The 140,828-nt window shown below is 44.1% G+C and overlaps 2 protein-coding genes across 12 annotated transcripts in view; one reads left to right on the top strand and one right to left on the bottom strand.

Moving 5' to 3' along the window:
- The first annotated feature begins 26,901 nt into the window (after positions 1 to 26,901).
- On the top strand, positions 26,902 to 136,064 carry LOC109890686 (B-cell CLL/lymphoma 9 protein). 6 transcript variants are annotated; one of them, XM_031824527.1, is made up of 11 exons: positions 26,902 to 27,394; positions 89,465 to 89,670; positions 103,728 to 103,806; positions 119,475 to 119,839; positions 121,645 to 121,958; positions 124,135 to 124,245; positions 124,932 to 125,094; positions 127,739 to 127,832; positions 128,177 to 130,457; positions 130,715 to 130,963; positions 133,618 to 136,064. In XM_031824527.1, exons 4-11 carry the CDS (start codon positions 119,547 to 119,549, stop codon positions 134,748 to 134,750), a joined length of 4,638 nt encoding a protein of 1,545 aa, XP_031680387.1. In that variant the 5' UTR covers positions 26,902 to 27,394; positions 89,465 to 89,670; positions 103,728 to 103,806; positions 119,475 to 119,546; the 3' UTR covers positions 134,751 to 136,064. The 6 variants fall into 6 exon arrangements, with proteins under 6 accessions (XP_031680387.1, XP_031680388.1, XP_031680390.1 ...); XM_031824528.1 differs by lacking the exon at positions 26,902 to 27,394 and adding an exon at positions 84,858 to 84,970; XM_031824530.1 differs by lacking the exon at positions 26,902 to 27,394 and adding an exon at positions 85,222 to 85,646 and having other exon boundaries at positions 121,648 to 121,958.
- Positions 136,065 to 137,215: 1,151 nt separating this feature from the next.
- Positions 137,216 to 140,828, bottom strand: part of LOC109890685 (gap junction alpha-5 protein) — an 11,447-nt gene continuing 7,834 nt past the window's right edge. For all 6 annotated transcript variants that reach the window (XM_031824531.1, XM_020482663.2, XM_020482662.2 and 3 more), the window contains one exon: positions 137,216 to 140,828. This exon is cut by the window's right edge and continues 254 nt beyond it. In XM_031824531.1, coding sequence (XP_031680391.1) covers positions 139,837 to 140,828 — 992 coding nt within the window. In that variant the 3' untranslated portion in view covers positions 137,216 to 139,836.

The raw sequence follows: 140,828 nt of genomic DNA, 5'->3' as shown, positions 1-140,828 counted from the left end.
AAGATTGGGAATCGCAAGTGAACAGCAATCTAACTTAACAGAGCTTGAGAAAATCCCCAAATCCAGATGTGTATTGCTGATGGACATACCCAAGATGACACAAAGCTGTAATCGTCTCCAAAGGTACGTCTCTAAAGGTGCGTCTCCAAAGTATTGACTCGGGTGTGAATGCTTATGTAAATTAGATATTGCTGTATTTAATTTGATACATTTGCAAAAATGTCTTAACTTGTTTTCACTGTCATTATGTGGTTTTGTGTAGATGGGTGAGGGAGGGAAAAAAAACAGTAATCCATTTTGAATTCAGGCTCTAACACAACAAAATGTTGAATAAGTAAATGATACATTATTGGTCATAAAACCATTGTTGCCTTAGTATTTAGGTCTGGTGGTATAGGTTTTAATGGGGTGCTTGTCTTAGGTAAAATATTCCGAACAATTTCAAAGATTTTGCTGAGTTACAATTCATATGAGGAAATCAGTCAATTGAAATAAATTCATTAGGCCCTAATCTATGGATTTTACATGACTCTGAGTACACATAAGCATCTATTGGCCACAGATACCTTTAAAAAAAATGGGCCTCAGGATCGCATCACGGCATTTCAGTGCATTCAAATTGCCATCGACAAAACGCAATTGTGTTCGTTGTCCGTAACTTATGCCTGCCCATACCTTATCCCCACCGCGGGACACTCTGTTCACAATGTTGACATCAGCAAACCGCTCGCCCACACGATGCCATCCACATGGTCTGCGGTTGTACTGACAAATTCTCTAAAATGACATTGGAGGCGGCTAATGGTAGAGAAATTAACATTATATTCTCTGGCGGACATTCCAGCAGTCATCATGCCAATTGCATGCTCCCTCAACTTGAGACATCTGTGGCATTATGTTATGTGACAAAACTGCACATTTTAGAGTGGCCTTTTATTGTCCCTAGAACAAGGAACACCTGTGTAATGATCATACTGTTTAATCAGCTTCTTGATATGCCACACCTGTCAATTGGATGGATTATTTTGACAAATGAGAAATGCTCACTAACAGGGATGTAAACAAATTTCCCCCCAAATTTGAGAGAAATAGCCTTTTTGTGCATCTGGAAAATGTTGGGGATTTTATTGTTCAGTGTAGTAGTTTTGAGCCTGGAATAAGAGGATAGAATTAAGGAAACGCCCAAAGATGATGGCAACGGTAGGTCTATATTCATTCATATGGTGCTCTGGTCATCTCATCTCATAATCTCACAAAGAATGAATCCACCGGTGGAGGCTTCTGAGGGGAGGAAGGCTCATAGTAAATGGATGGACCGGAATTAATGGAATGGTATCAAACACGTGGCTTCCATGTGTTTGATAACATTCCATGTTCTCCATTCCAGCCATTATAATGAGCCATCCTCCCCTCAGCAGCCTCTGCTGATAATTGTAGTTATGGAAATGTCGACGAATACCTTTAGAAGTAGACAAACATGTACTGGGTTATTGTTTATGGTTTAAAATTGTATAAGATGATTTGGGCATGAAATTGAATAGGCTACAGTGCTCATCATAAGTATTCACCCCCTTGGAATTCTTCACATTTGTTTGTTACACAGTGAGATGGATTTGATTTGCCACCTTTTGTCAATCTACACAAAACACTCATGTCAACGCGAAGGAATAAAAATATAAACAATAAAATGAATTAATTAACCACTAACAACGCACATAAATTAGCTAAGTTTTCACCCACCTGAGTCAATCAGTACATGTTATAAACACCTTTGGCAGCAATTACAGCTTTGAGTTATTTTGAGTAAGGGCCAGATTCCGACCCGGGTTATGCACTTCCCTCTATACTGTATTCTGATCTTGATTTAACTCCCGAATTCCGGTAGAAATAAGACCATCCTCCATGCACTGTCATTGTCAATTTGATCATCTCGATTGATAAGAGCTCGGTAAATTAGTAATCAGTTTGGAAAGGGGGATTGTAAATACACATAGCACTTGTTTTAGATGATCCCTGGAGACGAATGTGAAACCAGACATATTGAAGCAAACTGAAAATCATATAAACATGACATGTATTGCGGCCCCTTGTCCACAGTGAACTTGGATATAAATAGCTAGCTGTGCCATTATTCCGAAATCGATTTGTGTGCCATCATAATTTGCTTGGATTAAATTTGTAGACCCAAACTATAGGCTTCTGTAGGGCTGAACCTGTCAAATTGACGTAAGCGCATTCAAATGTTTTAATTATATACCCGGGCTTTTCTCCGTATTATTTTAAAAGTCGTCGTGAACCGGCTCCACTATCGGGAGCCACCGTCAGTAATACCCAGATACATTTATTTTCGCATCATTCCACTCCATATCATTCCATTCCGTTTACCTTTCTTTCCTCTGTCACGTCCTTGTAAATGAATTAGTGGATTAGTGGATTATAAAAGGCTAACGTTGTGCAATAATTTCGGGCATGTAGCCTAATTGAATCATCATGGAACTCACGTATCATGTTAAATCGGGAGCCTGAAGCACGGTTCACGACGATTTGACTATTGTCCATGATCAGTGAGAATTAGGGTAGATTTATAGGATTATTGTTCAACCCCCATTGTACACTTTTTTTTTTCCACCTTCCAATATTTCATGGATTTAATTTTAATCTAACAATTTTCCGGATTAATCAAACCACTGTATTTTTGATTGGTGTAATATACAGTATTTCGTGCGTAAAGGATCTCCAAACGGTTCAATTAATGATTCATACATACTTTCCTAACCCTAAAATGTGCCTAAATAGTCTACAAAATCAGAGTATTTTTAACTACCAGTTGGTGCTGAAATTGACACGAAAATGCATAGATTGGTTTCTTTCATAGAGTACCACAGTATGAGTCATAACACCCATAAAACCTAGCAGTCAAACAGGGAAATGGTTCCATTCGTTTTTCCACCAATCATTTTTCCCATAGGGGATTTTAGAAACTTTTAAAATAAGGGCTGTGATTTGTGCTTACCCTGGTGTGACCTTTTGATGACCATGTAAATCTCTTTAGGACAAGGTGACTTTTATCAATATATTCACCTGTATTTACCCCCCTCCCTCCCCCAAAATTGAAATGTTAATTAGCTGTTAATGTGGCTATCATAAAGAACTACAAATGCCATGATGATCTGGACGAGAAGGCCGAATCAAGGCTTAGGTAAGAATCTCTGGATTAACTATCTAATGTTAGCAAATATAGTAATGACTGAACTGGTTACATTTCTTTAAATGGACAATTCTGTGAACTATCTTGCGCAAGTTTTAAATTGACACAATACCCGTTAGCAAAGGTATCAGCTAGAGATGACATGCAGGGATTTGTAGTTTTACATGATGTCTACTTTGATCCTAATTAGCATTTTTGAATCTGAAAGTAAATAGAGCCGAATATATTGATAAAGGCCACCTTGTCCGAGAGAGATTTGCATGGTTGTCAAAACGTCCCCTATGGGAAAAATGAATGGTGGAAAAATTATCGGAACCATTTCCCTGTTTGACCGCTAGGCTTTATGGGTATTATGACACCTCCTCTGTGGGGCTGTATTGGTTCCTATTATCTGAACCCGTTCTAAGAATGTATTCTATTGAGTCTGTCGACAAATTATAATTAAAAGTGCACCGTATTTAAGGAGTGGCTTCAGATAAATGTACTGAAAACCCTACTGAATGAAAACTCCACAGGAAAATCTGTTGGCCAGAAAGTGGGAGGGTTTTCAGTGGTTGAATGAAATGTATTCAGTGTGCAAAGGTAGCCACACCTGCAGAGCACAATACATGACTGAACAAGGCAAGTATGAACACCAAATACAGAGAAGTGAGTAGGAAAGGTGTAAATTCCTAAATCGGGATTGGCCCATTTATTATTTTCACAATTCTTCAAGCTCTGACAGGTTGGTTGTTGATCATTGCTAGACTGCCATTTTCAAGTCTCGCCATAGATGTTCAAGCAGAGTTAAGTCAAAACTCTAAATAGGCCACTCAGGAGCATTCACTGTCTTCTTGGTAAGCAACAGCAGTGTAGATTCTGTCTTGTGTTTAGGTCATTGTCTTGCTGAAAGGTGAATTAGTTTCCCAGTCTCTGGAGAAAAGCAGACTGAACCAGTTTTTTCCTCTTGGATTTTGCCTGTGCTTAGCTCCATTCTGTTTCTTTTATCCTGAATCTCCCCAGTCCTTGTGGTATGGCCATTCCTCCAGACAATGCCATGAATTGTGATTGATCACAAGCTGTGCTCTGGCACCAGCAAGCCACTGACGTTGTCTTCATCACAGTCTTTATCACAGGTCATTCTCTCACCCTCTCTCCCCCTACAGTAAGTAGTAGGCTGAACAACGTTAGCTTGACTTTTACAAATGTGTCCATATATTGGTCTTTAGTGCCACCTATAGGTTAAAATTGTGGATGGCTACATCAAATCGTTTCTCAATTTCAGTTAATAGTGTATGCCAGCAACCCACCCCCACCTTGGTGCACATTTAGATTTTTGCCCTAGCACTACACAGCGGTTTCAAATAGCCAACTCATCATCAAGCTTTGACTATTTGAAATCAGCTGTGTCATGCTAGGGCAAAAACCAAGACGTGCACCCAGAGGGGGCCCCGGGACCAAGTTTCAGAATCCCCTGGCCCTGGTTGTTGAAGCTACAGTATCTGTTGTATGGTGAACTTGGCTTTCATCAAGGTTAATTTGTGTGTTGATAATTGCCAGTGCCTATCCAGCCACTGACCTCACCATGTGTTACTGCAGCCCATGCCTGACATGAGATATTCAAACCTAACCCACTAAACTGATTACTGTCCGAGTCCTACACAAGACAGAAGTATCAAAGGCTCACACAAACACAGCTCACTAAACAGATTAAGCTACTGACAAACCAGCGTGGGCGTGCGTGTGAGTTTCTGTGTACATACAGTGTATAATCTGGTGCCGCCCTTCTTGGTGCCAGCCAGAGAGTCTCTCTAAGTCTTATGAAAACCTGTTACTAACCAGACCGAATATGTCCTACTTCTGGCATTTCCTCTGCTCTTTCTTCCTCCTGTCAGCCATGGCCACTGCGGCACCTCTTGGGCAGGATGTGGACCCAGCTGACCCAGAGGTACAGGCCTGTGTTGCCTTCGGCATCAAGAGCTTCAACTTCCACAGCCAGACTCATCAGCTCCACAACATTACCAAGTTCCACTCTGTCCACAGAGAGGTGAGAGACCCCCCTGTTTTGTAAGCAGTCTCGCCAGCTCATAATTGATTTTAAGGGATCATACCTTATGGGCAATCTGTTCGTAAAGACTGCAACTCCTAATAAAGATTTAGGGAGTGCATTTTCTTCTTTCTAGGTATGGTGATTCGAGAGTTAGTATTTTTCCCTATGTTCTTTTCCCTTAATTCTGTACAAGTATGATTTTGAAATTGCTCGTGTTTGCTCTGCGTCCGATGTCCTGTTGAAAGCCCTTTAAGTGAAGCTGAACTAAGGTGTGGCTCTCTCAGGAGGTCGGTGCAGGTCAGTACGATATTGATGTGGAGGTGAGAGGTTGCCAGTCCTCCTTCTGTTCTCCAGACAATTCCAACACCCAGGTATGCCTCAACCACATCTTGAACCCGCTCGGTATCTGCAGCATGTATTTTATGGATTTAATTGAGGGGCATGAGAAAGGGGGTGGGGGGGCATAGAAAGAGAGAGTGAGGGCAGACCTGAACGTCCATTACCAATAGGTATAAAATAAACTATATTTCCTTCTGATAGAGATGGAGGATGTAAATATTTTCCGAATTCATTTCAAGAATGGCTTTGGGAGAGCCTTACATTTCAGACTGGGGTCGGCATGTTTTTTTGAGGCAGTGAAAGTCCTTCGAGAGCTATCAGTATTTAGTCTTTAATCTAATCTCTTGTTAAGGGGGTTGAGTTAGTGCTAATAGCACAGAGGCTGTGCATGTTTGCACTATTTGCCTTGGTAACAGTCCTTATCACAAAGAACTTGGATATGGAAGTTTCTCTGCTTTGCTGACTCCCTAATGCCAAAACTCCTTTCCTCTCTCTCTTTCGTTCCAGATTTTCCGTTGTCATTTTGTCATTGTGACTGCTCCTTGGAAGAAGCAGCTGATTCTGATCAACAGCACCTGTACTCCAGTGTCTTAGGATGGACAGGAACTACTGTCTATGTGCAACTACACACATATGTTTAAAAAAGACACACTTAGCATGTGTCAATTGAATCGTCAAACTATGTATGCATTGTGTGAGGTTGTTGCTTATATCAGACATGCACTATTTGACCGAGAAAGCTAACAGACACTAACAAACACCTTTTTTAATCAGAATTTAACCTAACACTAATTATTTTCATGTTAGAAAGAATGGAGTTATTTGTAAGAATAAAATCAATGTGATTACTGGAGTACTGATTAGATTGTGTGGCTTTCTTCTAGATTGTCTAATCTACTGTTTAATATGTTGATCGACTCTGGTGCCAGTGAAATTGAATTAGGGGCTCGATTCGATGTGTGGTAAACGCTGCATATGTCTGTTCAATTGGAAATGACCTTTAAAAGGTGACTTCATGTCCTGATTTTGCCTCCTTTTAGATTTGTGTCATTAATTAAAGGATGCTAGCGGCCATGACTGAACTCAAACGTAAACTGGTTTTAGGGTGTGTGTGGGTTTGCAGGTGTTAAAGTTGGTTGAACTTTGTAAAGGCTATCCCTGGGGCTAATTAAGGACCATCAATAAATTATACAATGTAAATGAGACACTATTTTCATGTTGCACACATTTTAGTTCTCATTAAATGCTTTCACCTAATCATTCACAGGGTTTTCTTTAATTCTACATTGTAGAATAATCGTGAAGACAAACTATGAAATAACACATGGAATCATGTAGTAACCAAAAAAGTGTTAAACAAATCAAAATATATTTTAGATTCTTCAAAGTAGCCACCCTTTGCCTTGACAGCTTTGCACAAGCTTTGCATTCTCTCAACCAATGCATTTCAATTAACGGGTATGCCTTGTTAAAAGTTCATTTGTGGAATTTCCTTCTTAATGTGTTTGAGCCAATCAGTTGTGTTGTGACAAGGTAGGGGTGGTATAGAGAAGATAGCCATATTCCATATAGTCCATATTATGGCAAGAACAGCTCAAATACAGAGTATTTCTTTCAACCAGCTTCAGGAGGAATACTTTTCCAACAGTCTTGAAGGAGTTCCCACATATGCTGAACACTTGTTTTCCTTCACTCTGCGGTCAAACTCATTTCACACCATCTCAATTGGGTTGACGTCGGGTGATTGTGGAGGCCAGGTCATTTGATGTAGCACTCCTTCACTCTCCTTGGTCAAATAGACCTTACACAGCCTGGAGGTGTGTTTTGGGTCATTGTTCTGTTGAAAAAACAAATGATAGTCCCACTAAGTGCAAACCTGATGGGATGGTGTATCGCTGCAGAATGCTGTGGTAACCATGCTGGTTAAGTGTGCCTTGAATTATAAATAAATCACTGACAGTGTCACCAGCAAAGAACACCCAAACCATCACACCCCCTGCTTCACGGTGGGAACCACACATGCAGAGATCATCCGTTCACCTACTCTGTGTCTCATAAAAACACGGCGGTTGGAACCAAAAATCTCTCATTTGGACTCATCAGACCAAAGGACAGATTTCCACCGGTTTAATGTCCATTGCTTGTGTTTCTTGGCCCAAGCAAGTCTCTTCTTATTATTGGTGTCCTTTAGTAGTGGTTTCTTTGCAGCAATTTGACCATGAAGGCCTGATTCATGCAGTCTCCTCTGAACAGTTGATGTTGAGATGTGTCTGTTACTTGAACTCTGTAAAGAATTTATTTGGGCTGCAATCTGAGTTGCAGTTAACTCTAATGAACTTACCCTCTGCAGCAGAGGTAACTCTTCCTGTGGTGGTCCTCATGAGAGCCAGTTTCATCATAGTGCTTGATGGTTTTTGCGACTGCACTTGAAGACACTTTCAAAGTTCTTGAAATTTTCCAGATTGACTGACCTTCATGTCTTAAAGTAATGATGGACTGTCGTTTCTCTTTGCGTATTTGAGCTGTTCTTGCAATAATATGGACTTGGTCTTTTACCAAATAGGGCTATCTTCTGTATACCACCCCTGCTTTGTCACAACACAACTGATTTGCTCAAACGCATTAAGAAGGAAAGAAATTCCACAAATTGACTTTTAACAAGGCACACCTGTTAATTGAAATGCATTCCAGGTGACTACCTCATGAGGCTGGTTGAGAGAATACCAAGAGTGTGCAAAAGCTGTCATCAAGGCAAAGGGTGGCTACTTTGAAGAATCTCAATTATAAAATATATTTTGATTTTTGGAACTATTGCAATTTTAGCATATTGTCCCATGTACATTGTGTAATTTACCGATGGTCCCTAGCTCGCCTCATCAGGATATCCAAAGTCAACCCAAATTTACCACATGCATTTAGATCGGTCTGGTGCAGCTGCACTTCGAATTTATGACTACTTGTGTGTTGCCAGCTGTGGGCATGTGGACCAGATTGAAACAAACCTTAATTTGCGTTGTGATGCAGTCCCGACGACGAGTCTCACAAAACTCTGTTTTGGACAAGACTGACTTCATGACCCAAATTATCATATATACACTTAGTAGTCAATTTTGAAATTAGAATAAATATTTCTGACTCATATTGATGCCACATACAGTGCTTTCGGAAAGCATTCAGACCCCTTGATTTTTTCCACATTTTTGTTACGTTACAGCCTTATTCTAAAATTGATTAAATAAATAAAAATTGTCATCAATCTACACACAACACCCCATAATGACACAGTGAAAGCAGGTGTGTAGAAATGTTTGTAAATGTATTAAATATAAAAACAGATACCTTATTTACATAAATATTCAGACCCTTTGCTATGAGACTCGAAATTTAGCTCAGGTGCATCTGGTTTCCATTGATCATCCTTGAGATGTTTCTACAACTTGATTGGAGTCCACCTGTGGTAAATTCAATTGATTGGACATGATTTGGAAATGTACACACTTGTCTATATAAATTCCCACAGTTGACAGTGCAAATCAGAGCCATGAGGTCGAAGGAATTGTTCGTAGAGCTCCGAGACAGGATTGTGTCAAGGCACAGATCTGGGGAAGGGTTCCAAAAAATGTCTGCAGCATTGAAGGTCCCCAAGAACACAGTGGCCTCCACCATTCTTAAATGGAAGACGTTTGGAATGACCAAGACTCTTCCTAGTGCTAGCCGCCCGGCCAAACTGAGCAATCAGGGGTGAAGGGCCTTGGTCAGGGAGGTGACCAAGAACCCGATGGTCACTCTGACAGAGCTCCAGAGTACCTCTGTGGAGATAGGAGAACCTTCCAGAAGGACAACCATCTCTGCAGCACTCCAACAATCAGGCCTTTATGGTAGAGTGGCCAGAAGGCAGTCTCTTCTCAGTAAAAGGCACATGACAGCCTGCTTGGAGTTTGCCAAAAGGCACCTAAAGGATAAGATTATATGCTCTGATGAAGCCAAGATTGAACTCTTTGGCCTGAAGGTCAAGCGTCACATCTTTAGGAAACCTGGCACCTTCCCTTTCAGTGGAAGGAACTGGGAGACTAGTCAGGAATGAGGCAAAGATGAACTGCAAAGTACAGAGAGATCATTGATGAAAACCTTCTTCAGAGCGCTCAGGACCTCAGACTGGGGCGAAGGTTCACAATCCAACAGGACAATGACCCTAAGCACACAGCCAAGACAATGCAGAAGTGGCTTCGGGACAAGTCTCTGAATGTTGAGTGACCCAGCCAGTGCCCGGACTTGAACCCGATCGAACATCCCTGGAGAGACCTGGAAATAGCTGTGCAGCGACGCTCCCCATCCAACCTGACAGAGCTTGAGAGGATCTGCAGAGAAGAATGGGAGAAACTCCCCAAATACTGGTGTGCCAAGCTTGTAGCGCCATACACAAGCAGTCTTGAGGCTGTAATCGCTGCCAAAGGTACTTCAAAGTACTGAATAAAGGGTCTGAATACTTATGTAAACGTAATATTTAAAAAAATATACCAAAAATCTAAAAACCTGTTTTTACTTTGTCGTTATGGGGTATTGTGTGTAGATTAATGAGGAAAATAAACTATTTGATACATTTTAGAGTAAGGCTATAACATAACAAAATGTGCAAAAAGTCAAGGGGTTTGAATACTTTCCAAATGCACTGTAGGCTGCTTCCTAAATGAGTAGTTGTTTTTTAGTGGCAGTTGCTCTTTAAATTTAAATTGCGTTATATCGTGGATCTTCCACTATGCGGATTAAATCGGCCCGTAAATCTGTGTATTTAGGTGCTAAAGTGTAAATCTTCTGAGAAGAACAAACAATGTGCTGAGGAATGAAGACCCATACCATTCCAAAATGGTATGGCAGACTGTACCTATTGGTGTAATGGCGCCACCTACTGTACAGGTAGTGAGAAAAAAAATCCATTGGGAGGGTGGATACCAACATCATCTATAACCCAATAAAAAAAGTACAAATGTATCCCCACCCTTTCAATGACAATCCAAAGCACATCCCTAGACAGGCTCGGGGGTGCCTGTGTGGACTGAACATTAATCGACAGGATTCCTTGCAATGCCTCTGCTGTAAAATCCCTGAATCACCCCCAAAACTTTTTAATATGCAACATCCCAGGTTTCTTTTAACGTCACTCCCTTCTTCCACTCTTTACACTGCCTACGGAGAGGCGACGTGCCGAACAGCCCTTGCTCTTGCTACCTCGGTGTTCTTCACCCTATCAGGGTACTTGATGAATTCAGGTGCCTGATCGCCACCACTATTGCAGAATTATGCCTCAAATGGCATATGGATACTCCTCCCATCTACATACACTTGACACATGTCTAAATAGTTTACATTTATCACACTGCAAGGGTTTGGGCACGAAGGCTCCTTACCGGATATCTCACATAACCCAAATATAGGTACGAAGGGAGATACTCTTCTTCAAATAATAAAATAATGGATAGAGGGGGGCTTCCTCACTCCAACCACCATAGGGTCAGTCGGCAATTTCTTGTTATTTTCACTGACGCCACCTCATCTATCGCGTCTATAATTTTATCAAATCAAATGTATTTATATAGCCCTTCGTACATCAGCTGATATCTCAAAGTGCTGGACAGAAACCCAGCCTAAAACCCCAAACAGCAAGCAATGCAGGTGTAGAAGCACAGTGGCTAGGAAAAACTCCCTAGAAAGGCCAAAACCTAGGAAGAAACCTAGAGAGGAAACAGGCTACGAGGGGTGGCCAGTCCTCTTCTGGCTGTGCCGGGTGGAGATTATAACAGAACATGGCCAAGATGTTCAAATGTTCATAAATGAACAGCATGGTCAAATAATAATAATCACAGTAGTTGTTGAGGATGTAGCAAGTCAGCACCTCAGGAGTAAATGTCGGTTGGCTTTTCATAGCCGATCATCAAGACTTCAAACGAATCTTCCAGGTATCTCGATCCATCCAAAACCCTCACTCCAACAAATAATGAGTCAGAACTAGGCTTGGATTTACTAGACTCCACGACCACTTGACTTGTTTTGTTTCCTTTTCTTATTCACCACTGTAATCCATTCCTTCTCACTCCCTTCTCCACTCGACATCAGTTTCAAACAAAACATCCTCCGTCTTCTCAAACCCCGGCAGATGACACGTATTGGTGTATTGCCGCCACCTACTGTACTGTACGGGGAATTGAAACAAAAACAAAATTATATATTCCATTGCGGGAAGAGGGGGGACCTGAGATAATCCAAAATCAAAAAAAATTCACATCAAATCAGGCTCAGGTGACTGTGAGATTGGAGCGTTCTTAGACAGGATTCCTTGTAATGCCTCTGCAGAAAAGTTCCTGAGTCCCAAAAAACGCTCACCCGCACTCACAATGAGGCCTACTGTCTAAGATTTCCTCTCCATTTGCGCTGTGCAAATGATAACCAAAGTAATAAACCCTACAAAGTCCACCTTCTTCACATGCAACATGTCAGGATCCCTCTGTTGACAAGGAACATCATCATCTGGTGTCTCATCTACTCCTACTACCATTACTTCTTCAACTTCACTCCTTTCTTCCGCTCTTCTCAGCCCCTCTGGATAAGGAGACATTCTGGACAGCCCTTTATTCTTGGCACCTCCATCTCCTTCAGAAATTCGGGTGCATGTTCACCACCACAATTGCAGCATTTAGGCTCAGCTGGCATATAATACCCCTTCTACGTACACTTGACACATGACCAAATAACTTACGTTTATCACACTGCATGGGTTTGGGCATGAAGGCTCTCACGGGTAATCTCATATAACCCAGATACATGTGAGAAGGGAGAGAGTGTTCATCAAAAAACAATAGAATGGATGGAGTGGGCACTTCTCGTTATTTACTTCTTTACTTCTTTCATTTCCTTTCTGGATTCTCCACTGTAATCCAATTCTTCTCACTCTCATCTCCACTCGACACATCATCCGATTCAAACAGAACATCCGCTTCTGCCAGTTTCCCAAAACAACCCTGACGGTCCTGTTCATGTTAATGTTTTAACGGAATGCCAAAGAAAGGGGGGGGGGGGCAGCTAGGCCTTTAGCAGTAGTTGTCAACTTGGGGGATAATGTCATGCTGATGCTTATGTATTTGTTGATAAATCGTCAGTACATGAAATATCCACAAGATGGCTTCCTCACCTAAAGCAATTGATAAATGTGTACCTTGCTGTCAAAGGAATTGAACTTCAGCGGCAGAATGACATCTAGTGCACTGTCGAGCACCTACAAACTGTAGATGTATTCTGTCTATGGAGAAAAGTGAAGCAGAGGTTTTGTCAAATGAATGTAACAGGTCTTTATGATACTGCCTGTTGCAATTAAATGTCAGTGTGACGAAACAGTCCGTCCCCTGTTCTTAGTTGACACTTTCCAACCCGATACTTTCTTTCTTCCTTTGCGAAGTGTAACTTCAACAAGGAGCGGAGGTTTATCTTCTGACTGAGTATAAACATGAGCATATTTTGTTAGAGGCAGAATGATGGTTTAATTTTAAAATGCTGACCTAACCCCAAGCTGTTTCAGACAAGGAAATATGTGATCCATATTCTCTCTAGATTTGAAAATACTAGGCTGGGGTAATAATGACAGTCTCTTGATCTTCTGCTTATGTTCTATGGTTTATGGCAGTACCTGCCCTGCCATTGTAAATGTATGTGAATAATAATACATATAAATGTGTGTATTTGCCTTTTCTAACCATATCCCCTTTGTTTCCAGACTAATTCAAATTGCTGCCCATCCCCTTTAACTGTGCTCAATCAGTCCCATGGTCTCTTGACAAATAAAATCGTTTTCCTTGGTTATTCCCATGTACTCAATGGCAATCAGACATCCGCTATCTGTCCATCTCAGCAATGTCGGGGGCCATGTCGGGGGCCATGTCGGGGGCCATGTCGGGGGCCATGTCGGGGGCCATGTTGGACAGAAGCCAGCAGGGTGTCTAATCAGCTAGCCAGTGGCTGGACAGTGGCTGTGCCTGCTCTTTTATGGGGAGACAACAGGCTCCTGCTCTGCCTCACTGCCAGTTTCTGCTCTATTCCTGTCTCTTCTGCTTACGTTACAGAGTCCCCGAGAGCAGGCGTTGCATAACATCCAGCGTCAGTTCCAAAACCTTGAAATGTTAGACCACTGCATAGCAAACAACTGCACTGACTGGGGAGAGGAACCGTAAAAATAGACTGAAATAGATTCTATTCTATGAGAGGACCTATACCTGCTGTTGGTGGAGATGGACTTTGTTCTTTAGGGCTGAGAGTGACTATTAGGTGCTAACTGGTCACATCAGAGGTGATGCTTTTCTGAAGTAGTACATGCAGGCATGTTCACAGATCCAGTATATCCTAGATACCGCGTTATCAAGAAAATGTCACATTCTGACATCCCTTTGCAGCAGGGTACAGGTATCCAGGACAAAGGAGAAACTGAGGTGAGGGTAGAAAAATGTGTATCTATGCATCCTCACCAGTCCAAAGAGAAAATAATAGATATACAATGATGGTGGATTGAGGCTCATTTACAAAAATGTCTTATGTACCCTGTTGAGTCTTGCAAGTACATCACTGACCTTGCCCGTGCACGCTCCATCCCCTGCCTCCAGACAGTATATTATCAAATCGCTCTGGAGACAGTCGAATGACATAACCAGCATTTGCTGCCAATCTCCCCTGATTTTTATTCACTCGGGGTCACCGCCCGCCTCTGAACGTAGCACCAATGCGTGTGTAGGGTTTCAATTGACGCCCCGGCTGTCGCTGCTGCAGACGGCTGACATGGAGATACAGTAGGGGAAAAAAGTATTTAGTCAGCCACCAATTGTGCAAGTTCTCCCACTTAAAAAGATGAGAGAGGCCTGTAATTTTCATCATAGGTACACTTCAACTATGACAGACAAACTTAGAAAAATAATCCAGAAAATCACATTGTAGGATTTTTAATGAATTGATTTGCAAATTATGGTGGAAAATAAGTATTTGGTCAATAACAAAAGTTTATATCAATGCTTTGTTATATACCCTTTTTGGCAATGAGAGAGGTCAAACGTTTTCTGTAAGTTTTCACAAGGTTTTCACACACTGTTGCTGGTATTTTGGCCCATTCCTCCATGCAGATCTCCTCTAGAGCAGTGATGTTTTGGGGCTGTTGCTGGGCAACACAGACTTTCAACTCCCTCCAAAGATTTTCTATGGGGTTGAGATCTGGAGACTGGCTAGGCCACTCCAGGACCTTGAAATGCTTCTTACGAAGCCACTCCTTCGTTTCCCGGGCAGTGTGTTTGGGATCATTGTCATGCTGAAAGACCCAGCCACGTTTCATCTTCAATGCCCTGGAAGGAGGTTTTCACTCAAAATCTCACGATACATGGCCCCATTCATTCTTTCCTTTACACGGATCAGTCGTCCTGGTCCCTTTGCAGAAAAACAGCCCCAAAGCATGATGTTTCCACCCCCATGCTTCACAGTAGGTATGGTGTTCTTTGAATGCAACTCAGCATTCTTTGTCCTCCAAACATGACGAGTTGAGTTTTTACCAAAAAGTTCTATTTTGGTGTCATCTGACCATATGACATTCTCCCAATCTTCTTCTGGATCATCCAAATGCTCTCTAGCAAACTTCAGACGGGCCTGGACATGTACTGGCTTAAGCAGGGGGACACACATGTCTGGCACTGCAGGATTTGAGTCCCTGGCGGCGTAGTGTGTTACTGATGGTAGGCTTTGTTACTTTGGTCCCAGCTCTCTGCAGGTCATTCACTAGGTCCCCCCGTGTGGTTCTGGGATTTTTGCTCACCGTTCTTGTGATCATTTTGACCCCACGGGTGAGATCTTGCATGGAGCCCCAGATCGAGGGAGATTATCAGTGGTCTTGCATGTCTTCCATTTCCTAATAATTGCTCCCACAGTTGATTTCTTCAAACCAAGCTGCTTACCTATTGCAGATTTTTGTTTCTGGTGTCCTTTGACAGCTCTTTGGTCTTCGCCATAGTGGCGTTTGGAGTGTGACTGTTTGAGGTTGTGGACAGGTGTCTTTTATACTGACAGGTTCAAACAGGTGCCATTAATACAGGTAACGAGTGGAGGACAGAGGAGCCCCTTAAAGAAGAAGTTACAGGTCTGTGAGAGCCAGAAATCTTGCTTGTTTGTAGGTGACCAAATACTTATTTTCCACCATAATTTGCAAATAAATTCATAAAAAATTATACAATGTGATTTTCTGGATTTTTTTTCCTAATTTTGTCTGTTATAGTTGAAGTGTACCTATGATGAAAATTACAGGCCTCTCTCATCTTTTTAAGTGGGAGAACTTGCACAATTGGTGGCTGACTAAATACTTTTTTGCCCCACTGTATGTAACATGGTCATAAAAAAAAAAACATTCATCTCTTGTAAGGTCCTCAATCAGCCTTCTGAATTGTGCTAGAGGCACCAGAGCATCTAGTTCAAGAACATTTAGAATTTTTTCCCCCCACAAATAAGGTGCAAGAAAACTAAAAGCTAATATCCCTAACTCCGTAGAGACCAAAGGAATTTCCAGAGTTAACCATCTCTGAGACCGGGTGTGGTAACTCAAATGTCTAAAGTCTAGTAAAGATGTTAGGTACAGTGGGACTTTTTTTGTAAAATGGCTTTATAAATGAAAACATAGTAATGTATCAACCTGCATGACATCAAAGAGGGCCAACCAACTTTCTGGTAGAGAAAACAGTGATGAGTGCTAAAATTGGCACCTGTAACAAAACTCAGTGCGCTATGATAAACTTAATCTAATGGCTTTAATGAAGTGGCAGCTGCATTTCTATAGATGATGTCACCATAGTCTAGGACCAATGGGAATGTCGACTGAATAATCTGCTTTCTACTACTTAGCGAGAGGCGGGACCTATTTCTATAGAAGAAGCCCATTTTCATTCTCAGCTGCTTTACCTACTCATCAATACGCTTTTTCATCTAACCAGATGCCCAGATATTTGTAAGCAGGGACACGATCAGTATGGACACCATCCAAGGTACATACAGTGCATTCGGAAAGTATTCAGACCCCTTGACTTTTTCCACATTTTGTTACCTTATTCTAAAAATTGATTTTAAAAGTTTTTTCCTTATCAACCTATACACAATACACCATAATGACAAAGCAAAAACAGGTTTTTAGATAAATAAATAAAAACACAACTAAATAAATAACGGAAATATCACATTTACATACCTTTACTCAGTACTTTGGCAGCGATTACAGCCTCATGTCTTCTTGGGTATGACGCTACAAGCTTGGCACACCTGTATTTGGGGAGTTTCTCTCATTCCTCTCTGCAGATCCTCTCAAGCTCTGTCAGGTTGGATGGGTAGCGTTGCTGCATGGCTATTTTTAGGTCTCTCCAGAGATGTTCGATCGGTTTCAAGTCCGGGATCTGGCCGGACACTCAAGGACATTTTGGCAAACTCCAAGAGGGCTGTCTTGTGCCTTTCACTGAGGATTGGCTCTACCACTAAGGCCTGATTGGTGGAGTGCTGCAGAGATGGTTGTCCTCCAATTTCTACAGAGGAACTCTGAGATCTGTTTGGTGAAAATTCTACCCTTAATCAATAATGAGGAGAGGCAAAATTAATCAATCAAGGTACCACTTTTATTAAAATACTTCTTATAACAAGGTGGCTTGTCCCCTTGTTGAAAATTTCCTTCACATCTGTCAGAGTGACCATCAGGTTCTTGGTCACCTCCCTGACCAAGGCCCTTCTCCCCCGATTGCTCAGTTTGGCCAGGCGGCCAGCTTTAGGAAGAGTCTTGGTGGTTCCAAACTTATTCCATTTAAGAATCATGGAGGCCACTGTGTTCTTGGGGGACTTCAATGCTGCAGAAATGTTTTTGTACCCTCAACACAATCCTGTCTCGGAGCTCTATGGACAATTCCTTCGATCTCATGGCTTGGTTTTTGCACTAACATGTCAACTGTGGGACCTTATATAGACAGGTGTGTGCCTTTCCAAATCATGTCCTATCAATTGAATTTACCACAGGTGAACTCCAATCAAGTTGTAGAAGCATCTCAATGATGATCAATGGAAACAGGATGCCCCTGAGCTAAATTTCGAGGGTCTGAATTCTTATGAATAAGGTATTTCTGTTTTTTATTTGTAATACATTTGCAAACATTCCTAAAAACATGTTTTCACTTTGTCATTATGGGGTATTGTGTGTCGATTGCTGAGGAAAATGTTTTATTTAATCCATTTTAGAATAAGGCTATAACGTAACAAAATGTGGGATAAAGTCAAAGGGTCTGAATACTTTCCGAAGGGCCTGTATGCTTAAATCATCATAATTAGTTGTATGCGTTGTATATCTAGAGAACAGCATAAACTTAGTTTTACCTACATTCAATAATAATTTCAGGTCAGTACATTTTTTTCTGTAATACAATGAATACAACCAGAGCCTGGACAACCGTGGGGGAAATAACACATACAACAGTATCATCGGCATAGAAGTGCAGGTTACAGTTTTTTTTACAGACGATCTTGGTAATGTAAATAGCAAAAAGTACAGGACCCAGAATCGATCCCTGCGGGACACCTTTCGTAATATCCAGGAAACCTAATTTAGCACCATCAGTAGATACACATTGAGTTATATCTGTCAAGGATGATATGACATGTAATGTTAATTATATGACATGTGAGTGTTTTGGTACCGGCAGGGCACCAAACAGAAGAAAACGTACTGATATAGCTAAGGACAACCTGAACTTATCCAATAAGAAACGCTTTAGCAGGTTCCGATGCAAACCGTTTAAAAAAACGTTTAACATTTTGTGCCTAATGAATGTGACCCAGGTCAATAATAAAAGTATGCCTTCGAGATACCTTGGATATAAAGGTAACGTGATAAATCATGAGAGGTATTCAAATCAAATCAAATGTTATTTGTCACATGCGCCGAATAGAGTGTAGACCTTACAGTGAAATGTTTACTTACAAGCCCTTAACCAACAATACAGTTGAAGAAAAATAAGTGTTAAAAAGTATTTACTAAAATAAACTGATGTAAAAAAATATATATATTAAATAAAATGGAAATATACCAAATGATTATAGAGCAACAATAAATTAACAGTAGCGAGGCTATATCCTGGGGATACCGGTACAGAGTCAATGTTTTATTTATTTATTTTACCTTTATTTAACCAGGTAGGCAAGTTGAGAACAAGTTCTCATTTACAATTGCGACCTGGCCAAGATAAAGCAAAGCAGTTCGACAGATAAAACGACACAGAGTTACACATGGAGTAAAAACAAACATACAGTCAATAATGCAGTATAAACAAGTCTATATACAATGTGAGCAAATGAGGTGAGAAGGGAGGTAAAGGCAAAAAAGGCCATGATGGCAAAGTAAATACAATATAGCAAGTAAAATACTGGAATGGTAGTTTTGGAATGGAAGAAAGTGCAAAGTAGAAATAAAAATAATGGGGTGCAAAGGAGCAAAATAAATAAATAAATCAAAATTAAATACAGTTGGGAAAGAGGTAGTTGTTTGGGCTAAATTATAGGTGGGCTATGTACAGGTGCAGTAATCTGTGAGCTGCTCTGACAGTTGGTGCTTAAAGCTAGTGAGGGAGATAAGTGTTTCCAGTTTCAGAGATTTTTGTAGTTCGTTCCAGTCATTGGCAGCAGAGAACTGGAAGGAGAGGCGGCCAAAGAAAGAATTGGTTTTTGGGGTGACTAGAGAGATATACCTGCTGGAGCGTGTGCTACAGGTGGGAGATGCTATGGTGACCAGCGAGCTGAGATAAGGGGGGACTTTACCTAGCAGGGTCTTGTAGATGACATGGAGCCAGTGGGTTTGGCGACGAGTATGAAGCGAGGGCCAGCCAACGAGAGCGTACAGGTCACAATGGTGGGTAGTATATGGGGCTTTGGTGATAAAACGGATTGCACTGTGATAGACTGCATCCAATTTGTTGAGTAGGGTATTGGAGGCTATTTTGTAAATGACATCGCCAAAGTCGAGGATTGGTAGGATGGTCAGTTTTACAAGGGTATGTTTGGCAGCATGAGTGAAGGATGCTTTGTTGCGAAATAGGAAGCCAATTCTAGATTTAACTTTGGATTGGAGATGTTTGATATGGGTCTGGAAGGAGAGTTTACGGTCTAACCAGACACCTAAGTATTTGTAGTTGTCCACGTATTCTAAGTCAGAGCCGTCCAGAGTAGTGATGTTGGACAGGCGGGTAGGTGCAGGTAGCGATCGGTTGAAGAGCATGCATTTAGTTTTACTTGTATTTAAGAGCAATTGGAGGCCACGGAAGGAGAGTTGTATGGCATTGAAGCTTGCCTGGAGGGTTGTTAACACAGTGTCCAAAGAAGGGCCGGAAGTATACAGAATGGTGTCGTCTGCGTAGAGGTGGATCAGGGACTCACCAGCAGCAAGAGCGACCTCATTGATGTATACAGAGAAGAGAGTCGGTCCAAGAATTGAACCCTGTGGCACCCCCATAGAGACTGCCAGAGGTCCGGACAGCAGACCCTCCGATTTGACACACTGAACTCTATCAGAGAAGTAGTTGGTGAACCAGGCGAGGCAATCATTTGAGAAACCAAGGCTGTCGAGTCTGCCGATGAGGATATGGTGATTGACAGAGTCGAAAGCCTTGGCCAGATCAATGAATACGGCTGCACAGTAATGTTTCTTATCGATGGCGGTTAAGATATCGTTTAGGACCTTGAGCGTGGCTGAGGTGCACCCATGACCAGCTCTGAAACCAGATTGCATAGCAGAGAAGGTATGGTGAGATTCGAAATGGTCGGTAATCTGTTTGTTGACTTGGCTTTCAAAGACCTTAGAAAGGCACGGTAGGATAGATATAGGTCTGTAGCAGTTTGGGTCAAGAGTGTCCCCCCCTTTGAAGAGGGGGATGACCGCAGCTGCTTTCCAATCTTTGGGAATCTCAGACGACACGAAAGAGAGGTTGAACAGGCTAGTAATAGGGGTGGCAACAATTTCGGCAGATCATTTTAGAAAGAAAGGGTCCAGATTGTCTAGCCCGGCTGATTTGTAGGGGTCCAGATTTTGCAGCTCTTTCAGAACATCAGCTGAATGGATTTGGGAGAAGGAGAAATGGGGAAGGCTTGGGCGAGTTGCTGTTGGGGGTGCAGTGCTGTTGTCCGGGGTAGGAGTAGCCAGGTGGAAAGCATGGCCAGCCGTAGAAAAATGCTTATTGAAATTCTCAATTATGGTGGATTTATCAGTGGTAACAGTGTTTCCTATCTTCAGTGCAGTGGGCAGCTGGGAGGAGGTGTTCTTATTCTCCATGGACTTTACAGTGTCCCAGAACTTTTTTGAGTTAGTGTTGCAGGAAGCAAATTTCTGCTTGAAAAAGCTAGCCTTGGCTTTTCTAACTGCCTGTGTATAATGGTTTCTAGCTTCCCTGAACAGCTGCATATCACGGGGGCTGTTCGATGCTAATGCAGAACGCCATATGATGTTTTTGTGTTGGTTAAGGGCAGTCAGGTCTGGGGAGAACCAAGGGCTATATCTGTTCCTGGTTCTAAATTTCTTGAATGGGGCATGTTTATTTAAGATGGTTAGGAAGGCATTTAAAAAAAATATCCAGGCATCCTCTACTGACGGGATGAGATCAATATCCTTCCAGGATACCCCGGCCAGGTCGATTAGAAAGGCCTGCTCGCAGAAGTGTTTCAGGGAGCGTTTTACAGTGATGAGTGGAGGTCGTTTGACCGCTGACCCATTACGGATGCAGGCAATGAGGCAGTGATCGCTGAGATCTTGGTTGAAGACAGCAGAGGTGTATTTAGAGGGGAAGTTGGTTAGGATGATATCTATGAGGGTGCCCGTGTTTAAGGCTTTGGGGAGGTACCTGGTAGGTTCATTGATAATTTGTGTGAGATTGAGGGCATCAAGTTTAGATTGTAGGATGGCTGGGGTGTTAAGCATGTTCCAGTTTAGGTCGCCTAGCAGCACGAACTCTGAAGATAGATGGGGGGCAATCAGTTCACATATGGTGTCCAGAGCACAGCTGGGGGCAGAGGGTGGTCTATAGCAGGCGGCAACGGTGAGAGACTTGTTTTTAGAGAGGTGGATTTTTAAAAGTAGAAGTTCAAATTGTTTGGGTACAGACCTGGATAGTAGGACAGAACTCTGCAGGCTATCTTTGCAGTAGATTGCAACACCGCCCCCTTTGGCAGTTCTATCTTGTCTGAAAATGTTGTAGTTTGGAATTAAAATGTCTGAATTTTTGGTGGTCTTCCTAAACCAGGATTCAGACACAGCTAGAACATCCGGGTTGGCAGAGTGTGCTAAAGCAGTGAATAGAACAAACTTAGGGAGGAGGCTTCTAATGTTAACATGCATGAAACCAAGGCTATTACGGTTACAGAAGTCGTCAAAAGAGAGCGCCTGGGGAATAGGAGTGGAGCTAGGCACTGCAGGGCCTGGATTCACCTCTACATCGCCAGAGGAACATAGGAGGAGTAGAATAAGGGTACGGCTAAAAGCTATGAGAATTGGTCGTCTAGAACGTCTGGAACATAGAGTAAAAGGAGGTTTCTGGGGGCGATAAAATAGCATCAAGGTATAATGTAGAGACAAATGTATGGTAGGATGTGAATACAGTGGAGGTAAACCTAGGTATTGAGTGATGAAGAGAGAGATATTGTCTCTAGAAACATCTTTGAAACCAGGAGATGTCATTGCATGTGTGGGTGGTGGAACTAATGGGTTGGATAAGGTATAGTGAGCAGGACTAGAGGCTCTACAGTGAAATAAGCCAATAAACACTAACCAGAACAGCAATGGACAAGACATGTGTGGGGGCACAGGTTAGTCGAGGTAGTTGAGGTAATATGTACACGTAGGTAGTGGAAAAGTGACTATGCATGGATCGTAAACAGAGCGTAGCAGCCTGTAAAAATGGGGGGGACAATGCAAATAGTCCGGGTAGCCATTTGATTAGCTGTTCAGGAGTCTTATGCCTTGGGGGTAGAAGCTGTTAAGAAGCCTTCGCAGAGAGAACAGTCTATGGCCTGCCACATTTACGCTTTGCCTGTTTGATGGTTCGTTGGAGGGCATAGCGGGATTTCTTATAATCGTCTGGGTTAGAGTCCTGCTCCTTGAAAGCGGCAGCTCTACCCTTTAGCTCAGTGCGATGTTGCCTGTAATCCATGGCTTCTGGTTGGGGTGTGTACGTACGGTCACTGTGGGGACGACGTCATCGATGCACTTATTGATAAAGCCAGTGACTGATGTGGTTTACTCCTCAATGCCTTCGGAAGAATCCTAGAACATGTTCCAGTCTGTGATAGCAAAACAGTCCTGTAGCTTAGCATCGGCTTCATCTGATCACTTTCTTATTGACCGAGTCACTGGTACTTCCTGCTTTATTTTTTTCTTGTAAACAGGAATCAGGAGGATAGAGTTATGGTCAGATATGCCAAATGGAGGGCGAGGGAGAGCTTTGTACACTTCTCTGTGTGTGGATTTAATGTGGTCTCGAGTTTTTTTCCCCTCTGGTTGCACATGTAAGATGCTGGTAGAAATGAGGTAAAACGGATCTAAGTTTCCCGGCATTAAAGTCCCCGGTCACTAGGAGCGCCGCCTCTGGATGTGCATTTTTGTTTGTTTGCTTATGGTCTTATACAGCTCGTTGAGTGCGGTCTTAGTGCCAGAATCGGTTTGTGGTAGTAAATAGACAGCTACGAAAAATATAGATGAAAACTCTCTTGGTAAATAGTGCGGTCTACAGCTTTTCACGAGATCTTCTACCTCAGGCGACCAAAACCTTGAGACTTCCTTAGTATTAGATTTCGTACACAAGCTGTTATTTACAAATAGACACAGTCCTACACCCCTTGTCTTGCCGGAGGCAGCCATTCTATCTCGCCGATGCACCGAAAACCCAGCAAGCTGTATGTTATCCAAGTCATCGTTCAGCCACGACTCGGTGAAACATAAGATATTACAGTTTTTAATGTCCCGTTGGTAGGATAGTCTTGACCGGAGCTCATCCATACTTATTTTCCTCAAGTCAATTTATAACATTTTTGACATGCGTTTTTCTGGATTTTTTTGTTGTTACTCTGTCTCTCATTGTTCAAATAAACCTACCATTAAAATTATAGACTGATCATTTCTTTGTCAGTGGGCAAACGTACAAAATCAGCAGGGGATCAAATACCTTTTTCCCCTCACTGTATATTGTAGCTTTAATTACCTTTAAAAATGCAATATTTTCTCTCAACCTCCTGGCAACGTGTGTAGAATAGCATGAGATTAGCTATAAAACTGCACATGATTTTCTTTGTCCCATGACAAAATGTGTAGACTTGCAGGAAGTTAGCTGTCCCCCTCCTCCCCCAAAATATCTGAAGGCCCACACACCAACAAATGTCTTACTACGCTACTGGGTTATACCAGTTGTGTCTCAGGCTATATGCCGTATAATTTTGATCAATTGTAGGACAAAAATATAACGACAATTTGTTGTATTTTTTTATACACAATTAATTCAAATATATTGAATTTAGTCTCCATATGCTTGATGCCATTGACTGTAAGTACGGGATATGTTCGAGCTATCTCATGTTACATCAGTTTCCAGCCCTCACCAAAGGGTAAAAACATACATTGAGACAAATCCAAGTCCTACCAGTAGCAGGTACGATTAACACAGGCGTAGTAATGAAACCAAAGGGTAGTCCTACTACTCTGTACAGACCATTAAAGTGTCGTCTTTGGTGAAAAACTCCTCCCGCCTCAAACTAATGTGCATTGAATACACATGAGATTCTCTCGCGCATACAATTACCGCAAGGTCACTGCGTAATGTTCTAGTTAACAGTAGCACAGCATTACATCTTTTTTATTCTACACAAAACACTTGAGTCACATACAGTACATGTTTATTGAAACTAACAAACATTCAGTGTGACAGTGATCTTCTACCCTTTTCTTTATTGACCCTACCCCTCCCCCCTCCTTCATAGAGGGGCACAATATTTCCCATTCATTCACACAGGTGTTATAAAACCAGAGTTGATGGTTCACAACATACACATTACAATTGTAGGTTTTTGTGCAGTTCTCGGTTACAGGGAATGAGGAGAGGAGGAAGCAGCTGAGAGGCTTGAGGGAGGAGCACCCCCGCCATACAGCTCACATTGGTTCAACCCAATCTCAGACATTGCAATACCACCAATTCTCAATGGGATCCTGTCCCCTTGCCCCGCCCCCCACCTCCCTCCCCATTTTGGGTCAGTTGCTGGTATATTTAACCCTTTGCTTACCCAGCTACTCATTCAGATTCTGTATTGGACATATCTAGCACCAAATACATCACGCAGACATTGTCAATACCATTTACTGTTATTTGTTCATAGATGTAGGCATGTTAGTGACAGCATACCGTTTCCCATTCCTCTTCTGGTGTTGAGGTTTTAGTCAAAACCCTCCTTCAGAAAGGAGTGATGAAACAGTGACATGAGAAATGAATACACAGTGAATAACGAATAACTATAAAGAGTACAGAGTCAGAGGTGCAGGGGTACGAGGTAATTGAGGTAGCTATGTACATACGGGTAGAGGTAAAGTGACTAGGCAAACAAATGGATAATAGACAGTAGCAGCAGCGTATTTGGTGAGTGGGAAAGTGTGTGAATGTGTATGTGTGGCGCCAGTATGCACGTGTGCACATGTTACTGTATGTAGCGTGTGTGTGTGTGTCTGTCTGTCTGTGTATGTGTGTGTTGGGGTGTCAGTGTGAGTATGTGTGAGTGTGCGGGAAGAATCCAGTGTGTGTGCATAGAGTCAGTGCAAGAGAGTTAGTGCAAAAAAAGAATCCGTCCAGGTAACCATTTGATCAGCTATCTAACAGTCTTGTTTAGCTGTCATGGCTTAGGGGTAGAAGCTGTTCAGGGTTCTGCTGGTTCCAGACTTGGCGCATTGATACCATTGCTGTGCGGTGGCAGAGAGTACAGTCTATGATTTGGGTGGCAGGAGTCCTTGACAATTTTTCAAGCCTTTGACACTGCCTGGTGTAGAGATCCTGGATGGCAGGGAGCACGGCCCCAGTGGTGTACCGGGCCGTACTTACCACTCTCTGTAAGCGCTTGCGGTCGGGTGCCTTGCCCTTGCCGTACGAAGCAGTGATGCAGCCAGTCCTAACCCTGTGCGACAGCACAGTGAATTTGTTGTTGCCTACCCTCAACGCCTAGGGGTGGCCTGCCAGGAAGTCCAGGATCCAGGGTCCTGAGCTTGGTGATGAGCTTGGAGAGCACTATGGTGTTGAACGCTGAGCTGTAGTCAATGAACAGCATTCTCACGTAGGTATTCCTGTTGTCCATGTGGGTCAGGGCAGTGTGGAGTGCAACAGAGATTGCATCCTCTTTGGATCTGTTGGGGCGGTCCAGGGTGTCTGGGATGACGGTGTTGATGTGAGCCATGACCAGCCTTTCATGGCTATAGATGTGAGTGCTACGGGGCAATAGTCATTTAGACAGGTTACCTTGGCGTTCTTTGGCACAGAGACTATGGTGGTCTGCTTGAAACAAGTTGGTAGCAGCATGAAGCTGCGTGTGACGCAACATGGTCACGGCCAGTGAGGTTGATTTGAAAGCTGAGGGTAAAACTGACCACGTACCTGTATGTTGTCACAATCATAAAACATATAACCGCAAAACAATGGGGTTTTAGTGATAAACAGTACGTTTCTCAGGATTTATTTGTTAACCTGTCTGGCTGCCATCTGTGTCTGTCAATCATAAAACACCAAAATCCCACAGACCCACACACTCACATTGTGGGTCAGTTTCTGTGGGTTGAAGCTGACTTTTACTTTTACCTGCTAAGTTTGTTGCTCATGGTTCGTTGTTCCAAAATCAACACCTTCCCCCTGTTCTATACCCCCCCCCCCCCCCCCCCACACACACACACACACACCTCTGTTCTCAGGACAGGCATGAGGACAGATCCTACCCAACCCCCACCTTTCTCTCTTTCCCTCACTCTCCCTTGTCCTCTTTCTATGTAGGTGCCTCTCCGTCTCTCCCTCAGTCTGAATTGACAATGTTTTATCCTACCCTCCCCTCTCGATGTGATTTTTCACCTGTGAAAGCGGGAGCAGTATGGTGCCTGTGCAATCCTCTGCTGTGTGTGTGTGTGTGTGTGTGTGCAGGTCAGAGACTGGGAGGCTTACTCGCCGAACGAGGGAGAGGAGGGGCGACCTGAATAGTGGGGGATAAAGAGCAAGTGGCAGAGAGGACAGAGACGGGGGGGAGAAAGGGGTGTTTGTAAGGGTAGATGTCTGTGAGTGTGTGTTTGTGTGGGGGCTGTCTTGTTTGCAGCTTGTCAGCAATTGCTTGAGACAAGCTTCCCCTCCACCATGTGTGAAAGCTACTTGGCGTGAATGCCCGGACTGTACCAAGTGGCGGCGAGTCACGAGGGGGGAGCTGCAAGAAAAACAGATCCATGCAGAGACAATAGGCCCCTGAAGTGTTCCCCCCCCCCCCGAGTTGCTTTGATGTTGTCCTAGTGTCTAGATGCTAGAGGGGACCAGGGGTTGCGAGGAGGAAGAAGTCTTTGTGTGCACTTTTTCACCGTCCAGGACAAAAGAGTGGGGAGTAAGAAGCCCAAAGAGAAGAAAAACACCAAACAAATGAAACCAAAGCGCTCCTCTAGATGTTTTGTGTCCGCGCTAGTGGGGAAGCGAGGGAAGGAGAGAGCGAGTGAGGAGAAGAGAGCTGCAGCAGCACAGGCTGATTGGGTGAGTAGTCTCTGTGTGTGTTCTTTCAGCTATGGTTGTTTTTTATTTTTTTTCCAGGGGTTAGTTGTATTTAGGGGTTTGTGGGGGTGGAGGCTGGAGTTGGGAAGCTACTGGGTGAATTGCATGGTGTTGTTGTACTAGCTGTGTGGTAAAGCGTGCTTAAACAGCAGTGTGTGTGTGTGTGTGTGTGAGATTGTCAGTGTGGTTTGGAATGTGGGATTGATTAGTCTGTAAATGGGATAACCCCCCCTATGATAGTCTGACCCTCTGTGTGTGAGACAGAGAGAGTAACGGCAGTGAGTGAGTGTGTTAGGTGGGGAGGGAGAACCGTCTGAGATCTCCCCATTTCCATGTGTGAGACAGAGGTGAGACAATGAGACCGCCCTCTCCGTGTCAGCTTTGTCACTTGTGGTTGTGGCTGAACACAATGTTGGGGGAGTGTGTGGGGGGTAGGGTGGACCTATCTGCCCCTGAGGGTTTTTGGGGGTGGGGGGGCTATGTCTGTCGAACCAAGTGAGCATGTGGGTAGCGGGCAGATTTCACACAACCAGCGGTTAGATTAGGAGAAAAAAAAGTATGCTGTGATTTTTGGTTCTCCATTCCTTCCTTTCTGTCTCTCTTCCCTTTCCATGTCATGATGCTTATCCACAGCTGCATTGTATCTTGAGAATTAGAACTCTCCATCTTATATACAGAGTCTTTGTTAGGCACTGGCAGTGAATGGCAGTTTGGGGGGGGGGTTCATCTTTCTGAGATTGTCTGTCGTTTTCACTTGGTTGACATTCAACACACGATTCAATGAGTGAACTGTGTACCATGCTTGGGATTCAGATGGAATTAAAACGTATACAAAAGAAAAGCATTCAAATTTTATACACAATATCTTTGTGAAGGAAATATATATATATTTTTCTGCTTGATTCCTTGACTTCAATTCTGATTCGTTTCATAGAATGGTTCACCGTGACTTTAGTTCACCATAACTTTAGTTCACCATAACATTAGTTCACCAATGTGATTGTATAGGCATTTGTTTTTGGAATTATTTGGCCATTTCCATTCTCTCCCAATTCAGCAGTATATCTAATCTGAGAGGTGCTGCTGTCAGTCTTTGATATGCTTGTTTTTCTTCACTCTGGTCCTGAGTTAAAGGAAGTCCTCTCTGTCAAGTGGACCTGATAGAATGAAGTATGTTTCTTTCTTTCATTGGATCCCCATTTAGCTTTTGCAGAATCAGCATCTACTTTTCCTGGAGTCCACAAAAAAACACCAAATGTGAGTTGTTTTTTCATCTGTTTTTTCAAGGTAATTTTGCTGTTTGCTTGAGTAATAGGAGATCATGGCTCTGTATAAAACTGTGCGTTATCGTTCATTTGTTTTGGAATTGGGGACTGTGAAGAGACCCCTGGGGATATGCATTGGTGTCTTAGCTGAATGTTATTTGATTATGCAGACAACATGTCATTTTCGTCACAGTATTATTTATCCAAAACACTAGGAGAAGCAGTTCATCTCTGGTCAACCCTACACATTGTGGGGCTGCAGTGGAGTGGGTAGAGAGATTCAAGTTTCTCGGTGACTTAAAATGGTCCACACACATGCCCATAGTCATGAAGAAGGCGCGACAGCACCTCTTCCCCCTCAGGAGATTGAAACGGTTTGGCATGGGCCTTCATATCCTCAAAAAGCTGCACCATTGAGAGCATCTTGACTGGCTAAATCACTGCTTGGTATGACAACAGCACCGCCCTCGATCTCATGCCACTACAGAGGATGGTGCGGAAAGTCCAGTAAATCACTGGGACCGAGCTGCCTGCCATCCAGGACCTCTATATCAGGTGGTGTGAAAAGTAGGCCTGGAAAATCGTTAAAGACTCCAGCCACTCAAGCCATAGACTGTTTTCTCTGTTTCCGCACGGCAAGCGCTACCGGTGCAACAGCATTGACACCAACAGGCACCTGAACAGCTTCTATCCCCAAACCATAAGACTGCAAAATAGCTAACAAAATGGCTCCACAGAGTTTCTGAGTGGACTCCTTTATTTTATTTTTGTACTGTCTCTATGCACACTCACAGGATTCTACACACACACATTTGGTTTGCTCACAAGCACAACATGCACACACGTTTATACTGACTCTACACACACGCACATACAATCATCACGTACCCTGCTGCTACTCTGTTTATCATATATCCTGATGCCAAGTCACCTTATGCATATATCTACCTCTGTCACTCCAGTATCCCTGCACATTGGAAATATAGTATTGGAACTGACCCTGTATATAGCTTCCTCACTTCTCGTGTTCTTCTTATTTCGTATTTTTGATTTATTTCTCATGTGTTTTTGTTTATGTTATTTTTAGTATATTGATTACTACATGAGTGGGTTTAGAGCTAGCAAGAAAGGCATTTCACTGTACTTGTGCACGTGACATTAAAAGTTCAAACTTGAGAGGGGAGGAGAGGAGAAATACACTCTATTCTACATCAGTCCTGTCTGGGTTCTCAGACATCGGCTTCAAAGGTGTAGTCGTTTAAAGGGATTTAAATTCACACTGTGGAGTCAGTGCTACAGTATAAGAGGCAGAGTTCACTTCCAGTTGATTCAAGCAATGCATTAAAAGGATTTTAATATGTCAAAAAAATGGAGAAGAAATGATCTACCTGCGTTAACTGCCGTTTATACTACATCTAACTCACCTAAATAGAAGTAAATGAGCACTGAATGAATGAGCGTGGGCAATCATGAGTGTTTTATTTGTGTAAGCTTGACCTAATAATGCATCAAAGAGTACTTGGATTTGTTGATAGAGTATATTTGTGCCGCTGTGACACAGACACATTTTGTGTGTTCAAGACAAAAAAACTTTTCTAAGCGTGTTTCGAGCGAGTAGGAAAAGCGAATAGGTTGTGAGCATTTTTGTTACGCAAAAAAAGGCAGACTTGGAAACTTCTGAATTTGCATATGACCTCGAAAATGCAACTTAAGTCTGTTTCTCTATACAACAGGAAATGGCATGAAACAAAAATTATACTGCTGTAGAATCAGTAAAAAAAATCATACTGAGTAATTAGGTAAAAGAAAAAAAGGGTTCTAGGGTTTAAAACGAGGGAAATTCTATCATTGAAAGGGATAGTTCATGAGTTCTAGGGTTTAAAACGAGGGAAATTCTATCATTGAAAGGGATAGTTCATGAGTTCTAGGGTTTAAAACGAGGGAAATTCTATCATTGAAAGGGATAGTTCACTGGGGAGAGTGCAACAGAATAAATGGGTTTATTCTTCACAGTTGTCAAATATCTAATGCATAAATTATGCCTATATTACAGCAACAGTTAATATTCCACTGCAAACATAAAAAAGCATTTAGTTAGATGACAGTTTAGTTAATGCCAGGATGTGAGAATGAACGCTCGCAATAGTTTCATTATGTCCCGGGGTTCCGTAGCAAATTTTTGGTCAGCAGAAATAACTTTCGAATGAGAATGTAGACTGGGGACTTAACTTGAAGACATGGTGATTCTAGGAGGTTCGTTTGGAGGTGTCCATCAGGCTGTGTATTTGGGGGGGGGGGGGGGGGGGGGGGGTGACGACATTCCAAAGACAGTTGCATTTTTAGAGGGGTCTATGGCAGAGAGATGATTCCCATGAATCATGCAACTGCTGAGATTGTCGCTTCAATCTGGAAACCAGAGTGAATCACATCACAGTTATATTTGAGCATACTACACACCCTCTTTGGCATAATCACCGCACCTTTTTGTGCCCGGATTCGGGTTCATGTATTAAGCTAGCGCTGGCTGTTGGAGAAGAGGGTAGTGAGAAAGAATCTTTGTAAGCCCTGCAGCACAGCCTGGCCTCGGGGACCCATCCCCCATCAACAGGCCCGGTAATCAACATGGATTTCTGCCCAAAGTGGTGACAAATTTACCGTTGCTATAGCTAAGCAATTTCAAGGAAAAACGAGCAGAGGATCCAATAATTGATAGAAGGATCAATGGCCGTGGTTCAGGAGAGAAAGAGAGGAGCTCTGCTGGATGGGCAGACAGCAATCAGACATTTGGCCTCAGCTCCCTACTCTGTCAGGACCGGACTGAGGGGTAGGAGAGAGAGAGAGAGACAGGTTGATGAACACAGGGTTAGAAGTATAGGTGGTAGATGAGTGTTTGGATCATTTTTCTTAGTTCACTCCGATGGTCAGATTATCTCCCAGTCTCTCTCTGCTTGATGACTTCCCCATGTGTTCCAGCCAGTCTGTCTGAGATGGCTGCTGAACTCATTCAGCTGCATGGCTCCACAGAGTACAGGGGCTGTCCAGACAGCCCAAGTTCTCTCTACAAAGACCAGAAGTCCCTGACATCTACCTAAGCCTCTGTCACTGGGGAAAAACTTCCCTCAAGTACTGCTACTGAGAAATGTCTAAGGAGGCTTGAGAATTCAACCAGAATTCAACCAATTGTAAATGAAGGGAAAACCACATTGTGCGTTGACTGAGAATGTTTCTGCTGTATTTTAAGGACAGGCGAGGTTTTGTGTCAATCTCAAATGGCGATATCCACGAAAGAATCAGCTTGCATGGTGTGTCATTTGAAAACACTTAGCACCTCCGATACAGTGTAAACACTCAGAGTGAATCTCCGGTGTGTTTTTCTTTATAAGGTATCTAGGTCTGTGTTGAGGACTGTGTCTACTCTATAGAGTTGCTACCTTCCTCAAGTGTCAAACCGACATTAAGTTGAGTTGGCCTATTTTCAGAGCTCTTCAGCGTGATATCACCGATGCTAGCTAAATAATAGCACACAAGACTTGATTGAACTCCCCAGCTTCACTTCATCTCTATCAAGCACGTTACAGCACACAAAGCATGTGCATGTTCAAGAGGCTCTTCACACCTGGGTGGGCTCTACAAAAGTACTCGGAGCAGGTGAGAGATAATGCAGAGGAACACACATTAGCGATAGCATTAGCATTAGCGCATAACATTAGCAGTGCTGCTGTCTCAGCTAGGGCTGTGGCGGTCATGAAGTTTCGTCAGCCGGGGATTGTCAAGCAAATAACTGTCGGCCTCACGGTAATTGAGCGTTAATTAACATACACACATTCAGCATCTCCTGGCTTCCACACATAGCCTACAAGCCACTGATGCAGACCTTTGGAACATCTACATTTTCAAAAGTCTAATAAATCCATGTAATATAGCCCACACCGTCACAATAAATCCATTATTTATTTTAGACAGGTCTAAAGAAGCATGATGTAGCATGATGAAAATTTAGACTATTTCAGAAGTACATAATAGCATACTCAGAGTTGTCCTTATGTTAGGCCCTGATCTAGCTATGCCATATGGCTGTGGGCTGAGCTTGTTAATTTAGCAGACAAGATTTGCTTAGATTATTTTATAGGATGAAAAATACATCCGAACAAAGCTGAATAAAATTTAAATCATATTTTCTCCAAACGATTTGAGGGAGTGTGCACGTGCGGCTATTCTGTGTTGAGCGGTTATTAACAAAATAAATAGGTATTCCTATATGCTTAATTTGGAGTTATTGCAGTTTTTTACAATTGCTAACAAGTATTTACCTATACTTCAAGATACTTTTCTAAACTCTTAACACAGCAACACACCCACATCACACAATTAGCCAAATAGTTAATTTTCTGCTCAAAACCACATTTTGTTCATTAAATACCAACTCTACATTTCAAAATGCTAAAAATGGGATGGGCTGCAAACCAGTTTGTGATTGCATGTGAATGGCGGAATGCTACATTGTCCCATGCAATCACACATGTCCTCATGTTTCCTGCCGAGCTGTTCCCTTTCTGCTTCTGGCACCAGTTGTTGGTGGAGGTCATCTCAAAACAAAAGAAGGCGCTCAGTGTTGTCGGAACCAATCTGGCATTTCTGCAGGACCAAACCAGCACTCCAGAATGCAGCACACATTGTGATATTTGCTCCTCTCTGACCCGGCACATCAACTGTGTCCCTTTTCCCCGATGACGTTTCTTCCCCCGCCGACGTGTTTTTGCCAGGTTAAACCCTGCCTCGTCTCCATCAATGATTTCATCTGAGCAGCTAACCGATCGCTGCAGCTGTACATAGTCTATCGGTAAATAGCCCACTCAATTTTACCTACCTCATCCCCATACTGTTTTTATTTATTTACTTTTCTGCTCTTTTGCACACCAGTATCTCTACCTGTACATGAACATCTGATCATGTATCACTCCAGTGTTAATCTGCTAAATTGTAATTATTCGCCTACCTCCTCATGCCTTTTGCACACAATGTATATAGACTCTCTTTTTTTTCTACTGTGTTATTGACTTGTTAATTGTTCACTCCATGTGTAACTCTGTGTTGTCTGTTCACACTGCCATGCTTTATCTTGGCCAGGTCGCAGTTGCAAATGAGAACTTGTTCTCAAATAGCCTACCTGGTTAAATAAAGGTGAAATACATTTTTTTTTTTAAAGTGGGGTCTGATTAGTCTCCAACTCCGTGACTCTCTGAAAGAAACCAAAACACAGTATGTGTAAATGCTTTTCAGTATGTCCTACTGTATGTACTGAAACTCATGTTTACATGTAGATTAGCATAGTGTAAAACTCACTATAGAACCAGACATAATGGATAGACACCATACCTGGACGTATTGGTGCCGGAGTTCTTTGATCCACTCACTGTTCCTTTCAAAAGGAACTGTGTAAAACTTTCATTCAAACTCTGTGTTTGGTCAGAGTCCGAGCCAATGGTCGTCAGACTGATGCTTTCCACACTGTGAAACACCAGGTTGTCCTCTACAATTCTGGTCTGAATATCTTTCAGTTTTATTGCATTGTCAGCAATGACCAATCCTACAATGGTCTTGGTTTTCACTGGGGAGCTTTCCTCTTCCCCCAGAGGGAGGAAGACATGAGCTTTCTTTAGAGGAACAAAAATACAACAAATATATTTGCATTGGGACTGGTGCCCTACAGTTTCTGCCGGACATAGCAACAGTAATGATAGAAGAAGCCCTTGTGAAATGCATTACTTACCTGTTGGTTCGTTGAAAATTCCGGATAATCGAAGCCACGGTTGACCGTCTGAGATTAGGCTGGACTGTTTCACCAGCCTCTCTCAGTGATAGACCCTGGTATTAGGCTGGACTGTTTCACCAGTCTCTCTCAGTGATAGACCATGGTATTAGGCTGGACTGTTTCACCAGCCTCTCTCAGTGATAGACCATGGTATTAGGCTGGACTGTTTCACCAGCCTCTCTCAGTGATAGACCCTGGTATTAGGCTGGACTGTTTCACCAGCCTCTTTCAGGGATAGACCATGGTATTAGGCTGGACTGTTTCACCAGCCTCTCTCAGTGATAGACCATGGTATTAGGCTGGACTGTTTCACCAGCCTCTTTCAGTGATAGACCCTGGTATTAGGCTGGACTGTTTCACCAGTCTCTCTCAGTGATAGACCATGGTATTAGGCTGGACTGTTTCACCAGTCTTTCTCAGTGATAGTCCATGGTTTATCACAAGGTCTATGATGGTGGCTCTTATTTCATCAGTGGCAACAGCTCTTACTCTCCTTACTCTTACTCTCCTGAACACCACCACACATTCTTACTCCTCTCCCCATACCTCTCCTCCTCCCTTATCCTGGTCCAACTACTCCTCTGTCTGGTCCAGCTACTCCTCTCCCTGGTCCAACTACTCCTCTCCCTGGTCCAACTACTCCTCTCCCTGGTCCAACTACTCCTCTCCCTGGTCCAACTACTCCTCTCCCTGGTCCAACTACTCCTCTCCCTGGTCCAACTACTCCTCTTCCTGGTCCAACTACTCCTCTCCCTGGTCCAACTACTCCTCTCCCTGGTCCAACTACTCCTCTCCCTGGTCCAACTACTTCTCTCCCTGGTCCAACTACTCCTCTTCCTGGTCCAACTACTCCTCTCCCTGGTCCAACTATTCCTCTCCCTGGTCCAACTACTCCTCTCCCTGGTCCAACTACTCCTCTCCCTGGTCCAACTACTCCTCTTCCTGGTCCAACTACTCCTCTCCCTGGTCCAACTACTCCCCTCCCTGGTCCAACTACTCCTCTCCCTGGTCCAACTACTCCTCTTCCTGGTCCAACTACTCCTCTCCCTGGTCCAACTATTCCTCTCCCTGGTCCAACTACCCCTCTCCCTGGTCCAACTACTCCTCTCCCTGGTCCAACTACTCCTCTCCCTGGTCCAACTACTCCTCTCCCTGGTCCAACTACTCCCCTCCCTGGTCCAACTACTCCTCTGCCTGGTCCAGCTACTCCTCTGCCTGGTCCAGCTACTCCTCTGCCTGGTCCAGCAACTCCCCTCCCTGATCCAACTATTCCTCTCCCTTTTCTAGACATTATTTTTCCTCTGTCCGCTTCTCTGTGTTGTTCTGTAACCACATTGACCAAAATCAATCCAAAGAGTCCCCTTTTCACTATGTAATGCTTTTATTATAAAGGTGCACTTTATTGGTGAAAATGATCTTCCCCAAACATGAAACTCACGCGTTGCTTATGTATGTCAGTCAGTGGTGGAAAAAGTAAAGATACCTTAATAGAAAAGGACTCAAGTAAAAGTGAAAGTCACTCAGTAAAATACTACTTGAGTTAAAGTATAAAAGTATTCGGTTTTAAATATACTTAAGTGTCAAACCTAAATAATGATAAAATATACTTAAGTATCAAAAGTAAAAGTACAAATATAAATCATTTCAAATTCCTTATATTAAGCAAAGCAGACAGACACATTTTCTAGTTTTTATTTTATTTACAGATAGCTAGGGGCACGATCTGCCATATAAGAGGCAGTAGGGATGACCACTCACTCTTGATAAGTGAGTAAATAAGAACATTTTCCTGTTCTGCTAAGCATTCAAAATACAACGAATACCTTTGTGTGTCAGGGAAAATGTACGGAGTAAAAAGTACATAATTTTCTTTAGGAATGTAGTGAAGTAAAAGTTGTCAAAAATATAAATAGTAAAGTAGAGTACAGATACCCCAAAAAACTGCTTAAGTAGTACTTTAAAGTATTTTTACTTAAGTACTTTACACCACTGATACCAGTTAGGCTCTACACCCGCCATAAAGCGGATTAATGTGCTTAATTTTAAGAAGATCTTTGGCCACTTTAGCTGTGATACAAACCTTATTAAAACATGTAGGCCTATGGGCTAGGCTACATGAGGTGTTTGACTATGACTAGAAAAAGTCACAAAAAAAGGCATTGTTTCTTATGCTGGACATCATTCACAAGCGATAATATATCATTCACAGGTGATAGGCTAATATTCTTACCCATCAGACTATTTTTGATTTAATCTCGTCTTTACATATACTAAATAATATATGTGCGAAATTTGTTTTGATTTAGAATGGACCATTATCATGCACCTGTATTGAAACAGGGGCAGTGGGACAAAATGTAATCTTTTCACTTAAATAGTGAATGGAGGACGCTTTTCCCTGTGGTTTATTTTCATGCCAGCCAGGTAGGCTATACTCCTGTTGTAAATATAGTAAATGTGCTTAATATTAGGAAAGTTGGGAAATAAATAGAGTAGGCCTAGCCTATAGAAAGCTGATGGGATCCTCCTCTATTTAGTAGAGGACATCACTCTGTTTTCTCCCCCAACTGCATAGCCTATAGAAATGTTGCGCAACATGAGCTCATGGGCTCTCATGAAGTGTTTGATTAGATTTTCGATACATTTCCATTGATGTCAGAGTGATTCGAGGGACAGTAGAGTGCTGAGTACAAGTCCGTTAGCAAGTTTGTAGGCTACTATTGACCATCAGAGCTTGGAGAAGCCTAATTACCTTCAATGGTCACATGGAATTTGACTGCCTTCCTGACTCGTGACCGACGGTGTGGCGGTAATACGTCACCGCAACAGCCCTAGTCTCAGTTCTTGTTCGATATGCATTGATCTGGTGTTTGTTTGTTATCGTCAATGGTCTCTCGTGGCTCTGCTCAATGCCAAGATGCCAGCAGACGAGGGAAATCTAATTTGGGAGAGAGTTCTCTCCACGAGAGGAAACCTTGCTGTAATCTCCTGCTCTGTACACATCAGGGACGTGTTCATTAGGCACCAAACAGAAGAAACTAAAACAAAGAGGGACTACCTGGACTTGGTCCAATAAGAAACAGTCACTTGGGTTTCCTGTTACGTGCCCTAATGAACACAACCCAGATGGGTGATGATCAAGGAGAGAGACAATGACCACCTCTGTGAATGGGTACAGCACATTAGATCACAACTCTGGCTGTGGATTGACCTTGGCTTTCCCATGTAGTACTATAATAGGATAGTATATTCTCTGCAGCTAACTGCTAGAGCCGTAACAAGGCAGGACAGTAAAAGGGTTGTTTTCTCTTAGACACATTTGTGCACTTCTGGAAATAGTGCTGTTGTTCAGTGGCTGGAATGTTCTGTGACTTTTCCATGGCTGCACTGATATAGTTGGCGCAAATGATGGTGCTACTCCGGCGGTAGGCCTGTAATGCTGATCTATTTGCTGTTAGCGCTCCGTGATATCAGCACAGACCTGCACTTTAGTTCCAATTAATGGACTCAGCATGGGTGAGGAATCAGCTTCGCCAGCATATTAGACAAATGTAGGCACACACACACACACACACACACACACACACACACACACACACACACACACACACACACACACACACACACACACACACACACACACACACACACACACACACACACACACACACACACACTAGAGGATGCCGATACAAAGCCTTCTACAGTGAAAGGTGGTGATGTCTCTTCCATTTCAGTGCCACTTCTTTCCTAGAACCCCTCTGGTTCGTCACAGTCACATGGAAATAATACCTGCCCCTTTGCTTTGGGATCATTACTGCTCTATTTTCATAATTGACTGTGTCTGCATGTTGGATCTGGTTCCCATTTCCTCAGGATTTATACTGCTCTATTACATTCCTCTCTCTTCAATTCACATGCACAGAGCCACAGGAGAATTTGATACGCTTCGCATTTTGGGAAATCTGAGACTGAGAGAAAGCGAGAGAGAGAGAGAGAGAGAGAGAGAGAGAGAGAGAGAGAGGAAAAAAGAGGGTCTGAAAAGAAAAATGTAAAAATAATGACACGGGATCCAAATCTAGAATTGCTGTGTGGAGGTCAGGTTCCTGTTTTAGTGCTTTGTGGTGCCTTAGCCTCCTGGTTGGGCAGAGGATAAACCAGATCATTGGATGCTGGTCTCTGGTCCATGATGGTGGCACTGGTGGCGGTGTGGGATAGCAGGCATCAGGGAGGAGGGTGAGTCATCAGGGAGGAGGGCGAGTCATCAGGGAGCCCAGCGCTCACAATATACAAGTAGCAAAAAGGACTGGAGAAAGGGAGGGAGGGAAGGAGGGGGAGAAGGGAGGGGGCTGTGATGAATTCAAAGCAGTCTTGCTTGACTGGTGATGTTTATTGGTCCATGGAAGCTTCTGGAAGTATGCTAATGACTCTTATCCTGTGTGTGTGTGTGTGTGAGAGAGAGAGGCGATGAGCGACTTTCCCCAACATTCTCACTGTCTGTCTGTACACAAACACACACACCCACAGGGAGACACACAGAGGCACATGTGGAAAAGGGGCAGGAAGGTACTCTGAATCTGGAAGAAAACAACATATTCACCGTGACATGTAGCGAGAGGGAGAGATACGAGGAGAGTGGGAGATTCCTGGACAGCATGTGCTGCTGTAGGTGCATAACAGTAAAAAGAGCATAGCGAGAGAGGATCGGGATAGTCAAAGTGCTGTGATCCTTTCCAATCTGATGACAGATTGGAGCAGATTGGAACTGATTCAGATCGGTTCAGCTGATTAATGGTCCTGTTCATGTCCAGAGTCCACTTCGTTGATTATTTTGGCAAGTGTGAACGACTGGGTTCGAAACCCAGGTCTCCTATGTGCCTCAAAACTGTGAGCATGCTGAACTAAACGCTATCAGAACCCTGACAATTGTCCATCTTTTCTCACAGATCTGCTATGACACAGCTTCGTCACGGATAATAATGTAATTATCATTCGATTCACTGGATCCCCATGCCTTCCTCAAGGACAAGAGCTTTTCATTCAGACATAGAGCATGTTATATACACTCCTAAACCACACATCGTCTCCCATGGCAACAGGTGCATTTCTCAGTGCCACAGGTAGTGTGTGTGTCAACATCACAGGTCGAGTCCTTTTGTGCTGCTCCGGCACAGCAAAGGTCACCTCGTAGTCTCCATGAGGAGCTAATGGAGCCACACGTTCTACCCGTTACTTTGTACTTGCAGGAACAACGGTTAGCATCATTTTTTAAACCTCTCTCACACATTGTAGCCCCTTCACCCTGCTCTCAGCACGATATCTCCTTATACTGTACAGAGTGTACTACTAGCAAGGCAGGGCAATCAAAATCATACCGATCTTGCCCCCCCCCCCTACATTCATGCTGTGAATGATAAGCACTGTGGTATGTTCCATCCTACTCCTATTTCAAGGCTCCTATACGCTCATGCACCCCATACAGGCATAGACAGCTCTCCCACATGGATTTACTGTGTAAGGGGGTGTATTGTGTGTCGTGACTTTGGCTGCGGGGTTGTGTGGAGCAGGTTGGTATTTATTGCTGTGAATCTTGACCTGGAGGCAGTTCTGGTGACTAGCTGGTACAGCCACAATCAAAAAAGTTTTAAAAAATCTGATTTTTAACCTTCACCCTAACCTTAAATTAAGACCAAAAAGCACTTTTTTTTTTCATGAATCTTTACGATATAGCCAAGTTTGACTCTGCAGCTGGCCTATCTCGTGGAAATCGCTCAGTTTTGCCTCCAGGGCAAGGTTCATGACAATCAATATCAACCTGCTTGGGTGGATGACGAGCTGATCTTGTGTCAGCGAGTGTCCCCGTTTGCATGATCATCTCTTGTATTTGCAGTGGGAATGTCGTGTGGAAATGTGGTGTTTGTGTGTGTATATTGTATGCATGTGCTGGGTGTCTGTCTGTTTGTGTATGCGTGCTGTGGTGCAGAGCAGTAATGCTTCTGCTCAGCGTAGCAGATCACACTAGCATCTGCGCAGCTGTGCCGGCTCCTCCGAGAGCACCGGGAACAGGCGCAGCTGTGCATCTCTTTCTCTCCTCCTGCTGTCTTTTCTCTTTCTTACTCTCTCTTTCTCTTCTCATCTCTCTTTCTTTTTTCTTCCTCTCTCTCTCTATCCCTCTATCTCTCTGCTATCATCCTCCCTCCCTTTTCTCTCTCCTGTCTTTACTCTGCGTCTCTCTTTCTCCCTCCCCTCTCTCACTCTCTATCTTTCTCCCTCCCCTCTCTCACTCTATCTTTCTCCCTCCCTCCCCTTTCTATCTTTCTCCCTCCCCTCCCCTCCTCTCTCTCACTCACTCTCTATCTTTCTCCCTCCCCTCTCTATCTTTCTCCCTCCCTTCTCTCACTCTCTATCTTTTTCCCTCCCCTCCCCTCTCTCACTCACTCTCTATCTTTCTCCCTCCCCTCTCTATCTTTCTCCCTCCCCTCTCTCACTCTCTATCTTTCTCCCTCCCCTTCCCTCTCTCACCCTCTCTTTCTCCCTCCCCTCCCCTCTCTCACTCTCTATCTTTCTCCCTCCCCTCTCTATCTTTCTCCCTCCCCTCTCTCACTCTCTATCTTTCTCCCTCCCCTCTCTATCTTTCTCCCTCCCTTCACTCTCTATCTTTCTCCCTCCCTCCCCTCTCTATCTTTCTCCCTCCCCTCCCCTCTCTCACTCACTCACTCACTCTCTATCTTTCTCCCTCCCTCCCCTCTCTATCTTTCTCCCTCCCCTCTCTCACTCTCTGTCTTTCTCCCTCCCTCCCCTCTCTATCTTTCTCCGTCCCCTCTCTATCTTTCTCCCTGCCCTCTCTATCTTTCTCCCTCCCCTCTCTCAATCTTTCTCCTTCCCCTCGCTCACGCTCTCTCACTGTCTGCTATCTTTCTTCTGTGTGTCTCTCTCTCTCTCCCTGCCTCTGACCCTCCTCCCTTCCTCCACCTCCTCTTCTTCTTTCTGGTGAATTCAGATGCCGGCCTGTCTTTCTGTCACTCAATCGTGGTTCCACCAAGGGCTTGTTGGGCTGTATCCCCATGGTAGCCCTCATCAAAAAGCAGAGACCGGTACGTTAGATGTTGATGCATCAAACACACATACTACTGGTCCCATAGATCAGCACAGGCCAGCTCTCACCACACCTCCGTGCAATGCATTGTGGGTGTGACTCCAAAGCCCAAGGGATTTTGGCTCTCGACTCAACGTCCTGTGCTTTACTTGGCCCACGGCTTCGTGGAACCCTGGCCTTTGGAGCTGCTCCTTAGTTAGTATGTGAAAATAAACTTGAACTATTCACTGTTTGGATAAGCCCCGTGTTCCAGCACTTTGTTGTACTTTGAGGAGGAAATGGACTATGAAATGAGAAAGTTCAGATTCAGAACATCCAAAGCACATGGAGAATAGCTATACTGATAATTCAATCTAGCCTAAAGAACAGGGCCAGTTTCCCGTACACAGATTATGTAAATCTAGTTCTCAACTAAAAAGCTATTTCAATGGGGATTCTCCATGGAACATCATTTTTAACCCAGGACTAGTCTTAATCTAGGTCCAGAGTTAGGAGGTCATTTTACCAGTTTTTTTGCTCTATAAGAAGGTGATTGGGCCAAAGAGAAGATTGCGTTAGTTGTTCAGATCCAGACTCTGGGTGGCCTGCTTTTGTTTTCAGAGCTAGTAACATAACAGTGTATCACTAAGAGGGTTTTTCAAAGGAAGGACAAGAGCTATTCTATTTTCGAAAGACAGGGGCAGTTATGCAGTGTTTATCACGCTTTTAAGGGGTATTTAGGGCATATAGCCTAGTAGCTGGGGTAAAACTTCTGTCTTTACAGTGAAACAGAATGCGAGCCAAGGTGTGTTGAGAGTATTAGTAGTTCTGAGGATCAGTAATTTAGAGTTGTGTTTATGCTAAATAAGCTAAACCAAATCTATAAGTGGTTTCAATTCTGCCGAAACCTAACGCTGAAATTTCGAGATGATGTGACACACAACTGAAATCCCATTGAAAACCCAGAGAGACCATTTCGCCAGAAGCCAATATTGTGTTCAACCTGGTGTGATTACCCTTCCCAAAACCCTCCCTGTAGCCCTTGCCAGTAATATTTTCATAATTTCTATCAAGGTTTCATTCCTCTCCCAGCAGGACACATACACACAAACACACAGACACTCCACAAGCTAGCTAGCTAAATAAAGTAAGACAAAACGTTTTTTGAAACCTTTTCAGCACAGGTTGGCTGTACGATCAATAGTGTTTCCACTGTAGGTAAACGACGCTCAGAGCTGCAGCAGTATTGGACTGTCAAAACAGGGCGTCACAGAGGGCTGCTGGCCCTCTCCCCCTCTGTCTTCCCCTCTGCTTCGCTCTCTCTCTCCCTCTGCCCCCCTCTCCTTCTCTCCCTCTGCCTCCCTCCCCCAGCTCGGGTGGGTTTTTTCTTTCTAGCTCAAACAATAAGCAGCCACACCAACCAGGGTAAATTATTTCTGTATGTTACAGACAACCTTGACATTTTCAACAACAACAAAAAAGGTTCCTTGCACTGTAAAGTGTGGTTGCACACAAATGTATGTGCTCTTGATTGTATGTATTGATGGTGATGACGATCAGCGTTCATTGACATTTTCTGTTTGCGAAACGTACAAAACAAAATCTGTTGTGTGCCCTAATGAACACAACCCTGGTGTGAATGGACACTAGCTCCCCTCAACATTGTTCTCTTTGTGCCCCAATAAGTCGATGACGTTAGTGGAGGCAGTACTTGTTTAGCATTGATCTGTACGCTCTGACTGACACAGGAGTGCATGCATGAGCTAATCACGCTAACCGCGCTGTGTTCCCTACAAGCCAAAGCGCCAATGTTGTTTTTCAAACGCAGCCCCAGTCTGGCCTGAGGCTTTCCATGGGCTAAAACCTTGTTGGTTTACTGGAACATTGAGTAAAGAGGACACTTGGCCCCTTTGTAAACAGGTTAGCTGTTAGCTACGTTAGCTTTGTTGTTTTTTTCCCACGCCTAATTCATATCCATATCTCTGTGTCCTTTCTTTACAGCTCTATAAAATGTGTCACAACTTGCATCCAAACACACAGGAAATAACACTTGCACAGTCACAGATCTACTGCTAGCGTGTTAGCTGTATGATGATGAGGCACTTGCAATGCGTCATGCCTCAATCAATGCTTTCATCGTCATAGAGATAAATGGCTGTGTGGACGCGGACAGAGACAGGGTCTGCTGTCTATCGCCCAGACGGAGACCCTCTGTGTCGGAGGGTCGCCATGGTGACGGCCAGGGCCCATCCCAGACGGGGTCCATGTTACAGACACAAAAAAAACACCCTCCTCCTCGTCCCCCTACTCGTCCCCATGCAGCGAGCAGACGTGCCCCTGCTCCATGGCTCTGGGCCCGTTTGTGTGGCCGCTGTGTGGTGGCAGCAGGCAGGCTGAGGGGACTCAACCCAGGACCTGAGTCAGCCTGCCACCCCCTCGGGATATAGGTCAGCTCTGGTGAATTGGCCCACGGGGAGGGGAGGAGAGATGAGGTGAGAGAGCGTGACGTGTCTGGCTGAGAGACTGCATGGGACTTTCTCCCTCTCTCAACTCAATTTAAGGGGCTTTATTGGCATGGAAAACGTATGTTTACATTGCCAAAGCAAGTGAAATAAACAATAAAAAATTAACAGTAAACATTACACTTCCAAAGGAATAAGAACATTTCAAATGTCATATTATGTCTATATACTGTACAGTGTTGTAAGGATGTGCAATGTAAACATCACCATAAATATAGGTTGCCTTTACAATGGTATTTGTTCTTCACTGGTTGCCCTCTTCTTGTATCAACAGGTCACAAATCTTGCTGCTGTGATGGCACACTGTGGTATTTCACCCAATAGATATGGTAGTTTATCAAAATTGGACTTGTTTTTGAATTATTTGTGGGTCTGTGTAATCTGAGGGAAATATATGTCTCTAATATGGTCATACATTTGGCAGGAGGTTAGGAAGTGCAGCTCAGTTTCCACCTCATTTTGTGGGCAGTGTGCACATAGCCTGTCTTCTCTTGAGAGCCAGGTCTGCCTACGGCAGCCTTTCTCAATAGCAAGGCTATTCTCACTGAGTCTGTACATAGTCAAAGATTTCCTTAAATTTGGGTCAGTCACAGTGGTCAGGTATTCTGCTACTGTGTACTCTCTGTTTAGTGCCAAATAGCATTCTAGTTTGCTCTGTTTTTTTGTTCATTCTTTCCAATGTGTCAAGTAATTATCTATTTGTTTTCTCATGATTTGGTTGGGTCTAATTGTGTTGCTGTCCTGGGGCTTTGTGGGGTTTGTTTGTGTTTGTGAACAGAGCCCCAGGACCAGCTCTTCTCCAGGTTCATTTCTCTGTAGGTGATGGCTTTGTTATGGAAGGTTTGGTAATCACTTCCTTTTAGGTGGTTGTAAAATTTAATGGCTCTTTTCTGGATTTTGATAATTAGTGGGTATCGGCCTAATGCTGCTCTGCATGCATTATTTGGTGTTTTATGTTATAAGGATATTTTTTGCAGAATTCTGCATGCAGAGTCCAGACCTCACAACCATAAAGGGCAATGGGTTATATAACTGATTCATTTTTAGCCAGATCCTAATTGGTATGTTGATTTTTATGTTCCCTTTGATGGCATAGAAGGCCCTTCTTGCATTGTCTCTCAGATTGATCGTTCACAGCTTTGTGGAAGTTACCTGTGGCGCTGATGTTTAGGCCGAGGTATGTATAGTTTTTTTGTATGCTCTAGGGCAACGGTGTCTAGATGGAATTTGTATTCGTGGTCCTGGCAACTGGACCTTTTTTGGAACACCATTATTTTTGTCTTACTGAGATTTACTGTCAGGGCCCAGGTCTGACAGAATCTGTGCAGGTGATCTAGATGCTGCTGTATGCCCTTCTTGGTTAGGGACAGAAGCACCAGATCATCAGCCAACAGTAGATATTTAACTTCAGATTTTAGAAGGGTGAGGCCTGGTGCTCTCTCCCTCTCTCACTCTCACTCACTCTCTCTTTCTGTCTGTCACTCAGGCCAAAAGGCTCAGTGTGATGTTTCTGGGGGGTGGTGTGCGTGTTTCTTTCTAAGTGTGTCTTTTTGTGTGTGTGTGCGTGCATGTGCGAGAGAGAATCTAACTAAAGAAAGCAAGGGTGTGTGCATGTTAAATGTTATGTAAAGGTATGTCATGAAAAATATCTGCCTGTCAATGAATGGGTTTAGCTTATGATAGCAAACCTGGTGGTGTGGATGACTCGAATATGCTTCAGCTTCCTCTCCATTCTCACCCCCACCCATTTCTCTCACCCCCACCCATCCCCCCCCCCCTCTCTCTCTCTCTCTCTCTCTCTACATCTTAATTCCTATCGCTGTGATGTACTTCTTATAAGCCCCCGACAGCCTAGTTAGTATTCTAGGAGAGCCATCAACAGCGAGAGAGCAATGTCACTGTCTCCATAGCCACTCTCCTCTTTACCCATTGAAAATGAGCACACAAAATAAAACCTCTATCTGTCTCCAGATGCTTATCCCTGCAAATGGGTCTGAAATAGCAGGAGAAACTATAGGAGACCGAGAGATAAAGAGAGGGAGCGAGAGCCCTCGACACTGTGTGGACGGCGGAGTGTCATCAACGAAATGCACAGAGAGACGGAGGGAGATCATCACATCAAATTAGTGGCGAGGGTAATTAAACATAATTATCTGCAGGCGAGAGCAATATGAACCCAGGAAGTAGTGTTCCCGCCTGCCTATATTTAGAGTTGGCAACAGAGAAAGAGAGGGAGGGGGAGACAGTCATTACTTAATCATATAGCTGTGATTAGGTCGGGGCTGGTTAAGTCTCTCCCTCTAGTTGTGTCTGTTCACCAGGACTACGGTAGTAAGTCTAGGAAGAGCCCATGGCTATTCCTGACCACAAACAATGTGTGTGTGTGTTTGTGTGTGTGCATGTGTGTGTGTTAGATGTGTGTATATCTGTGAAGATAATTGTATTTTTTTTTTGTAAGAACGCCTGTGTGTGAGAGTGTGTCTTGTGTGTGTCTCTGTGTTGTATACAGGGCTGATGCTGTGCATGAATATAAATTCACACCAGAGCCAGGAGGAATCTGAAGGAAGATGACACGTGAACCTGTCTCTTGCCGTTCCTATGGCAACGCAGGGAGCGGAGAGGGGTGGGGGTTTACTCAAAGGCTCTGGAATATGGGTGACTCCAGAGAGAGAGAGAGAGAGAGAGCGAGGAGATAGAAAGATGGGGGAGAGAGAGAGAGGATTTGATTGACCAGAGCTTTCTTTAATCCGACCCATACGCTATCCTAGCCATGGTATGTAGGCATATTATTATACAAAAGTACCTTATGTGCATGACATTATTTGTAGCTCATTTGTCATTTAAAAACAGTATCTTGGGTTTGGACAACAGTGCGTGGCTTGTCGTGCCGTGTGTGATTCGAACAAGAACCTGGTGACTGGATGACTGTCAATAGAAAACTTTTCTTTTTGATGAGAGCCATAACAAAAGTGGTAAGGACCACTCACAGAGAAAGGGAGAGAGAGAGAGCTTCGATGCTTCCAGGGACATGATAGAATCAAATGTGCTGAAAAACGGGGAGGGGTTTCTCAGGGGCAGGGGTGGGGTCCGGTCTCACACTGTCCGTGTGAGGAGGGAGGGATGGAGACACATGATTGGTGGTCTGGGGGTGGTGGGTCCTCAAAGGGTGATGGTAGATTAATCACTCGACGGGCTCCTCTGTCTCTCTCCCCAGCTGTGGAAGATTGGGATGTGTTCACTAGGCATCAAACGGGGGAAAAAAACGACGGAAACAGGGTGGGACTTCTGTTCACCATTACAAAATGTTTAAAACACTTTGAGTTGCATGCCCTTATGAATACAGCCCTGCTGTGCAGAATATGCCTCAGTCGTTCCAAGAAACAGACAGGAAAATATATCTATTTAGTTATGTCTGTCTGTCTGTCTGTCTGTCAGTTGACAGCGATCTCACACCTAGAATCACAAGGGTACACCCTGCGGGAGGACTGTGTGTGACAGAGATGTTCACAGCTACTGAACACAGAGCGGGATGCCATGTCAGTCAGGGGGGTACAGAAGTGGAACATGTTACGATTCAGATGTTAAAGCACACAACTGGACACTTTATACTGTCGGCCTACACTGTACATGAACTATGTCTGATGGATTGGTGTTCAGTTTGTGTAGTAACAGTTTGTGTAGTAACAGTTGCAGACACGTTTGTGATCTAACAAATCAAATTGTATTTGTCACATGCGTCGAATACAACCTTACCGTGAAATGCTTATTTACAAACCCTTTAACCAACAATGGAGTTGGTATAGTTTTACCCATTTTTCTCCCCAATTTCGTGATATCCAATTGGTAGTTACAGTCTTGTCCCATCGTTGCAACTCCCGTACGGACTCAGGAGAGGCGAAGGTCCAGAGCCGTGCGTCCCCCCCGAAACACAGCCCTGCCAAACCGCACTGCCTCTTGACACACTGCTCACTTAAGCCGGAAGCCAGCCACACTAATGTGTCGGAGGAAACACCGTGCACCTGCCGACCGAAGTCACTCTTACTGACAGTTGTGGCTTCTTGCGTGATATATTGTTGTCTCTACCTTCTTGCCCTTTGCGCCCGATAATGTTTGTACCATGTTTTGTGCTGCTACCATGTTGTGTTGTCATGTGTTGCTGCCTTGCTATATTGTTGTCTTAGGTCTCTCTTTATGTAGTGTTGTCTCTCTTGTCGTGATGCATGTTTTGTCCTATATTTATATATTTTTTATTTAATTTTTTAAAATCCAAATCAAATTTTATTTGTCACATACACATGGTTAGCAGATGTTAATGCGAGTGTAGCGAAATGCTTGTGCTTCTAGTTCCGACAGTGCAGTAATAACCGACGAGTAATCTAACCTAACAATTCCACAACAACTACCTCATACACACAAGTGTAAAGGGATGAAGAATATATACATAAAAATATATGAATGAGTGATGGTACAGACCAGCATAGGCAAGATGCAGTAGATGGTATAGAGTACAGTATATACATATGAGATGAGCAATGTAGGGTATGTAAACATATTAAGTGGCATTGTTTAAAGTGGCTAGTGATACATTTTAACATACATTTTTCCATTATTAAAGTGGCTGGAGTTGAGTCAGTATGTTGGCAGCAGCCACTCAATGTTAGTGGTGGTTGTTTAAGTCTGATGGCCTTGAGATAGAAGCTGTTATTCAGTCTCTCGGTCCCTGCTTTGATGCACCTGTACTGACCTCGCCTTCTGGCGGGGTGAACAGGCAGTGGCTCGTGTGGTTGTTGTCCTTGATGATCTTTATGGCCTTCCTGTGACATGGGGTGGTGTAGGTGTCCTGGAGGGCAGGTAGTTTGCCCCCTGTCCCCGCAGGAGGCCTTTTGGTAGGCCGTTATTGTAAATATGAATTTGTTCTTTACTAACTTGCCTAGATAAATAAAGGAAAAAAAGAGATATATATATATATATATAAAAAATGCAATCGGATGAATCCCGGAACATATTCATGTCTGTGGTAACAAAACAGTTCTGTAGTTTAGTATCTGCGTCATCTGACCACATATTGAGCAAGTCACTGGTATTTCCTGCTTTAGTTTTTGATAAAGAAACAAGTTGTGGTTGTGGGTATGCATGTGTGTGTGGGAGGAGGGGACAGGCCATATATTTAGTTCCAGGATACACCTCTTGCTCTCTTGCCCTCTCTTATGTCACACACACTCTCTCGCTAATGCAGTAACATACATCTAAAACACACACACACATGCACACACGCACACGCACACACACACACACACACACACACACACACACACACGAGAGGTAAGCTGTCAAGGCTGTTTAATTTGAGAGTGGCCAGCACCCATAAACACACAGGGATAAATAATTCAGACCAGTCAGTCCATGGGCAGGAAACTGGGCCTGGGGCACACACACACACACACCAAACATGCAGCGTTGAATATTGCCTCGTTTAAAAAAAAAGGTTTAACACCTTTTGATTGGTTTTCTGAGCTACATCAGGTGTGCAGTGCACCAACATGACAACATGTCTGTCTCTATGTCTGAGAGAGACTTTTTGTCTGTTGCTGCATTGAGATCGTTACAGTTGAAGTCGGTAGTTTACATACACCTTAGCCAAATACATTTAAACTCATTTTTCACAATTCCTGACATTTAATCCTAGTAAAAATGCCCTAAAAATGTTCTATAGGATTGAGTTCAGGGCTTTGTGATGGCCACTCCAATACCTTGCCTTTGTTGTCCTTAAGCCATTTTGCCACAACTTTGGAAGTATGCTTGGGGTCATTGTCAATTTTCCTGACTGATGTCTTGAGATGTTGCTTCAATATATTCACATAATTTTCCTACCTCATGATGCCATCTATTTCATGAAGTGCACCAGTCCCTCCTGCAGCAAAGCAGCCCCACAACATGATGCTGCCACCCCCATGCTTCACGGTTGGGATGGTGTTCTTTGGCTCCAAACAGAACGATGGTCATTATGGCCAAACAGTTCTATTTTTACTTCATCAGACCAGAGGACATTTTTCCAAAAAGTGTCATCTTTGTCCCCATGTGCAGTTGCAAACCGTAGTCTGTCTTTTTTATGGCAGTTTTGGAGCAGTGGCTTCTTCCTTGCTAAGCGGCCTTTCAGGTTATGTCGATATAGGACTCGATTTACTGTGGATATAGATACCTTTGTACCTGTTTCCTCCAGCATCTTCACAAGGTCCTTTGCTGTTGTTCTGGGATTGATTTGCACTTTTTGCACCAAAATACGTTCATCTCTAGGAGACAGAACACGTCTCCTTCCTGAGAGGTATGATGGTTGCGTGGTCCCATGGTGTTTATACTTGCGTACTGTTGTTTGTACAGATGAACGTGGTACCTTCAGGCATTTGGAAATTGCTCCCAAGGATGAACCAGACTTGTGGAGGTCTACCATTGTTTTTCTGAGGTCTTGATTGATTTCTTTAGATTTTTCAAGATAGGCCTTGAAATACATCCACACGTACACCTCCAATTGACTCAGATGATGTCATTTCGCCTCTCAGAAGCTTATAAAGCCATGAAATCATTTTCTGGAATTTTCCAAGCTGTTTAAAGGCACAGTCATCTTAGTGTATGTTAACCTCTGACCCACAGGAATTGTGATACAGTGAACTTTTAAGTGAAATAATCTGTCTGTAGACAATTGTTGGAAAAATGACTTGTGTCATGCACAAAGTAGATGTCCTAACCGACTTGCCAAAACTCTAGTTTGTTAAGAAGAAATTTGTGGAGTGGTTGCAAAATGAGTTTTAATGACTCCAACCTAAGTGTATGTACACTTCCGACTTCAACTGTATGTGGCTGGTGGTGGCATTGTTCACACTCCTTCCTGCATGCCTTCTAGTGTCTGACTCAGTAAATCTTATAGTGCATATCCACTGGCCCTCTGTGTAGTCCCAGCAACACGAGGGGCCACTGGTTACTTTATCCCGTGTGGTAGTAGTGTCCCCAGATCCTCCACAGAGTAGGAGCTCTGCCTGTCTGGGAGGCAGGTGGAGGGGGGCGAGAGAGGGGGAGAGAGAGGCACCAGGGCCAGGAGCTGAGGGATGCAGTCTGGGGAAAGAGGCCCCCGGGCAGCAGCTGCAAAGAGAGGTCCAGGGTCATTGGTAGGTTGGCGGGCTACCTTTCTTGGCCCAGCATTGGTGGAGAAATGTGGGATGTGCATATCACCTACACACTCCCTCCAACAGAGGCCAGAGTGAAGCCCTAATTGAAGACGATAAACAAGCAGGAAAACAAACATCTGGAAACTGCGGATGAATGTTTTCCTGCTCAGAGCATGCGCAGATCAGCTGGCAGACTGGGACAACCTCTCGTTGTCCCAGTCTGTATTCCCAACATCTTAAGATGACTACCATCATTCCCATCCCCAAGAAGGCTTTATGCCACAATTACTGTAGCCCCCACATCTGTAATCATGAAGCGCTTTGAAAGGCTGATTATGACACACATCAAGGCCATCATCCCAGACATCCTAGGCGAACTCCAGTTTGCATACCGACCCAACACTTCCCTCTGCAACTGGATCCTGGACTTCCTGACAGGCTGACCTTAGGTAGTGAGGATAGGCAACATCATCTCCGCCACACTGATCCTCAACACGGTAGCCCCACAGAGGTGCGTGCTTAGTCCCTTCCTGTACTCCCTGTTCACCTACAACTGCCCTCCATGCACGACTACAACACCACCATTGAATTTGCTGACGACATGACAGTAGTAGGCCTGATCACTGACGATAATGAGACAGCCTATAGGAATGAGGTCAGTGACCTGGCAGTGTGGTGCCAGGACAACAACCTCTCCCTCAACGTCAGTAGACCAAGAAGCTGATCGTAGACTACAGGAAACGGATGGGCAAGCATTGTAAAGCAAATACCTGCCGGTCTCACGGTAATTCACTGTTAATGAACATGAACACATGTAACACTTTAATTCAGATAAATGAATACAGTAAGTATGGTGAAAAGTCTCGGCACATATTAAACCTGGCATGACTTAACTCGCTAGGGAAAAACCAGAGACCAGGGTTCTTACGGACAGAATGTTTATATAGAAAAATAATGAATAATGAATGATACACTTACATACAATCTGCAATACACATGACACAATACCATTTTAAGACAGTTTAATCTAAAACCGGGTGCTAAACTGAAAATGTTTGTTGGCGCCTTCGGAGCTCAAAAACACATTAGACTAACACCACAGTTATTCACGGTTTCGTAGGAAAAAAAACTTGAAACTAACAGTTCCAAGGCCGTTGCCCATTCATAATCCAATTGTCAGAAAGTGCCCTGCATGCATCCGAAATACCATGTCCAGCGTCAACGAAGCCATCAAATTCCCTCAGACCAAGACGTCCTCTTCAGCTCCCGATCCGACAAACCCAAGATAGCTCCCGAAGCGTCCGAAACCCTCGTTGATCCAGCCAAACAGCAAGCGAATAGAGACGACTCTCTAAAGTACTAAACTATAAATCTTATTTTGTTAAGGTGAGTAGAGTGCAGTTAAACCCAATTCGGGGGGGGGGGGAAACTATTTTTAGCCCACAAACTGTTTTCCCGTTTCACAAGAGCATCTCTCCTATATATTATCTCTTACTCTCCACAGCAACAACGGGAAAAACCCGCAAAGCCTTTTTTTCTCTCGCTCTTCCCAGTAATAACAGAAAAAACCTGCGAAGCCCTCTGCACACCACCCATAATCCATCTTGATTTTCACCTCAACAGAAACTCTAACATAGGACCAGCAGCGAAGGCTGTAGTAATACAGAGCTTATGAAAATAAAACAAATCGGATTAAATGTACACATGGTATACAAAATATACATCCACATATTATTATTACTATTAAACCATAGTTCTAAATACATGTTTTAACAGGGTATTACACACATTCAGCATCTCCTAGCTTCCATGCTTATAACCTACAAGCCCCTGATGCACACATTTTGGAACTTCTACATTTTGACAAAGTCTAATAAATCCATGTAATATAGCCTACATCATCACAGTAAATCCATAACTTATTTTAGACGGCTCTAAAATAACACGATAGGAAGGAAATTGAGTCTGTTCTATTGTCCTTATGTTAGGCCCTGATCTGGCTACGTCATATGGCTGTGGACTACACTAGTTAATCTAGCAGACAAGATTTGATTAGAATTCCATGGCATTATTTTATACTATGAAGAATACAATTGAACATAGCTGAATAAAATAGAAAGGATATTTTCTCCAAACGATTTGAGGGAGTGTTGCACATGTGGCTATTCTGTGTTGAGCAGTTAACAAAGAAACAGCTTAATTTAGAGCTATTTATGTAACTTTAGTTGTGATACAAACTTTGGGCTATATGTTTTGATTTTTAATACATTCTAATTCTGCATGCATGTGACTTAGAATGTTGCATGAAAGGCATGAGCTATGCTTTGTTTTTTTTGCGCTGGCTGTATATACTTGATCAGTCTCTTATTCACAATTTGACAAGCACTTGATAAAGCCTTGAATTTCCTGGCAGTATGCCCTTTGTGTGGCTGTAATGTCCCCTAAAAAAAATCCATGCCTTTTGTGGCCAGTGGTGGTTGTGCCCTTGGGGCTGAATATAATTAGAATTCCCTTCTCCCAGCTGCGTGTGCCGAAGCACCTCTCACTTGCATGGCTCTCTGTCAGATGATCGGGTCTTTCTGATAGGCCTCAAGTGAAGACAGACACATCGGGGACGCAACCGCGCACCATTCTCAAAAGTGACCACAAAAGCGATTATGCATGTAATGCTTATATTATAAAAGGTGCATTTTTATGGTGAAAATGATCTTCCCCAAACTTGAAACTCACGCGCTGCATATGTATGCCAGTTAGGCTCTACGCCCTTTGTAAATCACAGTAATGTGCTTAATTTTAAGAAGATATTTGGCCACTTTAGTTGTGATACAAACCTTATTAAAACATATTATGCCTATGGGCTAGGCTACATGAGGTGTGCGACTATGATTTTGAAAAAGTCGCCAAAAAAAAGACATGTTCTGTTTCTTGCCTTACGCTGGGCATCATTCACAAGTAATAATATATCATTCACAAGGGACAGGCTAATATTGACACCATCAGAATATTCTTGATTTAATCGTGTCTTTACATATACTAAATAATATATAAGTGAAATTTGTTGTGATTTAAAATGGACAATTATCATGCACCTGTCTCGAAAATTGCGAATGGGGGACGCTTTTCCTGTGGTTCATTTTAATGCCAGCCAGGTAGGATATACATACTCCTGTTGTAAAGAGAAGCAATGTTATTAATATTAGGAAAGTTGGGAAATAAATATAGTAGGCCTAGCCTATAGAAAGCTGATGGGATCCTCCTCTATTTAGTAGAGGACATCACTCTGTTTTCTCCCCCAACTGCATAGCCTATAGAAATGTTGCGCAACATGAGCTCATTGACTCTCATGAAGTGTTTGATTAGATTTTCGAATACATTTGCATTGACGTCAGAGTGATTAGAGGGACAATAGAGTGCTGAGTACAAGGCAGTTAACAAGTTTGGTAGGCTATTTTTATTTATATTGGCCTACCCCAGCCAAACCCGGACGAAGCTGGGCCAATTGTGCACCGCCCTGTGGGACTCCCAACCACGGCCGGTTGTGATGCATCCGCAGCATCAGAGCTTGGAGAAGCCTAATTACCGTGGAATTTGACCGCCGTCATGACTCTTGACCGCCGGTGTGGCGGTAATACAGTCACCATAACAGCCCATGTTGAGAGGTTCACGTTCCTCGGTGTCCAAATCCCTAAGGACAGCGCCTCTTCCTCCTCAGGAAGTTAAAAAAGGTTTGGCATGGGCCCTTAAATCCACAAAAAGTTATACATCTACACCATTGAGAGAATCTTAAATGCTTCACTGCTTGGCAACAGCACCGCCCTCGATCGCATGGCTCTACAGAGGGTGGTGTGGGCAGCCCGGTACATCACTGGGACCAATCTCACTGCCACCCAGGACCTCTATAAAGTAAATCACAGAAAATCGTTAAGGACTTCAGCCACCCAAGTCATAGACTTTTCTCTCTGCTTTAGCAGAGCAAGCGGTTCTGGTGCATCAACTCTGACACCAACAGGCTCCTGAACAGCTTCGATCCCGAAAGCCACAAGACTGCTAAATAGCTAACAGAATGGGTACACAGACTATCTAAGTTGACCCTTGTATTTTATTTGTATTTTTGCACACTCACAGGACTCTACATACTCACACACACTGAAACTCCAAAACACACATAACATGCAGACACATTTATACTGACTCTACACACACTCAAATACAATCATCAGTTACACTGTTGCTACTATCATACACTACATGGCAAAGGTATATACAAAGAAAAACCCTTCAAATGAGTTGATTCAGATATTTCAGCCACAACCATTGCGGATAGGTGTATGAAATCGAGCACAAAGCCATGCAATCTCCATAGACAAAAACTGGCAGCAGAATGGCCTGTACTGGAGAGCTCAGTGACTTTCAACGTGGCACCGTCATAGGATGCTACATTTCCAACAAGTCAGTTCGTAAAATTTATTCCCTGCTAGAGCTGCCCCGGTCAACTGTAAGTGTTGTTATTGTGAATTTGAAACATCTAGGAGCAACAACGGCTAAATGGCGAAGTGGTACGCCGTACAAGCTCAAAGAACGGGACCGGCAAGTGCTGTAGCGCGAAGCGCATAAAAATGGTCTACTCTCGGTTGCAACACTCACTACCAGTTCCAAATTGCCCCTGGAAGCAACGTCAGCACAATAACTGTTCGTCGGTAGCTTCATGAAATGGTTTCCATGGCCGAGCAGCCGCACACAAGCCTAAGATCACCATGCGCAATGCCAAGTTTTGGCTGGAGTGGTGCTAAGCTCGCCGCCATTGGACTCTCTGGCAGTGGAAACGCGTTCTCTGGAGTAATGAATCACGCTTCACCATCTGCCAGTCTGACGGACAAATCTGGATATGGCAGATGCCAGGAGAACGCTACCAGCCCCAATGCATAGTGCTAACTGTAAGGTTTGGTGGAGGAGAAAAATGGTCTGGGGCTGTTTTTACTGGTTCGGGCTAGACCCCTTCGTTCCAGTAAAGGAATATCCTAAAGCTACAGCATACATTCTAGACAATTTTGTGCTTCCGTCTTTAGGGCAACAGTTTGGGGAAGGCCCTTTCCTGTTTCAGCATGACAACACCCCAGTGCACAAAGCGAGGTCCATACAGAAATGGTTTGTCGAGATCGGTGTGGAAGAACTTTACTAGACTGCACAGAGCCCTGATCTCAACCCCATCGAACATCTTTGGGATGAATTGGAACACCAACTGCGAGCCAGGCCTAATCGCCCAAAATCAGTGCCTGACCTGACTAATGCTCGTGGCTGAATGGATGCAAGTCCCCTCAGCAATGTTCCGACATCGAGTGGAAAGCCTTCCAAGAAAAGTGCAGGCTGTTATAGCAGCAAGGGGGAACCAACTCCATATTTGTTTGACGAGCAGGTGTCCTCATACATTATTTGTGTATATCCTGATGCCTAGTCGCCTAGGTGCCTAGTCACATTATCCCTAAATATTTATATATCTACCTCTATCACTCCAGTATCTTTGCACATTGAAAATATAGTATTGGAACTGACCCTGTATATACAGTAGCTTCTTACTTTCTTGTGTTTTTCTTATTTTTATTTGTTCTGTGTTTTTGTTCTACCTTATGCTATTTTTAGTGCTACATTGATGTTGATCACTGCATTGTTGGGTTTAGAGTTTGCAAGAAAGGCATTTCACTGTACCTGTTCACGTGACATTAAAACTTGAAACCACGCCAAGCAGTAATGGCTGTGTATACTGTATACCATATTGATCCTCTGTGTGATATAGATAAACCTACTCACCCCATGTCTTGGAGCTCATAACATAATGTCCCATTGTGGCCAGATGTGGTCATTCTCTAAAAGGGCAATCTAGGATGTAAACAACCCCACCACTTTTTTTTGGGGCAAACAGCTGAGGGATGGGGTTGGCGAAATGCAACCATTCTTAAATTCATAGACGGTGATATGGATGCAAGGACTGACCATCCAGCCCCGTCCCTCAGCTGTTTCCCGAAAAAGGTGGTCGGCGCTTAGTTGTTCTTTGAATCCCAGATGGAGGGCATGGAGGTTTTTTTTCCAGTGTTCACAGTCCTACAAACGGGATACATCCAGGCCAGACAGAGAGGAATCCCAGGAATTTTATCTGGAGACGAAAGCATTTTAAAGAAACACTCAATAGATTTTGTTTTATGTACACAAAATGTACTTTCAATTGAGGTGCATGACTGCAAGTTTCTTTACTTACTGTCCCAAATGACAGCTTTTTTGAGATTTGTTGTTTGCTGGTAGCTCACCATTGATGTGTTGTTGACAGTAGGTATCCTAGAAGTTATGGATGACATCCTCATGCCATTGCCAATGTATTGACTGTTGTATAACGATTTGATTGACTGTGAATTCATATTTTGAATGGATCCCAATTCTATTTCAGAAGTTGCTTTGCTGCTTTGATGAACAGGGTCATTTGCTGCTTTGATGAACAGGGTCATTTGCTGCTTTGATGAACAGGGTCATTTGCTGCTTTGATGAACAGGGTCATTTGCTGCTTTGATGAACAGGGTCATTTGCTGCTTTGATGAACAGGGTCATTTGCTGCTTTGATAAACAGGGTCATTTGCTGCTTTGATGAACAGGGTCATTTGCTGCTTTGATGAACAGGGTCATTTGCTGCTTTGATGAACAGGGTCATTTGCTGCTTTGATGAACAGGGTCATTTGCTGCTTTGATGAACAGGGTCATTTGCTGCTTTGATGAACAGGGTCATTTGCTGCTTTGATGAACAGGGTCATTTGCTGCTTTGATAAACAGGGTCATTTGCTGCTTTGATGAACAGGGTCATTTGCTGCTTTGATGAACAGGGTCATTTGCTGCTTTGATGAACAGGGTCATTTGCTGCTTTGATGAACAGGGTAATTTGCTGCTTTGATGAACAGGGTCATTTGCTGCTTTGATAAACAGGGTCATTTGCTGCTTTGATGAACAGGGTCATTTGCTGCTTTGATGAACAGGGTCATTTGCTGCTTTGATGAACAGGGTCATTTGCTGCTTTGATGAACAGGGTCATTTGCTGCTTTGATGAACAGGGTCATTTGCTGCTTTGATAAAGTGGTGTTCATTTGGTTGCTTTTCAGTATGGTACTGAGTAATGAAGAGCTCTGTGTGTGTGTGTGTGTGTGTGCATTTTTTGTTATTGTGTGTGTGTGTGTGTTTATGCGTGAGGTTCTACCTCAGATGGCTGTAAAGGGCAGACATTCTTGGTAGAAAATAAATAGTCCACTGTATGTCTGTTCCAGGAAGAGCTTCATTTGTTTTCCACCGATGACTGTTTTTGAACCACTTGGGCTGAAATTCAACGCAAGGCATTACAGCGCAGCACACTATACAACTTACAACGCACCTTTTTAAAGGCATTTTCCCTAATGTTCACGGATACCACATTTATGGTAAACGCCGCGCAGGTCGGCTCAAGTGTAAATTATGCTCCAATGCTCCTTGAATTAAATCCTGGCTTTAGTTTGTCCGAAGGCAGTACAGGTGGAATCAGTTGTTATATGGATGAAATACCCACAGTCTCAAAAACATAACGATTTGATTATTAATGCTCTTTCTAAAGATGCTTGTTTTATAAAAACTGGAACAACTCAACGAGGCATATCTTTGTGTTACTGTGGGAGTGTGTAGAGCTCTTATTGGTGTAAAGTAAAGGTCTGGGAGCAGCTTGCCTGGAGCATAAAGTCACAGAAGGCTGCTAGGCTTCCGATTACAGCTGGGAAACTGAGTAGGATGACAGAAATAGTGCACTGGCTGGAGAGACATCTCAGCCAGAGTACAGAATCAGAACACACACCCACAGCTATCTCTCCCATCTCTCTCTGTATTCTTATATATACACACACATTTTATTTATGGGGTAGATCAGCTTTAATATTGCAGATAGATTGTGGCTTCCATCAATGTAATTGTCTGTATCATTTCCAATCCCACATTTTTTGGGTATATATATAAATGAAAGAATATATCATTTAAAAATATATTTTCCTTTATTATGTTCCCCTAACCCTACCACCCCTCCCCTAATTAGGGTAAACTAATGGACAATAACACTTAAGCTTCTACTTCCAGCGTATACATACTATATACATTTTAAAGTCACAGTGTATTTTTTTTTACAAAGGTTCTCTGTTGTTTGTTTTTAGTCCCATGCTTCAGCTCCACTGTGTCTCTGTACTTGTGACGTGGTTGGACCCAGGTGCAGAGAATGGACCAGACGAAGAATCAATGATTCAGGATAAACGTAAATACTTTACTCGAAAAATGAGAACATAACAATAATGGAAAAACAACAAACACTAGGGCTAGACCACTCACCCTGGGGATGAACACACAGGGAACCGAAATCCAGCTGCTGCAAAGGGAAACTGAAAACACACCTCTCTTAAAGGGAAATCATAATTAGTACTAAGACACACATGAGTGTCATTAACGTCTCCAGGACGGTCTCTGCCACCCTCTGGTGGCAGGTGGAGCCATGACAGTATTAACAGTCTTTCAAAAAAGACAGAGAGGGGAACGCATAGAAATGGTGGGAGAGAAGGAGGGAACGTGATGAGGACAGAAAAATATAGAGGGATGGGGAGGGAGGCAAAGAAGAGAAAGATACTGTACACGTAGAGGGAAAGAGATGGAGGGAGAGACAGAGTGACACGTGATAGAAGAGTCAGAAAGAGAGAGGGAGTGTGTGTGTGTGGGGGGGGGGGGGGCACTGATAGCTGAATACCGGAGACCCGAGGTGGTTGGAGTTGCCAACAAAGCAGCGTGGCAGAAATATGATGCCAAGTTTGAGCTACCGGTAGTTTCTTTGTGACGATATATAAAGCGATCGGTGCATTTGAACAACACCACAAATACACCTAATTTCACTTTTGCTTGTCAGAAACCGAATGGCCACCGTTGCACATGCTGACACTGTTTCGAACAGATTCGACTATTTAGAACTAGCAGCCAGCTCAGGAACGAACGAGTGCACCTGGGAGAACGCACCAAGCATGCAGATGCAATAAGTGAAAACACATTATCTAACTGAGGAAAGCTAGCTAACATAATGTCACAAAGCATGATGCGCTAGCCAGTTAATCTTTATTTTGAAATAACTTCACATTTCAGAGTTAGTCAGATATTAGTTTTGAAAGATTTGAATTCGGCATGGGAGCTAACTATCATGCAAGCCTCCAGCTAGCTATAGCTAAGTTAGCTGCTTATCAAAGGTACAGTTGAAGTTGGAAGTTTACATACATCTTAGCCAAATACATTTAAACTCAGTTTTTCATAATTCCTGACATTTAATCCGAGTAAAAATGCCCTGTTTTAGGTCAGTTAGGATCACCACTTAATTTTAAAAATGTGAAATGTCAGAATAATGGAAGAGAGCATGATTTATTTCAGCTTTTATTTCTTCACCACATCCCCAGTGGGTCAGAAGTTTACATACACTCAATTCGTATTTGGTAGCATTGCATTTAAATGGTTTAACTTGGGTCAAATGTTTTGGGCAGCCTTCCACAAGCTTCCCACAATAAGTTGGGTGAATTTTGGCCCATTCGTCCTGACAGAGCTGGTGTAACTGAGTCAGGTTTGTAGGCTTCCTTACTTGCACACGCTTTTCCAGTTCTGCCCACAAATGTTCTATGGGATTGAGGTCAGGGCCTTATGATGGCCACTTAAATTGCTTGACTTTGTTGTCCTTAAGCCATTTTGCCACAACTTTGGAAGTATGCTTGGGGTCATTGTCCATTTGGAAGACCCATTTGTGACCAAGCTTTATCTTCTTGACTGATGTCTTGAGATGTTGCTTCAATATATCCACATAATTTTCTATTTTCATGATGCCATTTATTTTGTGAAGTGCACCAGTCCCTCCTGCAGCAAAGCACTGCCACAACATGATGCTGCCTCCCCCGTGCTTCACAGTTGGGATGGTGTTCTTCGGCATGCAAGCCTCCCCCTTTTCCTCCAAACATAATGATGGTCATTATGGCCAAACAGTTCTATTTTTGTTTCATCAGACCAGAGGACATTTCTCCAAAAAGTACAATCTTTGTCCAAATGTGCAGTTGCAAACCATAGTCTGGCTTTTTTATGGCGGTTTTGGAAGAGTGGCTTCTTCCTTGCTGAGTGGCCTTTCAGGTTATGTCGATACAGGACTCGTTTTACTGTGGATATAGATACCTTTGTACCTGTTTCCTCCAGCATCTTCACAAGGTCATTTGCTGTTGTTCTGGGATTGATTTGCACTTTGCACCAAAGTACGTTCATCTCTAGGAGACAGAACGTGCCTCCTTCCTGAGCGGTATGGCGGCTGTGTGGTCCCATGGTGTTTATTTTTGTACCTTCAGGCGTTTGGAAATTGCTCCCAAGGATGAACCATGCTTGTGGAGGTCTACCATTGTTTTTCTGAGGTCTTGGCTGATTTATTTTGATTTTCCCATGATGTCAAGGAAAGAGGCACTGAGTTTGAAGGTAGGCCTTCAAATACATCCACAGGTACACCACCAATTGATTCAAATGATCAGAAGCTTCTAAAGCCATGACATAATTTTATGGAATTTTCCAAGCTGTTTAAAGGCACAGTCAACTTAGTGTATGTAAACTTCTGACCCACTGGAATTGTGATACAGTGAATAATCAGTGAAATAATCTGTCTGTAAACAATTGTTGGAAAAATAACTTGTGTCATGCACAAAGTAGATGTCCCAAACAGACTTGCCAAAACTATAGTTTGTTGACAAGAAATTTGTGGAGTGGTTGAAAAACGAGTGTTAATGACTCCAACCTGACACGGAACCCAAATCGGCTGCACGCGTGCGCCATCGTGCATAAATGTGTTTTGTCCCCCCACACCAAACGCAATCACAAAACGCAGGTTAAAATACCAAAACAAACTCTGAATCAATTACATTAATTTTGGGACAGTTCGAAAAGCATTAAACATGTTTAGCTAGCTAGCTTGCACATGCTAGCTAATTTGTCCTATTTAGCTAGCCTGCTGCTAGCTAATTTTTCCTAGGATATAAACATTGAGTTGTTATTTTACTTGAAAGGCACAAGGTCCTCTACTCCGACAATCAATCCACACATAAAACGATCAACCGAATCGTTTCTATTCATCACTCCTCCTTCCAGGCTTTTTCATCTTTGAAGTTATATGGTGATTGGCATCTAAACTTTCATAGTATTACCATTACGACCAGCAAAACAGTTTCCTTCAATCACCCACGTGGGTATAACCAATTTTTTTTATTTTACTATGCAAGTCAGTTAAGAACAAATTCTTATTTTCAATGACGGCCTAGGAACAGTGGGTTAACTGCCTGTTCAGGGGCAGAACGACAGATTTTTGTACCTTGTCAGCTCGGGGATTTGAACTTGCAACCTTCCGGTTATTAGTCCAATGCTCTAACCACTAGGCTACCCTGCCGCCCCATGGCACTTGGGTACCTCCTTCTGTAAACCATTGAAGAGATGGGAGAGGCAGGACTTGCAGAGAGATCTGCTTCAGAAATAGGAATGACTTCTATTTTATAGCCCTTGGCAACGCAGACGCTCGTTCGCGTGCGCGAGCATTGTGGGTGCAATAATTGAATAACGTGGATTTCAAAAATATATTTTGAAATGCCTGCGCACGCGACATGTCCGTTCTGGACAGCATGTTAGTGTATGTAAACTTCCAACTTCAACTGGTTAATTTGACCCCCAAAAATCTACCAAACTATTTCACAACGTTTCTCATAATTACTGTAGCTGGTTAATTAATTTGATCATGCTTTGTGATACACCTGGATTTATGCTGTTTTTGTCCACAAAACGTATATATTTAAAAAAAATGTAACCTTTATGTCACGTTGGTATGAAGGATTGGGAGACAGACGCTGGAATGCGTAAAAGTTTTTTTTATTAAACCCAAATTATGGCGTGCCGTGTAAAGGCACAGGGACGAAGACCAAATAAACACTATACAAAACACAAGGTAGAAACCCAAAAGAAAAGAGCGAGGAGTGCCTCTAATAAATAACTCACCCTCACAATGATTAACACACCGGACGAGCCCCGTAATCATCTGCGCAATCTACAATGGCACGAAAGCCCCAAAAAAACATGCAACAGGGGGGGGGGGGGGGGGGGGGGAGAAACAAGCCCTGCCAGATCCGCCGTGAGACGGTTCTACCTAGTGTATCCCTCTGTCCTTCGACTCCTGCTGGATATTGATGTCCAGTTCATCAGGTCCCAGGCTCCCATGACTGCTCTGGCTATTGATTTTACACGTTGATCATCATTAGCTTTAGCGCCATCTGTACCTGATAGAGCAGATCTGGTCTCACGTGCGGAAGTAAGCCGCCTGGTGCGAGAGACATATTGGCATGGAGACTAGAGCAGACCCAGAAGTTCTGACTTAACACAAATTTGAGCACCACAGGACAGTCCATTTATTTTGTGGTGTTATAATGTATGCTAGCGGTTCCCCCTCATAGCAAATACCTGTCAAAAGGGATGTGAAGCTGCTGCTACTACTGCTGGCAGTCACTGAGGGGCAGAGTAGTAACTACCTGAACAGCTTGTATTTAACTATTTCTTTTTGAAACAGACAAATGTACACATTTACTACACTTTTATGAGCATGTAAAATATAACCCATGAATTAAACAATATATATTATTGTTTCAATACAAATGGGTGGGCCGCCGCTGTGTGTGTGTGTGTGTGTGTGTGCATGCGAGCAAGCATGTGTGCAAAAACTGGTGTCATTTCATTTCAACTGAAAAATGTAATGTGAATGTAATGTTGAATCAATGTGGAAAACTGATTGGATTTGCAAAAAGTAATCAACCGTAACAGAATTTAGCATTTTTCTTCACCCTTTTTTGTTCCAACCTTTTTGGTTGAATTCACGTTGAATTCATGTTAATTGACAACTCAACCAAATGTAAACCAAAACTAGACCTTGTACTGACGTCTGTGCCCAGTGGGATGTGTGTGTTTTTGCATGTGTGTATGTGTTTGTGCATACTTGCGTGTCCGTGTGTGTGCGAGAGAGAAAGAAAGAGAGCGAGAGAGTGAGATGTCACCTTGCTCTGGCAGTCTGAGTCTTCAGAGGAAGTGAGGTGGAAGCAGGTAATTAAGGGTAAGACCAGGAACAGCGATGCACAGGGACCTTCGGTCACTGCCATTTATTCATCTGATTACCACCTCTTCCTCTCCTCCTCATGTCCTCCACCCACACAATTACACTCCTGTCTGTCCAACTGCCATTTCCAACCCAACATTGTTTTAACTGAACTGGATATTGGTACCGACATAGTCGTTAGATGCAGAGAGACGATAGCTCGCTAACATACATATGACCATGTGGTCTATCAGCCTTGTTATTTTGTCATCACGCTGAATCATGTATCAATCTCAATGATTAGACAGGTGATAGTGCTGCTGGGAGTGTACATGCATGCATCATATGGTGATGTTTTGTGTTGGGAGAAAATGGGGTACAATACATGGTGTAGTCATGATGTAAAGAAAAGGCAGATTTGAAGTGTAGTGTTTAGGTGGCCTGTCTCTTGTTGTGGATGAGCTGACTGAATAGATGCACACACATTAATGGGGTGACTGATGAGATGTGTCCACTCTATCAAGCAAGTGTCAATCTGAGGAACAGAATCACAGCACAGCATAACACAACACAGCAAAACACAGCACAGCACAGCACAGCACAACACAACACAGCACTGCACAGCACAGAACAGCACAGCACAACACAACACAACACAGAACAGCACAGCACAACACAACACAGCACAGAACAGCACAGCACAACACAGCACTGCACAGAACAGCACAGCACAGCACAACACAACACAGGGGACAGCAGTGCAAGGTATAAGTACATATAGAAGGAGAGGCACTATTTACAGTTCTCTTGAAGGCAATTAGACGCCGTTGGAATTTATAGCCGAGACTGATGGTATGTAAGAGAAGAGGCTGTCGGCAAGGCAGACGTATTTGGTGTGCTTCTTCTTGCCTGTTTACCATTTCACTCGGCCGGTAATTTCCAGAGGACTGTCTGGCTCAGTGTTCTCTCTCGGTATGGAGGGGAAAATCACATTTAGACTCAAAATCGGAGGGCCACAGATGCTACTACGCCATATAATAGCTTCCCACCAGTTGGTTTCTTCTCTCTTTTACTTTCTTTATCTCTCTCTCTCTCTCTCTCTCTCTCTCTCTACCTCTCTTCTGTATATATTTCACTGTTTCTCTTTCTTTCTGTCTCTCTCTCTACCTCTCTATCTCTCTCCTCTGTGTATCTGTGTTCCTCTCTTTCTCTCTCTCTGTGTCACTGTCTCTCTCTCTGTCTGTCATTCTCTCTGTCTCTGTCTCTCTCTGTCTCTCTCTCTATCTCCCTTTCTCTGACTCAATTCAAAGGGCTATATTGTCTCGCTTTATTGGCATGGGAAACATATGTTTACATTGCCAATGCAAGTGAAATAGAATATAAACACGAAATTAAATCAACCATAAAAAATAAACAGTAAACATTACACTCACAAAAGCTCCAAAAGAATAAAGACATTTCAAATGTCATGTTATGTCTATATACTGTACAGTGCTGTAAGGATGTGCAAATAGTTCAAGTACAAAAGGGAAAATAAATCACCATAAAATATGGGTTGTATTTACATTGGTGTTTATTCTTCACTGGTTGCCCTTTTCTTGTGGCAACAGGTCACAAATCTTGCTGCTGTGATGGCACACTGTGGTATTTCGCCCAACAGATATGGGAGTTTATTAAAATTGGATTTGTTTTTGAATTCTTTGTGGGTCTGTGTAATCTGAGGGAAACATATGTCTCTAATATGGTCATTTGTTCATTCTTTCCAATGTGTCAGGTAATTATCTATTTGTTTTCTCATGATTTGGTTGGGTCTAATTGCGTTGCTGTCCTGGGGCTCTGTGGGGTCTGTTTGTGTTTGTGAACAGAGCCCCAGGACCAGCTTGCTTAGGGGACTCTTCTCCAGGTTTATCTCTCTGTAGGTGATGAGGCTTTGTTATGGAAGGTTTGGGAATCTCTTCCTTTAAGGTGGTTGTAGAATTTCATGGCTCTTTTCTGGATATTGATAATTAGTGGGTATCGGCCTAATTCTGCCCTGCGTGCATTATTTGGTGTTTTATATTTTATGTTATGAGGATATTTTTGCAGAATTCTGCATGCAGAGTCTCAATTTGGTGTTTTTCTCATTTTGTGAATTCTTGGTTGGTGAGCGGACCCCAGACCTCACAACCATAAAGGGCAATGGGGTTCTATGACTGATTCAAGTATTTTTAGCCAGAACCTAATTTGTGTGTCGAATTTTATGTTCCTTTTGATTGCAGAGAATGCCCTTCTTTCACAGCTTTGTTACCTGTGTTGCTGATGTTTAGGCTGAGGTATGTATAGTTTTTTGTGTGCTCTAGGACAACGGTGTATAATTTGTATTTGTGGTCCTGGCAACTAGACCTTTTTTGAAAGACCATTATTTTTTGTCTTACTGAGATTTACTGTCTGTCACGCCCTGGCCTTAGTATTTTGTGTTTTCTTTATTATTGTGGTTAGGCCAGGGTGTGACATGGGTGATTATGTGTTTGTCTTGTCTTGGGGTTTTTGTAGATTAATGGGGTTATGTTCAGTGTAGTATTCTAGGTAAGTCTATGGTTGCCTAGAGTGGTTCTCAATCAGAGGCAGGTGTTTATCGTTGTCTCTGATTGGGAACCATATTTAGGCAGCCATATTCTTTGGGTATTTCGTGGGTGATTGTTCCTGTCTCTGTGTTTTGCACCAGTTAGGACTGTTTTGGTTTTTCACGGTTCTTGTTTTGTAAATTGTTCATCTTTCATTAAAGATGTTTATAAATAACCACGCTGCATTTTGGTCCGCCTCTCTTTCACCAGAAGAAAACCGTAACACTGTCAGGGCACAGGTCTGACATAATCTAGGCCGAAGATCAAGGTGCTGCTGTAGGCCCTCCTTGGTTTGGGACAGGAGCACCAGATCATCAGCAACCAGCTGACATTTAACGTCAGACTTTTAAAGTTATTTATTTATTTAATTTCACCTTTATTTAACCAGGTAGGCTAGTTGAGAACAATTTCTCATTTACAACTGCAACCTGGCCAAGATCAAGCAAAGCAGTGTGACAAAAACAACAACACAGAGTTACACAAACAAACTTACAGTCAATAACACAACAGAAAAATCTATGTACAGTGTGTGCAGATGTAGAAGATTAGGGAGGTAAAGGCAATAAATAAGCCATTGAGGCAAAAATAATTACAATTTAGCATTAACACGGGAGTGATAGTTGTGCAGATGATGATATGCAAGTAGAGATACTGGGGTGCAAAAGAGCAAAAATATAAATAACAATATGGGGATGAGGTAGTTGGGTGTGTTATTTACAGATGGGCTGTGTATAGGTGCAATGATCTGTAAGCTGCTCTGACAGCTGATGCTTAAAGTTAGAGAGGGAGATATAAGTCTCTGGCTTCACTGATTTTTGCATTTCGTTCCAGTCATTGGCAGCAGAGAACTGGATGTAAAGAAGGCCAAAGAGGTGTTGGCTTTGGGGATGACCAGTGAAATATATCTGCTGAAGCGCATGCTACGGGTGGGTGTTGCTATGATGACCCGTGAGCTGAGATAAGGCATGGCTTTACCTAGCAAAGACTTATAGATGACCTGGATCCAGTGGGTTTGGAGATGAATATGTAGCGAGGGCCAGCCAACGAGAGCATACAGGTCGCAGTGGTGGGTAGTATATGGGGCTTTGGTGACAAAACGGATGGCACTGTGATAGACAACATCCAGTTTGCTGAGTAGAGTGTTGGAGACTATTTTGTAAATGACATCGCTGAAGTCAAGGATCGGTAGGATAGTCAGTTTTACGAGGGTATGTTTGGCAGCATGAGTGAAGGAGGCGTTGTTGTGAAATAGGAAGCCGATTCTAGATTTAAATATGGATTGGAGATGTTTAATATGAGTCTGGAAGGAGAGTTCACAATCTAACCAGACACTTAGGTATTTGTAGTGTCCACATATTCTAAGTCAGAACCGTCCAGAGTAGTGATGCAGGTCGGGCGGGCGGGTGCGGGCAGCAATCGGTTGAAGAGCATGCATTTAGTTTTACTACCATTTAAAAGCAGTTGGAGGCCCCGGAAGGAGAGTTGTATTGCATTGAAGCCCGTTTGGAGGTTTGTTAACACTGCGTCCAAAGAAGGGCCAGACGTATACAGAATGGTGTCGTCTGCATAGTGATGGATCAAGGAAACACCAGCAGCAAGAGCGACATCATTGATATATACAGAGAAAAGATTTCGGCCCGAGAATTGAACCCTGTAGACTGCCAGAGTTCTGGACAACAGGCCCTCCGATTTGACAGACTGAACTCTATCTGAGAAGTAGTTGGTGAACCAGGCGAGGCAGTCATTTGAGAAACCAAGGCTATTGAGTCTGCCCATAAGAATTCAGTGATTGACAGAGTCGAAAGCCTTGGCCAGGTCGATGAAGACGGCTGCACAGTACTGTCTTTTATCAATGGCGGTTATGATATCATTTAGGACCTTGAGAGTGGCTGAGGTGCACCCATGACCAGCTCGGAAACCAGATTGCATAGTGGAGAAGTCACAGTGGGATTGGAAATAGTCGGTGATCTGTTTGTTAACTTGGCTTTCGAAGATTTTAGAAAGGCAGGGAAGGATGGATATAGGTCTATAGCAGTTTGGGTCTAGAGTGTCTCCCCTTTTTGAAGAGGGGGATGACCGCGGCAGCTTTCCAATCTTTGGGGATCTCAGACGATACGAAAGATAGGTTGAGCAGGCTAGTAATAGGGGTTGCAACAATTTCAGCTGATAATTTTAGAAAGAGAGGGTCCAGATTGTCTAGCCCAGTTGATTTGCAGGGATCCAGATTTTGAAGCTCTTTCAGAACATCAGCAGTCTGGATTTGGGTGAAGGAGAAGAAGGGGGGCTTGGGCAAGTTGCTGCAGGGGGTGCAGAGCTGTTGGCCAGGGTAGGGGTAGCCAGGTTGAAAGCAATGCCAGCCATAGAAAACTGCTTATGAAATTATCGATTATCGTAGATTTATCAGTGGTGACAGTGTTTCCTAGCCTCGGTGCAGTGGGCAGCTGGGAGGAGGTGCTCTTATTCCCCATGGACTTGACAGTGTCCCAAAACTTTTTGGAATTAGTGCCACAGGATGCAAATTTGAAAAAGCTATCCTTAGCTTTCCTAACTGCCTGTGTATATTGGTTCCTGACTTCCCTGAAAAGTCACATATCACGGGGGCTATTCAATGCTAATGCAAAACGCCACATGATGTTTTTGTGTTGGTCAAGGGCAGTCAAGTTTGGGGTGAACCAAGGGCTAGATCTGAAAATCACATTTTTTTGAATGGGGCATGCTTATTTAAGATGGTGAGCAAAGCACTTTTAAATGGCAACCAGGCATCCTCTACTGATGGGATGAGGTCAATATCCCTCCAGGATACCCAGGCCAGGTCGATTAAAAAGACCTGCTCGCTGAAGTGTTTTTGGGAGCGTTTGACAGTGATGAGGGTTGGTCGTTTGACTGCAGACCAATTACGGACGCAGGCAATGAGGCAGTGATCTCTGAGATCCTGGTTGAAGACAGCAGAGGTGTAGTTAGAGGGCAAGTTGGTCGGGATGATATCTAAGAGGGTGCTCATGGTTACGGATTTAGGGTTGTACCTGGTAGGTTCCTTGATTGCAGTAGGGTGAGGCCGGGTGCTGCAGACTGTTGGGGTGCCTTCGCCAATTCATCTTTCTCTGTCTCCCTCTATCTCTCTCTCTTATTCCCACCACTGGGTTTGTAATAAATTGGGGCTCCTGTATTTAGATAGAGGAGACGCTGCCTGCAGACTGCCTCTAGCTCCCATGCGGTCTAGCTCCCATGCGGTGTGGCTCCCCCTTCTTTTCTCTAGTGGGAGGGAAAAGAGGAGGGAGGAGTGGGTTTAGATATAAAGCCCTGTGGCAGGACAAAGACCTGGTGTGAGACTCCATTAAACTGGACTAAAGGGAGCCATTGAAAGAGGGACGCCGACCGACGACTGATGCAAATATATGCTCCTCTCTCGCTCCTCTCGTCCACCCTGGCCACTCAGCTCAGCTCTCCTCAGCTCTCATTACTCCCAAATTACCTTCACTGAGAGAGATGGAGATGGGGAGGGGACTAGGAAAAAAAGAGAAATAGATGAGGGGTGTGTATGTGAGAGAGAAATGTTTTTAAAAAGTCAGGAGAAAGAGAGAGAAAGGGGTGACCAAGAAAGGACTGCAATAAACAGTGAAAGAGAATGGGGGGGAAAAGGAGTGTTGAATGAGAGATAGAGAGTGAAAAAAAGACAAAGGGAGTGCAGGAAACAGAGAGAAAGAGAGAGATGTAGGAAAGAGAGACCGGTTAGGCCCCCTCCTCACCACGCAAAGAATGCAGGGAGGCTGGTGGAGGAATGTGAAATGGGTCTCATGGGAGGGGAGGGGGGGGTCAGGGTCTGGATGTAAACAGTGCTGCACCCTGTATGTGTGTGTGTTTTCCCTCTGTGTGTGTGTGTGTGTGTGTATGCGTGGGTGTGTCTCTGAATTCATGCATGCATGTGTGTGTATGCTAGAGCGTGCGAGTGGGTGTGTGTGCATTTGTGTATGTAGGTGGGGCGTTGTCAGCCACAGTGATCCCTCTCTAATGACAGCTTTAACGAGGTAACTGTCTAAGCTCTCTCCTACAGCTCTCTCCTGCATGCTTAGATTCAGATAGGTGTTTCAGTACACGTAATGTCGGTACTGTAAGGATGCTTCATGAAATTCAAGCCCCTCCCCAAGTTGACTCTTGTGTGTCATCCACACCATCTCATCCATTCATTATAAAGAAAGCATTTTGATTGAGGATTTGCCTCAGGATTAGATGTGAATGAAAGCATTTGGTGGGAATAATGAATTTAGTAGTATTTTTAAAAGGATAATATATTTTTGGGCAAAATGGGAATACTTGTCCAAGTTTGTACTTAAACAATCTTAAGAAATAAAGCAGACCTCGTATAATTATTTCAGCTCAGAGAGTGCCAAACCAGAATCAGTGTGAACAGGTAAAGATACTAATGCTGCCTTTCTGAAACAGCTCTCTCTTGAAAAATACATTGTACATCTCAATGAATACATGCACACATACAGAGCGCGTGCACACACACACACACACACACACACACACATACACACACACACACACACACACACACACACACACACACACACACACAAACAACCTAGATAACCCAATAGCCTTGACAGTGAGCCTTGGGTCAATGGTAATGTGTGTACTTGAGGCGAGGGAGAGAGAGCAGCCATACCTTTGGTTTCTCTCTCTGCCTCCTTGGCCTTCCTACCGTGTCAGTGGTTTATTTTTAGCCTGCTCTCACAGGGCTGCCATGTTATTTTGGGGGGAAAAGAACAAAACAGTTATTGCAACAGTGTTGGCTCTCCTCCACATGGACAAGTACTGCTTTCCTAAAAAGATCTGGAATCAGTTTGAGGGAAGGCTGTGGCTGTAGAACCAGAGGTGGCAATTGCCCAACACCAAGATAGAGGCTGACCTGGAAACAGTCAATCAGTTTTGGGTCAATGAGGTTGGCTGGATTGGCTGACTTCCCTTTTAGCACACAGACACGCACGTGCATGCAATTGGCTGCTCTTTAAAGGGGAGAATGGGCCTATACCATTCCTAGTAGTTATTTGGTTCAGTGAGGACCTGGAGTCATATTAAGGTATCTAGAGACTTGAGGTCTGTGTGTATCCGATGGGGTGTGATGGAAGCCTGTGCTTCGTCAATTTGTGGCCACAGGAAGCTTGCAAGACTTGACCTCTGACGCCATTACCACACACACACACAAATGCACTCACATATGCATACACGCCTATGTTAGCCAGCTACACTGCACTGATAAAGCTCTCCCCGCAAAGGAAGGCCAGATGAAACCACTGCGCCTGCTCACACCACCCTGCCGGCTAGCTGGCCCCATAAACAGGGTCAACACAGGACACTCTCACACCAATATACATTTACAAAGGTCAAATGACCTTTGACCTGCAGGAGCTTGTGTCCGTTTCCTGTCTCCCCCCCGCCTTGACTCTGTTTATAGGACATTCACAGAGAAAAGAGAGATCCCACCGGCACAAGATATGGTGCCACCCTACCAGCATGGCTGTAGATGACAACGGTGCTGTGTTTGTTGTTGACATAACTGGGATGTTATAGGAGGACTCAGCTATTGGTGCCAGGGTTGATCAATACAATTCAGGAAGTAAATAGAAATGTAAGCAATTACTTGAAATATTCTTTTTTTTTTTTGTAAAATTTCTCTTGCTGCATTTCTTCAATTAAAACATGGAATTTTTGCTTCCCCCCGGGATTACAGTGTCTTCTATCCTTGCCTGACTCTGTCGTTGTAACGGCTTTCTTCCGTGGACGAAGGATCGGACCAAAGCGCAGCGTGGTTAGAGTTCAACATGTTTAATAAAGACCATAAACGCTACAAAATACCAAAACAACAAATGTGGAAAAACCAAAACAGTCCTATCTGGTGCATAGACAAAAAAAAAAGACAGAAGACAACCACCCACAAAGTACCCACAGAATATGGCTGCCTAAATATGGTTCCCAATCTGAGACAACGATAGACAGCTGCCTCTAATTGAGAACCAATCTAGACAACATAGACATTCAAACTACCTAGAAAGGACACAGCCATTTAAACATACAAAACCCCTAGACAAGTCAAAACACATACGTCACCCATGTCACACCCTGACCTAACCAAAATAACAAGGAAAACAAAGAACACTAAGGTCAGGGTGTAACAGTCGTCAAGTGTGTGGTTGCTGCCGTTTGTTTTCGGGGTTTGAATGAGGAAAATGAGAGGGTAAAATCCTCCCAAGTCAATAGCTTGCCACATTGCCAAGGTTTAGGAGAAAGATATTGATTTTTCAATGATGCCTCAAGACAACAAAGGGGTCCACCAAGTGAAATCTCATTGATTTCACAGCCTCCTCATGGGAGGAGTTCTGGGCTGGATGGGGTTCAGAAAAATGGTGTGAGTGATTCTCTGAGCCACTGGTTCTCCGTTATAGGATACCCTTTTCATACTATTGAGCTGAACTTAGCTTTAAGGTATGTTTACATTGGAGGGACGCAGAATGACTTATGGAGCAGTCTGACCACGCATCAGAGGCCTTTTATTTCCAATTCCCCAGGAGAATCTTGTAGCCCTACCTGCTATCACCTCACCTGTGTGTGTGCCACAAATGACACCGTTATAGATTGATTGATGAAATTTTATGGATAAGTAGTAGGACCTAGGTTGGTTCTCCAGCCGGAGACAATAATATATACAGTGCCTTGCGAAAGTATTCGGCCCCCTTGAACTTTGCGACCTTTTGCCACATTTCAGGCTTCAAACATAAAGATATAGAACTGTATTTTTTTGTGAAGAATCAACAACAAGTGGGACACAATCATGAAGTGGAACGACATTTATTGGATATTTCAAACTTTTTTAACAAATCAAAAACTGAAAAATTGGGCGTGCAAAATTATTCAGCCCCCTTAAGTTAATACTTTGTAGCGCCACCTTTTGCTGCGATTACAGCTGTAAGTCGCTTGGGGTATGTCTCTATCAGTTTTGCACATCGAGAGACTGCAATTTTTTCCCATTCCTCCTTGCAAAACAGCTCAAGCTCAGTGAGGTTGGATGGAGAGCATTTGTGAACAGCAGTTTTCAGTTCTTTCCACAGATTCTCGATTGGATTCAGGTCTGGACTTTGACTTGGCTTTCTAACACCTGGATATGTTTATTTTTGAACCATTCCATTGCAGATTTTGCTTTATGTTTTGGATCATTGTCTTGTTGGAAGACAAATCTCCGTCCCAGTCTCAGGTCTTTTGCAGACTCCATCAGGTTTTCTTCCAGAATGGTCCTGTATTTGGCTCCATCCATCTTCCCATCAATTTTAACCATCTTCCCTGTCCCTGCTGAAGAAAAGCAGGCCCAAACCATGATGCTGCCACCACCATGTTTGACAGTGGGGATGGTGTGTTCAGGAAAATGATGAGCTGTGTTGCTTTTACGCCAAACATAACGTTTTGCATTGTTGCCAAAATGTTCAATTTTGGTTTCATCTGACCAGAGCACCTTCTTCCACATGTTTGGTGTGTCTCCCAGGTGGCTTGTGGCAAACTTTAAACAACACTTTTTATGGATATCTTTAAGAAATGGCTTTCTCCTTGCCACTCTTCCATAAAGGCCAGATTTGTGCAATATATACGACTGATTGTTGTCCTATGGACAGAGTCTCCCACCTCAGCTGTAGATCTCTGCAGTTCATCCAGAGTGATCATGGGCCTCTTGGCTGCATCTCTGATCAGTCTTCTCCTTGTATGAGCTGAAAGTTTAGAGGGACGGCCAGGTCTTGGTAGATTTGCAGTGGTCTGATACTCCTTTCATTTCAATATTATCGCTTGCACAGTGCTCCTTGGGATGTTTAAAGCTTGGGAAATCTTTTTGTATCCAAATCCGGCTTTAAACTTCTTCACAACAGTATCTCAGACCTGCCTGGTGTGTTCCTTGTTCTTCATGATGCTCTCTGTGCTTTTAACGGACCTCTGAGACTATCACAGTGCAGGTGCATTTATACGGAGACTTGATTACACACAGGTGGATTGTATTTATCATCATTAGTCATTTAGGTCAACATTGGATCATTCAGAGATCCTCACTGAACTTCTGGAGAGATGCTGCACTGAAAGTAAAGGGGCTGAATAATTTTGCACGCCCAATTTTTCAGTTTTTGATTTGTTAAAAAAGTTTGAAATATCCAATAAATGTCGTTCCACTTCATGATTGTGTCCCACTTGTTGTTGATTCTTCACAAAGAAATACAGTTTTATATCTTTATGTTTGAAGCCTGAAATGTGGCAAAAGGTCGCAAAGTTCAAGGGGGCTGAATACTTTCGCACGGCACTGTACATGAAAAATGATAAAGGATTAAACACAGTAATGCCTATTTCCATTGTGGTCCTCTCAGAGAGATGACAGGTGGGAAAGACTGACAGTTTACACTCGATGCAATTAAAAACAACAGAATCACCAGTTAAAAATCAACAATCACGTGTATAAATCACTTGTTGGTCGTGTTACGCTTCCTGCATAGTTTCCTGTTGACAAAAGAGTATCTCAGAGCAAGCACTGTACGGTTCAGGTCGGCTTCTACCCAAATCGCAGCAGGCGGATCTATACTGAGCCATACTTACTGCATAGCCATACCTTTGGCTATAGAACCGGGCTACAAACTAACACAGAAGATCATTATTTGTTGTGTAGTCTTGCAAATAACAGAATGCTGTTGAAAAACCTAACATTCAGGCTAACCTCATTCCTTAACGTAACATGGCAAACGCTCACTGATCATGTTGATGTATTATATAAAATGGGTTACTGATCCATGGAGCAGAGCAGTGGTCTGCTGGGCAGTTGGTCTGCTGGGCAGTTGATGGCACCAGTCACTTTGATTTCCACACAGCTGTGGATGTAAAATACTAGTCAGACCCTAAGCTCTGGGCAGGGTTGGCTCAACTCAGTATGCATGCAGTTAAATAAGAAAAGGATCCTATAGAATACAATATTATTACATACAGTACGGAATAGTATATAGTATTGTATAGTATATCACGGCATAGCATAGATATCGATTGCAGGTCACAGACGGGCGTGTCTGTGACCTTTTAATACTTGTGTCTCTGATTGAGACCTGTGAATTTGTGTTATGAGAGAGACTAAGAATAAACCTGGACATCTTTTGAACCTTTTATTACAGTACACGACAGCTAAATTGAATTTTGACAAAGTTCTATATCTGGCAGGTCGTTCAGTCTTGTGATAATGAAGAGTAATTCACTCACAGTGCTTGCTAGCCAACTGATTTACTTGATTTCCACTCAAACGAGTCTTAACCTTGCACATGACTTCCAGTATTCATAGAGAAGCTTGCTCAATGTCCACGATGTAAGTAATGAAAAAGTGGTCTACATGGGCATCCAGTTTATAAAGGAATTGATAAGGAATTTACAGTTGAAACCTTTGGTTCAAAATGATACCTACGCACACAGATATAGGTGCAGGCACAAAGAGACAGACAGACACACATACACATGGGGACCTTTTTTCCCTAACCCCTAACCAAACCCTAACCAAATCCCTGAACCTAACTCCTAACCCTAATACTATACCTAACCACTAACCCCTTACCCGAATTCTAACCCTAAACCTAATTGTAAGCCTAACCCTAAACGTAACCTCTAAGCTTAAATAACCTTTGTCCCCATGAGGATTTGAGAAATTATCCCACGAGGGAAAATGTTCCTTGTTTTACTATAGTTGTGGGGACTTAGGGGGATTTTAGGATAGAAGAACCTCCCCCCCCACAAAGAGGAGTTACTTGTCTGAATTTATGACACCCTGATGCCCTCTATCTGTGTACATAGAGGTGGTCCTCTCACAGCAACCCTCAGTGCCTAGAAGCTGCATGGAACTGCAATGATAGCTCTGTTGCATATTTAAGTGATAATGCCAGAGAAGCTGGTGTTTGGAGGATATATTGGCACGGGTGTTGTTAACTGTGTCAATATATCCTCCAAACACCGGCTTCAAGGACATTATCACGTTTAAACAAATATTCAAATATTGATTGACATATTTTCATATTTTTTACATTTTGATTAATTTATTAATGATATTTCATTCTTCCACAAGATATAGTCCCGACACAAATCTAGGGTTGCTACCCAAGCGGGCTGGTCGTTTAACAGTGTAGCCACAGATTTTGCTCTCTCATCAGGACACTTGTTCAGAGAAGATAGTCAACAACACAGCTAACACAATCACTTCCAACTGAAGCTGGAAAGACTGCAAACTAGCTGCACTTTGTTTCGTTTTTACCTGATTTTTGTTGACATTTCTTTGTATATATCCATAAAAATGATGCCAGCTGATTCATGATTTCGACTGGCTGAGAAACGCTGCCTGCCTGTCTCGTTCATTACTATGGGACAGCTGGATATCGAATTTGAATATTGAAACAATGTTGCAAATGTAGTAGAGACAGACAGCAAGGTTTATACAAAATCTCTGCTGTTGAAAACTAAATAAATGTGAGATAATATCTAGATGCTTTTAATAGTGGAGATCAAGTATATAAATTACCTGGCTGGGCTGATGAGACAGTGGATTGCGCAGTCAGATGGAACAGAGTAAATAGGCATTTTTACGTCATAGATTTCGCCGTTGGTAACTTGTGGAATAGACATTGGCTGGAGTGCGGTTTTAACCAATCAGCATGAAGGATTAGACCCACCCGTTGTACAACTGACCAGAGGACATTTCTCCAAAAAGTATGATCTTTGTCCCAATGTGCAGTTGCAAACCGTAGTCTAACAGTTAAGAGTGTTGGGCCAGTAACCAAATCCCTGAGCCGACTATGTGAAAAATCGGTCAATGTGCCTTTGAGCAAGCCACTTAACCCTAATTGCTCCTGTAAGTCTCTCTGGATAAGATCGTCTGCTAAATGACTCAAATGTAAATGTAATAGAATATCCCGAAGCTGTTGGTTTCACAAATGGTCTACAGCAGTAAAGACTATGAAAGGCCTTGGAGGTTTCCCAAATGGCACCCTAATCCTTATGTCGTGCACTACTTTTGACCACAGCCCTATGGATCCTGGTCAAAAGTACTGCACTACATAGGGAATAGAGTGTCATCTGGGATGCACACCTTGACTCACCAGTGTTCCTGCAGGAGGAGTGAAGAAAGGGCTTTGTAATGTGGTGACAGCAAAGCACCCAGAGCTAGGGACATTGTAAAACAAGTCCACTGGGGAAAAAAGTGGTGAAAATTAATTAAGGCAAGAGTGCGAGCTCAGCAGAAGAACTTTTCTTTGTTATGAGGTTTGTTTAGAGTCAAAGGATCATATTTCTTCGCAGGGCCTGATATATTCACGGACAAAAAACCTCACAGACTAACAAGCTGAGAGATAAACATCGTCTACAAAGGTTCCTTATTGGGTAGGGAAAAAAACTGTGCGTTACTCACAAATGAACAGGATTCACTTCAATATGATATCAATATTTAATTCGTTAATTTGCCAGGTTGTTGTTCAACGTATCCACTCTAAACTGAGTGTATGATTTAATTTCTGTATGACAACAATTACATCCAATTTTTATTGCTGTTTTCAGCTCCCTGATTAGAGGTTATTGAATAAATTATAGGGCACTCAATAGAATGGTTTGCTATCAAATTCCTTGTTGATGACTAGCTCATTGGTGTAATTTCACTAGAGAGGTGCATTCATTTAATTGGAGCTTGTTTAGATATCTACCTCCATTGCAGAGGAGGGGAATGAAGAGGAGATGAGAGGGAAGGGGATAGGGGAGGAGAGGAGAGGAGAGAACTGGAAAGTGGTGATTAATTGCAAAAGCAATCAAATCTGTATCTGGAAGACTGCTGTTAGATAAGCCTGAATGAATATGAAATACCTTTGTTTTCAAGAAATACAAATTATTGTCCACTCTCAAAATGTCGTGAACGGTTGTTTGTGTCTCACTCAGTGACCACTCACTGCCTTTAAAAATCTACAGTTGTGCACCGCAAGGTCATCTACTTGACTTATAGTAGAACAATAAGTTAACAGTGTCGGCCATAGGGTCACAAAGAAATGTGAAAGAAGAAAAAATACATATCATTTTTTTAATGAAACTGGTCAGCAAATGCAACCATAATATTGGCGCCATAGTGATGTTCAAGTTCATCCCTCACCACTGTTGTTTTCTGGTAGGGCTACTATAAGAAATACACCACTTGTATCTTCCTGGTGATGATGCCCTGGATACACAAGTGAGTGGGAGAGCTGACATACTAGTGTAACCGATGTGAAATGGCTAACTAGTTAGCGGTGGTGCGCGCTAATAGCGTTTCAATCGTTGACTTCACTCGCTCTGAGAACTTGAAGTAGTTGCTTCCCTTGCTCTGCAAGGGCCGTGGCTTTTGTGGAGCGATGGGTAACGATGCTTTGAGGGTGGCTGTTGTCGATGTGTGCAGAGGGTCCCTGGTTCGAGCACAGGTAGGGGCGAGGAGAGGGACGGAAGCTATACTGTTACACTAGCACACCAACAAAGGGTGTGACTGGGACATGATCCCCTCCTATGGTAACAGTCAAAAGTTTGGACACACCTACTCATTCCAAGTTTTTATTTAGACTATTTTCTACATTGTAGAATAATACGAAAGACATCAAAACTACGAAATAACACAATCATGTAGTAACCAAAAAAGTGTTCAACAAATCAAATCCAAATATATTTTAGATTCTTCAAAGTAGCCACTCTTTGCCTTGATGACAGCTTTGCACACTCTTGGCATTCTGTCAACCAGCTTCATGAGGTAGTGACCTGGAATGCATTTCAATTAACAGGTGTGCCTTGTTAAAAGTTAATGTGTGGAATTTATTTCCTTCTTAATACGTTTAAGCCAATCAGTTGTGTTGTGACAAGGTAGGGGTGGTATACAGAAGATAGCCCTATTTGGTAAAAGGCCAAGTCCATATTATGTCAAGAACAGCTCAAATGAGCAAAGAGAAACGACAGTCCATCATTACTTTAAGACATGAAGGTCAGTCAATAAGGAACATTTCAAGAACTTTGAAAGTTTCTTCAAGTGCAGTCGCAAAAACCATCAAGCGCTATGATTAAACTGGCTCTCATGAGGACCGCCACAGGAAAGGATGACCCAGAGTTACCTCTGCTGCAGAGGATAAGTTCATTAGAGTTACCAGCCTCAGAAATTGCAGCCCAAATAAATGCTTCACAGAGCTCAAATAACAGACACATCTCAACATCAACTGTTCAGAGGAGACTGCGTGAATCAGGGCTTAATGATCGAATTGCTGCAAAGAAACCACTACTAAAGGACACCAATAATAATAAGAGACTTGCTTGGACCAAGAAACACAAGTAATGGACATTAGACAAGTGGAAATCTGTCCTTTTGTCTGATTTGATAGTCCAAATTTTAGATTTTTGGTTCCAACCGCCGTGTCTTTGTGAGATGCAGAGTAGGTGAACGGATGATCTTCGCATGTGTGGATCCCACAGTGAAGCATGGAGGAGCTGTGATTGCGTGGGGGTACTTTTCTGGGGACACTGTCTGTGATTTATTTAGAATTCAAGGCACACTTAACCAGCATGGCTACCACAGCATTCTGCAGTGATACCCCATCCCGTCTGGTTTGCGCTTAGTGAGACTATCATTTGATTTTCGAACAGGACAATGACCCAAAACACACCTCCAGGCTGTGTAAGGGCTATTTGACCAAGGAGTGTGATGGAGTGCTGCATCAGATGACCTGGCCTCCACAATAACCCGACCTCAACCCAATTGAGATGGTTTAAGATGAGTTGGATTGCAGAGAGAAGGAAAAGCAGCCAATAAGTATTCAGCATATGTGGGACTCCTTTAAAACGGTTGGAAAAGCATTCCAGGTGAAGCTGGTTGAGAGAATGCCAAGACTGTGCAAAGCTATCATCAAGGCAAAGGGTGGCTACTTTGAACAATCAAAATTATAGATCATTACATGATTTCATATGTGTTATTTAATAGTTTTGATGTCTTCACTATTATTATACAATGTATAAAATTGTACAAATAAAGAAAAACCCTTGAATGAGTAGGTGTGTCCAAACTTTTGACTGGTACTGTATATAGATCACATAAACACATACCTCTTTATGGATGAGCGGCACCACTAAATCCCTCTGTTTGACTATATTGCACTGTTCTAAGCAGTCACATATGTTGGTCTCTTTATTAACCTATGGCAATGACATACATTCACTTAGTGTCAGCTTAGACCTGGAACACAAGATAGCAGGATAGAAATAAAGCCCATGCCTCATTGTGGTCAGGATTTGTTTTTGCTTTCCGTGCTACCAGATGTCACCTCTTGCTGGGGTGTTAAACATGAAAAACGTGTGTAACTGATGTTTTTACTCACTGTGTTGCGCAAATCAACAACAGGGCCGTGTTCGTTAGGCATTAATCGGAAGATAACGGACTGAAACAGGGAGGGATTATCTAGACTTGTTCTAATAAGAAAAATGTTTTGTTTTCCTTTGCAAAACATTTGCACGGTGTATCCTGCTGAACACAACCCTGTAACACTAAGGATGTCAGGCACCATATTATATATAAAAGTATGCAAACATTGACAACTGTCTCTGTTGTCGCCCATATAGTAAATGGTATATGTCTGAAACATGTCTGTCATGTACTCTCTGGGGGTAGAGGAACAGACATTTTATCAGCAGGGGACGATCTTTCATATCACTCCCAAAGAGGAAAAAGGATTGCCTTCTTTTTCTCCCCCTTGTTATCTAAGAGGCACACGAATCGACAGAGTAAAACGGTAAAAGCAATTGCCATGGAACTTCTAAGGGAATTGTTTTCCCCCAGAATGGAGTATTCACTTAGAATGTTGTTGTTTTCTCTCTCTCTCTCTCTCTCTCTCTCTCTCTCTCTCTCTCTCTCTGTGTCTCTCCCCCTGTCTCTCTCTTTTTCTGTCTCACTCTCTGTCTCTCCCTCTCTCTTTCTGTCTCACTCTCTGTCTCTCCCTCTTTCTCTCTCTCTTTCTGTCTCTCTCTCTGTCCCTCTCTCTTTCTGTCTCACTCTCTTTCTCTCTCTCTGCTCTTTCTGGGATCCCGGGAGTCTGTAGGGTACGTAGTGGTGGTGCTGTGGGTTCAAGCAGAGGATTAGATGGCAGACAAATGCTTTTAATCCCTTGAGTCTGCCAGCCCCCCCCCTCCGTTGCATGCTTAGTATGCATCAGAACGAACAACAGACAAAAATCTAGTGCTTCCTCTCCTCCTTCTAACATTCCCTGTCTTTTGTCTCCATATCGAATCAAGAAACAGCTATGTGCCGATAGGTCTCTCTGATCATTCGCTGCTATTTCTAACCAATATAAAGAACTATATCTTCTTGTGTAAATAGAATAGATAAACATGTGCCTAGTGTCTGTTCTATTGTGTTGACACAAAGAATCCCTATTGCATGTTCATCACTCTTGCTCAGCTATTTGAAGGAAGAGTGTTTTAAGAGAGGCAAGTGATTGTGAAAAATTGCAATTGGTATCTCTGAGATGGCATTTGTGAGTGTGTTGTACCCCACATCTGAGGGGATCCGACTAGTACGGTCAGAGGATACTATAGAGTTCAGCCCATAGCATGTCCTCAGTAAGGGACACAGGGAAACCCAAATGAGACAAAAGACGAAAACTGCTATCCTGATGTCTGTACTGGCTGCTAGTACAGCCTGGTCTCATAGACTAGACGTAACATAGTAAATTAAAAACCGGGATAATCAAATTGGTATGGTATGTTTTGTTTGGTATGGCTACATAGGACAGAATGTTACTAAAGGCAAAATCAAAAGTATGAGGGTTGGTCAGGGTAGATTGGTGGGCGTATAACGTGAATGTCTAGCAACCCAAAGGTTGCACGTTCGAATCTCATCATGGCTAACTTAAGCATTTTGCAACTACTTAACATGCTAGCTAACCCTTCCCCTAACCTAACTCCTTATCTTAACACTTAACCCCTAGCCTAGCTAACATTAGCCACCTAGCTAAGATTAGTGTTAACCACCTAGCTAACATTAGCTACTTCAAATTGGAATTCGTAACATATCATACGTTTTCAGAAATTCATAACATAGTAAGAATTGCAATTCCTAACATATTGTACGAATTGAAATTCGTAACATATAATACAAATTGTAAGATAAGACACAAAATGGAAGATGGACATCCACAAATGAATACATACCATACGAAACTTAACATATTATAGTAATTGGAGTGCCCAAGATTTCCATTTACTTTGTTATATCTAGGTTGGCTATTACTGGCATCTTGAGATGCCAGGGGTTTAAGTGATCCATCATATGAATCTGTCCAGGTTGACTGTTCATGTCTCCAGTCTAGTACATTTGATAAAGACGGACACAGACAGTTAGACAGACAGATGACAGACATACTTTCACATTCACTTCTTGTCATTTAACAGACTCTTACCTAAACCAATATATAACCTATGGGGAGGGGCAAAGTAGGTGTCAGGTAGACCCATATAAAACTAAACCTGTTCAAAGAAGAACAAGTGGATAAGTGCAAGGGGTGGAGGGAATCAAGGGTCGAGGTGGTGGAGTAGCCAGGTGCAGTTTGAAGAGAACACACCGACACCTTTGATGTTCAAACCGTTGAGGACATCTAAAAAGACGTCAGGCTATAGGAAAGTGTCTGCTTTTTCATTTACTACCGTCTCCTGTGCAGGCATGCGGGGGGACACAGCTCTTTCAACTACAATTGATCTAACAGCTCACATACAGTATGGCACATTGACTTGACCTAGAATCTGATTAAGAATGTAGGTTAAGCTATTCTTTCAAAGTGGGGGTAGCAGAGGAAACAAGACAAGAAGTATACTTCATTAGTCCACACGAGGTGGAAATTTGTCTTCTGCTTTCATCCAACCCCCCTGATATACACACACATACAAACACACATTAGATTGGAGAAGCTGGAGCAGACATCATTTACAAATGAAGCATGTGTGTTTAGTGAGTCCACCAGATCAGAGGCAGACCAGAGATAAGCGCATGTATAGAGTATCACAGTATGAGTCATAACACCTATAAAACCTAGCGGTCAAACAAGGAAAGGGTTCTAATAGTTTTTCCACCATTCATTTTTCCCATACGGAATTTTAGAAACTTAAAATAAGGGCTGTGCTTCGCATAGGCTTACCCTTGCGTGATGTTTTGATAACCGTGTAAATCTCTCTAGGACAAGGTGACTTACGTATATATTCACCTGTATTTACCCACCAAAAATGTAATGCTAATGTGGCTATCATAAAGAACTACAAATGCCATGATGATCTAAATGAGACTGCCGAATCGAGGCAAAGGTAAACATCTCTGGGTTAACTATCTAATGGTAACTAACTCTAGTAATTAATAAATTGGCAACATTTCTTTAAATGGACAATTCTGTGAACTGTCTTGTGCAAGTTTTACATCGATACAATACCTGTTTGCAAAGGTGTCAGCTAGATGTGACGTGCAGGAGCTTGCAGGGATTTGTAGTTTTGCACGATGTCTACTTTGATCATAATTCGCATTTTTTTTAATCTAAGAGTAAATAGAGTCGAGCATATTGATAAAAGTCACCTTATCCGAGAGAGATTTACATGGTTGTTGAAACATCCTTCCTGGGTAAGCCTACACAAACAGCCCCTTTTTTCCTCTAAAATCCCCTATGGGAAAAAATGAATGGTGGAAAAATTATTGGAACCATTTCCCTGTTTGACAGCTAGGTTTTATGGGTATTATGACACCTCCACTGTGGGGCTCTATTGGACCATTTTCCTGTCCTTGCTAAGCATTCAACATGTAAGGAGTACTTTTGGTGTCAGGAAAAATGTATTGAGTAAAATATACATCTTTAGGAATGACGTGAAGTAAAAGTTGTAAGAAATAGTAAGTACAGATACACCAAAAACGACTTAAGCGGTGTATTTTTTTTTTACACTACTGCTATTTACTGTCAGGCTTAATAGGCAAACATTTTAATTTCCCAAAATGCATAGGATATTGTATGGTTATCCTAGTCTTGCAATCGGTTAGTCCATTATCACCTTTACCCTGTCGTTCCTAGTAGGCTATAACGGATTGACTTCGCTCTCACTTCTCTGTGAGTTTGGTCTGTGTTCTAAACTGGCTGGGGTTTTCAGCTTGCTTTGACAAACACCCCTCCCCCAAGCTTTGGCGAAACAGGAACAACTCCTTTGAGAAAGAGAGAGAGAGAGAGAGAGAGAGAGAAAAAAAAAGCTGCACAAGTTTGGAACGTCTTGGAGAAGCCCTTGTTATCGCTTGGAGTATACTAGTCAGGAGCGGAGATTTATTCATGCAAAATCTGGAACTATTCTACTGCTCTGGTTTAATCGTGGAAAATTAACAGTTTAACCTCGTCTTTCGCGTAGGCCTAACCTCTTTTTATGAAAATGGTTTACTTTACTCGAGGATAATTATTGGTGCAAGTCTATTTGTGTATGGAATCATTTGTCCTCAACGAAGAAAGATGGGACTCGTGGAGCTCTGTATACATATGTGATATCGTGTTCAACAATGAAGGATATTGTGTCAGACACAATGGGTAAGGGAGGGTTTCCCTTTGCATCTAACGTTACTCTACCTAACCAAGCTATATATCTTTAAAAAAAATGTTTTATCCCATGCCCTTTCAGCTGTAAACATACTTGGCCTTGCTCCGTTGGGAAGTCAGACCCTTATTCTCTGAAGTTAACGTTACACCTTTAAACATGATTCAATTTGCTATTTCAATATATCGCTTCAAAGTTGTCCCTGGTGCTAGTTTTGTCCTATTAATTTGTGTAGATGGGTATTTGTCCATTGCAGCACACATGCTGCTGCTTTCTATTTTCGTAATGCATCGATTTGTGGGGGGTTACTTACTTTCCCCACTAATACTAATCAATTCTGACTTTCGGTTTCACATAGAAAGCTTAAATTACTGCACTTATCCAGGTCTACGCGTGTTGAAACCATTGCAAGGCAGTAAGCAACACATCCTGCAAATGTTGATCGTGATTCGCCGACTTGGCCTGAAGCTTTTTGTCCCATTCTGTGACCAACCCGACGTTTTCCAGTGGAAGGCTTGAACAGCCGTGGTCGAATACGCTAAATCTATCGTTACCTTTCGTGTTGCAGTGGCTCATGGTTTTGATCCGCTTGTTATTAAAGGCGAGCGTGAAAGGAGATGGTTTGTAACTGTCTGGCCAACAAAAAAACAAAGCTACGAGAGGGTACACTAATTTTCCCATTCATGGTACCCGACTCAATATGGAATGGGACGTCTGCAACATATTCTGAAATGAATGTAGCCCACACTCTTTTGCATATGTAAACACTGGATTGGAGGTACTGGAAAATGTTGAATCATACGTTTTATATTCATAATAGGTGTTGTGTCAGTTAGTTGGAAACTTGCATCACCACCCCTTTGTAGTTATATAGATGGTATTTATGCTGTGTAACTAGCCCGTTTTGTTTCTTGAGCAAAGACTGTCTGTTTACTTGTTCTACCCATAGAGAATACTGCGTCATGTCCTGTGTCCACCTGGTTGTGGTTCCTGCTTGAATGGTAGGTTAGTTAGATAACCAAAGCCTTGGCCTATTCACTCGGCTCACGACTGTTTGGGCAGAATCAATATTTGCCAAAAAGGTTATTTTGGTGGTGTAGACTATTCATATAGAAGATGTGAATGATGCCATGGTCAGAAGAGCTGATGAAGCCGTATAACACTCATTTTGTCAGCATGGAAAATACATCGGCTGCAGTACAGCTAGAATCCTTAGTTGTTACATCCATTTTTGGACCTATAAATTCATGATATATACCCATTGATTCTTGAAGAATATAACTTATAAATGCCTCATGAGCTTAGATCAAGTGTTTTACCCCATCAGAACCCAAACTATTTTTTTTATGCCAATGTTTGTGACAATGACTTAAATGTAAACAAACACTGTATAGCCTCAACATGGTTAAAACTATCATTTTGATATCATGGTCAGGGTTTCATTCATATCTCTGTCTGAATTTGATAGTAGTAAAATTTCTCCAGGCCAATCTCAGCTTTTTACCAAAACAGGTGGGGTGCCTGCGTTGCCATTGTTTCAACTATGCATCCAAGGTTTAAGATTATAATTAAGGCCTTAAAGTTTATGCATACCAGGCTAGGGTAACGCTATTTCCAAATTGTCCTTTTGGATCAATTGGTATTTCATTCTAAGCTGTCCCATAGTTTTACTGCTGTGCAGTGGCTTAAACCTGGGCATCTAACCTAATGTCAAAGCTGACGTGCTGTGGATATGCAGTTAAACATGTAGGTTGTGTGCTATCTATTCCTTTTGCACTGTGGGTAGAATCTGCCATGTGGTTCCATTGCCTTTGTATATGTGATGGTTTTTATGTATTAGCTTGGTATATGTGGGATGTATCATGTACACATTATACACGTTTTCTATATATCTTTTCCATCTTAGATGTTAAATGTGTAATTGCTCAATTGCATGGCCTCTGTTGCAGCCAGAGAAAGAAGAAACACAATCTAAAATAAAAATCGAACAAAGATGTTCGATTTGGGACCGACTGTGTCTGCCTCTTCCTATTGTATTCCTATTTGAATTATTCCTCTCTAAGACATTGCCCTGAAACCTCTAAAAAGTCACACTGCTTTTCAAGCAGACATTGAATGTATCGATTGTGCCTTTTTTTTAAAGCGGCTTGATAAACTCATCAAAAAAAGAAGCGTCCTCTCACTGTCAACTGAGTTTATTTTCAGCAAACTTAACATGTGTAAATATTTGTATGAACATAAGATTGAACAACTGAGACAAACTGAACAAGTTCCACAGACATGTGACTAACAGAAATTGAATAATGTGTCCCTGAACAAAGGGGGGGGGGGGGGGTCAAAATCAAAAGTAACCGTCAGTATCTGGTGTATGCTTATTGCAGTACCAGCTGCAATAAGTACTACAGTGCATCTCCTCCTCATGGACTGCACCAGATTTGCCATTTCTTGCTGTGAGATGTTACCCCACTCTTCCACCAAGGCACCTGCAAGTTCCTGGACATTTCTGGGGGGAACCCTCCGATCCAACAGGTCCCAGACGTGCTCAATGGGATTGAGATCCGGGCTCTTCACTGGCCATGGCAGAACACTGACATTCCTGTCTTGCAGGAAATCACACACAGAACGATCAGTATGGCTGGTGGCATTGTCATGCTGGAGGGTCATGTCAGGATGAGCCTGCAGGAAGGGTACCACATGAGGGAGGAGGATGTCTTCCCTGTAACGCACAGCGTTGAGATTGCCTGCAATGACAACAGGCTCAGTCCGATGATGCTGTGACACACCGCCCCAGACCATAAAGGACCCTCCACCTCCAAATCAAACCCGCTCCAGAGTACAGGCCTTGGTGTCACGCTCATTCCATTGACGATAAATGCGAATCCGACCATCACCCCTGGTGCGACAAAACCGCAACTCGTCAGTGAAGAGCACTTTTTGCCAATCCTGTCTGGTCCAGCGACGGTGGGTTTGTGCCCATAGGCGACATTGTTGCCCGTGTTGTTTGGTGAGGACCTGCCTTATAACAGGCCTACAAGCCCTCAGTCCAGCCTTTCTCAGCCTATTGCGGAAAGTCTGAGCACTGATGGAGGGATTGTGCGTTCCTGGTGTAACTCGGGCAGTTGTTGTTACCATCCTGTACCTGTCCCGCAGGTGTGTAATGTTTGGATCGGTACATCCAAACATTACACGTGGTCTGCCACTGTCCGTCCTGTCTCCCTGTAGCGCTGTCTTAGGCATCTCACAGTACGGACATTGCAAGTTATTGCCCTGGCCACATCGTTCATGCAGATGAGCATGGACCCTGGGCATCTTTCTTTTGGTGTTTTTAGTAGAAAGGCCTATTTAGTGTTCTAAGTTTTCATAACTGTGACCTTAATTGCCTACCGTCTGTAAGCTGTTAGTGTCTTAACAACCGTTCCACAGGTACATGTTCATTAATTGTTCATGGTTCATTGAACAAGCATGGGAGACAGTGTTTAAACCCTTTACAATGAAGATCTGTGAAGCTATTTGGATTTTTATGAATTATCTTTGAAGGACAGGGTCCTGAAAAAGGGACGTTTCTGTTTTTGCTGATATAAAATACACAAAAGTGTATTTAGGTCTTTGGAGATCTGAGGCCTGTTTAGGAGGATGTAATGTCACGGAATGTTCGGAGAGAGAATGTATTGCGTAGAACAGAAATGATTGTCACTCAGATGGAATAGGGGATTGTGTCAACTGGATTTGTTCTATTTCCATCTGCGATATTCTGAGCGTTTTAAAGACCCTGAATACACCCCTGATGGTTGTCTTTTTTTCCACTCTCCAGGTTTGTGAATGGGCACTGTGATCTTCTGCTGAGAGGGAGTGCCGGGATTTGAGGCTCTGTGACAGTTGTGACTCCGGGCCGACGCTAAGCCAGTCAGCTTGCTTTATCTGCCAGACCAAGGTCAAAGGGCACGACAAAGGGAACCCAGGGATAGGCTCTCCTCATGAGGAGTAGCCGGGGTCTCTGAGACCTGGGGTCATTTTAAGGTAAGGAACATCACAAACTCACACACGCGTGTAGCTGCCATGTTACTTTGTCACTGTTGGTTTGGATTTTACAGGCATGTGATATGTGAAAATGTTTTTGTGCTTGTTGGCGAATGTGTCAATTATATTCAAGCATTAGGAAATGTTAGGGACAACACGTATTATGGACTACAATATGGTTAATCAAACGTGTTATAATTTTTGTATGACAATGTATTCACAGATATCGACTCTTCCCATATGACATCTGACAGCTTAAGAAATGTTTTTCTTTTTGTGCATGGGATCTAAGAGTCTAAACTTAAAGAACTCAAAGAGCAGTAACAGGGACATCTTGACGTGATAGTTTACTCCACAAATCTCAGATGTGGGGGGGGGGGGCGCATGGGTTCAGGCCCTGGGCAGAGGACAGGGCACCCTGTTTATGGAATGGTATGCTGTGTTGCAGGGCTTATCTCAGGCCCTGCCTACACACACACACACCATGTGTGACGCCAGGCTGGGCAGAGCTGAGGGCGGGCACATGCAAATGGCATGAAACAGCCCAGCATACCATCCTGTAATCACATTCCGTGACCTACACACCCACTAATGGCCTCAGATGTAGGAACACAGAGGCTGACAGACAGGAAATGGTGTGTGTGTGCGCGCGTATGTATTGGAGACTGTGAGGCGTGCGCTGTCTCCATGGCTGGGCGGTATAACATATTTTATGATATACCGGTATTGAAACAGGGACCGGTTTGGGTTTTTACTTTACCTTCTGTACCAGTATTTGAATGTTTTGGTTTGTTAAATGTGATACGCCATGTGTAATGTCAATTTTTATAGTTTACTTTGCTAGTCATTTCTCTCCGCAACACATACCTAGCCATGCCCCCCGTCACTCAAGGAGCGCATTTGATGTTCCTCAACCACGAGACACTTGCGTTCAGTCTGCATGGTCAATGCAGCACATGTAACAATGTTGATGATGACAATGCTGTTTTCACTTTGCTTCTTAATATAAATCCACTATCTTTCTATAATGACACTAAAGGTTTGTGTTTCTTACATCAGCAAACAGCTAGTTTGTCTTTTCTTAGCAAGTTGCCCTAAATCTTGTTAGCCGCAAATGCTAATAGCTAGCTAATAAATGTACTGAGTAAGAGCATACGTAGCTAGCTAATACCAGTGATGGTGTAGACTTAAATCTGCATGTTTGTGCAACAGTATCTTCTAAATCAAAGAGGAATATGCAAAGCAGGAATATGTTGGCTACATGATGTAGGTAAGAGAGAACATGCAATGTAGCCAAAGCTTATAAGGTCCCCTAGGAAACGTTTATCGACACTTTAGTTCCTACTGTCACAATAACCCCTCCCTGGCATTTTAATTTGTTGTCATCTCAAACAACACTGGATTCAAAGTTCCCACTATTATATTCTAACTATAGAATTAAAATAGTAATTCTATTTCCATGATTCCAACAGTTTTTTGCTCTTATTGGAAAGTCAAATTGCAATTGCAACATTTGGTTAAAAATAAGTCCTAGATGATTTGTCCATATCGTGCAACCCTACGTGGCAGTGTGGACATTTTCTCAATTGAGGAGTGGTGTAAAAATACTTTAAAGTACTATGTATGTTGTTGTTTTTTGTATCTGTACTTAACTATTTGTATTTTTGACTACTTTTACTTCACTACATTCTTAAAGAAAATACTGTACTTTTTACTCCGAGCATTTTCCCTGACACCTAAAAGTACTCGTTACATTTTTAATTCTTAGCAGGACAGGAAAATGGTCCAATTCACACACTTGTCAAGAGAACATCCCTGGTCATTTACTGCCTCTGATCTGGAGGACTCACTAAACACAAATGTTTTGTTTGTAAATTATGTCAGAGTGTGCCCCTGGCTATCTGTAAATACAAACAAAAAAAACTAGAAAATGGTGCCATCTGGCTTGCATAATGTATGGAATTTTAAATGATTTATACTTTTACTTTTTCGATACTTAAGTATATTTATAACCCAATACTTTTAGACTTTTACTCAAGTAGTATTTTACTGGTCGGCTGCGCGGTTTGGTGAGGGTAGGTAGCAACACATCTTCCACACTGATCCTCAACACTGGAGCTCCACAGGGGTGCGTGCTCAGTCCCCTCCTGTAACTCCCTGTTTACCCACGATTGCATGGTAAGGCATGACACCTACACCATCATTAAGTTTGCAGATGACACAACAGTGGTATGCCTGATCACCGACAAAAACGAGACAGCCTATAGGGAGGAGGTCAGAGACCTGGCCGGGGGGTGCCAGAATAAGAACCTATCCCTCAACGTAACCAAGACTAAGGAGATGATTGTGGACTACAGGAAAAGGAGGACCGAGCACGCCCCCATTCTCATCGAAGGGGCTGTAGTGGAGCAGGTTGAGAGCTTCCAAGTTCCTTGGTGTCCACATCAACAACAAACTAGAATGATCGAAATACACCAAGACAGTCATGAAGAGGGCACGACAAAGCCTATTCCCCCTCACGAAACTAAAAAGATTTGGCATGGGTCCTGAGATCCTCAAAAGGTTCTACAGCTGCAACATCGAGAGCATCCTGACTGGTTGCATCACTGCCTGGTATGGAAATTACTCGGCCTCTGACCGCAAGGCACTACAGAGGGTAGTGCATACGGCCCAGTACATCATTGGTGCTAAGCTGCCTGCCATCCAGGACCTCTATACCAGGCGGTATCAGAGGAAGGCCCTAAAAATTGTCAAAGACCCCAGCCACCCCAGTCATAGACTGCTCGCTCTACTACCGCATGGCAAGCGGTACCGGAGTGCCAAGTCTAGGACAAAAAGGCTTCTCAACAGTTTTTACCCCCAAGCTATAAGACTCCTGAACAGGTAATCAAATGGCTACCCAGACTATTTGCATTGTGTGCCCCCCCCCCCAACCCCTTATTTTACGCTGCTGCTACTCTGTTTATCATATATGCATAGTCACTTTAACCGTATCTACATGTACATACTACCTCAATCAGCCTGACTAACCGGTGTCTGTATGTAGCCTCGCTACTTTTATAGCCTCACTACTGTATATAGCCTGTCATTTTACTGTTTTATTTCTTTACTTACCTAACACCTTTTTTGCACTATTGGTTAGAGCCTGTAAGTAAGAATTTCACTGTAAGGTCTACACCTGTTGTATTCCGTGCACGTGACAAATAAACTTTGATTTGATTTCTTATATTGCAATGGGCAACTTTCATAAATTAGGTGCATTACCGCCACTGACCTCGTTCGTCTTTCAGTCACCCACGTGGGTATAACCAATGAGGAGATGGCACGTGGGTACCTGCTTCTATAAACCAATGAGATGGGAGGGGCAGGACTTGCAGCACGATCTGCATCATAAATAGAACTGACCTCGAGCGGTGTAGTCAGCCTGTAAGTGATTTCACCGAGTCTGTGTTACCACCCTAGGATCACTCACTACTCATAAAGTAAATGTAGAACTTGTATTACTGAAAAAATAAAAATACCATCAAATACTGTCCATTTAAAAAAATATATATATATATATTTTTTTAAATACGGTGATATAATATTTCGGCCATATCGCCCGGCCCTAGTCTAGTTATGTCCTTTAATTTGGACCAGTTACGTCCGGTTCGTCCAGTTACGTGGGTATGACATACTCCTGGCTCTACATATAGGGTAATGCTTCATTTTGGATTTCACTATTGTTGGTGATGTAAATTAGTGACACTAAAATGCTCACCAAATCCGTACTGGCTAAAATGTTTCTGTTAACATTGTCCTTCCTAGCACAGTTCTAGCGACTTTGGCTTGACTCAGGTGTGTGGATTAGGTATTGGAGGGTGTTCTGTTCTGGTTGATTGTGATTGGTGACATTCTGCACATACTGTTGATGATGGTGTTAGACTTTTGGGAGAGTCTGATGTGAGCGGTCCCTATGTTTTCATAAGAGTAGGCCATGTTGGGTCATGTTCATAGGGCACTGAACTGGAAATGTTTTCAAACATTTATCAATTGGATAAACCCAGATAGTACAACCCAGTATCAGTTGGTTTTCTACCATTTAAAGCCTAATGAACATGACCATGGTGAAGTGCTGTCTCTCCCCCCCACTCATGTGCAGTGTGTGGGTGTTGCTGCCCTTTCCACCAGTGCCCAACTGACCTGGCTGTGACCCAGCTACTCTCCCATAGTGCACTGGGCCATCTGTCACTGCCACAGCTGCCACATACTATGGCTCTAATAAATGGGCCTCCTTTTTAATCTGGTATGGTTGGTTACTATTCCTCAAAACCCCATTGGAGAAATGGAACGTTCTCTTTTTACTTCTCCCTCCTGCATAATGAGAATTCTTATCGCCTATCTCTCTCTGTCATGGTCTCTCTCGCTCTCTCTCCTCTCCCTGTGTAATCTGAAATTGTAGGGTTTCGCAGTGGTTCAGAGTTTGCCGGTACTGTCACATACCTGTAAATGAACTATCACAACCAGGAGGATCCTCCATCCTCGTTTAAATCTCTAGTTTGGGAACCTTTTGGCTTCCCGTTAGATTATAATGGAGATGGACAGAGCGTTGTGGATAAAACTTCAACAGTATATCGCCACTGCTCAACGAGAGTGGCTTATGTTGCTGCCAACACCTCAAACATGTTGACACTTAACATTTATGCCGAAATCACCCCAGTATTCCTACCACCGGAGCAAGATGGAAACAACACAACTTTGTCTCCCGTCTGTATTCGCGCTGCCCTTTGCAGCAGATTCGGACCTGGCCAAAGAAATTACAAGAGCGATAGGTGTTTTTTAGCTGCGCCCGTTCTCAGTGGTTGAGAATAGTACCTCGTGAAAGTGCTCAAGCCACATTACGAACTTCCCTCTCGCACCCATTTCAGCAACTGGGTAGTACCTGCTCTATATAAGCAAGCCAATTTTGTGTTGGGCGTGTCGGGCTTACTACAGATGGATGGACCTCCAGGGCTACAGAGAGCTACTTAACAGTGACAGCCCATCACATTAACACAATTGCTCAACTTTTTCTCTCTGTAAGAGAAATGTTATAGCATAGGCCTATACAATGCCCGAGCCATGTTTTTACATATTGACTTCACACGCATATTGCACTTTATTTTAGCGTTGTTTTTGATGAGTCTTTTCGGTGTTAACACTTAAGTAAATAAAAATGGACTGTAGTAACTGCAATATGTAGCGAACTGTTGGTTTGGTGAATTGTTGCACCCCTACTTTCTGTGATTGGCTAGTGACAACCCCTGAAAATGGAAACACTCTCTCTGATTGGCTGGTGGCCACTGAGTTTAGCTCAGTTCCTTGTAGTGGAATCTTTTCATTTCAGCTCATGATGCGAGTATGAAGGTTGCCAGGTCTCCTGATACCTTATCCCTCACTGAGTTGAAAAATGTAGGGTGCGCTGATTTGGAACGCTTTACTGGTGGGTGGGGGAGGGGTGCGTTTTGGCATCCTCCACTGAAAGAGGAGAACTCTGGGATTTCTCTCCTCCATTCCCCCCTTTCTATCCCAAATAATCCCTTCTGCTAACAAGGCACATTTTCCTTTTTCTTTTCACTCTGTAACCATAATATGGCTGGTTAAGCATTGGCAAGACATTGTAACCTTATGCTATATGAATGCACTGGCGAGGCTTTGCCAAGCGCAATGAGTTCTGGAGTGGCACTATATTGCCAATGGCTTCTCCCGATGCCAAGGCCAGGTTGTGTCACGGTGCCAGCGTGCCAAGAAGAGCTGATGCCTGCCAGGACATTAAATGGGCTGCTTTTTGAACTCTCTCTCACTGGCAAAGGATTCTGCTCCAGTTCCTGCGGCGTGCTTGTTCTAGCTAAACACAGTTTGATATGGGGGGGGGGGGCACAGGCTTTCATCACCCATAGATGAAATGCTCCTGGTGCTAGGATGTTATGATAGGAACACGAGCGCTGTTCAGCGGTATTGTAAGCACAACCTCTTGTCACCACTGTGAGTTGTCCGACTCTGTGTGTCTGTCGCGTCACTCGCGTCACCGACTGATGGTCTGACACCGTGTCCGCCCATGCGCCAACCATTTGGCTGCGTGTGCCTGTGCCCACGAACCCATTCCAAAAGGTGTGGCAGGGGGAAACAGACTGGCAGAGGAGAATGCCAGGGGCCGTAGATCAGCCTTGTGATAAATGAACAGGGCTTTTTAGACGAAGCTTGGCTTCTCTATGCGGTCCAGAGATTCTCTTTGACCTGTTTAAAAAAATATATATATTTCCTGCTCTGAAATTACAGAGCTGAACTTCCTGCACTACGAATACAGTAATGACATAACTGAAATTTCCACAACGACAACTGAAATTCCTGTTCGACGAGCTTATATTTGACCTTGTCACGGCTTATCATTGCAGTTGAAGGGAAGGATACAATGATTTCGTTAAATCATTGTTAGACCATGGAGAAAGAGCCCGGGTTGTGTAGATTAGTGAGTCACAAACTCGGTTCCACTGCTCCAAGTGGTAAATGCCGTACATACTTTTAACCGCTTAGCCGAGAACTTACCTGTTCAAGTAGTTCATGGCTTTATAGGCCTATTGAGTGAACAGTGTTATATGAGAACATGTACATGAGATTCACGCAGAACCATTGACCAGTTTCATGAAGTACCAATCAGGTGTTATTTGCTATTGACTGGTTGGTTGTTTAGCAACAACCGACGTGTGCGCAACTGGTGCAAAACAGACGGGGTTGGCAGAGCTTGTTGAAAACATGTAAATTATATTAAGTCTCCAATGTTTATTGAAAACTAACACATTTACACAATGAGCACTTGTCTCTCAAATACGTTGTTACAGTTGTTGGTTAGCTAGCTAGTGAATTTGAGCCATATTGGCATTGACATGAAATCAGTCAACACCTCCGAACAAGACACGTGACCCACATACAGTTGAAGTCGGAAGTTTACACCTAGGTTGGAGTCATTAACTAATTTTTCAACCACTCCACACATTTCTTGTTAACAAACTATAGTTTTGGCAAGTCGGTTATGACATCTACTTTGTGCATGACAAGTAATTTTTCCAACAATTGTTTACAGACAGATTATTTCACATATAATTCACTGTATCACAATTCCAGTGGGTCAGAAGTTTACATACACTAAGTTGATTGTGCCTTTTAAACAGCTTGGAAAATTCCAGAAAATGATATCATACCTTTTTAGAAGCTTCTGATTGGCTAATTGACATCATTTGAGTCTATTGGAGGTGTACCTGTGGATGTATTTCAAGGCCTACATTCAAACTCGGTGTCTCTTTGCTTGACATCATGGGAAATTCAAAAGAAAAAGATTGTAGACCTCCAAGTCTGGTTCATCCTTGGGAGCAATTTCCAAACGCCTGAAGATGCCACGTTCATCTGTACAAACAATAGTACGCAAGTATAAACACTATGGGACCACTCTGCCGTCGTACCGCTCAGGAAGGAGACACGCTCTGTCTCCTAGAGATGAACGTACTTTGGTGCAAAAAGTGCAAATGAATCCCAGAACAACAGCAAAGGACCATGTGAAGATGCTGGAGGAAACTGGTACAAAAGTATCTATATCCACAGTAAAACGAGTCCTATATCGACATACCCTGAAAGGCCGCTCAGCAAGGAAGAAGTCACTGCTCCAAAGCTGTCATAAAAAAGCAAGACTACGGTTTGGAACTGCACATGGGGACAAAGATCATACTTTTTGGAGAAATGTCCTCTGGTCTGATGAAACAAAAATAGAACTGTTTGGCTGTAAAGACCATCGTTATGTTTGGAGGAAAAAGGGGGATGCTTGCAAGCCGAAGAACACCATCCCAACCGTGAAGCACGGGGGTGGCAGCATCATGTTGTGGGAGTGCTTTGCTGCAGGAGGGACTGGTGCACTTCACAAAATAGATGGTTCCATGAGAAAGGAAAATTATGTGGATATATTGAAGCAACATCTCAAGACATCAGTCAGGATGTTAAAGCTTGGTCGCAAATGGGTCTTCCAAATGGACAATGACCCCAAGCATACAGTACTTCCAAAGTTGTGGCAAAATGGCTTATGGACAACAAAGTCAAGGTATTGGAGTGGCCTTCAAAGCCCTGACCTCAATCCTATAGAACATTTGTGGGCAGAACTGAAAAAGTGTGCGTGAGCAAGGAGGCCTACAAACCTGACTCAGTTACACCAGCTCTGTCAGGAGGAATGTGCCAGATTTCACCCAACGTCTTGTGGGAAGGTTGTGGAAGCTGCCAGAAACGTTTGACCCAAGTGAAACTATTTTATGCAATGCTATCAAATACTAATTGATTGTATGTTAACTTCTGACCCACTGGGAATGTGATGAAAGAAATAAAAGCTGAAATTAATTATTCTCTGTACTATTTTCTGACATTTCATTCTTAAAATAAAGTGGTGATCCTAACTGACCTAATACAGGGCATTTTTACTAGGATTAAATGTCAGGAATTGTGAAACACTTACACCTAAGCCAAATAACTTGAGTTTATGTAAACTTCTGACTTCAACTGTATAATGCCTCTATCACACAGACGCAAAACGGTACAAGGTATCATCTGGTTATGTGTGCAACAAAAGTTCAACATTTGTCAAGCCGCGTACCGTTTGATGCATTTGTTAAATAAATCCAATGTATGCGCCACACAGAACATACTACAACTGCCTCTGCAACGCAATGCTGCAAGACAAACGCAGTGTGCCATTAGAAATTAATGTACTGCAGGGAAATGTAGTCATGTAACATAAGAAAAGAAGGGAGCCCACATTGCATAGAATTTGTATACAGACCCATTGAGTGTGTGTTGAATTTTTTCCAACTTTATGCAATTCAAAATAAATGGATTAAATCTATCAAAATATTTTTTTTTCTAATTATTTTGTTGTGTTATGTCTGTCTCACTCTCTGTTTTACTCTATTGTTGTCTTTAATGTATTTTTTATTACTACCAAATAACTTACAAGTGCAATTATTTTGTAAATGCTGGTGTTAAATTCAATAAACAAAGTTTAAAAAAATATTGTTTTAAAGAAATGAATGTACTTCTGGTGTACCAACGTGCCCGCACTGTTGGTGTGACCGAGGCGGCAGTCTGGCGAAAAGTGCGCAGACGCAGGGCGAGCTATAAAAGAGGGGCGCAAACTGATCTTCTCCCGGTGTGATCACTAAATAATGGTGTATGTTCTCGTATCGAAATGACGACTGGGCACAGATGGCGTCCTACAAATAGAATATCAGAGTTGAGAGCGTGATAGCAGACGCTTCATCCAATATCAGGTGTGACAGCTGTGAGCAGCCAGCCACATCCCCCAAACCAGCCATTAGCCAATTTAGCCGCTTCTCTCCGTCCGTTCCTTCTGCGCGTGATGGGTTTTCTGTTACCTTTGTTTAATTATTGGAGTGGCTCAGAGCGCGAGCGAAGTGGGTACGTTTTATTTTCGACTGTAAGAACAAACAGACCAGTCTGACTAAACTTCGCTGTCACACAGCCTCTGAAAGCCACTGCCATAGACAGGGATGAAAACTTGTCACTTTAAAGGCGATTTATTTGCCCGTTTTGATCAAAATAGGTCATCCACGCGAAGAACGACAAAAAAAATTGTGGCAGAGGACTCCGACGCAGAGTTTATCACCCATAGAGCTAAAAAAAAGAAAAGAGACTCAAAACAAATCTCCCTGTGTGGTCACTGCCTTCTCTCTCTAAGTTAATGACAGCACATAATTCATCCCTACGTATTCTATTTGTAAGGACAGAGTTCAGAGCCTGATGTCAGAAATGTCATATCAGAATTAGTACTTCATCCGAAATCAGCTGTGACAGCTGTGAGCAGCCAGCTGCATCTCCTAACCAGCCATTAGCCTACTCAGCCACTTTTCTCCATCCATTCTTTCTGCGTATCTCCATCAGTTTAAAATGTTTATTTAACTGTGATGGCGAGCTGGGGTGTGCAGACAGTGGTGGGGCGTCTGTTACAATTGTTTAAATATTGGAACGGCTCACAGCGCGAGCGTTTCTTTTAATTTCGCCTGTAAGGACAAGCAGGCCGTTTTTATATAATTCAATTAACCATGTTGCAGACCGCTTTGATCTACTCACGGGCTGCAAGTGTTTAGTTTGAGTGCAAACAACCTTGTTTAGTCATGTTACCTGGATAGCTAGCTAACATGGTACCTTGGCTATGCACAAATTTGGATGGCACAGGAAAAACCGAGATGGCCTACCGAAAGAAATGATCCATATGTCTAATCAATGTGGTTCTAAGATAAATCTTAACAAAATTCAAAAAATTCTTGCCTAACTTTTGGGAGCTCTGTGTGTGTGTGTGTGGGGGGGGGAGATAAATAGAATGTGTGTGGGAGAATGGAGGAGTAAGTGAGGTGTGTGTGTGGGAGGGAGTGTGTGTGTAGACTGTGTAAAGTTGTCTGAAGAGTAGGCTAAAAATGGTTTCATATAGGCCAATATGAAAATGCAGATCATTATGCTTTGATATCCCGTACTACATTCCCCCTGCCCAATCACAGGTAGGCCTTTGGATATGAGCAAATCAGCTATTTTCAGCAGTAGCCTTTTCTATTATACAGTAAAAAGTGTGACGTTAAATTCAATGTGTTGTATTGAGTAGAGGTGTGACTATCAAGGAAAGGTTTTTGTGCAAAAACGTATAGAAAAAGGGAACATGTGTCCTGGGGGGGGACTTGGTATAGTGATACTTGGCCTGGTAGTATGAAGAAGAAGGAAAAATTATAAACAATGTATGCACTCACAACTGTAAGTTGCTCTGGATAAGAGTGTCTGCTAAATTAAAATGTCAAATGTATCGTTGGTATTGTGACAACCCCACTCTTAAAATAGACACATTTTGTTGCTGTTTACACAGATTTTCTGCGCACAAATTTTTGGTCTCCTTTTTTGGCCCTCACCAGTTTGCGTCAACGGCACAAACCGATCTGTGACCAGGCTAGTTCAGGCCTAAGTCGAGGTCAACTATTTGCCCCGTAATACAGAGTAGAGCTGGGACTACTCGTTAGTATCGTGGCAAGGAAACAAAACACATGGTTTTAACTTATTTTGGAAAACAGCCCTAATGTTGAAAACAAACATGTTGTCAACCAGAGTCACATTTGATTTATTTCCCAAGCTATAGCACGCTATTTGACATGCTGCGGGTTTTTAAAGGACCAAAGAGTTTGGATCTGCGTCGTGTTTATGTTTTTGCCATGGACAAAATACAGTGATACTGGTATCGTCACAGCCCCATGTCAGAGGGTGTTGCATAGGGTTAGGTCTACCACTGGATATGTTGGTAAAATGTTTGTGGGTCTGCTTGTCTGTTGAGGGGTATTTGTAGGGTTTTTGTTGGTAATAGGTTTAGTGGGGATGTGGGCTTTGGTTTGTCAGCAGCTTAATCTGTTTAGTGAGCTGTGTGTTTGTGTCTTTTGAGACTTCTGTCTTGTGTAGGGCTCGGACAGCAATCGGTTTACTGGTTTCGGCTTGAGTATCTCAGTAATGATACGTGTTTGTGTGTGTTGAGTCTGAGAGGGAGGCACATCTGCTGATCATGCTCCTCTCATTATGTATGAGCGATGCAGTGACACCCCTCCTCTCTGCCCCTACGCTCTGCCGCAGTCAAGCCGTAATGCAACCCCTGTGACTGGGATGCCTGATAGCCCTCTGCATTAATCTTTTCTATTTCCCCATCTGCTCATCAATGTTACTATTCTACCAATAAGGTCTCGCTCTCGCTCCTGAGATCAAATCCCAATGCCCAATTCACTCCTCATATACACAAGTCATTCAGTTTCTCTGGCTCTGTTTGAATACTGTTAGAGTGAATACAGACGAAACAGGAACGTCGGGCGCACGCAGTAGATCACCCGCTTGGTGTCGGCGGCCAGTGCTGACTCAACATGCCGGACCGTCAAGTGATGAATAGATAATAACGTCCGATGTTCTGTGGTTGGAGGCGATGGGACGGCCACCCGTTGCCCACTGCCGACACTCGTGTTGATCCGTCTTCCCTCTTCGGATGCTGCCTTTCTTCCTCCGTTCCTCCCCGTAGGTTTCATAGCTTACACCAATCCACTCGTGTCAGATCAGCCATCACTTCAAGGAAGGATGTATTTACACACAGCCTTCTTCTTTACGTAAAATGGTATTTCTTACCTGCACGCTAGGAAACGTTTGGCTATGGCTTTGGTATAGATTTCTGTGATCGTCTTGCTGGTTTGTGGGCCTTTTTGTTCAGTCGGCGCTGGTGGTAGATCATCTTAGAACCATGATTGGCTGCAGATATTGTGACCTATTAGCTGTGTGATGAGCTGACCCCGGCAGTGTTGGGGCCAATCAGGATGTCTTAACCCAGAAGCAGGGACAGCAGACCTGGGTCAAATACTTTCATACTTGAGCTGTGCTTAATGAAGTGTGCCTGCCTGGGTGCACTGTTGTTTTCATGTTGGTTTCAAGTTAGTGTCGGCTGCTACTCCTTGGCATCATACTGAACTTCCTGGTGGTGAAGGATTGCTTGTTTGGACACAGATGCACCGCATGCAAACGCAAGCACGCAGATGAGGCTTACACACACACACACACACACACACACACACTCCCCGTGTGCAGATTAGAGGAATTAAGTGAGTGTGCTGGCGCTAGGGCTGACCTGCTCCGGATGATCGTCTTGGGCTGTGCTGATGAGATTTTGGCCCTGGCCCCACAGCCACTGTAAACAGATTAGCTCACCCGCTGAAAGGTGAACGCTGAACTGCCACGCTACTTTTGTCCACACCAGTGTGTGTGTGTGGGAGAGAGTGGGGATTACATCATCTGACACTGGCGTCGCTCCATCGTGACTGAACAGCATCATGACTGAACAGGGCATGTTTTACATCTGACATGGGTGTCGCTCCATCATGACCCAACAGCATCATGACTGAACTGGGCATGTTTTACATCTGACATGGGCGTCGCTCCATCATGGCTGAACAGCATCATGACTGAACAGCATCATGACTGAACAGGGCATGTTTTACATCTGACATGGGCGTCGCTCCGTCATGACTGAACAGCATCATGACTGAACCAGGCATGTTTTACATCTGACATGGGTGTCGCTCCATCATGACTGAACAGGGCATGTTTTACATCTGACATGGGTGTCGCTCCATCATGACTGAACAGGGCATGTTTTACATCTGACATGGGTGTCGCTCCATCATGACTGAACAGGGCATGTTTTACATTTGACATGGGTGTCGCTCCATCATGACTGAACAGGGCATGTTTTACATCTGACATGGGTGTCGCTCCATCATGACTGAACAGGGCATGTTTTACATCTGACATGGGTGTCGCTCCATCATGACTGAACAGGGCATGTTTTACATCTGACATGGGTGTCGCTCCATCATGACTGAACAGGGCATGTTTTACATCTGACATGGGTGTCGCTCCATCATGACTGAACAGGGCATGTTTTACATCTGACATGGGTGTCGCTCCATCATGACTGAACAGGGCATGTTTTACATCTGACATGGGTGTCTCTTCATCATGACTGAACAGCATCATGTTCTGAACAGCATCATGTGTTCATTTCAATATGATATGTGTTCAGTGTTCATTTCAATAGATCTCTTTTTAAATTGCTGCAATGAGCAGGTAGACCAATAGGAAATGTAATTAACAAACCAATTAGAACGTCCGGTGGAGGTGTTCTGAAATTAGGATGAAATGTAATGGTTTAAATGACAATCAATGGTCTTCCCTTTTGATTTTCCTTCATGCTATTCCTAATCATGTATATTTGTACATGTAAATAGTCCTCATTCCTGCTATACTGAACCACTAGCTGTCTACGTGCTGTTATAGACTGCTAAATCGAGTTGCGTTATATCATGAAAAGGGGAGCTGCTCAAGTGCTTGCCCGTAGCTCTGTCTGCTAAGCCTGTGTGTGTGTACCAGCCATGTTGGACAGTGTGTTGTTGTGATTTGAGAGATGTCCCTCTCTTTGTCTCCAGCAGCGTTGGGGATTTGACGAGCGCCGGCCCATTGCAATGCAGACATGGCCACGGCTATATCGTGACACAGAGGGACATGGTGAGTGCTACACACGCACAGACAAGCCGCTTGACTGCAGGGGGTGGGGAGGGCGGGGCATTAGCCTGGTGAAGCAAGCAGGGGGGTGGAGGGGAATGGAGAGGAGGGCGAGCAGTACAGGTTGGATGAGAGGTAGAGAGTAAGTGGTTGGTAGGGAGGGTACATTCAGTTCTCCTTCGCCTTTGTCCCTGAGGCACAGACACACTAGAGTTAGCACAGTGTACCGCACTCCCTGTAGTTAGCTCCGTAGCTCAGGTGAACATTTTGCTTCGGGCCTCTTTCTGTGACATTGGCTCAAAGGCGTCTGCAGATTACTGGGTATCTAGATTAGAAAGCAAAATAGAGATCACACGATCTCAGAGTTAAGCGCTTTGACTTGGGCATCCTCTATGAAAGCTATACAAGAAGTTAGTTTGGGGATGGTGATTTCTAAACAAGAGCTAGTTGCCTTTCCACAGAACAGCAGTTCCCTGGAATGAGCCCCTGACGTCAACCATAATCAATTTCCTAGAAGAAAACTGGCAACAAAGAACTGTATGTTCAGAAGTTAAGCCTTCCTATTCTCCTCCTTCCTTGAACCAATCTGAGCATTTTTCCCCCCCAGAGTATGTAATACTCACCTGAAGTTAAAAAGGATAGTTGGCTTTAAAATACATTTTAGCTTATTTTCGTCTTACATAGGTTGTCATTTCATCCAAGTCATTGGTTACTTAGCAATGGCTGGAATCTCCTGGCTAGCATTTTTTGGAGCATGTTAGCAATGCTAGTGGAAACAGACTGTATTAGTTAGCGGAGAATTATAGCATTAGCCCCAAGTCCCAAATCACCATTTGATTATAATTCTTTGGGCTTTGTGAAACATTTAAAAATATGCTAATTTCGATCTAAAAGGATGTTTTAGACTCATGAGTAGCCATAGCCTTCTCTAGCTTTCATGTCTGGCTCATTCTGAATGAAGTGTTTTCAGTCTCATCTTATACCCACCGGTTAATGGCTGCGAGCAACCTTTTACATGCACACACTGAGCCGAGCCAGAGTCCCATAGGAGTGTGTCGTCCTCCCGAGAGTGTGTCACGTGTTACGCTCCTTGAGCGCAAACTGTGGTTTTAAAGTTCACAGGGAGTGGAGGTGACACCGATGACATTTGTCAAGACTGACGGCAACCGTTAGCCAGTGAAACGGTTTGGTGTGATGCTAGTTTTGTCTTTGTAAAAGGATCACAATGTATGCTACCCTACTTCTGCAAGCAGCCAACCAGTTAATGTCCCTGACCTCTATTGAAATGTGAGCGTGTTTGGAAAGCGATACAGACGTAAATATCAAGGACCAAGGTTTACGCCTAGTGTAGACAGACGGAACGGGAAGGAGGTTGGATGGACCGGCAGGCAGAAAACAGACTGACCGATGCTTTGCAGAATGACTTTGCCTTGTTTGTGTTAAGAAGAAGAAGAAGAAGAACCCACCCAGGATTGTCTTGAATCTGATGAAATGCTTAGAAACCCCTTTTTTGTCTCAGTGTAGCACTCTTCTACACTTTGATCATACATTATTATTGTGCGTGTACATTTGTACACGTTTGTGTATAGGTGTGTGTGTGTGTTTATTCACACGCATGTGAAAAATGCACACATGTTTTTGCCAGTTTTGAATCTGGAGATTTTGGTCAGGCTTCGTTTTCATGTGTGTGTGCCTGTTGGCAGCCAAGCACATAGCCTATACTCTCCCTCTGTTGGTTATGTCCTTACTACAGGAGGGCTGGAGGGAGGGGGAGAGAGTAGCAACTGATCAGTAGTGGCTTTGCTTCAAAATGGAATTGACATAATATGGCTGGTAGATGCTGGTGGGCACAGCCAGGGTGTATGTGGCCTGCGTGTGTGTGCCTGTGTGGGCCAGAAAAATGAGTCCTTCAGCAAGTTGAGATCTGTGTTTGTGAAACATCGGAGTGTAATTTGGGATCCATACTTTCCATTTTCCATTCATGCATGCATATTGCATAACCACCACCAGGTTACATGCACTCTATGAGATTTGTTGGTTGGACTAATTCTATCCAGCACCCCCCTGTTTCAGGATAATTCTGGAGTGCACAGCACGTCTAGGGGGAGACTTCACACAGTTGCGTGATGTTTATCTGGTGCTCGGTAGGATAAAAAGACATGCTTTGGTATCTTCGCGGCGGGTTTGTTCGGAGCCCTCTTCAAGGTCAATTTGAGAGCGCTCATCTCTTCGCTGGGAGTATGGAAATGAGTGCTCTTTGAGAGAGGGCATGTTGCAACGCTTTGCACATCCCTCCAGCAATGCAAAAATAAATGTGAGTCTCTCTTGTTGACTCTCTCTCTTTCTTTTTCATTGACTCTGTCTCTCCCCCTCTCTCGCTAACACAAACAGTTACACAGAGAAGGCTGTTAGAGTAAACCGCAAGCAGTTGCGTTTCATACAGGCATTTAAGGAGATGCGTTAGCTATTAGCATGGAGCCCCTGTGGCACCACAGCAAAGCAGACTGCCGTAGAGGGTCTGTTCTGTCTTGTCTGTGTGAATGGCTCTCTGTTGTTGCGCAGAGCTGGGCTAATAGTTTGTTTAAATTCTTCCAATTAGTTGCTATGATCGTTAGACTGAGACGAACCTGGCTAGTTATCGGTGGGGGAGGATGCCGGTTGGGTGAGCGCCTGTCTCTTTCTCCTCGTCTCCCTCCCTCGCTTGCTCCTCCTCCTCTCTCTCCTCATTCTCCCGCTTTTCCTCTTTCTCTCTTTCAAATCTTCTTTCTCTTCCACTCCTTTTTCTCCCCCGTGTGCCTCTCTCCCTTTTCCCCTTTCCCTATCCTTTTCATTCTCTCTCTCTCTCTCTCTCTCTCTCTCGCCATCATCACACAAAGTGTCAGCGATTTTGGCTTGTTTTCTGGTCCATTGCAGAGAGGGGCATTAGCCAAGGCACTGTGACCTGACCCGGCCTATTGAAGGCTGCTGCTGCACCACTCTATAGTCCGGTTGTTATGTCCTCCTGTCCTGGCGCTGGACCAGCGGGCCTGCTAAACTGTGTCATCGTCCCCGTTATTTAGTCCACCCAAGATCTCACAGTACAGGCCAAGGGAGGGAGCAGGAAACGGTGGTGCATTCTGGAATTTTAGGTTGGTTCCGTGTGTGTGTGTGTGTGTGTGTGTGTGTGTGTGTGTGTGTGTGTGGGGGGAGGTCGGTCAATGTTTGAATGAGGCTGGTTGGGGAGGTTGTGGTCCCCCTGCCTCTTTCCCCTGCAGTGCTGGAGGCTGCCTAGTTTCCCTCTGCCACTGAGGTAAACACAAACACGCAGCATGCATGCCTGCATTCACACATCATATTCAGTCAGACAGCTTTGATTCACAGCATGCAACGGTGTAGGTTTACTTCTAGATGATTTCTGGATGTTGAGGTGCCCAAATTGGGCTATTCAGTGTTTAAGGTGTCTTCTACTTTCTGAAGGAAATTCCATTTTGTCTGAAATGAAGGTGTAAGGTCCAGATCATTTGAAAACCCACTGTGTGTGTATCTTTCCCAGTGTTTCTCCCAGTGTGTGGGGGTGGGTGCTTGTCTGTTGAGCGGCACAGCGCACTCAAACACTCCCGAGTTGTTGTGCTGGGAGTCGTTCAGATTCAGATACCAGTGGCGTTGCCACGGCGACCGTGTGGGTGCACGCTCGTTAGTGAAGTGTAATGTCTCTGTCTTTCTCTCCCCGGCGCAGAAGCTCGACTGACTCTATGCCTCTGCCTGTGCTTACCACACTCGAGTGGTGGAATGGAAACAGTGGCCTTATACAGACACGTGTGTCTGTGTCTTTTTTGAATATCATGAACATACTGTGTTTGGTAGGAGAGGGCAGGAGCCTTGCCTAGGGAAACTGGCCTGGGTTGTGTTCATTAGGCACGAAATGGACAAACGCTCCAGTGAAACGGAGAGGTACGATCTGAATCCAATAATATATTCTATGTTTTCCGTTGCATTTAAAAACAAAAGAAAACCTGTGTACCCTAATGAACACAACTCTGTTATATAGCTCTTGTCATTCATAATTGATGGACACACCAAGCCCACGTGTCTGCCTGTTAGAAATGTTTTGCAATGATGTGCTCTAATGAACAGATCCCTGTCATTGATGGGAGAGGTAGAGCTGTTCAAGGCTTGATACTGGTGAGCTCACCCCTCTCTTTCACATCCTCCCAACTGACTCCTCCTCTCTTTCTGGGTTTTGATGACCTAATTTTTTCCCCACTGCATACCCCGGAGGGCACGGAGGTGTTAGATATAGCAGGACCTCTACAAAACCTGACTCACGCACTCTGATACCGAGCCTGTTACGTCTGCTGAGACGTGCTCCCATTGCTGCGCCGTATTCATTAGTGCACACCATAGCTAAACGTAGCAAGGTATGTCTTGCAACGAAAATGTGTTTCTTATTGGTTATCTTTTAAGTCCGTTTCGGTCCGTTTGCTTCCGATGTCAAGTGAATAGGACCCTAGTTTCCTGAGTCCGATCCCGTCCTCTTGTCACTAGATAATTAGATTTCACATGTAGTTTGCACGTCAAGGTAGGAGGGCTGTTGAAGTAGTTTACTGAGTAGTGTTCATCTTTAAGCTTTTTAGTCATCTCAGAAGCCAGAACCAAGTATTTAATTGACTGGTAGCCAACCTTTTAGGATTGAGAGTTGTGATGTATGATATATCGGAATCGGACGATATTAGCCAAAAATGCCAATATCGGCATCGGCCCGATGTCTAGTTTAATGCTGATGTGCAAAACCGATGTCAAAGCGTATACCTATATAATGTAGGTACATGACTAGAGGTTGACCGATTATGATTTTTCAACACCGATACCGATTATTAGAGGACCAAAGCAATCCGATACCGATTAATTGGCCGTATGTTTTTATTTATTATGTTTTTTTACAAATATATATATATTTGGAATAATGCCAATTACAACAATACTGAATGAACACTTATTTTAACTTAATATAATAAATCAATAAAATCCATTTAGCCTCAAATAAATAATGAAACATGTTCAATTTGGTTTAAATAATGCAAAAACAAAGTGTTGGAGAAGAAAGTAAAAGTGCAATATGTGCCATGTATGAAAGATAACGTTTCAGTTCCTTGCTAAGAACATGAGAACATATGAAAGCTGGTGGTGTCTTTTAACATGAGTCTTCAATATTCCCAGGTTTTAGGTTGTAGTTATTATAGGAATTAAAGGACTATTTCTCTCTATACCATTTGTATTTCATATACCTTTGACTATTGGATTTTCTTATAGGCACTTTAGTATTACCAGTGTAACAGTATAGCTTCCATCCCTCTCCTCACCGCTACCTGGGTTCGAACCAGGAACACATCGACAACAGCTACCCTCGAAGCAGCGTTACCCATGCAGAGCAAGGGGAACAACCACTCCGCTACTGAAGCGCTACTTGCAAAACGCACGAAAGTGCTGTTTGAATGAATGTTTATGGGCCTGCTGGTGCCTACCATCACTCAGTCAGACTGGTCTATCAAACCATAGACTTAATTATAACATAACACACAGAAATACGAGCCTTAGGTCATTAATATGGTAGAATCCGGAAACTCTCATTTCAAAAACAAAATGTTTATTCTTTCAGTGAAATATGGAACCGTTCCGTATTTTATCTAATGGATGGCGTCCCTAAGTCTAAATATTACTGTTAGATTGCACAACCTTCAATGTTATGTCATAATTACGTAAGATTCTGGCAAAGTAGTTCGCAATGAGCCAGGCGGCCCAAACTGTTGCATATACCCTGACTCTGTGTGCAATAAACGCAAGAGAAGTGACACAATTTCACCTGGTTAATATTGCCTGCTAACCTGGATTTCTAAATATGCAGGTTTAAAAATATATACATTGGGGCAAAAAAGTATTTAGTCAGCCACCAATTGTGCAAGTTCTCCCACTTAAAATGATGAGAGGCCTGTAATTCTCATCATAGGTACACTTCAACTATGACAGACAAAATGAAAAAAAATAAAAACTGAAAATCACATTGTAGGATTTTGTATGAATTTATTTGCAAATTATGGTGGAAAATAAGTATTTGGTCACCTACAAACAAGCAAGATTTCTGGCTCTCACAGACCTGTAACTTCTTCTTTAAGAGGCTCCTCTGTCCTCCACTCGTTACCTGTATTAATGGCACCTGTGTGAACTTGTTATCAGTATAAAAGACACCTGTCCACAACCTCAAACAGTCACACTCCAAACTCCACTATGGCCAAGACCAAAGAGCTGTCAAAGGACACCAGAAACAAAATTGTAGACCTGCACCAGGCTGGGAAGACTGAATCTGCAATAGGTAAGCAGCTTGGTTTAAAGAAATCAACTGTGGGAGCAATTATTAGGAAATGGAAGACCTACAAGACCACTGATAATCTCCCTCGATCTGGGGCTCCACGCAAGATCTCACCCCGTGGGGTCAAAATGATCACAAGAACGGTGAGCAAAAATCCCAGAACCACACAGGGGGACCTAGTGAATGACCTGCAGAGAGCTGGGACCAAAGTAACAAAGCCTACCATCAGTAACACACTACGCCACCAGGGACTCAAATCCTGCAGTGCCAGACGTGTCCCCCTGCTTAAGCCAGTACATGTCCAGGCCTGTCTGAAGTTTGCTAGAGAGCATTTGGATGATCCAGAAGAAGATTGGGAGAATGTCATATGGTCAGATGAAACCAAAATATAACTTTTTGGTAAAAACTCAACTCTTCGTGTTTGGAGGACAAAGAATGCTGAGTTGCATCCAAAGAACACCATACCTACTGTGAAGCATGGGGATGGAAACATCATGCTTTGGGGCTGTTTATCTGCGAAGGGGCCATGACGACTGATCCGCGTAAAGGAAATAATGAATGGGGCCATGTATCGTGAGATTTTGAGTGAAAACCTCCTTCCATTAGCAAGGGCATTGAAGATGAAACGTGGCTGGGTCTTTCAGCATGACAATGATCCCAAACACACTGCCCGGGCAACGAAGGAGTGGCTTCGTAAGAAGCATTTGAAGGTCCTGGAGTGGCCTAGCCAGTCTCCAGATCTCAACCCCATAGAAAATATTTGGAGGGAGTTGAAAGTCTGTGTTGCCCAGCAACAGCCCCAAAACAGCACTGCTCTAGAGGAGATCTGCATGGAGGAATGGGACAAAATACCAGCAACAGTGTGTGAAAACCGTGTGAAGACTTACAGAAAACGTTTGACCTCTGTCATTGCCAACAAAGGGTATATAACAAAGTATTGAGAAACTTTTGTTAATGACCAAATACTTATTTTCTGCCATAATTGGCAAATTAATTAATAAAAAATCCTACAATGTGATTGTCTAATTTTTTTTTCTCATTTTCTCTGTCATAGTTAAAGTGTACCTATGATGATCAATTACAGGCCTATCATCTTTTTAAGTGGGAGAACTTGCACAATTGGTGGCTGACTAAATACTTTTTTGCCCCACTGTACTTTTGTGTATTGATTTTAAGAAAGTCATTGATAATTATGGTTAGGTACACGTTGGAGCAACGACAGTCCTTTTTCGCGAATGCGCACCACATTGATTATATGCAACGCAGGACACGCTAGATAAACTAGTAATATCATCAACCATGTGTAGTTATAACTAGTGATTATGATTGATTGATTATTTTTTGTAAGATAAGTTTAATGCTGGCAACTTACCTTGGCTTCTTACTGCGTTCGCAGATTTCCAATTGTTATGAAAACTTTAAATCGGCCCTAATTTATCGGCCATTCCGATTAATTGGGTGACCTCTGTACATGACATAATGACGACACGTAACATTTTGCACTGCATGTGCAACACAGCATTCCTAACCTAGCCCACAATGTCTGCTGTGTGGATCTAGCAGTCAACAAGTCTTTCTGTCATTTGAAAGAGTAAGAACATTTCAGCGAGACAACTCAAAGGTGAAATCCATTAACGCCAAGATAATGGAATTCATTGCCCATGACAATCAACCGTTCTCTGTCGTGGGTGATGTTGGCTTTCGCGACTGGTCGAGCAATGGTACACATTACCAAGTGCGCTATTTTTCAGATGTTGCCCTACCGGAGTTACACCGTAATAGCGTCACTGCTACGGTTGAAGTCTGAAGTTTTCATACACCTAAGCCAAATACATTTAAACTCAGTTTTCTTAAATTCCTGACATTTTAATCCTAGTAAAAAAATTGTTTTAATTTTTTGTAATTTAGGATCACCACTTTATTTTAAGAATGTGAAATGTCATTTATTTCAGCTTTTCTTTCATCACATTCCCAGTGGGTCAGAAGTTTATATACACTCAATTAGTATTTGGTAGCATTGCCTTTAAATGGTTTACTTGGGTCAAATGTTTCGGGTAGCCTTCCACAAGCTTCCCACAATAAGTTAGGTGAATTTTGGCCCATTCCTCCTGACAGAGCTGGTGTAACTGAGTCAGGTTTGTAGGCCTCCTTGCTCGTGTTTTCAGTTCTGCCCACAAATGTTCTATAGGATGTGGTCAGGGCTTTGTGATGGCCACTCCAATACCTTGACTTTGTTGTCCTTAAGCCATTTTGCCACAACTTTGGAAGTATGCTTGGGGTCATTGTCCATTTGGAAGACCCATTTGCGACCAAGCTTTATCTTCTTGACTGATGTCTTGAGATGCTGCTTCAATATATCCACGTAATGTTTCTTTCTCATGATGCCATCTATTTTGTGAAGTGCACCAGTCCCTCCTGCAGCAAAGCACCCCCACAACATGATGCTGCCACCCTTTGGGATGGTTTTCTTCGGCTTACAAGCATTTCCTCCAAACCATAACGATTGTCATTACGGCCAAACAGTTCTATTTTTGTTTCATCAGACCAGAGGACATTTCTCCAAAAAGTACGATCTTTGTCCCCATGTGCAGTTGCAAACCGTAGTCTGGCTTTTTATGGCAGTTTTGGAGCAGTGGTTTCTTCCTTGCTGAGCGGCCTTTCAGGTTATGTCGATATAGGACTCGTTTTAATGTGGATATAAACTCAGCAAAAACATCCTAACTGTCAGCTGCGTTTATTTTCAGCAAACTTAAATTTTTTCAATATTTGTATGAACGTAAGATTCAACAAGTACCACAGACATGTAACTAACAAAAACTTTATGTGTCCCTGAACAAAGGGGGGGGTCATCAGTATCTGGTGTGGCCACCAGCTGCATTAAGTACTGCAGTGCATCTTCTCCTCATGGACTGCACCAGAATTGCCAGTTCTTGTTTTGAGATGTTACCCCACTCTTCTACCAAGGTACCTGCAAGTTCCCGGACATTTCTGGGGCGAATGGCCATAGCCGTCCCCTCCGATCCAACAGGTCCCAGATGTGCTCAATGGGATTGAGATCCGGGCTCTTCGCTGGCCATAGCAGAACACTGACATTCCTGTCTTGCAGGAAATCATGCCCAGAACGAGCAGTATGGCTGGTGGTATTGTCATGCTGGAGGGTCATGCCAGGATGAGCCTGCAGGAAGGGTACCACATGAGGGAGGAGGATGTCTTCCCTGTAACGCACAGCGTTGAGATTGCCTGCAATGACAACAGGCTCAGTCCGATGATGCTGTGAGACACCGCCCCAGACCATGACGGAATCTCCACCTCCAAATCGATCCCGCTCCAGAGTACAGGCCCCGGTGTAACGCTCATTCCTTTTATAATAAACGCGAATCCGACCATCACCCCTGGTGAGACAAAATCGTGACTTGTCAGTGATGAGCACTTTTTGCCAGTCCTGTCTGGTCCAGTGACTGTGGGTTTGTGCCCATAGTCAACGTTGTCGCCGGTGAGGACCTGCCTTACAACAGGCCTACAAGCCCTCAGTCCAGCCTTTCTCAGCCTATTGCGGTCAGTCTGAGCACTGATGGACGGATTGTGCATTCCTGGTGTAACTCGGGCTTTTGTTGCCATCCTGTACCTGACCAGCAGGTGTGATGTTCAGATGTACCGATCCTGTGCAGGTGTTACACGTGGTCTGCCACTGCGAGGACGATTAGCTGTCCGTCCTGTCTCCCTGTAGCGCTGTCTTAGGCGTCTCACAGTACGGACATTGCAATTTTTGACCCTGGCCACATCTGCAGTCTTCATGATTCCTTGCAGCATGCCTAAGGCACGTTCACGCAGATGAGCAGGGACCCAGGCATCTTTCTTTTGGTGTTTTTCAGAGTCAGTAGAAAGGCCTATTTAGTGTCCTAAGTTTTCATAACTGTGACCTTAATTGCCTACCATCTGTAAGCTGTTAGTGTCTTAATGACCGTTCCACAGGTGCATGTTCATTAATTGTTTATGGTTCATTGAACAAGCATGGGAAACAGTGTTTAAACCCTTTACAATGAAGATCTGTGAAGCTATTTGGATTTTTATGAATTATCTTTGAAAGTTTCATTTTTTGCTGGGTTTAGATACTTTTGTACCTATTTCCTCCAGCATCTTCTCAAGGTCCTTTGCTGCTGTACTGGGGTTGATTTGCACTTTTTGCACCAAAGTACGTTCATCTCTAGGAGACCGAACGCGTCTCCTCCCAGAGCGGTATGACGGCTGCGTGGTCCCATGGTGTTTATACTTGCGTTCTATTGTTTACACAGATGAACGTGGTACCAGATGAATGTGGAATTTGCTCCCAAGAATGAACCAGATTTGTGGAGGTCTACAATTCTTTTTTCTGAGATCTTGGCTGAATCATTTAGATTTTCTCGTGATTTCAAACAGAGGCACTGAGTTTGAAGGTGGGCCTTGAAATACATCTACAGGTACACCTCCAATTGGCTCAAATGATGTCAATTAGCCTATCAGAAGTTTCTAAAACCATGACATAATTTTCTGGAATTTTGAAAGCTGTTTAAAGGCACAGTCAACTTAGTGTATGTAAACTTCTGACCCACTGAAATTGTGATACAATGAACTATAAGTGAAATAATCTGTCTGTGAACAATAGTTGAAAAAATTACTTGCACGAAGTAGATGTCCTAACCGACTTGCCAAAACTATAGTTTGTTAACAAGAAATTTGTGGAGTGGTTGAAAAACAAGTGTTAATGACTCCAACCTAAGTCTATGTAAACTTCCGACGTTAAAAAGATACACGTCTAATAACACTTTTTGACAATAAAGCTATGTGACATGTTAAATAAGCTTTTCATTTGACACGTCAAATAACGCAGTTCTATTATAGAATGTTGTGTGTTCTGAATTTGCACGTGGAAGCCAAGTGCCACCACTACTATCAGTAGCACTGTCAGAGCTGTACAAAAAAGTCTGCAAACACCGGCCACGAACAAGGTGTTTACAATACCGCATTGGTAATAAAGCATTATTTGTTGTACCACAACTTCTGGGGTAGCTAGCTAGCTTCAGCTTGGTATAGCTAGCTTCAGCTTGGTATCTAGCTAGCACCAATACATCCAACTTGAAAACAGTGACCAGTATAAACTGCAGTCATTTTCATTACTCTTAGCAATGATTTAGGAATCCTTGTGAGTATTAGCTATGTAGCCACTTGTTGTTCACCAATTGAAGTTGAACTTCAGTTCATGAAAATAAATAGCTAGCCAGCTACTTGACCCTGTTGCCCAAAGCTAACGTTATAAGCAGCCAGGTAGTTCCGGTTGAGGCTCACTAGCCAGATGAAGCATGTTATGTGTTGTGAAGCTAGCCACAATAAGGATTATGCACAATAATGGAATTTGCGGTTTGCCTTCAAAATAAAAGTACCGATTTGAAAGTGACGCAGACGGTTACAATTGGTTGAATCATGCCTTATTTAGACTAGATAATGTTAAACAAGTTTGGAATGTGAAGCAATCAAATGGGGTATCAGTCTACTCAGTGACACCCACAGAACACAACTGTGAAGAGTTTTTAGTAAAGGACCCTGGGACTAAACACCTCCCTCTGCAACTGGATCCTTGACTTCCTGACGGCCTGCCCCCATGTGGTAAGGGTAGGCAACAACATGTCTGCCACACTGATCCTCAACACTGGGGCCCTTCAGGGGTGTGTATTTAATCCCCTCCTGTACTCCCTGTTCACCCATGACTACGTGGCCAAACACAACTCCAACACCATCAAATTTGCTGACGACCCAACAGTGGTAGGCCTGATCACGTCGACAGCCTGTAGGGGGGAGGTCAATGATCTAATGATCTAATCACCAATGATCTATTATGGTCCAAATGCACCAACACAGTCGTGAAGAGGGCACAACAAAACCTTTCACCCTCGGGAGACTGAAAAGATTTGGCATGGGTCCTCAGATCCTCAAAGTTCTACAGCTGCACCATGGAGAGCATCCTGACTGGCTGCATCACTGCCTGGTATGGCAACTGCTCGGCAACTGACCGTAAGGCACTACAGAGGGTAGTGTGTACGGCCCAGTACATCACTGGGGCCAAGCTTCCTGCCATCCAGGACCTATTTAATAGGCGGTGTCAGAGGAAAGCCCAAAAAATTGTCAGTCACCCAAGTCAGAGACTGTTTTCTCTTTCACTGCACGACAAGCGGTACTGGAACGCCAAGTCTAGGACCAAAAGGCTCCTCAACAGCTTCTACCCCCAAGCCATAAGACTGCTGAACAATTAATCAAATGGCCATCGGACTATTACATACACCCCCCCCCCCCCCCCATTTGCTTTGTACACTGCTGCTACTCGCTGTTTATTATCGATGCATAGTCACTTTACCCCTACCTACATGTACAAATGACCTCTAACCTGTACACTGACTCGGTGCCGGTACCCCCTGTATATACCTCGTATACCTCGTTATTGTTACTTTTTATAATTTTTTACTTTAGATTACAATATTTTCTTAACTCTTCTTGAACTGCACTGTTGGTTAAGGGCTTGTAACTAAGCATTTCATGGTAAGGTCTACACTTGTAGTACTCGACGCATGTGACAAGTTTGATTGTATTTTACGCAAATATTAGCGTTGTAGCTCTTATCGCAGGACTGTGACCGTGTTAAAATCACCTCCCCAGTTAGCCTATTGTGTGTATTGACATTCATATTGCACTGTACAGCTTTACCTAAAGAATGGGGATCAATGAAATGGGCTATCAGTCTACTCAATACCCAAGATATTTTTTCCCAATGTCCTCAGACTCTAAAACATCCACGCGGTATTGTTTTCCTCGTGAATAGTGTTCAATACACATAGGTTGACAATAAATGTGGCTCATTTCAGTTGTTTCAGAGTTCCTCAATAAGAGCTACGACGCTAATGTTCTCTGGGTGTCACTGAGTAGACTGATGCCCCATGTCATTGATCCACAATCCATAGGTAAGGCTGTACAGTGAAATAAGCCCCCAATGCAATTCTAAAGTGTAATGTATTCAGTGTGATTCCAACAGATTTTGGTCAAATTAACAAATTGTCTTTTGTTGATTTTTATATAACATTCCAACCTCGTTTAGCATGATCTATTAAATGATGGCATAATTCTACTATTTGTATTCATTTGCATCACTGTCAATGACATAATCTTATTTTGAAGGCTAACTGCAAAGTCTACTGTTGTGGCTAATTCTTATTGTGGCTAACTTCACATAGATGGATCCAACCACCATTATTCAAATAAGAACTGTCTTATAAATTAGGGTTATTTTAGGCGATGACACCTAGCTATATAGTTAGCTAGCTATAGCTACTGAAACAGATGTCGATTATGCTATGTTTTTGGGGAAGAACATTGTCGGCATCCATGAGCTAGCTAGCTTTTTTTATGACCAGCACAGTAGCTGGGCGAGACAAGTTTACCCGCATCATAGCATACGTATCGATGAATCGTTGTGACACATGAAATACGAGTGATAGTGTAATAATTACGTAAAAATATATGAATGCCTTTTAATTATTATGTAATGTGCAGTCATATTCAGGTCCTGATTGTTCAACAAGCTTATTTGACACGTCAAAGCCTCAAACGGTGTATCTCCATAGAAATCCTGGTTGAGAATGAAACGACTGAACAAATGAACAAGGAAACAGCTCGGCAAGTAAGTGAAAAATAGGTTTTGACTGCGTTTTTACTGGTAGTGGGGACATACGTAAATGGCAACAAAATACCTTTTGGTCAGTGTGGTGTGTGTGTGTAGCCTTTATTTAACTAGGCAAGTCAGTTAAGAAAAATTCTTATTTACAATGGCGGCCAAACACGGACGATGCTGGGCCAATTGTGCGCCGCCCTATGGGACTCCCAATCACGACCGGATGTGATACAGCCTGGATTTGAACCAGAGAGTGTAGTGACGCCTCTTGCACTGAGATGCAGTGCCTTAGACCGCTGCATCAATGTGTGTGTGTGTTAACTGTACTAGAATGGTTAAAAGGCTGCTAAAATGTTAAATATCGGTTATCTGTAGTGATTTTTGTTTTTGGGGGGGGCAAGGAAAATATCTGGTATCAGGCAACAATGTCATATCAGTGCATCACTAGTTGAGAGTTAAACTCTTGGTGATCGTTGAACTCATTTTGTGTTTTGATTGTTAGTCTAGTATCTGTCCAGCACTTTGAGATATCAGCTGATGTACGAAGGGCTATATAAAAAATACATTTGATTTTAAATTTGATTGATTTGAATTGTGTTTTGGTGGTTGTGGCCAAGCTGAAGTTACAGCCTTATTTTCATTTGGATGATTCTCTCACTGGTTTCAGGCTCCCACCCTTTAGCCAGAGGTGGCTTATGGAACCACTTGCATCATTAGAGTATCTTGGAAGCTTTCCTGAATATTTTATGCTATCTTAACAGTGCAGCTTTATGGAGGAGTTTCTCATATCCCTACCTGAGGGTAGTGAGCAATACTTAAAAAAAAGGAAACGTTTTATTCACACTGAGAATACACATTGACACCCACATGCATACACATACACACACACACACACCTATGCCTTCATTCACGAACCAGAACTAGCATGCTTACCAGTGCACATGGGAGACTAGCTCCTTCTCACATACACAGGCAGTGTCTGTATCCCAAATGGCACCCTATTCCCTACACAGTGCACTACTTTTGACCAGAACTCTATGGGCCCTAGTCAAAAGTAGTGCACTATTTGGGGAATAGGTTTCCAGTTGGAATGTAGACCGTAACAAAAGCGGGGATTCTTCATTTCCACGTGCAGGGTTGTGGTTGTTGTTGGGGGTAGGGTGTCTGGGTGTGCATGTTCTCAGAGCACAGGGAACTGTCTCGTGATAGTGATTCGGAGAAAAAGGGCTCTGGGAGAGAGGAGGATGACATGCCAAACAAGGTTACACGCATACCACTTAGAATAACGCCATGCATTAGGATTGAATACTTAGTAGCATGTTAGTGTGGCTGTTCAAACAGAGCCTCTGTCTGTTTTCTCAACCCCTGGTCTAAGATACTGTTGTCCTGTCAGTTGGTATGGAGCTGTGCAATGTCAAACCAAGTAAGCGGTCATGATTTGGTTAGTTGTCTATGTCACCGGCTCGTTTTGAGTGACGCGAACCATCTGAGGAGATTTTATAATGCCAGGGGTGCCTGATACAACAGTGCCGTTCCAAAACTTTTGTAAGTCACCAACATGCACACATTGTGAAGTACCTTAACATTTTCTCCTGTTTTTCTTTTTTCCCTTCCCTCCACCCCTGTCTTTACCAGTGTGCCCAAGGACTGTGAGAGCTCCTTGAGGAGACTCCAGGCACACAACACCTCACACGTACTGACATCCAGATGATGCTGGAGGTGCAAGAGGAAAGAGCAGCAGGAAACTTCAGCAGGAAAGAGCGTGTCAAGAAGGAGCGGGACGAGGCAGGCCCGGACAGTGGCCGAGCCAATAGCAACACTAACCCCTCCTCTCATAACCACAACGCCGCCGGCACAGGCCACAGGAACCCCCGGGCCAAGGCCACACCCTCGGCCAGCCCGCACCAGCACTTGACTCCGCCCTCTGTCTCCCTGGGATCGCCGTCAATGCATTCCAGCAATCCCAAAGTGAGGAACTCCCCATCGGCTAACACGCAGAGGTGAGCTGGGTCCTTGTCTGCTAGTATGTCTCTCTCTTGGCTCTTTTAAAACAGGGGTACAACTCAACTTTTAAGGACAAATTATCCTCCGCTCCTGGGCTGCTCCTCGGGCCACAGGTTGTACATCCCTGCTTGATAACCTGCCAACCCGCTGCGCAATGAAAGAGTTTGAATGACTTCCAACGGGCGGCATATCTCAGAAGATTGCTGTATCATCTCAGCGTGGTTCTTGAGATGTTTAGCAGTTCTCCGGGACAGTCACTGCAATAAAGACGACCTAGAATGAACCTTTTGTCCTTCTCTGATTTAAGACCACCATGTTAACTGCCGTGCCATCTGACTCTCCGTTCTGTGTTGTAGTTATAGCGTGGTATTTATTGAATCCTGCCGAGCAGTTGGATCGAAGTCCTCCGCTCCTAAACCTGCTAAGAGGTCAGGCGCGCTCAGTTCTATCAGATCTGGCATCCTGTATGAGGTTACACGACGACCAGACTTGATGAACTACTCTGGCCTGTTAAAGCTTAATCTAGTGCAGCAGGTCCTGGCTATGCGTGAGCCCTGGAACAGTGACCTGAGTGTCTCCACCCTGCAGCTGCCTCTCTGCCAGCCCATCCCGGCCTGGCCCGTGCTGACTCAGGCCCTCTGGGACTAGTATAAAGGCTGCAGCTGCACTGCCAAAGCCCTGCTGGGGCCCGTCTCACAGTAGGCACGCCGGCCATATTGGCTCAATGTTTGGCTTCGGGTCCATATTGGCTCCGGTTTTGGCCGCAAGGCCATTTTGGCTAGGTTTTTAGGAGAGTGCTAGGGCTTATGTTTCACTGCTAGCTGGAAAGGGAGGCCGGGTAGGGTCCTGTTTGTAGATTGTTACTCCCATTGAGTGCAGTCAACTATTTTCGATCTGTCCCTGGAATTTTAGCCCAATGCAGTGATCATGCTGAACCTCGTACCACCAGCAAAGGATTCCGGCAGTTCTCGAGCTACATTAGTGTGTCGTCAGACCAGAGACGTAAGAGGAAGGCTGCAAATTCCATGAACTAAGTACACCAGACCCAGGTGTCTACAGAAGACGCATCCAGTTAAGTAGACCGGAACTGACAATTATTTTTCAATGCCCGAGTGAACTATCTTCATTTATCCACCATCTTTGGTCAGACTACCTGTTCCGTATCTGTTGTGCTTCCCTGTGTTCTACTTCCCGTTTCTCCTCCAACTCCATCGAGCAGCCCCCTTTTTTCCCCTGCTTTGTCCATGTGTAACTGGTCTCCATGGCAATGGGGCGAGTTGTGTTCCTGTCTCTAGGTTTCAGCCCAGCACAGGGAGAAATAAGGCTGTGTACTAGTGCCTATTTTTAACAAGGCACCGATTATATATTAACACCCCCCTCCACCTCCCCTGCTGTTCCCAACTCTGTCAACAAAGAATGGGTGAGGACTGGAGGTGGCCCTGTTTACCCTTTTTTTAATCACTCACCGGCGTGCGTCATGCCTCCCCAACCAGGATCTGGGCTGTGTTCATTAGGGCACGCAACAAAATGTTTCAGTCCATTTTCTAACACATTGGTGCCTAATGAACATGACCCAGCTGCTGGTTTAAGAGTGATGCTCTCTCAGGGCGGGGAGCTGCCTTGAGCCTCCCTCAGCCTGATAACGACGGTGGTTCGATGTAAATAATGGGTGTATTAGTTTCTACTATTAAGCGCATGTGATTAGACTTGTTTTTTTCTCCTTTTTTTGTTTGTTGAGATCAGCAATTGCATATAGTTTGATTTTCACCGACTAACTCTGGTTGTCTTTCCTCTCCATCAGCAGTCCCAAACAGAAGCAGGAGGCCATGGTGCGCTCCCCACCCGTCATGTCTCCCTCCAGCGCCGCCCAGATGGACTCAAAACTGCCCAATCAGGGAAAGCCGGGGGGCGCGGGCAGCCAATCGCAGCCCTCGCCCTGTGACCCCAAAGTTCTAGGCCCTAAGGGGCCCGTAGGGAGCCTGGGACTAAAAAACGGACAAGGCCTGAATGCAGGCAACGGGGCCAAGGGCAAAATGAAGAGGGAAAGAAGCACTTCGGTGGAGTCGTTTGAGCATCGTGACACTGGGACGAACAACAACGAGGGGGACCAGAAAGGTAAGGCCGAGCCCCTCCCCTACAACTAGTGATGGAGCCATCGACAGGTTTAAGTCTGTCAACCTAAAATAATGCTTTTGATATGGAAGACGGGGTAATGATCAACATCCCATGGCACCTACAGTATCACTACTATCATAATAGTCTCATGGGGCCCGATTCAGAGTTCAGATATGCACATGCTACTCTTACTGTCTTTTTGTCCAGAATCTCAAGGCAGATTATTGTCCCCGAGTGAAAATGACTGTTCATACCAAATAGTAAGAAAGTCCTGTTGAAAACCAGCATTTTCTTTTCACGTTCAACATCACCTTGTTCTCAACGGTACGCCGGGACTTCAACTAGTCAGAGGGGTGAACTCAAAGCGTCAAAATACAAGGACTGGGTCTAGGATGTTGAGGTGTGAATTATTAACTCATGATATGGAGTTGTCTGAGTGGGCTTTGTGACAGATATAGAGTTGTGTCCTTATAAGATGGCTCCCAGGCTTATCTGGCATGTCACGATGGCCCCCAGGACCCCACAGGGAATGTCATTAGTCACACTATTCTTGGTAGCTTTCGCCCTAGTAAGAGGTGTGTGTTCCTCCTCGGGGCTGGCTGTAGTGCTGCATTAAGACATCCACAACCCCGTTTATCTCCTGGTGGAAGATACTCTGTGAAGGCTGGAGCCTTGGAAGAAACCATCTCACTGTGTTCAAGGGGGTGTCCAGTCATTTTTCCCTTTAGTATTTCTATTTCACTGAGACATCTGGTGGTTACTACTGAGATTGCTGTTACTGAGCGGGATCTGGTTCTACGTCTTTCATGATATGAAATCATATAAATGTGAACAGAATTTTTCTTTTGGTATTGAGTCTACCACAACTAGATATTTTAGAGATGAATGAAAATGACAGTGGGGCAAATGGTAAAAGCATGTGAAAAGAAATGGGAATGGGTGTAGTGTATATTAATAAAACACACGCTCCCAGAATACCCCTCCGGACACGTCAGTATGATTGCTTAGTGTTAATGTAGGTAATTGTTGATTTAATTGACATGCTTTAGGTGTGTGCCAGTGGCCATTTGTTTGTGGAATGCGCGTCTATTGATGTAGCATGTGGATCATTCTGCACAGGGAGCTTCCACTGTAACGTGCGCGCGCACACACACACACACACACACACCGCCTCATAAAGTTTTCAGGCTCTTGGCCTCGGGGCCTGCAGTGCACTGCTCACAGCTGCTTGCCTGGAGGTGCCCACGGGTTTGGGTCTGGCGATAGGGACAGAAGGTTCTGTAGTTCTGAAAGTGAGTGGTTTGGTGTGTCGTCAGTGCACACTCCTAGTGATGTGAGACTGACTTCATTTTAAAAGTATATGTACAATGTCAGACCGGGAGCTGTTGTAGGGACGCAGATTAAACCTAGTCCTGGACTAAAAGTACTTAGACTTATTGGAGAGCCTCCATTAAGCACGCTGCTTAATCTGGGTCAGGGAAACCAGCCTTTAAAGTTCCAAATGCTATCTTAAATTAGTGACTGTTTGTGCATGTTTGGTTGTCGACATGTAAGACTTTGGGGTAAGAGTTAAGGGTCATATTCGGTTGGCACCGAAAACACTCAAAAATGGAGTGAAATGGGGCTGTACGATCTGAACACTTTTTGCTTTCCGTTGCACAACGTTTTGCCTCATGAACACAACCCAGGCCACCCCCCAGTGTCCCGCCGGGCTCTGTTTAAAAGACACCGGGCTAAATAATTTACACCCCCCCCCCCCCCCCCCCCAGTCTCTCTCTCTCTCTTAGAGATCAATCAGGCGCGCCCACTTTACCCCAAAATGCCTCACAGGCAGCTCGTCTCCCACCACCCATTGGCCCGCTGAGAGCATTGATCTGAACTAGTGAATAGTCAACACGTTATTTGGTCGTAGGTCTGTTTGTGCTGTTACAGCCAACTCATATTGTCATTGTCCATAGGATTTAGCAAGGCAGCACAAACGGATCTGAAACCAAGCAATGAATGCTGCATCACATTATTGTAAACCCATCAAACACCAGCTAGGCCCAAATGTGTTGTTCAATTACCTTCACATGTGCATGACAAAATCAGTAAGTTGTAATGAGTACAGCTTTATAGGTGTGCTTGATTGACACTAGCCAGACTTAGCTCATTCATCTCTCTCTCTCTGGTGTAGAGCTGGGCAGCCGAGCCAAGAGGCTGTGTGTAGCTGAGCGGCGGCAGCCCTACAGTGGAGCGGACTGGTGCTCTGGGGGCGAGAGTGACGAGGAAGACCCAGGGTTCTTTAGTAAGTACTGTAGCTACCTGGTCAACTGGTACCAGAGCTGTTTGTACAGTCTTACCAACTCCTATGGCCACTGCCACAAACAGTCCTCTGGCAGCGTTTACACAGGCAGCCCAATTCAGACCTCTTTTTCACGAATTGATCATCTGACCAATCGGATCAGCTCTGGAAAAAAATATGATGTGAGGAGATCTGATGTGACTGGTCAAAAGAACAATTATTGGAAAAAATGTCAGAGTTGGGCTGCCTGTATAAACGCAGCCAAACAGATCTGGGACCAGACCAGTGAACTGGGGTTGGGAAGGAACAGAAGCGTGATTTGCTCTGCGTGCTCCCCATGGCCCTCCTACATCAGATTACACAGGTCTAATGATCTGGTGTCAAGCGTCTCAGTGTAGGAGTGCTGATCTAGGAGCGGTGTAGCTTTTTAGATCACAGTGAATAAGACTACATGGACAGCGAGGAACTGATTCTACTCGGAGACGCTTGATACTGTATAGCTCATCTGAATAGTCTGTATTTATTGCAGGTTGTATTTATTGCAGTGAACACATCTGATCTCACATCGCTCCCGGAGAATTGTTTTAACGTCTAAGGAACCACATACAGCGATATTTTGAGATGCACAACTATGGTCTGGTCCATAGTGTTCTCTCATTCTCACCTCTACTTCCTGTTTCTCTCCCCAGACTGCAATTTGATAGAGATGAAGCCTTTGGACTCCAACAACGCGCTCAGCTCAGCCACGTCGACACACAATACCGTTGGAGGTCAGAGCATGGAGCTGGCCGGCAGCGGTCCCAAGCCCGGTTCAAAGGTTGTGTACGTCTTCACCACAGAGATGGCCAACAAGTAAGCTAGCTCTGGCTGTGTGTTTGTATGGTTGATTGGTCATTGTTCATGATCTGTACTTTTAAAGTATACCACACACTGAACTCTCTCTCCGGATTTAACAATGGTGGAAACTCCCTCAGGCCAATGCTTCTTTGACCAATCCGATGCTTTTAAATCTGACAAGGAGGGTGCTAGTTCACACTTCTGGAGAAAGGTGGAGACTAGTGAATGCATTCAAAATGAAGGTACCCGATGGAAACCTTAGTGTTGGGTGTTGTCCCCTTCCCTCCTGATTCTTCCGAGAGATCTAGCCAGTTCCCTGTCTCTGACCCGTGCACTACCATCTCCTCCTCACACACCCTTTACCCCGCACACACCCTGGTGTGCCCTGAGGAGCCTAGCCAGTCATCTGGTCATTGTGTTCTGCCGGTCACTGACAGACTGGCTGTGAATAATGACAGAGGGTCACCCAAACTCCGGGCTGTCCCCTAGTGGGGTGGTCCCATTTGTGTTGATGACAAGCTCCCCCCGCCACTTATCTGCCCTGAGTAGCCCAGCCAAGTGTGTTCTGTGTTCTGTTCAGTGTGTTCTGCCTGTCTCGACCTCTGTATGCTCGGCTATGAAAAGCCCACTGACATTTACTCCCGAGGTGCTGACCTGTTGCACCCTCTATAGCCACAATTTTTTTGGACCCTGCTGGTCGTCTATGAACGTTTGAACATCTCGAAGAACAATCTAGCCTTAATTGCTTTGTATTCTTTTATTCTCCACCTGGCACAGCCAGAAGAGGACTGGCCACCCCTCAGAGCCTGGTTCCTCTCTAGGTTTCTAGAGTTCCCTGCCTTCCTAGGGAGTTTTTCCTAGTCACTGTGCTTCTACATCTGCATCGCTTGCTCTTTGGGGCTTTAGGCTGGGTTTCTGTATAAGCACTTTGTGACATCTGCTGATGTAAAACTGACTTTATATATGCATTTGATAGATTGATGAGGAGATGGACAACAGGAGGCCCTGCCACTCGCCCCTAACCATGGAACGCTCAACTGTTTAGTTCACCTGTGTAGTTCAACTGGCTATTACTGATTTATAGTTGCTTGAACTCCCGCCCAGAACACATTGGCTGTGTTTACACAGGCATTCCAATTCAGATGTTTTGCCCAATCATTGGCAAAAGAGCTGATATGACTCGTCAGAAGACTGATTAGTAGGATTGAATCCTTGAGCTGCAGTGAACGGAGGACTCCTTCCTCGTTGGGGTTTTACGGTGGTGTGCATACCAGTATTGGGTGCATTGCCACCACCTTCCGGGCTGGAATGTTATGAGACGGATGGAGGTGTTCTAGATTCTGCACTCTAGTCTACATGAATGGAAGAAGTAATTGGAGAGAGTAATTGAGGCCGCTGTGGCCTTTTCGCAGACGGGTGATTATGGTTTCTGATCGTCTTGAGGGTTCTTCGTGGTTATTGCTGATTGAAACCAAGTATAGATGCCTTCCCTTTTCATCTTCGGTCCATAACTTTTGCCATTTGTCTGGGATTCTGAGGAGTGGTCCAAGGACTATGCTAAGCAGATGTATTTAAAGGCCCATATTTCACCATGCAGTAACTTAGTTAACAGAACAATAAGAGCTTTTTCCCTCCCCACTCAGACCACTCCCAGACAGTCCTGGCTAAATCCTTGCTTGAGAAATTGCCCTTTGCTAAGAAGGAGTTTTTTTTGTATCTTTTTGAGCGTTTACTTTTTAGTTTATTTATTTTTATTTATTTATTTAACCAGGTAGGCTAGTTGAGAAAAAGTTCTAATTTGCAACTGCGACCTGCCCAAGATCAAGCATAGCAGTGTGAACAGACAACAGAGTTACACATGGAGTAAACAATTAACAAGTCTCAATAACACAGTAGAAAAAAATAGTCTATATACATTGTGTGCAAAAGGCATGAGGAGGTAGGCGAATAATTACAATATTGCAGATTAACACTGGAGTGATAAATGATCAGATGGTCATGTACAGGTAGAGATATTGGTGTGCAAAAGAGCAGAAAAGTAAATAAATATAAACAGTATGGGGATGAGGTAGGTAATATTGGGTGGGCTATTTACGGATAGACTATGTACAGCTGCAGCGATCGGCTAGCTGCTCAGATAGCAGATGTTTGAAGTTGGTGAGGGAGATAAAAGTCTCCAACACAATGAGGTGTTGGCTTTAGGGATGATCAGTGAGATACACCTGCTGGAGCGCGTGCTACGGGTGGGTGTTGCCATCGTGACCAGTGAACTGAGATAAGGCGGAGCTTTACCTAGCCTGGACTTGTAGATGACCTGGAGCCAGTGGGTCTGGCGACGAATATGTAGCGAGGGCCAGTCGACTAGAGCACACAGGTCGCAGTGGTGGGTGGAATAAGGTGCTTTAGTAACAAAACATGAGAACATTCACAGTAAGGTACCTTATTGTTACCCCGAAAAGAAAAAAAATACCTGTTCGCATTGGAACTTGTTTAATGTCTTCAGTGGGTATTATTCACAATTGTGCTCAATATATGACTTTGATGATCGGCTTCAATTATTCATTTATTAACCTGATTTTGAAATGGGCCTCTTCCACCTGTTGCCTGTTTGAAACGCATGCGCACACACCTACTCATGAGTGTGCTCCGCTGTCTGCAGGGCGGCTGATGCGGTCTTCACAGGCCACTCGGACAACATCATTGCCTTCCACATGAACAACAACGGCAAGGGCAACAAGCCCCATCTACCTGTGGTAAGTCTAACCCACTTCAATACAAAAAACACGTTTGACGAGCCTATTATTTATCATACCATTTGGGGTATCATCGAAATCGGCCATTTTGCCGTTATCAGACCATTTGCATTGTGCCCCTTGTTGGTCTGGTAATATAATGTTATATAACAATGTTAAAACTTTAAGCATGTTTCGGACAATGTTATGATATTTGTCCAACTCAAAATAATTGTGTATTTTTTGAAGCTATATTAATTATGCACCCTGGCATGCTTTGATAAGCCTCTCAATGTGTACTGTCAGTGAGTGGGGACTTTTGGTAACCCCACCAACCCCTCTCTCGCCCTCACCCTGTGTTGTAGAATAATCATATGGGACCCCCCCGGGGTGACTCCAAGCAGCTGGGTGGAGCCCCCCAGCAGCAGTCATCTCACCCTTCTGACCAGAACCACCAGCAAGCCTCCAAAGCACCTCCACCAGGCCAACAGCAGCCAGCAGAGGCCCAGCCTCAGGGGGCCAAGCCTGGGAGCTTCCTCCAGGACGTGGCCGCCTCTGGGGGCATGGACTCTAAGAGTGGAAGCCCCCAGAACGGCACGCCCCACGACGCTAACAGCAACCCTGGAGGGACACCTGGCCACCAGACCCCTTCTGGGGCATCCCAACAGGGCTTCCCCTCTCTGGACCTTCCCAATGGCGCTGACGCCAAACTCACGGCCCAGCAGCAGCAGCTGGCACACGAGCTGATGTCCAGCATGGGGGACAACTCTGAGGGCCTGTCCCAGGAGCAGCTGGAGCACCGCGAACGCTCCCTGCAGACGCTACGGGACATCCAGCGCATGCTCTTCCCCGATGACAAGGAGTTATCCCTCAAAGACATGGTAGCCATGGGGCAGGGCAACCCAGGCGGGCCTCCTGGGCCCAACTCCGGCATGATGGAGGGGGGCCCCAAGAAACCTGGGGAGCAGGGCCCCCTCCAGGCCATGATGGCTCAGTCCCAGAGCCTGGGGAAGCCTGGAGGCCCTGTGGGGCCCCGGCCCGATGGCACTCCATTTGGGCCCGGAGGCCTCAGAGACATGTCATTCTCCCCGGACGAGCTGGGGCCTCCGCCTCCTGGACCGCCTATGAATTCTCACGGAGGGCCCGGCGGTGAGCACGGGGATCACACAGGGATGAACCCGGAGCAGATGGCATGGCTGAAGCTGCAGCAGGAGTTCTACGAGGAGAAGAAAAGGAAGCAGGAGCAGATGCAGCACCGGGGGCCCATGGGCGACATGATGATGCACCAACAAGGCCCCCGGGGCCCCATGATGCGCGGGCCCCCGCCTCCCTACCAGATCAATTCAGCTGGGGAGATGTGGGGCCCCGAGCACTTCCCAGAGCAGATGAGCATGGGACCCCGGGGCCCCATGCATCCCCACATGCAGAGGATGCCCGGCGGCTTCCCTCCTGGCATGATGAACCCGGGTATGGAGGGCGGCCCCAACCCCAGGGGGCCCCGGCCTGGAATGAATTGGCCCGACGACATGGGACCCAACATGGGCGACGGCAGGGGCTTCCTGCCCGGACAGGGGCCGTTTGTAGGGCCAGGGGGTCGGGTGGAGAGGTTCCCCAACCCACAGGCAGTGCAGGAGGCCATGTTCCAGCAGGGCATGGGGGGTGACAAGCAGGGCATGGGGCTGCCACCGGGCATGATCATGGAGATGAACAGGATGATGGGGGGAAACGGCCCCCGAGGGCCAATGGACGGCAACGGCCCTAACGGAGGAGGCATGATGTTTCCCAGAATGCCTGGCGATGTTGGCCCTATGAGCCCATCCTCCAGGATGGAGTTTGTCAAGGGCCTGGGCCGGGACATGGGCCCCGAGTTCAGCATGGGCCCTGGGAACATGAACATGGGGCCCAACCCCCAGATGATGCAGGCTAAGATGAGGGGGGAGCCTCCCATGAATATGAGCCCCGAGGAGATGATGAAGATGAGAGGAGGCTCCATGCCAGAGAACATGGGCCCTCAGAAGATGATGCAGGGGCCTCCCTTCCCTGACCAGGGGCACCACCCTGGGGACTTCAACATGGGCCCCAACCGCCACTTCCCGGGTATGGGGCCTCACGGGCCAGGGAACCCTAGGTGCCCCAGAGTTGAACCACCCTTCGGCCCTGACCAGCGAGGACCCAACCACGGCGGCAACGGTCGCCTCAGCCACATGCCCCCCAACTCGGGCCCGCCTCCCAACCAGAGGAACATGGGGGGCCGCAAGGGTCCTCAGGACATCCAGGGCGGCCAGGCTAACTCACCCAACATCAACCCCCTCAAGTCCCCTACGCTGAGGCAGGTCCAGTCCCCCATGCTGGGCTCGCCCTCTGGGAACCTCAAGTCCCCCCAGACACCCTCCCAGTTGGCTGGCATGCTCCAGGGGCCCTCGGCGGCGGCAGTGGCCGCGGCCGCTGCCTCCATCAAGTCTCCCCCCATGATGGGTTCGGCCGGAGCCTCTCCCGTCCACATGAAGTCACCCTCGCTCCCGGCACCCTCCCCAGGGTGGACATCGTCTCCCAAGCCCCCCATGCAGAGCCCAGGCATCCCCCAGAACAACAAGCAGCCCCCGCTCAGCATGACCTCACCCAACATGATGGGCAACGTGGAGCAAGGTGAGTCCCAGAAGTTTCTCCTCTGTTAGCTTTCCATCAATTCAGTTCAGTAGATTGTGCTTTATGGACTGACTCTTGACTTGAGATCTGTGCTTTTAACTCGGACTCAGGCAATGGGAGATTTGTGTGAAAGCTTGAGTGTAATTAGGATTCAGCCCTACGTGTGCTCTGCATAAGAAGATACAGTGGGTATTTATGTATCTGATCTCTCCTTCTCTTCCCTCCCCCCTTCTCGTCATCCTCTCCCTCCACTTCAGGAGGGAATGGTCCCACCACAGCACCCCCTTCCAGTAGTGCTTCCAGTCTCCCGTCTGGCAGCCCCTACGCCCTGCCCCCTGAGCCCACGATATCTCAGAACCCGCTGTCCATCATGATGTCACGCATGTCCAAGTTCGCCATGCCCACTTCCACGCCCCTCTACCACGACGCCATCAAAACGGTGGCGAGCTCGGACGACGACTCGCCACCGGCCCGCTCGCCGAACCTGCCACCCATGAACATGCCTGGTAAGAGCTCCAACATGCAGTTATATTTAGCATACAAACACACACAGCTGCACCAGAGAGGCTGTTTAGACCAGGCCATTTTCCGGTAAGGCATAACAAATCATAAATACCTATACATATCTGTATCCAAATTTGCACCTTTCCAATTTTCTTCTACACATACCCCTGGAGCCTAGAACATTCACTATACTGAGGCGTAAGTGTATGCTTAAAACTTCTCATGGGCAGGTGGGACGGTAGCTTCCCACCTGGCCCACATCCGATGAAATTGCAGGGCAAGAAATTCAAACTACAGTATTATAAATATTGAACTTTCATAGACTCACAAGTGTAATACATCAAAATAAAGCTTCACTTCTTGTTAATCCAGCCGCTGTATCAGATTTAAAAAAAGGCAAACCATGCGATTATCTGAGGACAGCGCCCCACATACAAACACATGAAAACATACAGTGCCTTGCGAAAGTATTCGGCCCCCTTGAACTTTGCGACCTTTTGCCACATTTCAGGCTTCAAACAAAGATATAAAACTGTATTTTTTTGTGAAGAATCAACAACAAGTGGGACCCAATCATGAAGTGGAACGACATTTATTGGATATTTCAAACTTTTTTAACAAATCAAAAACTTAAAAATTGGGCGTGCAAAATTATTCAGCCCCTTTACTTTCAGTGCAGCAAACTCTCTCCAGAAGTTCAGTGAGGATCTCTGAATGATCCAATGTTGACCTAAATGACTAATGATGATAAATACAATCCACCTGTGTGTAATCAAGTCTCCGTATAAATGCACCTGCACTGTGATAGTCTCAGAGGTCCGTTAAAAGCACAGAGAGCATCATGAAGAACAAGGAACACATCAGGCAGGTCCGAGATACTGTTGTGAAGAAGTTTAAAGCCGGATTTGGATACAAAAAGATTTCCCAAGCTTTAAACATCCCAAGGAGCACTGTGCAAGCGATAGTATTGAAATGGAAGGAGTATCAGACCACTGCAAATCTACCAAGACCTGGCCGTCCCTCTAAACTTTCAGCTCATACAAGGAGAAGACTGATCAGAGATGCAGCCAAGAGGCCCATGATCACTCTGGATGAACTGCAGAGATCTACAGCTGAGGTGGGAGACTCTGTCCATAGGACAACAATCAGTCGTATATTGCACAAATCTGGCCTTTATGGAAGAGTGGCAAGAAGAAAGCCATTTCTTAAAGATATCCATAAAAAGTGTTGTTTAAAGTTTGCCACAAGCCACCTGGGAGACACACCAAACATGTGGAAGAAGGTCAGATGAAACCAAAATTGAACTTTTTGGCAACAATGCAAAACGTTATATTTGGCGTAAAAGCAACACAGCCCATCACCCTGAACACACCATCCCCACTGTCAAACATGGTGGTGGCACCATCATGGTTTGGGCCTGCTTTTCTTCAGCAGGGACAGGGAAGATGGTTAAAATTGATGGGAAGATGGATGGAGCCAAATACAGGACCATTCTGGAAGAAAACCTGATGGAGTCTGCAAAAGACCTGAGACTGGGACGGAGATTTGTCTTCCAACAAGATAATGATCCAAAACATAAAGCAAAATCTACAATGGTTCAAAAATAAACATATCCAGGTGTTAGAATGGCCAAGTCAAAGTCCAGACCTGAATCCAATCGAGAATCTGTGGAAAGAACTGAAAACTGCTGTTCACAAATGCTCTCCATCCAACCTCACTGAGCTCGAGCTGTTTTGCAAGGAGGAATGGGAAAAAATGTCAGTCTCTATGTGCAAAACTGATAGAGACATACCCCAAGCGACTTACAGCTGTAATCGCAGCAAAAGGTGGCGCTACAAAGTATTAACTTAAGGGGGCTGAATAAGTTTGCACGCCCAATTTTTCATTTTTTGATTTGTTAAAAAAGTTTTAAATCTCCAATAAATGTCGTTCCACTTCATGATTGTGTCCCACTTGTTGTTGATTCTTCACAAAAAAATACAGTTTTATATCTTTGTTTGAAGCCTGAAATGTGGCAAAAGGTTGCAAAGTTCAAGGGGGCCGAATACTTTCGCAAGGCACTGTATTTCAACCAGGCAGGGGCGACACGAAAGTCAAAAATAGGGATATAAAAAATGCCTTGCCTTTGATCTTCTTCTGTTGACACTCCAAAAGGTCCCAATTACATCACAAATGGTCCATAAAAACATCAGTCAATAATAAGTTTCCCTCCATCAAAATGCACACAAAATAATTCCCAAACATTACTAAGAAACTTTTCCAAACAAGTCAAACAACGTTTATAATCAAACCTTAGGTACCCTAATACGAAAATAAACGATCAAATTTAAGACGGAGAATTCTTAGTCTTTACCGGAAAAAAAAACACAGAACGCGCTCTCGTCCTTGGTGTTTCGCCTGCCATATCAGTTCTGTTATACTTACAGATATAATTTTAACAGTTTTAAAAACTTTTGTGTTTTCTATCCAAATCTACCAATTATTCTAGCTTCTGGGCCTGAGTAACAGGCAGTTTACTTTGGGCATGCTTTTCATCCGGACGTCAAAATACTGCCCCCTACCCAAGAGAGGTTAAGCATTTCATGTTTTTGCTCTTTCTTTTATGGTTTGAATGTAGTGATCTCACCCTGCCTTGTCTCTCTGCTACCTCCTATAGGTATGGGAATGAACCACCACCCGGGCCACAACCGCATGATGGCTCCCACGTCACAAGGCCCCATGCCCGCTCTCAGCCCCATGGGCATGAACACCATGGGCTCCCAGCCCCTCTCCCACGGCATGCCTAACCAGATACCCTCGCCCAACCCGATGGGGGGACCACACCAGGGGCCCATGGGGCCGGGCATGATGGGGCCTCACGGCATGATGATGCCTGGCGGGCAGGACCCAGGGATGGGCAACCCTCAGATGATACCTCAGGGCCGTATGGGCTTCTCCCACCGAGGCCAGGGATTCCCCCCTGGCCACTCTCCTCCTCAGCAGGTCCCCTTCCCCCACAATGGCCCCGGGCCCCAGGGTGGTTTCCCTCATGGCATGGGCTTCCAGGTGGAGGGGGGCCCCATGGGCCGAATGGGAAACATGGGCCCCAGTGGGGATCCGGGCAGCATGTGTAAACCGAACACCCCTGGAGGAGGCCAGGACTTCAACATGTTCAACAATGATAACGACCTCCACGAGGTCATGCGAACAGGAGCCACCGGAATGCCAGAGTTTGATCTCTCCCGGATTATCCCATCGGAAAAGCCCAGCCAGACTCTGTCCTACTTCCCCCGCGGAGGCGATGGCCCGGGGGTGAAACCTCCTCACCCCTCCGGCCCCCAGGGCTTCCCTCCCCAGATGCAGGGAATGATGGTGGAGGGGAACCCCAGGATGGGGATGCCCATGCAGGGGATGGGGGGTCCGTCGGGCCCTGGCCACATGGGGGGGCCCCAAGACATGCCAATGGGGAACCCTGGCCACAATCCCATGCGGCAGCCACACCCGGGACACCCCGGCTTCATGCCCCAGGGCATGATGGGACCCCAGCACCGGATGCTGTCGCCGGGGCAGCAGCCAGGCATGATGGGAGGACCTGGGCAGGGGATGATGCAGGTTAAAGAGAGGGGGGGGCCCATGTACAATCACCCGGGCCCCGTGGGCTCGCCCAACATGATGATGTCACTTCACGGCATGGGTGGCCCCCAGCAGACTATGATGATGCCGCCTCAGATGAGGCCTCGCGGCATGGCAGGGGACATGGGCATGGGCTTCAACCCTGGTCCCGGAAACCCCGGGAACCTCATGTTCTGAGCTGCTACAGCCAAGTAGAAACTAAAGACCTAAACAAAGGAATACAAATGAGACTTGTGCTCTCTTAGGCGGTTGTTGTGTGGACTGGGGACACATACATTCACTCTGGCACATACTCACACATCCCGAGACACTTTTGGGCTGTTTTAGCAGTCTGTCGGGTGTGGTGGTGCAACTGCAGCGTGTTCCACTGAGGGGAAGGCGGATGTACACCATTTCAGAGGGGACTGATCTTTCTCTGTTTGGGGAAACGTAGAATGTACGGCACGAGTCTAAGCTCCGGTGTTCAACGGGCGGATAGGAAATGGGCCTCTTCATTAAAAACTCGAGGGATGACCCGGGACCAGAGGTCCGTAGTTGTACTGTTGTTATAAGAACAGCTAAACTACGAAATGTAAAGAACAATGAAGCATTAAAAACACAATGAACTGAATGAACAGACAAAAAGGTCACCGTTTTTTTTTGTTGTCTTGTTTTTTTTTTGTCCCATTTTTGGCTGTATGTTTACATCTCATCTCATCACTACCCTCCACAGATTCAATGCTCTTTGTATTTGCGTACTGTAATTGTGTTGTTAAAGGGATTTTACTAGTGACTTCTAGTTTGTTTTCCCATCTTCTTTTGTAAAGGAGGGTGGGGGTGTGGGGGTAGCCAAATGCCGCTGCAACTCCCACTCTGAAATGCTGTTTACCATGTAGGGGGGGGGGGGGGGGTCAAAGTATTTTAAAAACGGCATTTTCCTTTGTTACTCTACATGATATGCCAAATGATGACCTCATACAGATAATAGTATTATTAAAAGAAAGCACAAACATGATTTAACTGTAAAGAAAGCGTTTTCTTTTCTCCTGTTTTTGTCAAAAAACACTTGGTAGGAGGGGTGATTCTCTGGCATACGCAGTGAGGTGCTGATGAGGCCTGGTTTAGAATTGGATATGGGTTTGGGGGGGGGGGGGGGGGGGATGATGATGTCTGTCACACCTCAAACCCCTCTCAGCCCTAACGGACAAACAGACACGGCAGTAAGCAAAGCCTCTGCTCTCACCCTTCTAGGCTAGGAGTACAGAGAGGAGAGTGAAGAAGAAGCAGCAGCCTTAACCATGTCTGGATTACTTGGAGGGGTGACCATGACATTTTGCAGAATTAAAAAAATTAAATAATAATGTCACAAAAAAAACTAACAGAAAATGAGGTCATGGGTTGTATCTGTGTCCCTGCCTCTCCTGTGTTAACACATTTGTCATGCAACTCCATTGAATTTGGTACAGGGCTGTGGTGTTGGAAGACAAATAAAATCTATTGTTTGGTATACAAGTGGCCTGTGTTGTGTCGTATACTGTTTTCCCCCTGGCACACCAGTCAATCACACCTTTTGGAGTCGTAATCGACGTATGATTAATGTCATGTTCCATCATCTATACGGAAAAATCCTTTGTGTCCATTACAATGGACCTCACACTGTATGGAGCAATGTGGCCACCTAGTGGAGAAACTCTGGTCAGTGGTGCTCACATCCTGTTCTTAGAGTTCCAGGGCCCAATGCCAACAACTCTCCTATTGTGGTACTCCACTCCAGTGGTTCTCAAACTTTTTGGGTTACTGTACCCCCAAGCACATTTTGTTCCCTGAAGTACCCCCCCCGTGTGCATTTCACCAGTAAGCCTATGGTCTTTTGAGTCTCTTCGAGTATTCCCTGTGGATAGGGTTACCTGGTTGAACTACTGCTCAATAGAGAGAGCCTAGTGCATTGTTAAACCATTTTTGTTTTTGAAGATTGGAACTTTCAGCAATATCCGACAGACTGGTGTTGGAATAATGCTTCAAGTGTATCAGGCCAAAATGATAAATAATATACAATCAGGGCCCGTATTCCTCAGAGTAGGAGTACTGAGCTAAGATCAGGTCCCCCCCTCTTATAACTTAAGGTTAAACTGATCCTAGATCGGCACTGCTACTCTGAGATGCGTTGTGAATTCAAGCACAGGTATTGAGAGTATTTCCATTGAATGTCCATACATGCACATTGTATGTAAGTTAACCAACCCCCAGGGAATTCTCTTTGGCTCCCATCCAGACCATGCCCTGGGAAACGTTGGGACTAGTTCCCTAGCCTATTCTCAAAACTTCTAAACGCTGGGAATCACTTCTCAAGGTTTCCTCTGGCTCCGAATATCCACCAAGGCACTATAATTACCCAGCATTCCAGAGAACAGCCTGGTCCGTCAGCCTGGCCAAGGGGGCTTTGCCCTCGACTAATTTTAGAGCGGGTGAGTGTGTCCTGCAGCTGTGAAGCCTGGCATTCATGCCTCTGGTTTATACACACAGATTAAATATGGCTACAACGAGGGAAACTGATACTGAATCTCAACAAATGATTGACCCTGTTGCTCGATAAGAGGCCAGTTAAAAAATATATCTCAGATGAGGTGTGTTCATAGGTTCGAAAACATCAGTCAAATACAGTGCATGGTACATATGGGATGTATATATTGGGTTTGTGCTCGTTTGACATTTTGTCTTAATGCGAAGAGAATCAGTGGTCTTTACCGTACACAGTCAATATACAGTACACTGAACGTTGTCATCAGTGTACAAAATAGAATCGCTCTACTTGAAACATGAGCAGATAAGACAGCTTGCAAATTCCTATCATGTGTCACGGGTAAATGTGTTTTTAACGGCAGACAATATATACTTCTATACACAAAATTAACATGAAAACATTTGTAACACTAAAGATACATAGATTTTCACATTGCCTTTTGCTAAAGTGCAAAGTTGACAAAAATGTGATTGCAATGACACCACCCCAAATACAATATAATTCACATTAAACAAAGATGTGTTAAATTAGCTAGACAACATTTTTTTGTTAATTCGTATTTAGATTTAGTTAAACATTTGAAAACGCAAATCTGAGATTTTTTTAAAAGACTATACCCAGATTCTGTAAACCAGTGCAAAACTATTTCAGTTTCTGACCACATACTTTGCCAGATAAAAAAGGTTTATACATATATAAATCAGCCCTTCTGTTTGCTAATTCTGAAAGGGAATGCCTTTCCAAAAATGAAGAGAATTCCTTTCTGGCTTACTAAAACGGTCTTTCCTTGACAATAGACATGCACTCGTTTGGCAAGATTCGCGGTCAAGGTCTCTGCCCGGTTTTCTGATAGCGATGGAATTTAGGCTTATGAGTGTTTTAATGATGCATCTTTCCTACAACGACCGAAGGAAGATGTAACATGCGTCTGCCAAAACACCACGCAGAGAGAACTGTCGCAAAGTGCGTCGTTGGAGCATTGATACTGATAGGCTCTAAAGAAAAAGAGCGCTGGTCTCGGATCAGCTTTCTCCATTCAAATATTTCCTTAACATTATAATTATTTCACAATACTGACAACGGATCAGCTCCCATTGAGGCAGTTTTTATGAATAATGCTTACCCAATGAAAATTCACCAAATCACAGATTTGGCACATCATTGCGCACACATCAGGGAATATGTTGAGACAAATACTGACAGTAGCAAAATCAGGGGTGCAACTTTCACTGTGGACGGGGGGGACATCCCCACATTCTGAAGTTGCATTTTTGGAGTGTTTATCTGACTGGATAAACATATATATATATTTATGTCCCCCCCACTTCTAAAACCAAAGTTGTGCCCCTGAACAAAATAGAACTCAATTGATTGAACATGAAATGTATTTCAATATTATTGAAATAGGCCTACAGCCTACTGTTTATATTTTAATGCAGTCATCTCGGGTTTTCATTTGAAGCATATTTGCATCAATTGCAAACACATTGGCACCTTTGTATTTGGAGTCGACTTTGTTCTGAAGTTATCGGCGTCACAGAGACATAGACACCATGTGATTCAATGTTTAGCAGAGATTTATGTCTATAAAGTGACGAGGGAGGGCGAAAAAAGCATCCGACGCGCTTCGCTGTTCTAGGAGTTGTCCGAGGCCGTTGTTAGATTATGAGCGTTTCTCAATTGCAAAGTTGATAACGATGGTTTCGGGAAACAGCTCTGAGATATAATGATGCTCCAACGAAGGTTCTAACAATGAATTTAGCCTTAAGATGGTTTTGGGAAACGGGGAACCAGGTCAGTCAGGGTATCTGAACTATGCACTATGAACTATGTCCTCCCCACACCCTGGGAAGCTTGGGATGTCTGCTTTAACCGAGGATGGCTCCACATAAATAAAGCCCTTATCAAAATAGGTTGTAGTTTTGTCTGTCTCTCTTTAACCATACAAAGTACACAAGAACATATATTTTAATCCCATGGGTCGTCCCTGTAGGTCCTACTGGATCTCTGGTTGGAATTGATGACAACATCAGGATTCACATGGTGTGTCTGCTTGTTTGTGTTGTATGCCAACGAAAGTGTCTGCGTGCCTCTGTAAATGTAAAGTGTGTGTGTGTATGTGTTCGTGTGCATGCATGAGAGAGAGCAAGCTTACACACGCAGAGCGTTCGTCTAAGCGTACGTTTGTGGGTCATTGACAGGCAGCCGTCCTTCACATATCTCTCTCTCTCTGAGTGACAGACTGGCTGTCATCTGTCCCACTTAGCTGTCCCCAGCAGCCAGTCAGTGTCACAAAGCTGATAGTGTGGCAGTGACCCACTCATTCTCAGGTCTGGCACAAGGCCCCCCTGTCTCTCAGGGAGAGACTCCGCGACAGCAGTCAGAGTCAATGTCTCTGTCTCAAATGGCACCTTATTCCCCTATATAGTGCACTACTTTTGACCAAAGCTATATGTGCCCTGGTTTAAAGTAGTGCACTACACAGGCAATAGGGAGCCATTTAGGACGTAGTCAGACCGAGGTCTCAGACAGTCACATTAGTGGATTAGTCCTGAGGGCTAAATATGAAGGCACTAACCCCTCTACAGCTGTTTGATTAGTTCGAGTATTCCGTTTCAAGACTTGTGATACTTTGTGACTTCGATGACTTATGCCATGCAGTGTTCAAATTAGTCCCCGACAACAGATGAGTAATAGTCATCCCAGTCTTGGGTGTGTGTGTTTGAAACGATCCAGGGACAGTGTGTGTGTTGGGAATTGGAGCTATACAGCCAAGTCATCGGGTCGCACACGGCTACTGGAGCCGCTGGTCTTGCTCAGACGCCTCTTGTCCTTCAGGAAACCATTTTGGAAGCCGTTTTGGAGCAGCGAAGGGGGCGGGGTGCAGGCGTTGGGCGTGTCGGCGTGCCCTTCATAGGTCACGTGCAGGAAGTCTTCCGTTTCAAGGTCCTTGTGGACAACACGGTGGCGCTCAGTGGCCATGTTGACTGAGTTCTGCTGGTGGGCCAGCCGGTTGTTGAAGGGGGGGCAGCTAGGATGGGGGTGGGATTGGGAGTGCATGGGGTGTGTGTGAGGGGAAGAGCTAACACACTGGCTGAAGTCTGGGGGTGGGGTGCAGGGCATGGATGGACGGGGTGGGCTGTCAGGTTCAGCAGTGATGACCGTAGCACTTGAAGGCGTGCGTCCTTGTAGCAGCTGTTGCTGCTGTTGTTGCTGCTGTTGTCGTTTCCTCCTCAGAAACCTCTGACACTGCTTAAAGGCCAGGTGGTAGAGCTCCACGGCGCTGAGAAACAGCGACACGCCCGACACGGCCAACATGAACACGATGAACACATTCTTCTCCGTGGGCCGCGAGACGTAACAGTTAACCGGGTGTGGACAGGGCCGGCTGTGGCACACGTACAGGGCATTGAGGAAGACCCCGTAGAGGATGTACTGCACCACGATGAAGACCACCTCCATTAGCGTCCGGATCAGGATGCTCAACACGTAAGTCTGCAGCAGCGCCCCGCGCAGACGCACCCTGCCCATGCCGCTGCCCTCCTTCCCGCACTCTCCCCCCTTCTCTTCCCCGTGCTCCAGATAATGCTTCTCCTCTCCGCCTTCCCCTCCTCCTTCCTCCCCGTCACCTCCCCCCTGGTCCTCCTGCTCCTTGCGCCGGCGTTTCTCCTCCATGCGCACCGTGTGCATGGCATGGCCCATGTAGATGAGCGACGGCGTGGACACGAAGACAATCTGCAGCACCCAGTAGCGAA

The sequence above is a fragment of the Oncorhynchus kisutch genome, linkage group LG5 (assembly GCF_002021735.2).
Source record: "Oncorhynchus kisutch isolate 150728-3 linkage group LG5, Okis_V2, whole genome shotgun sequence".
Taxonomy (NCBI): domain Eukaryota; kingdom Metazoa; phylum Chordata; class Actinopteri; order Salmoniformes; family Salmonidae; genus Oncorhynchus; species Oncorhynchus kisutch.
The sequence above is the reverse complement of the archived record's forward strand: the minus strand, read 5'-3'. Positions and strand labels throughout refer to the sequence as shown.

Bases quoted from the DNA above. Each gene is read 5' to 3' on its own strand.
- LOC109890686 (XM_031824527.1), top strand. From the start codon at position 119,547: ATGATGCTGGAGGTGCAAGAGGAAAGAGCAGCAGGAAACTTCAGCAGG. The intron at 121,959-124,134 runs GTAAGGCCGAGC...TCTCTGGTGTAG, and splicing joins CAACGAGGGGGACCAGAAAG to AGCTGGGCAGCCGAGCCAAG. The intron at 130,964-133,617 runs GTAAGAGCTCCA...TACCTCCTATAG, and splicing joins GCCACCCATGAACATGCCTG to GTATGGGAATGAACCACCAC.